Here is a 144,179-nt window from a genome sequence, read left to right on the forward strand (position 1 = left end):
AAACTTCCTCTTCCTCTTGCTGCTCAGTTCTACTGCTGTGCCGACACTTGGAAAAGGCCAACAACTGAGAATCGGACGCCGTTGTCACCGTCTATCTTACACATCTGCCAACTCATCGTGCGAGAATTTGCCCACCTTGCAGCAGCCCTCGAACCCTGAAAAATTTACTCATTTCGTGCGCCGTGAACTAGAGGCACTGAATCCCATTGCATACAAACCGCCGTTGTCGGACAATACGATGACGACATTCTCCCGCAAGCAGGTGTTCGCAAAGAGCTCGTAAACATGGGCATGGGCTCTAGCCGCACACTAGAAAACCTGTGTTCGGAACCTGTCCTTCCTTTGGTAGATACTACTATGCACACCGACCCCTTCACGTCACGTAACTAGTGCCAACATCATGAGGAGTGGCGTATCCCTAAATATTTGTTTCACGCGCCTGCGCAACGGTCACATCTCTTGCCACCGCCGCAATCGTTTGTCCAGGGGAAAGGCAGCCCTCTGCCTTTCCCCGTTGATCATCGTCGCCTCTTCGTGCCGTGCAATTTTCTGGCGCCGCTATGCTCCACACCGCCTAAAGAAGGCTTCGCCTGCTCCTGGGTGCAGCCGCTCACCTTCCTTGCACGTCCATCGTTCTCGTTCCTCTCTTCCTCGCCACACTTTGTCCCCGTTGTCCGCCTAACTCTTCTAATGAAACTTGACGATGCAGCTCCCGGATGACACGCTCCAATTAGGTTTTCATGCTTTCAAACGCTATATGCTATCTTGCGCAAGTGCGCGTATGATTCAAAACCCACAGCGGAGTACCGTTGTTTCTTCTGCATTGCTCCCCTATCTAACCTCCTTGAGTGCTGGTAGATGATGTTTCTATCGCTGCGATCATTGACACTGGCGTTGAAGTATCTGTCCTGGGCGCATCTTTTTGCCGTCGTAATGAGGAAATGATGACCCCTGCCGCTTAGCCCAAAGTTCATGTTGTCGATGACAGCACAGGTGCGTAAGTGGAATGCGCACTGATCGTATAAGCACCACTCGTCATCACGTGTCGGCTCTGTTCACCGACAATAATTTATTTATTTGTCCACACTATCGGTCCTAGTTCCGACCCAGATAGGGGTGGGCACTGAAACACACAACCACAAAGACAAGTTCACAAAGCCGTAAGTCATAACAACACGTGTGCTGTTATAAGCTACTCAGTGCCCTCATGATGTGCTCCACACCACGACCACATTGTGTATATCCGTGAAGATCACATCGCAATCCGTGGCTTCTTACAAGCTCACTTTGACCTCAACCTCAACCGCCCCCTATGCTCTGATGACTCTTCCAGTTATAGTCGACATCTCACCACGGAGTTCCTCCCTATGTCGTCTTTTCTTCCTGTTCTTTACAGCGACTGGGCCGCTTGCTCGATTACCGATGTTGTTCTCCGCCACACCGACGTGCGCGTCACCCACAATGGCTTCTACCTTGCCTTACTTAACCTCCGCCAGTCGAACCAACTTGACCGCAAAGGTATTTTCTTTGCTGATTATCCAACTCTGGCGGTCTGCAGAATTTCTGCCTTCATACTTTCCTCGCCTTCTAATGTCCCTCGATCCCCTCAGTTACCGAATTCCGGTCTGAGTCAGATGACTGGAGAAGACCTGAGCTCATTGCGCCGAGGATCTGCACCCCCTTTTGGTGCCCTGCACTAATATTTTGGAATTTGGTAGCTTTCCTCTTAGCCAAACGTCCGATCAGTGGCATGCGAATGAGCTATTACTTCCATGACATTAAATACGCCTATAGATTTTAGATAGCCTTATATTCGTCATCACTTAATTTCAACGGATGGTAAGAAAACAAATTACTCCATAAAAAAATTTTCACATCAGTATTTTAGGCTAAATATTGCAGCTATTGAACCAAAAATTACGTAAACACAATAGATGCGAGGACGCGAAGGCATGACGAAGAGGATCGCAAAAGATCCAACACGCTACAATGCTCAAGAAGAACTACTTTAATACTCCAGTGCAAAAAAAGGAAAGAATTTTGCTGTTTTATAGAAAGGCATGCGCTAGTGAAGTATCGCTTTTCTAAATCGTCCAAGATCGCCTGGCATCACTGGAACACACAATGAAGGCTCATGGAATGTCCAAATCCTTTCATAGGTTCATGAAATCTGTGCTGGCCAACGCCTGGGCTATCGCTCCTTCATTCTTTCAACTTGTTCGAGCGAAAAGTGGTTTCTCCAGTCACCTACTTGAGCCTTGCGCACGAAGTCGCCACTCATAGGCAAATTTACGAAATCGATGAAAGCTCGAAGTCCTTTCTGTAGCTCCGGCCTAACATTGTCCAAAAGTGATGGTTCCGTTAGAGTGAGCTGCTGCGAATTATAGTTTAACACCTTCCTCATGTTTTCAATATTGGTCTTCTCGAGAATGCGTTCAACGAGTTCGGGATTTTCCTTCAGCTTCTCTTCTCTGCTGGCGTCGATGAAGGCGGCGATTTGAAAAATATGTTCACGTGTGTTCTTTCTCAGTTCCTCGTAAGTTAAAGAAAGAACGTTGGCGTCATTGCGATGTCTGAACCAGGAAAGGACGTTTTAAAAGCAGTCTCCGTAGTCAACTCGACCTTGGAGAAACATCTCGAAGAAATCGTCAAATGATCCACTCTGGAAATTGTACGCCGGTATATTTCTTGTGTGGTAGTAGAAGGAAACGCAGACGTCGTACGGATTTCTTGCGATATGAATATATTTTGCCTCTGGTGAATAAGGAGCTTTGTGGAAAGGCAAATGCGTCTTAAAGGCCGCTGGTCGGGGAGCATAGATGGCGGCATCCGCGCCTCGCATGTCCAGAAATGGAATCCGGAGTAATGGGTCCATTGGGTCGTCTGGATCTGCGGCGCCCATCAAGATGTTGTAGATAATCCGGTGCGTCCAGCAAGACCCGGATTTGGGGTAGCACACTAAAAAGAGGTCACCCGGTCGTGGCTTGTACGATATGGCAGAGTGGATTGAATCATCCGGGAAGTGCTTGCCTATGTAGATTCCTTCAATATTTCGAAAAATTTCGGCCGCCATTGCTTCAACTTTTAGGTTCCTGAGTCCTGAAAATGAAGGTAATTATTGAATTTACGCAATTAATTTTGGAATTCAGTTCTCACCTGCATGTGTCTGGGATATAAACAAATAAAAACATTGTCCTTCTGTACTTATATTACGGTTCGTATGTAGTTGCAGTTTGGCAGAGTACGACTACATATTTGGTTCTAAATAAACGTGTATTCTAAAAAGCGCCATCCAGAGGTACGTACTCGTATATAGAAGATCGCATATGAAATTGTGCTCGCACTTTTTATCTCCCTGTCTGCATCTCTTCAGAATGAGTGTGCAGCCGACAGGCCTTTGTGTAGCAATAGGTATGTAATTACGGCCAGCACTCCAGTAGCTTTCACTGGTGTCGGACACTGGTCATATTGAACAATCCGATCGCACCAAATCCGAGCCAAAATCTTCCGTTGAGGATTCCTTTCTGTGTTCGCAGCTGGCCTAACGTGATCGCTCTTTTCCGCAACATGACCGCTTATCGTCGTCTGTTACGTAGCACAAATCGATGCTTTCACATTGATTCGAATGTATTCTGTCTAGATTTTTGGATTGTACGCGAGGGACCGTACTCTCTCAGCTATCAGTTTTCCTTTGACCATATCGCGTTTATTCGGTCCTCTGTGAGTGGTCACTCGGACACACCCGCGGCTCAGGCGTCGGTGCCAAGCGAGCCAGCCTATGGGTGGTTGGCGACCGGACCTCGCCGTTGCCTGAAATTCAGTGAAATATGCACCCAATGGTGAGGTCCACCGCAGCGCTCTCTCAAGAGGAGGGGACCCGACCTGACCACTGGCTCCCATTGGCTGCAATGTGCACCCAATGGTGAGGTCCACCGCAGCGCTCTCTCAAGAGGAGGGGACCCGACCTGACCACTGGCTCCCATTGGCTGCAATGTGCACCCAATGGTGAGGTCCACCGCAGCGCTCTCTCAAGAGGAGGGGACCCGACCTGACCACTGGCTCCCATTGGCTGCAATGTGCACCCAATGGTGAGGTCCACCGCAGCGCTCTCTCAAGAGGAGGGGACCCGACCTGACCACTGGCTCCCATTGGCTGCAATGTGCACCCAATGGTGAGGTCCACCGCAGCGCTCTCTCAAAAGGAGGGGACCCGACCTGACCACTGGCTCCCATTGGCTGCAATGTGCTCCCAATGGTGAGGTCCACCGCAGCGCTCTCTCAAGAGGAGGGGACCCGACCTGACCACTGGCTCCCATTGGCTGCAATGTGCACCCAATGGTGAGGTCCACCGCAGCGCTCTCTCAAGAGGAGGGGACCCGACCTGACCACTGGCTCCCATTGGCTGCAATGTGCACCCAATGGTGAGGTCCACCGCAGCGCTCTCTCAAGAGGAGGGGACCCGACCTGACCACTGGCTTCCATTGGCTGCAATGTGCACCCAATGGTGAGGTCCACCGCAGCGCTCTCTCAAGAGGAGGGGACCCGACCTGAATACTGGCTCCCATTGGCTGCAATGTGCACCCAATGGTGAGGTCCACCGCAGCGCTCTCTCAAGAGGAGGGGACCCGACCTGACCACTGGCTCCCATTGGCTGCAATGTGCACCCAATGGTGAGGTCCACCGCAGCGCTCTCTCAAGAGGAGGGGACCCGACCTGACCACTGGCTCCCATTGGCTGCAATGTGCACCCAATGGTGAGGTCCACCGCAGCGCTCTCTCAAGAGGAGGGGACCCGACCTGACCACTGGCTTGCATTGGCTGCAATGTGCACCCAATGGTGAGGTCCGGAAACCGACCACTCAATGGCCAGGTCGCTTGCCACAGACGCTTGAAAGGCTCGTGTATCTGAGTGACCGCTGACAAAGGATGTAATCCACCCGAAATGAACAACGGCAAATGAACAGCTTACACAATAGGCTCCACTTCTACAAAACAAGCTCAACAGGATTCGAATTTCATTACATCAAGGGAATAATCGCCACTAAGTACTGCAGGTAAGCATAATATAGTGGGCTTGAGTCGATAGAGAATACTTCCGAGTGTTGAAAACCGCATTTACGACGTTTTTACTTCCAAGCACCTCTTCATGTAACGACTTCTAGAGCGAGTTAGCTCGTGGAAAATACGAATACTTGTATTGATTTGTCGGTTCCCAGAACGAGGCCAAAGGTTAACAGCGGTGGGTCTCTGGGACCGAGTGCAGGTCACAAGGCTGTGATAAAAATACTAATTTCATATGATTATGAAAATAAAAAATATTATCCTCGAAATTTCAGTTTGACTAGTATTTTAATCGCGCTAAAGCTCAAGATTATCATGTATAAAAACAGACATTGAAAGTAGTTACCAATGTTGATTGCTTGTTTCATGGCATATGACTTATTTGGCAGGAACAACCTGAGTAATGGGCTCATGAGTGCGTCATATATTACTACAAAATTCTTGCAGGTCATTTTTCAAAAGCTCTCAAAGGCTGTAAAAAAAAGAGGTTGTCTTTGCGATATAAATTTGCTAAAAGATCAGATTAAAGTTTGTAAATCCTCTACAACTGCCAGATCTTTTTCGTGTTAGGCGCTTGAAGCTCGATTTCAATTTAGTGTGGCGCGCTGACTAATCCGAAGATTTCAGCTTTTAAACATTTTCTTTCTGAAGATGAATGCACTGAAGCTGTAGTAAAAATTACCTTCAAATGTACTGAACATTTCTTATACGTTGGTGAAACCGAGTTTCATGCAATCAAGTATGAATTCATCTTTTCCATTTGAATGATCTTCTACACCCTTTTATTTTAGTATTTACCTTGTGGGACATGAAATAAATATATAAAAGTGACCACTTATGGTCTTACATACTCTCAGGCCCAAAATAATAGCCAATGGCGGTGCTAGGAGGTACACCCGAATAAATTTTCGAAGCCAGCAAGAATTTGATTACGTATAGGATGCGGTTGTGTTTGATAGTAAAAATCCTCCAGACTGATAGCGTGCCGCAATTTGTCATTGTAAAGAAGGCCTTGATGTGCACTTGTTTCTATAGAAACAAAATAAAAACATCATTACAGCTGTGTTCTCTCGAATCACTTCTCCTTAACTAGGGCAAGGTGCATCGTCACACTCGAACATACTGCTACTTGAAGAAGAAATAGAGGAAATTTAGATGTGGAGGACTTAGAGGTGCGTGTCTGAAGAAATTCGATAACGCGCACTACGTGACCGCATCCAGTATAAATGATGTGGTTGAAAACAGCAAACTATGTGAAACATTACTAAACATATCACTTTCTGGCAGTCCCTGTATGCGGTAGCTCTGTTTAAGAGCGCTAGAAGATCCGTAGAAAAACGAGAAAAATATGTAACCGTTCCTTTGACGAATAAGGTGTATACGTGCATCTAATTCCCTAACAACTTTATGCCAATCGGATAAGAGTATCAGTTTTAGGGGTTGCATGCATCTCCTTCTCATTAAATTTTACATCAAGGTCCCCAAAGGGCGACAAATTAAATTGAGGTGAAAAAAAAGTCGAAGTACCTCTCTGCTGTCGGCCCACCACACTGAATTGAGCGCTGAAGAATTTTGCACCCACAATGTACAGCCGTTAGTGAGAATACCAGGTTTAACGTGAGTATATGCCTGATATCCTTGTGCAAGGACGGAAATGCTCATGAGCGGCAGTAGTATGTAGGCATTCCCAATTGGCCCTTGCAAAAGTGGATGGCAGCATGGGTATAATACTTCACGCTGTGAGCTATCACGCCCCCTACGGGCGACGTTTTTAGAGCATTATAAGGAACACGCCAACCTGATGTGCTCTGCTGCAGAAACCCTGGCTCAGAAGTATCGGGTTGTGTAACAACCCGCACCGACGTTTTGAATCCCGTGCTAACTTTCCCACGAAAGCATGCGTAACATCTGTCTCACCGGATTTGTCAGAGTCTGTGAAAATATGACTCAACTGTATGAGCTGCCGCTTTATATTTTTTCAACTAGACATATCTGGTAGGTGTTCAGTTTTAAAGCCGGAGATTTAAAGCCGGAGCTGACCTGTACATCCGGCACCGTGACTAGCAGTACATGTCGAAAATGTGAGGTTATGCACCTGGGACTCTGTTAGCCTACGCAGTCTGAAAAAATTTCCATCACCGCCATTTAGAATCGGTAGCGGCTTAGTGGCGCTATCAACCTCTACCCGAGCACGTGCGGCAGTGCTGCCATAAAACAGGCTGCCCTGTGGCAAAAGTGGTAGACAGCACATTTTAACGAAGGGAATATTTAGGTCATCCCAGTGCTTTTTCGTATTAGGCGCTGGAAGTTCGATTTCAAATTACTGTTGCGCTGACTAATCTGAAGATTTCATCTTTTAGATGTTTTTCTTTCTAAAGACGAATGCACTGAAGCAGTAGTCAAAATTACCTTTATATGTATTGCACTTTCTTATACGTTGGTGCTCTTGAAAATAATGCCAAACCGAGTTTCGAGCAGTCAAGTATGAATTCACCTCTTCCATTTGAATAATAATCTACACTCTTGTATTTCACTATTTTCCCTTGTCGGACATGTTCTTCAACAAGTGATTGTGTTGCAGCCCACTTCAACTACGCATTTCGAAGTAGCTCCTTTGGAACAGCTGCTGCACTAACTGTGAAAATAGCAAAAGCCGAACGGCATATTTCGTTCATGCGACTGACATCTGAAGTGCCGAAGATAAACAAACACCTTGTGTCGCATTTTTCCGGGACCAATTTTAGAAAGGCAGAGAACTTCAGAAAATCACTAGTATAATCCACGCCATTTCCTCCAAACACACATCACTTCAGATATTGCTGCAGCCGTTTAACATTGTTAAATGTACTAAACATCACTGACACATGTTTGTCAGAGAAGAAACTGGTACATCTTCAGCAGTAATATTAGAGTGCTAGTTACGATATCTTCATTCTTGTTGTATTCTGTACACGATGTCGGTTGTGTTCTTCGTGCAGATGAACTGCACAGGCACTACCACATTCAGATCACCGGGTGTGGATTGTATCAGTGCTTTGCGCCTCGCACTACCTTCATTGGTATCTGGTGGAGTGATGGGCCGCGCTCACGGCCGTGAAGGTTACCAGACTGCAGCAAATATTACCCAGCACAAAGTTGTGCCCGAGGAGCAGCAAACAAGCATTTTTGCTCGAGGAGCCGCTCTTTCCTGCCCAGATACTGTGGCACGCAAAGCCGTCGACAGCCGTCCCATACAATATGGCAGACAGCCTCCGAAGCATCTGAGATATCCGTGGTCTCCAACTTGCCACCGAGAAAGATTGTCCTGTCTCCCGTCTACGTCTCGCAGGCAAATGTCCATTGGCTGGGCAAGCCCATCGTCTTACATACTGAGGGAAAGTTTGCCTCGATGAAGACCCTACACAGCCTAATACATCCAAACTACAAATATAAATTTGGTACTCACTCATCTGCAGATTTCTCAGATGCAAAAGCGGTTATCGTAAGCACTTCAAAATAAAAAAGCGAGTAACCTCATAATTGTCATGGATTTCTGTCATAATTGTGTCATCACTGTGTGAACTAACTAGCGCTAGTTCCTCGTCGCAGCTTTGTCCTGATCGACTGCGAATTCAGTTTTGGCGGCGGGAAGGCAGCTACCTCATTCTGCATCTTTTAAAGCGGCTTCGTTCGTTTTTAGGAGCCTCTTGCTTGCCATCGACCTCTATATTCTGCTTACCTTCACCTTCCACTCTCTTCGAGGGACAGTGCTATGCTGGTCATACTGGAGCTTCATGTCTGCGAGACAGGAGGACTCACGCTGGCATGCTTACTACATGGGCAGCGCCATGAAGCATATCTAAAGGCGGTGCCTGCATAATGGGCCCGGTTTCCAAAAACGCTGAGCGCTCAAGACACGCAATATAGACAGTAGCAGTGGTGTCTACTGAAACGCTAGTACGGTACCTGCGAGTACTAAAATTTTTAGTCGATCTCGTCTTCCAGAGTAGAATCATGAATGGAACGCATTCCAGGAAATATTAGCAACTTTTTAGAAGGCTTGAAAACGGTAAGCACCCTCAGCTAACGGCCAGGTTCCTTGGCTGCTGGAGATGTCGCCAAAATCATCCACTTTTGTTCTGCCAGCGGGACCGCGCGTACGTTCTGCGTGCAGCCTTTTTCACCGAGAGGAGGCAGCACCTTCGCATGCTTCTGTTGCTGTCGGACAGCGCTTTGGTGCTGCTCCTCGCTTTTGCTTCCTTTTGCATCACCGCGTTCAGCCGCTCCTCATTTTTGTGCAGCGAAGCGCGCTGAGCATCCCTTGCTGCTTTCACTGCCTGCTTTCACGTAGCGTTGTCCTCCCTTGCTCGCCCTTATCGACTCGTTCGGTCACCCTGGCCGCCTTTTGGTATTTATGCGCGACTGAATAAAGTCCTCGCTGTTGACACAAGCCACCTTTTCTATTTGATAACTTGTGTGGGTCAATCCTACCGGCATGGCTCCTACATTGCTGCCACCAAATATACAGAAATACAAAACGTAGTGACTTGTGTATGCCAAGTATCTATCCGGCACAGCAATAACCATGAGTACATGCGGCCAGCAGGACCTGTGGCCGAGCAGTTTTTTCCTGCCACGGGTAATACAACCATGCAAAGAGTACAGGCACATGAGAGTAAAAATCTTATGACAGTTTTCGAAATCACTACATTTTGTGCCTAGACTTTGACGTCCAGGAAAATCTAGCATAAGTTCCTTTCAAGTCTGACAGTTTATTCCACACAGCCTTTAAGCTAAGAACGCCAATTCACGATGCTTTGGTTGCACATTCAGCGCACCTTCTGTTGTCACCCTAAATTTTACTGACCAGAAATTACATCGGCACACAGCCCTTTGCTTTCAACTCGCCCTGCGTCTTGTTGGTAGCACATTGAGCGTACCTTCTGTTGTCACCCTAAATTCCCTTCAGCAGAAATTATATATGGACACAGCTCTTTGCTTTCAACTCGCCCTGCGTCTTGTTGGTAGCACATTAGGTTTGGTTTGGTTTATGGGGTTTAACGTCCCAAAGCGACTAAGGCTATGAGAGACGCCGTAGTGGAGGGCTCCGGAAATTTCGACCACCTGGGGTTCTTTAACGTGCACTGACATCGCACAGTACACGGACCTCTAGAATTTCTCCTCCAAAGAAATTCTAGCCGCCGCGGCCGGGATCGAACCCGCATCTTTTGGGTCAGCAGCCGAGCACCATAACCGCTGAGCCACCGCGGCGGCGTTGGTAGCACATTAAGCGTACCTTCTGTTGTCACCCTAAATTCCCCTCAACAGAAATTATATATGGACACAGCCCTTCGCTTTCAACTCGCCCTGCGTCTTGTTGGTAGCACATTAAGCGCACCTTCTGTTGTCACCCTAAATTCCCCTCAACAGAAATTATATATGGACACAGCCCTTTGCTTTCAACTCGCCCTGCGTCTTGTTGGTAGCACATTAAGCGCACCTTCTGTTGTCACCCTAAATTCCCCTCAACATAAATTATATATGGACACAGCCCTTCGCTTTAAACTCGCCCTGCGTCTTGTTGGTAGCACATTAAGCGCACCTTCTGTTGTCACCCTAAATTCCCCTCAACAGAAATTATATATGGACACAGCCCTTTGCTTTCAACTCGCCCTGCGTCTTGTTGGTAGCACATTAAGCGCACCTTCTGTTGTCACCCTAAATTCCCCTCAACAGAAATTATATATGGACACAGCCCTTCGCTTTCAACTCGCCCTGCGTCTTGTTGGTAGCACATTAAGCGCAACTTCTGTTGTCACCCTAAATTCCCCTCAACAGAAATTATATATGGACACAGCCCTTTGCTTTCAACTCGCCCTGCGTCTTGTTGGTAGCACATTAAGCGCACCTTCTGTTGTCACCCTAAATTCCCCTCAACAGAAATTATATATGGACACAGCCCTTTGCTTTCAACTCGCCCTGCGTCTTGTTGGTAGCACATTAAGCGCACCTTCTGTTGTCACCCTAAATTCCCCTCAACAGAAATTATATATGGACACAGCCCTTTGCTTTCAACTCGCCCTTCGTCTTGTTGGTAGCACATTAAGCGTACCTTCTGTTGTCACCCAAATTCCCCTCAACAGAAATTATATATGGACACAGCTCTTTGCTTTCAACTCGCCCTTCGGCTTGTTGGTAGCACATTAAGCGTACCTTCTGTTGTCACCCAAATTCCCCTCAACAGAAATTATATATGGACACAGCCCTTTGCTTTCAACTCGCCCTTCGGCTTGTTGGTAGCACATTAAGCGTACCTTCTGTTGTCACCCTAAATTGCCCTCAACAGAAATTATATATGGACACAGCCCTTTGCTTTCAACTCGCCCTTCGTCTTGTTGGTAGCACATTTAGCATACCTTCTGTTGTCACCCAAATTCCCCTCAACAGAAATTATATATGGACACAGCTCTTCGCTTTCAACTCGCCCTGCGTCTTGTTGGTAGCACATTAAGCGTACCTTCTGTTGTCACCCTAAATTCCCCTCAACAGAAATTATATATGGACACAGCCCTTTGCTTTCAACTCGCCCTGCGTCTTGTTGGCAGCACATTATGCGTACCTTCTGTTGTCACCCTAAATTCCCCTCAACATAAATTATATATGGACACAGCCCTTTGCTTTCAACTCGCCCTGCGTCTTGTTGGTAGCACATTAAGCGGACCTTCTGTTGTCACCCTGAATTCCCCTCAACAGAAATTATATATGGACACAGCCCTTTGCTTTCAACTCGCCCTTCGTCTTGTTGGTAGCACATTAAGCGTACCTTCTGTTGTCACCCAAATTCCCCTCAACAGAAATTATATATGGACACAGCTCTTCGCTTTCAACTCGCCCTGCGTCTTGTTGGTAGCACATTAAGCGTACCTTCTGTTGTCACCCTAAATTCCCCTCAACAGAAATTATATATGGACACAGCCCTTTGCTTTCAACTCGCCCTGCGTCTTGTTGGTAGCACATTATGCGTACCTTCTGTTGTCACCCTAAATTCCCCTCAACATAAATTATATATGGACACAGCCGTTTGCTTTCAACTTGCCCTGCGTCTTGTTGGTAGCACATTAAGCGGACCTTCTGTTGTCACCCTAAATTCCCCTCAACAGAAATTATATATGGACACAGCCCTTTGCTTTCAACTCGCCCTGCGTCTTGTTGGTAGTACATTAAGCGTACCTTCTGTTGTCACCCTAAATTCCCCTCAACAGAAATTATATATGGACACAGCCCTTTGCTTTCAACTCGCCCTGCGTCTTGTTGGTAGTACATTAAGCGTACCTTCTGTTGTCACCCTAAATTCCCCTCAACAGAAATTATATATGGACACAGCCCTTTGCTTTCAACTCGCCCTGCGCCTTGTTGGTAGCACATTAAGCGTACCTTCTGTTGTCACCCTAAATTCCCCTCAACAGAAATTATATATGGACACAGCTCTTCGCTTTCAACTCGCCCTGCTTCTTGTTGGTAGCACATTAAGCGTACCTTCTGTTGTCACCCTAAATTCCCCTCAACAGAAATTATATATGGACACAGCCCTTTGCTTTCAACTCGCCCTGCGTCTTGTTGGTAGCACATTATGCGTACCTTCTGTTGTCACCCTAAATTCCCCTCAACATAAATTATATATGGACACAGCCCTTTGCTTTCAACTCGCCCTGCGTCTTGTTGGTAGCACATTAAGCGGACCTTCTGTTGTCACCCTAAATTCCCCTCAACGGAAATTATATATGGACACAGCCCTTTGCTTTCAACTCGCCCTGCGTCTTGTTGGTAGCACATTATGCGTACCTTCGGTTGTCACCCTAAATTCCCCTCAACATAAATTATATATGGACACAGCTCTTTGCTTTCACCTCGCCCTGCGTCTTGTTGGTAGCACATTAAGAGTACCTTCTGTTGTCACCCTAAATTCCCCTCAACAGAAATTATATATGGACACAGCTCTTTGCTTTCACCTCGCCCTGCGTCTTGTTGGTAGCACATTAAGCGCACCTTTAGTTGTCACCATAAATTCCCCTCAACAGAAATTATATATGGACATAGCCCTTCGCTTTCAACTCGCCCTGCGCCTTGTTGGTAGCACATTAAGCGTACCTTCTGTTGTCACCCTAAATTCCCCTCAACAGAAATTATATATGGACACAGCTCTTTGCTTTCACCTCGCCCTGCGTCTTGTTGGTAGCACATTAAGAGTACCTTCTGTTGTCACCCTAAATTCCCCTCAACAGAAATTATATATGGACATATCCCTTCGCTGTCAACTCGCCCTGCGTCTTGTTGGCAGCACATTAAGCGTACCTTCTGTTGTCACCCTAAATTCCCCTCAACAGAAATTATATATGGACACAGCTCTTTGCTTTCACCTCGCCCTGCGTCTTGTTGGGAGCACATTAAGCGCACCTTTAGTTGTCACCATAAATTCCCCTCAACAGAAATTATATATGGACACAGCTCTTCGCTTTCAACTCGCCCTGCGTCTTGTTGGTAGCACATTAAGCGTACCTTCTGTTGTCACCCTAAATTCCCCTCAACAGAAATTATATATGGACACAGCCCTTTGCTTTCAACTCGCCCTGCGTCTTGTTGGTAGCACATTATGCGTACCTTCTGTTGTCGCCCTAAATTCCCCTCAACAGAAATTATATATGGACACAGCTCTTTGCTTTCACCTCGCCCTGCGTCTTGTTGGTAACACATTAAGAGTACCTTCTGTTGTCACCCTAAATTCCCCTCAACAGAAATTATATATGGACATAGCCCTTCGCTTTCAACTCGCCCTGCGTCTTGTTGGCAGCACATTAAGCGTACCTTCTGTTGTCACCCTAAATTGCCCTCAACAGAAATTATATATGGACACTGCCCTTTGCTTTCAACTCGCCCTGCGTCTTGTTGGTAGCACATTAAGCGCACCTTTAGTTGTCACCATAAATTCCCCTCAACAGAAATTATATATGGACATAGCCCTTCGCTTTCAACTCGCCCTGCGTCTTGTTGGTAGCACATTAAGCGCACCTTTAGTTGTCACCATAAATTCCCCTCAACAGAAATTATATTGAAGAGTTGAAATCTGGGTTAGTTGGTACATTATACTTAAGAAAAACCAGCCAAAAAGGCTGGTGTTTTTTACCTAGGAGTAAGAAGGCTTTATTACCGTACTCGTCTGCACACTCAAAAGTCGTCAAGAGAGGGATTGCCATGAGCTGTTTTCGCAATGCTCTGCAGAAGAGTTGCCACCATAGCATGAAGTCAAGTTTCGACAACCAGGTTAAGCGTTTGCAAGAGGCCGGTTTCCCAAAACCGCTTTTGAATGCTGTGGCAGAGTCGTTGCTGCAAAGAATTAAGAGCCGTGACGAAAAGGTGGCTGACCCTACTAGGGCTGAAAGAAGAAAATTTGAGGTGATGCCTTATGTGCATGGGGCTTCCCACAATATCAAAAAAGTTGCTGCAAGACAAGGTGTCAATGTTGTCTTTTCTGCTCCTTGCAAACTTTCAAGCCTTTGTTCACGTGTCGCGCGTGGCAGAACTAGACCACCTGTTTGTTCGACGCGGCATCAAAACTGCTATGTTCCTTGTGCGACACGGGTGGTTTATAAGATACCGCTGACATGCGAAAAAGTTTACATCGGTCAAACTGGCCGGTGTATAAATGAAAGGCTACGAGAGCACCATAACTCTCTGACTCCGGCTGACGGAGCAAACTTGCCTCGCCATTGCCGCGATTGCGGGTGCTACCCGTTGTTTTCCAATGTTACCTTTCTCGGTAGAGGCAAGGATAAGGTTGAGCGGGAAATCCTCGAAGCATTTCACATTAGCAATCATGGAGATAACTGTGTTAGCACGGCTTCTATCACGTTGATGCAGAAAGAATTAGGTTACTTGTCCCGTTGACACCGCAGTTTGACTATCTTAGGAGATCGCATTTCTTGATTTTTTGGGCTGGTTTTGCGGTGCCGTTGATTTGCGCATGCTCTGTTGGGTTTTCTTGGAGACTGGCTGTTTTTTCAATAAAGCACAGTTGATAGTCCAGTCGTTGTGTGTGCCTCGTCTCTCCTTTGTCCCTGTCTTTTTGGCTGGTTTTTCTTAAGTAGAAATTATATATGGACATAGCCCTTCGCTTTCAACTCGCCCTGCGTCTTGTTGGTAGCACATTAAGCGTACCTTCTGTTGTCACCCTAAATTCCCCTCAACAGAAATTATATATGGACATAGCCCTTCGCTTTCAACTCGCCCTGCGTCTTGTTGGTAGCACATTAAGCGCACCTTCTGTTGTCACCCTAAATTCCCCTCAACAGAAATTATATATGGACACTGCCCTTTGCTTTCAACTCGCCCTGCGTCTTGTTGGTAGCACATTAAGCGCACCTTTAGTCGTCACCATAAATTCCCCTCAACAGAAATTATATATGGACACAGCCCTTTGCTTTCAACTCGCCCTGCGTCTCGTTGGCAGCACATTAAGCGTACCTTCTGTTGTCACCCTAAATTCCCCTCAACAGAAATTATATATGGACACAGCCCTCTGCTTTCACCTCGCCCTGCGCCTTGTTGGTAGCACATTAAGCGTACCTTCTGTTGTCACCCTAAATTCCCCTCAACAGAAATTATATATGGACACAGCTCTTTGCTTTCAACTCGCCCTGCGTCTTGTTGGTAGCACATTAAGAGTACCTTCTGTTGTCACCCTAAATTCCCCCCAACAGAAATTATATATGGACATAGCCCTTTGCATTCAACTCGCCCTACGTCTTGTTGGTAGCACATTGAGAGTACCTTCTGTTGTCACCCTAAATTCCCCTCAACAGAAATTATATATGGACACAGCCCTTTGCATTCAACTCGCCCTGCGTCTTGTTGGCAGCACATTAAGCGTACCTTCTGTTGTCACCCTAAATTCCCCTCAACAGAAATTATATATGGACATAGCCCTTTGCATTCAACTCGCCCTGCGTCTTGTTGGCAGCACATTAAGCGTACCTTCTGTTGTCACCCTAAATTCCCCCCAACAGAAATTATATATGGACATAGCCCTTCGCTTTCAACTCGCCCTGCGTCTTGTTGGCAGCACATTAAGCGTACCTTCTGTTGTCACCCTAAATTCCCCTCAACAGAAATTATATATGGACACAGCTCTTTGCTTTCACCTCGCCCTGCGTCTTGTTGGTAGCACATTAAGCGCACCTTTAGTTGTCACCATAAATTCCCCCCAACAGAAATTATATATGGACATAGCCCTTTGCATTCAACTCGCCCTACGTCTTGTTGGTAGCACATTGAGAGTATCTTCTGTTGTCACCCTAAATTCCCCTCAACAGAAATTATATATGGACACAGCCCTTTGCATTCAACTCGCCCTGCGTCTTGTTGGCAGCACATTAAGCGTACCTTCTGTTGTCACCCTAAATTCCCCTCAACAGAAATTATATATGGACATAGCCCTTTGCATTCAACTCGCCCTGCGTCTTGTTGGCAGCACATTAAGCGTACCTTCTGTTGTCACCCTAAATTCCCCCCAACAGAAATTATATATGGACATAGCCCTTTGCATTCAACTCGCCCTACGTCTTGTTGGTAGCACATTAAGAGTACCTTCTGTTGTCACCCTAAATTCCCCCCAACAGAAATTATATATGGACACAGCCCTTTGCATTCAACTCGCCCTACGTCTTGTTGGTAGCACATTGAGAGTACCTTCTGTTGTCACCCTAAATTCCCCTCAACAGAAATTATATATGGACATAGCCCTTCGCTTTCAACTCGCCCTGCGTCTTGTTGGCAGCACATTAAGCGTACCTTCTGTTGTCACCCTAAATTCCCCTCAACAGAAATTATATATGGACACAGCTCTTTGCTTTCACCTCGCCCTGCGTCTTGTTGGTAGCACATTAAGCGCACCTTTAGTTGTCACCATAAATTCCCCTCAACAGAATTTATATATGGACATAGCCCTTCGCTTTCAACTCGCCCTGCGCCTTGTTGGTAGCACATTAAGCGTACCTTCTGTTGTCACCCTAAATTCCCCTCAACAGAAATTATATATGGACACAGCCCTTTGATTTCAACTCGCCCTGCGCCTTGTTGGTAGCACATTAAGCGTACCTTCTGTTGTCACCCTAAATTCCCCTCAACAGAAATTATATATGGACATAGCTCTTTGCTTTCACCTCGACCTGCGTCTTGTTGGTAGCACATTAAGAGTACCTTTAGTTGTCACCATAAATTCCCCTCAACAGAAATTATATATGGACATAGCCCTTCGCTTTCAACTCGCCCTGCGCCTTGTTGGTAGCACATTAAGCGTACCTTCTGTTGTCACCCTAAATTCCCCTCAACAGAAATTATATATGGACACAGCTCTTTGCTTTCACCTCGCCCTGCGTCTTGTTGGTAACACATTAAGAGTACCTTCTGTTGTCACCCTAAATTCCGCTCAACAGAAATTATATATGGACATAGCCCTTCGCTTTCAACTCGCCCTGCGTCTTGTTGGCAGCACATTAAGCGTACCTTCTGTTCTCACCCTAAATTCCCCTCAACAGAAATTATATATGGACACAGCTCTTTGCTTTCACCTCGCCCTGCGTCTTGTTGGTAGCACATTAAGCGCACCTTTAGTTGTCACCATAAATTCCCCTCAACAGAAATTATATATGGACATAGCCCTTCGCTTTGAACTCGCCCTGCGTCTTGTTGGCAGCACATTAAGCGTACCTTCTGTTGTCACCCTAAATTCCCCTCAACAGAAATTATATATGGACACAGCTACTTGCTTTCACCTCGCCCTGCGTCTTGTTGGTAGCACATTAAGAGTACCTTCTGTTGTCACCCTAAATTCCCCTCAACAGAAATTATATATGGACACAGCCCTTTGCTTTCAACTCGCCCTGCGCCTTGTTGGTAGCACATTAAGCGTACCTTCTGTTGTCACCCTAAATTCCCCTCAACAGAAATTATATATGGACACAGCTCTTTGCTTTCACCTCGCCCTGCGTCTTGTTGGTAGCACATTAAGAGTACCTTCTGTTGTCACCCTAAATTCCCCTCAACAGAAATTATATATGGACATAGCCCTTTACTTTCAACTCGCCCTGCGTCTTGTTGGTAGCACATTATGCGTACCTTCTGTTGTCACCCTAAATTCCCCTCAACAGAAATTATATATGGACACAGCTCTTTGCTTTCACCTCGCCCTGCGTCTTGTTGGTAGCACATTAAGCGCACCTTTAGTTGTCACCATAAATTCCCCTCAACAGAAATTATATATGGACATAGCCCTTCGCTTTCAACTCGCCCTGCGTCTTGTTGGCAGCACATTAAGCGTACCTTCTGTTGTCACCCTAAATTCCCCTGAACAGAAATTATATATGGACACAGCCCTTTGCTTTCAACTCGCCCTGCGCCTTGTTGGTAGCACATTAAGCGTACCTTCTGTTGTCACCATAAATTCCCCTCAACAGAAATTATATATGGACACAGCTCTTTGCTTTCACCTCGCCCTGCGTCTTGTTGGTAGCACATTAAGAGTACCTTCTGTTGTCACCCTAAATTCCCCTCAACAGAAATTATATATGGACATAGCCCTTCGCTTTCAACTCGCCCTGCGTCTTGTTGGCAGCACATTAAGCGTACCTTCTGTTGTCACCCTAAATTCCCCTCAACAGAAATTACATATGGACACCGCCCTTTGCTTTCAACTCGCCCTGCGTCTTGTTGGTAGCACATTAAGCGCACCTTTAGTTGTCACCATAAATTCCCCTCAACAGAAATTATATATGGACATAGCCCTTCGCTTTCAACTCGCCCTGCGTCTTGTTGGTAGCACATTAAGCGTACCTTCTGTTGTCACCCTAAATTCCCCTCAACAGAAATTATATATGGACACAGCTCTTTGCTTTCATCTCGCCCTGCGTCTTGTTGGTAGCACATTAAGAGTACCTTCTGTTGTCACCCTAAATTCCCCTCAACAGAAATTATATATGGACATAGCCCTTCGCTTTCAACTCGCCCTGCGTCTTGTTGGCAGCACATTAAGCGTACCTTCTGTTGTCACCCTAAATTCCCCTCAACAGAAATTATATATGGACACTGCCCTTTGCTTTCAACTCGCCCTGCGTCTTGTTGGTAGCACATTAAGCGCACCTTTAGTTGTCACCATAAATTCCCCTCAACAGAAATTATATATGGACATAGCCCTTCGCTTTCAACTCGCCCTGCGTCTTGTTGGTAGCACATTAAGCGCACCTTTAGTTGTCACCATAAATTCCCCTCAACAGAAATTATATATGGACATAGCCCTTCGCTTTCAACTCGCCCTGCGTCTTGTTGGTAGCACATTAAGCGCACCTTTAGTTGTCACCATAAATTCCCCTCAACAGAAATTATATATGGACATAGCCCTTCGCTTTCAACTCGCCCTGCGTCTTGTTGGCAGCACATTAAGCGTACCTTCTGTTGTCACCCTAAATTCCCCTCAACAGAAATTATATATGGACACAGCTCTTTGCTTTCACCTCGCCCTGCGTCTTGTTGGTAGCACATTAAGAGTACCTTCTGTTGTCACCCTAAATTCCCCTCAACAGAAATTATATATGGACATAGCCCTTCGCTTTCAACTCGCCCTGCGTCTTGTTGGCAGCACATTAAGCGTACCTTCTGTTGTCACCCTAAATTCCCCTCAACAGAAATTATATATGGACACTGCCCTTTGCTTTCAACTCGCCCTGCGTCTTGTTGGTAGCACATTAAGCGCACCTTTAGTTGTCACCATAAATTCCCCTCAACAGAAATTATATATGGACATAGCCCTTCGCTTTCAACTCGCCCTGCGTCTTGTTGGTAGCACATTAAGCGCACCTTTAGTTGTCACCATAAATTCCCCTCAACAGAAATTATATATGGACATAGCCCTTCGCTTTCAACTCGCCCTGCGTCTTGTTGGTAGCACATTAAGCGTACCTTCTGTTGTCACCCTAAATTCCCCTCAACCGAAATTATATATGGACACAGCCCTTTGCTTTCACCTCGCCCTGCGTCTTGTTGGTAGCACATTAAGAGTACCTTCTGTTGTCACCCTAAATTCCCCTCAACAGAAATTATATATGGACACTGCCCTTTGCTTTCAACTCGCCCTGCGTCTTGTTGGTAGCACATTAAGCGCACCTTTAGTTGTCACCATAAATTCCCCTCAACAGAAATTATATATGGACATAGCCCTTCGCTTTCAACTCGCCCTGCGTCTTGTTGGCAGCACATTAAGCGCACCTTCTGTTGTCACCCTAAATTCCCCCCAACAGAAATTATATATGGACACTGCCCTTTGCTTTCAACTCGCCCTGCGTCTTGTTGGTAGCACATTAAGCGCACCTTTAGTTGTCACCATAAATTCCCCTCAACAGAAATTATATATGGACATAGCCCTTCGCTTTCAACTCGCCCTGCGTCTTGTTGGCAGCACATTAAGCGTACCTTCTGTTGTCACCCTAAATTCCCCTCAACAGAAATTATATATGGACACTGCCCTTTGCTTTCAACTCGCCCTGCGTCTTGTTGGTAGCACATTAAGCGCACCTTTAGTTGTCACCATAAATTCCCCTCAACAGAAATTATATATGGACATAGCCCTTCGCTTTCAACTCGCCCTGCGTCTTGTTGGTAGCACATTAAGCGCACCTTTAGTTGTCACCATAAATTCCCCTCAACAGAAATTATATATGGACATAGCCCTTCGCTTTCAACTCGCCCTGCGTCTTGTTGGTAGCACATTAAGCGCACCTTTAGTTGTCACCATAAATTCCCCTCAACAGAAATTATATATGGACATAGCCCTTCGCTTTCAACTCGCCCTGCGTCTTGTTGGCAGCACATTAAGCGTACCTTCTGTTGTCACCCTAAATTCCCCTCAACAGAAATTATATATGGACACAGCTCTTTGCTTTCACCTCGCCCTGCGTCTTGTTGGTAGCACATTAAGAGTACCTTCTGTTGTCACCCTAAATTCCCCTCAACAGAAATTATATATGGACATAGCCCTTCGCTTTCAACTCGCCCTGCGTCTTGTTGGCAGCACATTAAGCGTACCTTCTGTTGTCACCCTAAATTCCCCTCAACAGAAATTATATATGGACACTGCCCTTTGCTTTCAACTCGCCCTGCGTCTTGTTGGTAGCACATTAAGCGTACCTTCTGTGTTCACCCTAAATTCCCCTCAACAGAAATTATATATGGACACAGCCCTTTGCTTTCAACTCGCCCTGCGTCTTGTTGGTAGCACATTAAGCGTACCTTCTATTGTCACCCTAAATTCCCCTGAACAGAAATTATATATGGACACAGCCCTTTGCTTTCAACTCGCCCTGCGTCTTGTTGGTAGCACATTAAGCGTACCTTCTGTTCTCACCCTAAATTCCGCTCAACAGAAATTATATATGGACACAGCCCTTTGCTTTCAACTCGCCCTGCGTCTTGTTGGTAGCACATTAAGCGTACCTTCTGTTCTCACCCTAAATTCCGCTCAACAGAAATTATATATGGATACAGCTCTTTGCTTTCAACTCGCCCTGCGTCTTGTTGGTAGCACATTAAGCGTACCTTCTGTTCTCACCCTAAATTCCGCTCAACAGAAATTATATATGGACACAGCCCTTTGCTTTCAACTCGCCCGGCGTCTTGTTGGTAGCACATTAAGCGTACCTTCTGTGTTCACCCTAAATTCCGCTCAACAGAAATTATATATGGACACAGCCCTTTGCTTTCAACTCGCCCGGCGTCTTGTTGGTAGCACATTAAGCGTACCTTCTGTGTTCACCCTAAATTCCGCTCAACAGAAATTATATATGGACACAGCCCTTTGCTTTCAACTCGCCCTGCGTCTTGTTGGTAGCACATTAAGCGTACCTTCTATTGTCACCCTAAATTCCCCTCAACAGAAATTATATATGGACACAGCCCTTTGCTTTCAACTCGCCCTGCGTCTTGTTGGTAGCACATTAAGCGTACCTTCTGTGTTCACCCTAAATTCCCCTCAACAGAAATTATATATGGACACAGCCCTTTGCTATCAACTCGCCCTGCGTCTTGTTGGTAGCACATTAAGCGTACCTTCTATTGTCACCCTAAATTCCCCTCAACAGAAATTATATATGGACACAGCCCTTTGCTTTCAACTCGCCCTGCGTCTTGTTGGTAGCACATTAAGCGTACCTTCTGTTCTCACCCTAAATTCCGCTCAACAGAAATTATATATGGATACAGCTCTTTGCTTTCAACTCGCCCTGCGTCTTGTTGGTAGCACATTAAGCGTACCTTCACATTAGCACATTAAGCGTAGAGTTGGCACGGAAGCAGCATTTGGAACACCATGGCTCATGCAGCGCATCTTTACCCTTCGCAGACGATCTTCGCGTTCTTGGTACTGCTGTGTCCGCCCCCGGCATACTCGGCGGATGACATTTCCACACCGCTGCTACAATCAAGCGATGACGCATTCTACCAGCAGCCCTTGAACTATCTTCACCTGGATCCACTACAGTTAATGCGCCCGGCTTTCTACGTACCTTCATCGTCGACTCTGACGTCACATCGCAGTGGCAATTTAAGCGGCTGTCTGAGCGACAGTCCGTTTAGTTGGCACGGAAGCAGCATTTGGAACACCATGGCTCATGCAGCGCATCTTTACCCTTCGCAGACGATCTTCGCGTTCTTGGTACTGCTGTGTCCGCCCCCGGCATACTCGGCGGATGACATTTCCACACCGCTGCTACAATCAAGCGATGACGCATTCTACCAGCAGCCCTTCAACTATCTTCACCTGGATCCACTACAGTTAATGCGCCCGGCTTTCTACGTACCTTCATCGTCGACTCTGACGTCACATCGCAGTGGCAATTTAAGCGGCTCTCTGAGCGACAGTGCGTTTAGTTGGAACGGAAGCAGCATTTGGGACACCATGGCTCATGCAGCGCATCTTTACCCTTCGCAGGTGTGTAAAAACGTTTCGCTTTATGCTAAGAAAAGTGACGACCCGTTCTTGCTATTGCTTCCGTGCCAACAAGTGCTTTGTGAAATTGTCTGCGACTGTTTCTCAATGGCGATGCTCATACTGCGCTCCGGTGATGTAGAGACTAATCCGGGGCCCACCACGCGTAATACTGAAGCATTACTTGAACTGCAACATTTGCCCGCCAATCCTTCGGAGCAGATGGAAGTTCTTTTTCGGCTATTAAAGGACCTCCAGGCACGATCTGTAGAATCCGCTAAGGGCCAGGCCGAGTTGGTTAGCGACGTTAAGGCAATTAAGGTTGGTCGAAAGAACATCGAGACCAAAATTGAGGCAATCCAGACGAGGTTAGACAATCTTGAAGAAAAAACAAAGGTATTAGACCGTCTCGATGATTACATTGCTGGAATTCAAGTGTCAGCAAAAGTCCAGACAAATCGGCTCGACTCTTTAAAACTGCGTGTTGACGAACTTGAGGATAGATCTCGACGCAATAATTTAATTTTTCATGGAATCCCTGATTCTCGCGAATCATCGGAACAGTCAGAGTCGAACGTAAGGGCAGCACTAGCCGAAGCAATCAACAGCCTACCCGACACAGCAATAGAACGCGCCCATCGCATAGGTCGCTACACGCCCGATAAGTGTCGCCCAATTGTTGTCAAGTTCGCCAGCACGAAAACAAAAGACAAAGTACTTTCCGCGCGAGCAAAGCTAAAAGAAAATGATGTCTCTATTTCCGAAGATTTTTCGCCCGCCACACGCCATGCCCGAAAAAAACTCATTGAGTACGCTAAAAGCCAGCCCCAACCATGTACTTTCCAGTTAATATACACTAAACTAGTCATGAATAAAAAACAGTTCGTCTGTGACCCGGCAACAGACACCATCAGCGAAAATGCCGCGTACGAACCACGAGATAGCGGCGAGCATGTTGATTGTGAACACGTCCCAAGTTAGGAAAGCGCGAGGGGAAGTGGACAAGACGCGTCCCACGTATCAGTTTTTTTTACTAATATTCGTAGCATCATGAATAAACGCGCTTCCTTAACTTCTGTCTTAGATACTTGCAATACCGATATTTTAGTGCTTACAGAAACGTGGCTGCATTCACAGGTTCAAGATCACGAACTTTTTCAGACCGCTCATCGTTTTTCACTCTATCGTTGTGATCGAACAATGCGACAGGGAGGCGGCGTGCTCTTAGCCATTTCGAAAGATCTTGCATCCCAGTGTATTCATGTATCTACTGACTTAGAAATGGTTTGGGCCATCGTTGAACTAAACCACCAGAAGATAATCATTGGTGTTTGTTACCGCCCCCCAAACCATTCATCTAACTTCGTAAATGAGGTACATGATATCATTAACATCGTTACATGCCGTTATCCCACGTTACCTTTATTTCTGCTTGGCGATTTTAACCTACCAAATATAGTATGGAACACTGGATCTCCAACCTTACAGCCTTTTTCTTCATTAGCCAATGAGTTCTTAGAAATGTGCTCTGTTTTTTCGTTTTCACAACTTGTTACGCAGCCTACAAGAATTATGGAATCTGTCGCAAACACACCGGAGCTTGTATTAACAGCGCAACCTGATCTTGTTTCCGACATCACGTACTTACCCGGCTTGAGCGACCACTCGGCCCTTTCATTCAACTTGAATATCTTGCGACCAAAAACCGTTAAAAAATTCAAACCGTTTCGAAATTATGCAAACGATAATTTTGAAGCCATTAATACTGAATTATCAGTCTTCCTTGACGTCTTTCTACAAGACTTTGACTGCCGTAGTGTTCAGTCTAACTGGAATATGTTTTCTTTCAAAATTGCTGAGTTAACAAACAAATACATCCCACTTCGCGCCCTTGTCTGTAACCATAACGCTCCATGGTACAGCACCTGTCTCAAGCGCTTGTCTAATAAAAAAAAGCGTCTCTACAAATCTGCGAAAGGTTCTGTTAGCATAACACGGTGGACTAAATACAAACTGGCAGCTCATGAGTATTTAACCACGCTTAAACAAGCAAATAATAACTTTCTTCATAATACCCTGCCATCAATGCTTAAAACCGACATAAAAAAATTCTGGCGTGTGATTAACCCCAAAGCGGATGACATGATACCCTTGATTGACAGCTCTTCCAATGTTATTCCAGCTAACGAATGTGCGTCTGTACTTAACGAAGTTTTCCTGCGCAACTTTTCTTCAACTACCAATATTACGCCCCAATCTACGCACAACAATGTTTATCTAGCAATGTTTCCCATAACCATTGAAGCAGAAGGCATCGAATCAATAATTTCAGCTCTAAAACCATCTTCCGCTCCTGGGCACGATTTAATCAACGCGAAATTTTTGAGAAACACGAGCTGTTATTCTTCCATTTTTCTAACAAAGATATTCCAGCAGTCGCTCGAAAAAAGTTCTTTGCCGGCTGAATGGAAGGTAGGGAATGTGATCCCACTCCATAAATCAGGTGACAAGCATTGTCCTTTTAACTACCGGCCTATCTCGCTCACTTGCATCCCATGTAAAATTCTAGAACATGTCCTTGCCTCAAATCTAGCTAGCTTTCTCGAATCTAATTCATTTTTCTCACCATCGTAACATGGCTTCCGCAAGACTTATTCATGTGAAACACAACTAGTATCATTCACGCATCAGCTAAACTTCATCCTTGACCGCTGTTCACTTGCCTACTGTATACTTTTAGATTTCTCGAAAGCATTTGATAAAGTATGCCATAACCTTCTAATGTTTAAGTTACATCAACTTAACATTGATCCCAAACTGCTTGCTTGGATCGAATGCTTTCTTTTTAACCGTTCGCAATTTGTTTCTGCTAATGACTCAACCTCGCAGCCAAGTAAAGTACAGTCCGGAGTACCTCAAGGGTCGGTACTTGGTCCTCTACTTTTTTTAATTTACATTTATGATCTACCCTCTTGTGTTGCCTCTAACATTCATTTATTCGCAGATGATTGCGTCATCTACAGGGAAATAATTTGCGACGATGACATATCTTCTCTTCAATCAGACCTTAACGCTATCTGTATTTGGTGCCAATCATGGTCAATGGAATTAGACATCAAAAAATGTAAATTTCTGCGTGTATCAAGAACATCCGGCCAGCTACCTTCCTATCACCTTAATAATGTCCCTCTAGATCCTGTTTCTTCTTACAAATATCTTGGTATCCATATTACTAGCAACCTCACTTGGTCCATTCACACTTCTTACGTAATTAATAATGCTAATCGCATGCTGGGATATCTAAAACGTAATTTCTCTAAGGCACCTTCTTCCCTAAAACTACTTCTATATAAGACACTGGTCCGCTGAAAGCTAGAGTATGCTGCAGCATTGTGGGATCCCTTTCAACAAAACCTAATTCACTCATTAGAAATGATGCAGAATAATTCTGCTCGTTTTATTGTATGTAATTATAACCGAACTGCCAGCATCTCTGCAATGAAATTAAATCTCAGCCTGCCATCTTTAGCATCTCGCCGTAAAGCCCTTAGACTCTCACTTTTTCACAAGATATTTTATCATCCTTCACTTTGCCACGAACTGATCTCCCGTCCCCAATACATTTCATCAAGGCTAGATCACAATAACAAAGTCGGAATTCCATTTTGCAAAACCAATGCCATGTTTCAGTCATTTCTTCCGCGCACAGCTGCTGAGTGGAATCACCTTCCTGCATCTACCGCTACCATTACTGACAACCAAAGCTTCAAAACGGCATTAGAAAACTTTGTATAAGTAGGAGCATCATCTTTTTCTTTTAATTCTATATTCTTGTTGTTTTTTGTACGAGCGTGTTGTTTGTTTGTTTTTCACTGTATTGCTGCGCTGTATTTTGTGTATTTTGTGTATTATATACTATTAACCAGCACACCAACAACCCAACAGCTAATAATGTATAACTAGGAGCAATCATTTTTGTATTACTAATTAGTTTGCTGCACTGTACATATTTTTTTCTTAAATTTTTGTAACCACTCCCCTCTATAATGCCTCTCGCCCTGAGGGTACACGAAATAAATAAAAAAATTCTGTTGTCACCCTAAATTCCCCTCAACAGAAATTATATATGGACACAGCCCTTTGCTTTCAACTCTCCCTGCGTCTTGTTGGTAGCACATTAAGCGTACCTTCTGTTGTCACCCTAAATTCTCCTCAACAGAAATTATATATGGACACAGCTCTTTGCTTTCAACTCGCCCTGCGTCTTGTTGGTAGCACATTAAGCGTACCTTCTGTTGTCACCCTAAATTCCCTTCAACAGAAATTATACATGGACACAGCCCTTTGCTTTCAACTCGCCCTGCGTCTTGTTGGTAGCACATTAAGCGCACCTTCTGTTGTCACCCTAAATTCCCCTCAACAGAAATTATGCATGGGCACAGCCCTTTGCTTTCAACTCGCCCTGAGTCTTGTTGGTAGCACGTTAAGCGTACCTTCTGTTGTCACCCTAAATTCCCCTCAACAGAAATTATATATGGACATAGCCCTTCGCTTTCAACTCGCCCTGCGTCTTGTTGGCAGCACATTAAGCGTACCTTCTGTTGTCACCCTAAATTCCCCTCAACAGAAATTATATATGGACACTGCCCTTTGCTTTCAACTCGCCCTGCGTCTTGTTGGTAGCACATTAAGCGCACCTTTAGTTGTCACCATAAATTCCCCTCAACAGAAATTATATATGGACATAGCCCTTCGCTTTCAACTCGCCCTGCGTCTTGTTGGTAGCACATTAAGCGCACCTTTAGTTGTCACCATAAATTCCCCTCAACAGAAATTATATATGGACATAGCCCTTCGCTTTCAACTCGCCCTGCGTCTTCTTGGTAGCACATTAAGCGTACCTTCTGTTGTCACCCTAAATTCCCCTCAACCGAAATTATATATGGACACAGCCCTTTGCTTTCACCTCGCCCTGCGTCTTGTTGGTAGCACATTAAGAGTACCTTCTGTTGTCACCCTAAATTCCCCTCAACAGAAATTATATATGGACACTGCCCTTTGCTTTCAACTCGCCCTGCGTCTTGTTGGTAGCACATTAAGCGCACCTTTAGTTGTCACCATAAATTCCCCTCAACAGAAATTATATATGGACATAGCCCTTCGCTTTCAACTCGCCCTGCGTCTTGTTGGCAGCACATTAAGCGCACCTTCTGTTGTCACCCTAAATTCCCCCCAACAGAAATTATATATGGACACTGCCCTTTGCTTGCAACTCGCCCTGCGTCTTGTTGGTAGCACATTAAGCGCACCTTTAGTTGTCACCATAAATTCCCCTCAACAGAAATTATATATGGACATAGCCCTTCGCTTTCAACTCGCCCTGCGTCTTGTTGGCAGCACATTAAGCGTACCTTCTGTTGTCACCCTAAATTCCCCTCAACAGAAATTATATATGGACACTGCCCTTTGCTTTCAACTCGCCCTGCGTCTTGTTGGTAGCACATTAAGCGCACCTTTAGTTGTCACCATAAATTCCCCTCAACAGAAATTATATATGGACATAGCCCTTCGCTTTCAACTCGCCCTGCGTCTTGTTGGTAGCACATTAAGCGCACCTTTAGTTGTCACCATAAATTCCCCTCAACAGAAATTATATATGGACATAGCCCTTCGCTTTCAACTCGCCCTGCGTCTTGTTGGTAGCACATTAAGCGCACCTTTAGTTGTCACCATAAATTCCCCTCAACAGAAATTATATATGGACATAGCCCTTCGCTTTCAACTCGCCCTGCGTCTTGTTGGCAGCACATTAAGCGTACCTTCTGTTGTCACCCTAAATTCCCCTCAACAGAAATTATATATGGACACAGCTCTTTGCTTTCACCTCGCCCTGCGTCTTGTTGGTAGCACATTAAAAGTACCTTCTGTTGTCACCCTAAATTCCCCTCAACAGAAATTATATATGGACATAGCCCTTCGCTTTCAACTCGCCCTGCGTCTTGTTGGCAGCACATTAAGCGTACCTTCTGTTGTCACCCTAAATTCCCCTCAACAGAAATTATATATGGACACTGCCCTTTGCTTTCAACTCGCCCTGCGTCTTGTTGGTAGCACATTAAGCGTACCTTCTGTGTTCACCCTAAATTCCCCTCAACAGAAATTATATATGGACACAGCCCTTTGCTTTCAACTCGCCCTGCGTCTTGTTGGTAGCACATTAAGCGTACCTTCTATTGTCACCCTAAATTCCCCTCAACAGAAATTATATATGGACACAGCCCTTTGCTTTCAACTCGCCCTGCGTCTTGTTGGTAGCACATTAAGCGTACCTTCTGTTCTCACCCTAAATTCCGCTCAACAGAAATTATATATGGATACAGCTCTTTGCTTTCAACTCGCCCTGCGTCTTGTTGGTAGCACATTAAGCGTACCTTCTGTTCTCACCCTAAATTCCGCTCAACAGAAATTATATATGGACACAGCCCTTTGCTTTCAACTCGCCCGGCGTCTTGTTGGTAGCACATTAAGCGTACCTTCTGTGTTCACCCTAAATTCCGCTCAACAGAAATTATATATGGACACAGCCCTTTGCTTTCAACTCGCCCGGCGTCTTGTTGGTAGCACATTAAGCGTACCTTCTGTGTTCACCCTAAATTCCGCTCAACAGAAATTATATATGGACACAGCCCTTTGCTTTCAACTCGCCCTGCGTCTTGTTGGTAGCACATTAAGCGTACCTTCTATTGTCACCCTAAATTCCCCTCAACAGAAATTATATATGGACACAGCCCTTTGCTTTCAACTCGCCCTGCGTCTTGTTGGTAGCACATTAAGCGTACCTTCTGTGTTCACCCTAAATTCCCCTCAACAGAAATTATATATGGACACAGCCCTTTGCTATCAACTCGCCCTGCGTCTTGTTGGTAGCACATTAAGCGTACCTTCTATTGTCATCCTAAATTCACCTCAACAGAAATTATATATGGACACAGCCCTTTGCTTTCAACTCGCCCTGCGTCTTGTTGGTAGCACATTAAGCGTACCTTCTGTTCTCACCCTAAATTCCGCTCAACAGAAATTATATATGGATACAGCTCTTTGCTTTCAACTCGCCCTGCGTCTTGTTGGTAGCACATTAAGCGTACCTTCACATTAGCACATTAAGCGTAGAGTTGGCACGGAAGCAGCATTTGGAACACCATGGCTCATGCAGCGCATCTTTACCCTTCGCAGACGATCTTCGCGTTCTTGGTACTGCTGTGTCCGCCCCCGGCATACTCGGCGGATGACATTTCCACACCGCTGCTACAATCAAGCGATGACGCATTCTACCAGCAGCCCTTGAACTATCTTCACCTGGATCCACTACAGTTAATGCGCCCGGCTTTCTACGTACCTTCATCGTCGACTCTGACGTCACATCGCAGTGGCAATTTAAGCGGCTGTCTGAGCGACAGTCCGTTTAGTTGGCACGGAAGCAGCATTTGGAACACCATGGCTCATGCAGCGCATCTTTACCCTTCGCAGACGATCTTCGCGTTCTTGGTACTGCTGTGTCCGCCCCCGGCATACTCGGCGGATGACATTTCCACACCGCTGCTACAATCAAGCGATGACGCATTCTACCAGCAGCCCTTCAACTATCTTCACCTGGATCCACTACAGTTAATGCGCCCGGCTTTCTACGTACCTTCATCGTCGACTCTGACGTCACATCGCAGTGGCAATTTAAGCGGCTCTCTGAGCGACAGTGCGTTTAGTTGGAACGGAAGCAGCATTTGGGACACCATGGCTCATGCAGCGCATCTTTACCCTTCGCAGGTGTGTAAAAACGTTTCGCTTTATGCTAAGAAAAGTGACGACCCGTTCTTGCTATTGCTTCCGTGCCAACAAGTGCTTTGTGAAATTTTCTGCGACTGTTTCTCAATGGCGATGCTCATACTGCGCTCCGGTGATGTAGAGACTAATCCGGGGCCCACCACGCGTAATACTGAAGCATTACTTGAACTGCAACATTTGCCCGCCAATCCTTCGGAGCAGATGGAAGTTCTTTTTCGGCTATTAAAGGACCTCCAGGCACGATCTGTAGAATCCGCTAAGGGCCAGGCCGAGTTGGTTAGCGACGTTAAGGCAATTAAGGTTGGTCGAAAGAACATCGAGACCAAAATTGAGGCAATCCAGACGAGGTTAGACAATCTTGAAGAAAAAACAAAGGTATTAGACCGTCTCGATGATTACATTGCTGGAATTCAAGTGTCAGCAAAAGTCCAGACAAATCGGCTCGACTCTTTAAAACTGCGTGTTGACGAACTTGAGGATAGATCTCGACGCAATAATTTAATTTTTCATGGAATCCCTGATTCTCGCGAATCATCGGAACAGTCAGAGTCGAACGTAAGGGCAGCACTAGCCGAAGCAATCAACAGCCTACCCGACACAGCAATAGAACGCGCCCATCGCATAGGTCGCTACACGCCCGATAAGTGTCGCCCAATTGTTGTCAAGTTCGCCAGCACGAAAACAAAAGACAAAGTACTTTCCGCGCGAGCAAAGCTAAAAGAAAATGATGTCTCTATTTCCGAAGATTTTTCGCCCGCCACACGCCATGCCCGAAAAAAACTCATTGAGTACGCTAAAAGCCAGCCCCAACCATGTACTTTCCAGTTAATATACACTAAACTAGTCATGAATAAAAAACAGTTCGTCTGTGACCCGGCAACAGACACCATCAGCGAAAATGCCGCGTACGAACCACGAGATAGCGGCGAGCATGTTGATTGTGAACACGTCCCAAGTTAGGAAAGCGCGAGGGGAAGTGGACAAGACGCGTCCCACGTATCAGTTTTTTTTACTAATATTCGTAGCATCATGAATAAACGCGCTTCCTTAACTTCTGTCTTAGATACTTGCAATACCGATATTTTAGTGCTTACAGAAACGTGGCTGCATTCACAGGTTCAAGATCACGAACTTTTTCAGACCGCTCATCGTTTTTCACTCTATCGTTGTGATCGAACAATGCGACAGGGAGGCGGCGTGCTCTTAGCCATTTCGAAAGATCTTGCATCCCAGTGTATTCATGTATCTACTGACTTAGAAATGGTTTGGGCCATCGTTGAACTAAACCACCAGAAGATAATCATTGGTGTTTGTTACCGCCCCCCAAACCATTCATCTAACTTCGTAAATGAGGTACATGATATCATTAACATCGTTACATGCCGTTATCCCACGTTACCTTTATTTCTGCTTGGCGATTTTAACCTACCAAATATAGTATGGAACACTGGATCTCCAACCTTACAGCCTTTTTCTTCATTAGCCAATGAGTTCTTAGAAATGTGCTCTGTTTTTTCGTTTTCACAACTTGTTACGCAGCCTACAAGAATTATGGAATCTGTCGCAAACACACCGGAGCTTGTATTAACAGCGCAACCTGATCTTGTTTCCGACATCACGTACTTACCCGGCTTGAGCGACCACTCGGCCCTTTCATTCAACTTGAATATCTTGCGACCTAAAACCGTTAAAAAAATCAAACCGTTTCGAAATTATGGAAAAGATAATTTTGAAGCCATTAATACTGAATTATCAGTCTTCCTTGACGTCTTTCTACAAGACTTTGACTGCCGTAGTGTTCAGTCTAACTGGAATATGTTTTCTTTCAAAATTGCTGAATTAACAAACAAATACATCCCACTTCGCGCCCTTGTCTGTAACCATAACGCTCCATGGTACAGCACCTGTCTCAAGCGCTTGTCTAATAAAAAAAAGCGTCTCTACAAATCTGCGAAAGGTTCTGTTAGCATAACACGGTGGACTAAATACAAACTGGCAGCCCATGAGTATTTAACCACGCTTAAACAAGCAAATAATAACTTTCTTCATAATACCCTGCCATCAATGCTTAAAACCGACATAAAAAAATTCTGGCGTGTGATTAACCCCAAAGCGGATGACATGATAACCTTGATTGACAGCTCTTCCAATGTTATTCCAGCTAACGAATGTGCGTCTGTACTTAACGAAGTTTTCCTGCGCAACTTTTCTTCAACTACCAATATTACGCCCCAATCTACGCACAACAATGTTTATCTAGCAATGTTTCCCATAACCATTGAAGCAGAAGGCATCGAATCAATAATTTCAGCTCTAAAACCATCTTCCGCTCCTGGGCACGATTTAATCAACGCGAAATTTTTGAGAAACACGAGCTGTTATTCTTCCATTTTTCTAACAAAGATATTCCAGCAGTCGCTCGAAAAAAGTTCTTTGCCGGCTGAATGGAAGGTAGGGAAGGTGATCCCACTCCATAAATCAGGTGACAAGCATTGTCCTTTTAACTACCGGCCTATCTCGCTCACTTGCATCCCATGTAAAATTCTAGAACATGTCCTTGCCTCAAATCTAGCTAGCTTTCTCGAATCTAATTCATTTTTCTCACCATCGTAACATGGCTTCCGCAAGACTTATTCATGTGAAACACAACTAGTATCATTCACGCATCAGCTAAACTTCATCCTTGACCGCTGTTCACTTGCCTACTGTATACTTTTAGATTTCTCGAAAGCATTTGATAAAGTATGCCATAACCTTCTAATGTTTAAGTTACATCAACTTAACATTGATCCCAAACTGCTTGCTTGGATCGAATGCTTTCTTTTTAACCGTTCGCAATTTGTTTCTGCTAATGACTCAACCTCGCAGCCAAGTAAAGTACAGTCCGGAGTACCTCAAGGGTCGGTACTTGGTCCTCTACTTTTTTTAATTTACATTTATGATCTACCCTCTTGTGTTGCCTCTAACATTCATTTATTCGCAGATGATTGCGTCATCTACAGGGAAATAATTTGCGACGATGACATATCTTCTCTTCAATCAGACCTTAACGCTATCTGTATTTGGTGCCAATCATGGTCAATGGAATTAGACATCAAAAAATGTAAATTTCTGCGTGTATCAAGAACATCCGGCCAGCTACCTTCCTATCACCTTAATAATGTCCCTCTAGATCCTGTTTCTTCTTACAAATATCTTGGTATCCATATTACTAGCAACCTCACTTGGTCCATTCACACTTCTTACGTAATTAATAATGCTAATCGCATGCTGGGATATCTAAAACGTAATTTCTCTAAGGCACCTTCTTCCCTAAAACTACTTCTATATAAGACACTGGTCCGCTGAAAGCTAGAGTATGCTGCAGCATTGTGGGATCCCTTTCAACAAAACCTAATTCACTCATTAGAAATGATGCAGAATAATTCTGCTCGTTTTATTGTATGTAATTATAACCGAACTGCCAGCATCTCTGCAATGAAATTAAATCTCAGCCTGCCATCTTTAGCATCTCGCCGTAAAGCCCTTAGACTCTAACTTTTTCACAAGATATTTTATCATCCTTCACTTTGCCACGAACTGATCTCCCGTCCCCAATACATTTCATCAAGGCTAGATCACAATAACAAAGTCGGAATTCCATTTTGCAAAACCAATGCCATGTTTCAGTCATTTCTTCCGCGCACAGCTGCTGAGTGGAATCACCTTCCTGCATCTACCGCTACCATTACTGACAACCAAAGCTTCAAAACGGCATTAGAAAACTTTGTATAAGTAGGAGCATCATCTTTTTCTTTTAATTCTATATTCTTGTTGTTTTTTGTACGAGCGTGTTGTTTGTTTGTTTTTCACTGTATTGCTGCGCTGTATTTTGTGTATTTTGTGTATTATATACTATTAACCAGCACACCAACAACCCAACAGCTAATAATGTATAACTAGGAGCAATCATTTTTGTATTACTAATTAGTTTGCTGCACTGTACATATTTTTTTCTTAAATTTTTGTAACCACTCCCCTCTATAATGCCTCTCGCCCTGAGGGTACACGAAATAAATAAAAAAATTCTGTTGTCACCCTAAATTCCCCTCAACAGAAATTATATATGGACACAGCCCTTTGCTTTCAACTCTCCCTGCGTCTTGTTGGTAGCACATTAAGCGTACCTTCTGTTGTCACCCTAAATTCTCCTCAACAGAAATTATATATGGACACAGCTCTTTGCTTTCAACTCGCCCTGCGTCTTGTTGGTAGCACATTAAGCGTACCTTCTGTTGTCACCCTAAATTCCCTTCAACAGAAATTATACATGGACACAGCCCTTTGCTTTCAACTCGCCCTGCGTCTTGTTGGTAGCACATTAAGCGCACCTTCTGTTGTCACCCTAAATTCCCCTCAACAGAAATTATGCATGGGCACAGCCCTTTGCTTTCAACTCGCCCTGAGTCTTGTTGGTAGCACGTTAAGCGTACCTTCTGTTGTCACCCTAAATTCCCCTCAACAGAAATTATATATGGACACAGCCTTTTGCTTTCAACTCGCCCTGCGTCTTGTTGGCAGCACATTAAGCGTACCTTCTGTTGTCACCCTAAATTCCCCTCAACAGAAATTATATATGGACACAGCCCTTTGCTTTCAACTCGCCCTGCGTCTTGTTGGTAGCACGTTAAGCGTGCCTTCTGTTGTCACCCTAAATTCCCCTCAACAGAAATTATGCATGGGCACAGCCCTTTGCTTTCAACTCGCCCTGAGTCTTGTTGGTAGCACGTTAAGCGTACCTTCTGTTGTCACCCTAAATTCCCCTCAACAGAAATTATATATGGACACAGCCTTTTGCTTTCAACTCGCCCTGCGTCTTGTTGGCAGCACATTAAGCGTACCTTCTGTTGTCACCCTAAATTCCCCTCAACAGAAATTATATATGGACACAGCCCTTTGCTTTCAACTCGCCCTGCGTCTTGTTGGTAGCACGTTAAGCGTACCTTCTGTTGTCACCCTAAATTCCCCTCAACAGAAATTATATATGGATACAGCCCTTTGCTTTCAACTCGCCCTGCGACTTGTTGGCAGCACATTAAGCGTACCTTCTGTTGTCACCCTAAATTCCCCTCAACAGAAATTATATATGGATACAGCTCTTTGCTTTCAACTCGCCCTGCGTCTTGTTGGCAGCACATTAAGCGTACCTTCTGTTGTCACCCTAAATTCCCCTCAACAGAAATTATATATGGATACAGCTCTTTGCTTTCAACTCGCCCTGCGTCTTGTTGGCAGCACATTAAGCGTACCTTCTGTTGTCACCCTAAATTCCCCTCAACAGAAATTATATATGGATACAGCTCTTTGCTTTCAACTCGCCCTGCGTCTTGTTGGAAGCACATTAAGCGTACCTTCTGTTGTCACCCTAAATTCCGCTCAACAGAAATTATATATGGACACAGCCCTTTGCTTTCAACTCGCCCTGCGTCTTGTTGGCAGCACATTAAGCGTACCTTCTGTTGTCACCCTAAATTCCCCTCAACAGAAATTATATATGGACACAGCCCTTTGCTTTCAACTCGCCCTGCGTCTTGTTGGCAGCACATTAAGCGTACCTTCTGTTGTCACCCTAAATTCCCCTCAACAGAAATTATATATGGATACAGCTCTTTGCTTTCAACTCGCCCTGCGTCTTGTTGGTAGCACGTTAAGCGTACCTTCTGTTGTCACCCTAAATTCCCCTCAACAGAAATTATATATGGACACAGCCCTTTGCTTTCAACTCTCCCTGCGTCTTGTTGGTAGCACGTTAAGCGTACCTTCTGTTGTCACCCTAAATTCCCCTCAACAGAAATTATATATGGATACAGCTCTTTGCTTTCAACTCGCCCTGCGTCTTGTTGGCAGCACATTAAGCGTACCTTCTGTTGTCACCCTAAATTCCCCTCAACAGAAATTATATATGGACACAGCCCTTTGCTTTCAACTCGCCCTGCGTCTTGTTGGCAGCACGTTAAGCGTACCTTCTGTTGTCACCCTAAATTCCCCTCAACAGAAATTATATATGGATACAGCTCTTTGCTTTCAACTCGCCCTGCGTCTTGTTGGCAGCACATTAAGCGTACCTTCTGTTGTCACCCTAAATTCCCCTCAACAGAAATTATATATGGACACAGCCCTTTGCTTTCAACTCGCCCTGCGTCTTGTTGGCAGCACATTAAGCGTACCTTCTGTTGTCACCCTAAATTCCCCTCAACAGAAATTATATATGGATACAGCTCTTTGCTTTCAACTCTCCCTGCGTCTTGTTGGCAGCACATTAAGCGTACCTTCTGTTGTCACCCTAAATTCCCCTCAACATAAATTATATATGGATACAGCTCTTTGCTTTCAACTCGCCCTGCGTCTTGTTGGTAGCACGTTAAGCGTACCTTCTGTTGTCACCCTAAATTCCCCTCAACAGAAATTATATATGGACACAGCCTTTTGCTGTCAACTCGCCCTGCGTCTTGTTGGTAGCACGTTAAGCGTACCTTCTGTTGTCACCCTAAATTCCCCTCAACAGAAATTATATATGGATACAGCTCTTTGCTTTCAACTCGCCCTGCGTCTTGTTGGCAGCACATTAAGCGTACCTTCTGTTGTCACCCTAAATTCCCCTCAACAGAAATTATATATGGACACAGCCCTTTGCTTTCAACTCGCCCTGCGTCTTGTTGGCAGCACATTAAGGGTACCTTCTGTTGTCACCCTAAATTCCCCTCAACAGAAATTATATAAGGATACAGCTCTTTGCTTTCAACTCGCCCTGCGTCTTGTTGGCAGCACATTAAGCGTACCTTCTGTTGTCACCCTAAATTCCCCTCAACAGAAATTATATATGGATACAGCTCTTTGCTTTCAACTCGCCCTGCGTCTTGTTGGCAGCACATTAAGCGTACCTTCTGTTGTCACCCTAAATTCCCCTCAACAGAAATTGTATATGGACACAGCCCTTTGCTTTCAACTCACCCTGCGTCTTGTTGGTAGCAGGTTAAGCGTACCTTTTGTTGTCACCCTAAATTCCCCTCAACAGAAATTATATATGGACACAGCCCTTTGCGTTCAACTCGCCCTGCGTCTTGTTGGTAGCACGTTAAGCGTACCTTCTGTTGTCACCCTAAATTCCCCTCAACAGAAATTATATATGGACACAGCCCTTTGCTTTCAACTCGCCCTGCGTCTTGTTGGTAGCACGTTAAGCGTACCTTCTGTTGTCACCCTAAATTCCCCTCAACAGAAATTATATATGGACACAGCCCTTTGCTTTCAACTCGCCCTGCGTCTTGTTGGTAGCCCGTTAAGCGTACCTTCTGTTGTCACCCTAAATTCCCCTCAACAGAAATTATATATGGACACAGCCCTTTGCTTTCAACTCGCCCTGCGTCTTGTTGGTAGCACGTTAAGCGTACCTTCTGTTGTCACCCTAAATTCCCCTCAACAGAAATTATATATCGACACAGCCCTTTGCTTTCAACTCGCCCTGCGTCTTGTTGGTAGCACGTTAAGCGTACCTTCTGTTGTCACCCTAAATTCCCCTCAACAGAAATTATATATGGACACAGCCTTTTGCTTTCAACTCGCCCTGCGTCTTGTTGGCAGCACATTAAGCGTACCTTCTGTTACCCTAAATTCCCCTCAACAGAAATTGTATATGGACACAGCCCTTTGCTTTCAACTCGCCCTGCGTCTTGTTGGTAGCACGTTAAGCGTACCTTCTGTTGTCACCCTAAATTCCCCTCAACAGAAATTATATATGGACACAGCCCTTTGCTTTCAACTCGCCCTGCGTCTTGTTGGTAGCACATTAAGCGTACCTTCTGTTACCCTAAATTCCCCTCAACAGAAATTGTATATGGACACAGCCCTTTGCTTTCAACTGGCCCTGCGTCTTGTTGGTAGCACATTAAGCGTACCTTCTGTGTTCACCCTAAATTCCCCTCAACAGAAATTATATATGGACACAGCCCTTTGCTTTCAACTCGCCCTGCGTCTTGTTGGTAGCACATTAAGCGTACCTTCTATTGTCACCCTAAATTCCCCTCAACAGAAATTATATATGGACACAGCCCTTTGCTTTCAACTCGCCCTGCGTCTTGTTGGTAGCACATTAAGCGTACCTTCTGTTCTCACCCTAAATTCCGCTCAACAGAAATTATATATGGATACAGCTCTTTGCTTTCAACTCGCCCTGCGTCTTGTTGGCAGCACATTAAGCGTACCTTCTGTTCTCACCCTAAATTCCGCTCAACAGAAATTATATATGGATACAGCTCTTTGCTTTCAACTCGCCCTGCGTCTTGTTGGCAGCACATTAAGCGTACCTTCTGTTCTCACCCTAAATTCCGCTCAACAGAAATTATATATGGACACAGCCCTTTGCTTTCAACTCGCCCGGCGTCTTGTTGGTAGCACATTAAGCGTACCTTCTGTGTTCACCCTAAATTCCCCTCAACAGAAATTATATATGGACACAGCCCTTTGCTTTCAACTCGCCCTGCGTCTTGTTGGTAGCACATTAAGCGTACCTTCTATTGTCACCCTAAATTCCCCTCAACAGAAATTATATATGGACACAGCCCTTTGCTTTCAACTCGCCCTGCGTCTTGTTGGTAGCACATTAAGCGTACCTTCTGTTCTCACCCTAAATTCCGCTCAACAGAAATTATATATGGATACAGCTCTTTGCTTTCAACTCGCCCTGCGTCTTGTTGGTAGCACATTAAGCGTACCTTCTGTTCTCACCCTAAATTCCGCTCAACAGAAATTATATATGGACACAGCCCTTTGCTTTCAACTCGCCCGGCGTCTTGTTGGTAGCACATTAAGCGTACCTTCTGTGTTCACCCTAAATTCCGCTCAACAGAAATTATATATGGACACAGCCCTTTGCTTTCAACTCGCCCGGCGTCTTGTTGGTAGCACATTAAGCGTACCTTCTGTGTTCACCCTAAATTCCGCTCAACAGAAATTATATATGGACACAGCCCTTTGCTTTCAACTCGCCCTGCGTCTTGTTGGTAGCACATTAAGCGTACCTTCTATTGTCACCCTAAATTCCCCTCAACAGAAATTATATATGGACACAGCCCTTTGCTTTCAACTCGCCCTGCGTCTTGTTGGTAGCACATTAAGCGTACCTTCTGTGTTCACCCTAAATTCCCCTCAACAGAAATTATATATGGACACAGCCCTTTGCTATCAACTCGCCCTGCGTCTTGTTGGTAGCACATTAAGCGTACCTTCTATTGTCACCCTAAATTCCCCTCAACAGAAATTATATATGGACACAGCCCTTTGCTTTCAACTCGCCCTGCGTCTTGTTGGTAGCACATTAAGCGTACCTTCTGTTCTCACCCTAAATTCCGCTCAACAGAAATTATATATGGATACAGCTCTTTGCTTTCAACTCGCCCTGCGTCTTGTTGGTAGCACATTAAGCGTACCTTCTGTTCTCACCCTAAATTCCGCTCAACAGAAATTATATATGGACACAGCCCTTTGCTTTCAACTCGCCCGGCGTCTTGTTGGTAGCACATTAAGCGTACCTTCTGTGTTCACCCTAAATTCCGCTCAACAGAAATTATATATGGACACAGCCCTTTGCTTTCAACTCGCCCTGCGTCTTGTTGGTAGCACATTAAGCGTACCTTCTGTTCTCACCCTAAATTCCGCTCAACAGAAATTATATATGGACACAGCCCTTTGCTTTCAACTTGCCCGGGGTCTTGTTGGTAGCACATTAAGCGTACCTTCTGTGTTCACCCTAAATTCCCCTCAACAGAAATTATATATGGACACAGCCCTTTGCTTTCAACTCGCCCTGCGTCTTGTTGGTAGCACATTAAGCGTACCTTCTATTGTCACCCTAAATTCCCCTCAACAGAAATTATATATGGACACAGCCCTTTGCTTTCAACTCGCCCTGCATCTTGTTGGTAGCACATTAAGCGTACCTTCTGTTCTCACCCTAAATTCCGCTCAACAGAAATTATATATGGATACAGCTCTTTGCTTTCAACTCGCCCTGCGTCTTGTTGGTAGCACATTAAGAGTACCTTCTGTTCTCACCCTAAATTCCGCTGAACAGAAATTATATATGAATACAGCTCTTTGCTTTCAACTCGCCCTGCGTCTTGTTGGTAGCACATTAAGCGTACCTTCTGTTCTCACCCAAAATTCCGCTCAACAGAAATTATATATGGATACAGCTCTTTGCTTTCAACTCGCCCTGCGTCTTGTTGGTAGCACATTAAGCGTACCTTCTGTTCTCACCCTAAATTCCGCTCAACAGAAATTATATATGGATACAGCTCTTTGCTTTCAACTCGCCCTGCGTCTTGTTGGTAGCACATTAAGCGTACCTTCTGTTCTCACCCTAAATTCCGCTCAACAGAAATTATATATGGATACAGCTCTTTGCTTTCAACTCGCCCTGCCTCTTGTTGGTAGCACATTAAGCGTACCTTCTATTGTCACCCTAAATTCCCCTCAACAGAAATTATATATGGACACAGCCCTTTGCTTTCAACTCGCCCTGCGTCTTGTTGGTAGCACATTAAGCGTACCTTCTGTTCTCACCCTAAATTCCCCTCAACAGAAATTATATATGGACACAGCTCTTTGCTTTCAACTCGCCCTGCGTCTTGTTGGTAGCACATTAAGAGTACCTTCTGTTGTCACCCTAAATTCCCCCCAACAGAAATTATATATGGACATAGCCCTTCGCTTTCAACTCGCCCTGCGTCTTGTTGGTAGCACATTAAGCGCACCTTCTGTTGTCACCCTAAATTGCCCTCAACAGAAATTATATATGGACACAGCCCTTTGCTTTCAACTCGCCCTGCGTCTTGTTGGCAGCACATTAAGCGTACCTTCTGTTGTCACCCAAATTCCCCTCAACAGAAATTATATATGGACACAGCTCTTTGCTTTCAACTCGCCCTGCGTCTTGTTGGTAGCACATTAAGCGTACCTTCACATTAGCACATTAAGCGTAGAGTTGGCACGGAAGCAGCATTTGGAACACCATGGCTCATGCAGCGCATCTTTACCCTTCGCAGACGATCTTCGCGTTCTTGGTACTGCTGTGTCCGCCCCCGGCATACTCGGCGGATGACATTTCCACACCGCTGCTACAATCAAGCGATGACGCATTCTACCAGCAGCCCTTGAACTATCTTCACCTGGATCCACTACAGTTAATGCGCCCGGCTTTCTACGTACCTTCATCGTCGACTCTGACGTCACATCGCAGTGGCAATTTAAGCGGCTGTCTGAGCGACAGTCCGTTTAGTTGGCACGGAAGCAGCATTTGGAACACCATGGCTCATGCAGCGCATCTTTACCCTTCGCAGACGATCTTCGCGTTCTTGGTACTGCTGTGTCCGCCCCCGGCATACTCGGCGGATGACATTTCCACACCGCTGCTACAATCAAGCGATGACGCATTCTACCAGCAGCCCTTCAACTATCTTCACCTGGATCCACTACAGTTAATGCGCCCGGCTTTCTACGTACCTTCATCGTCGACTCTGACGTCACATCGCAGTGGCAATTTAAGCGGCTCTCTGAGCGACAGTGCGTTTAGTTGGAACGGAAGCAGCATTTGGGACACCATGGCTCATGCAGCGCATCTTTACCCTTCGCAGGTGTGTAAAAACGTTTCGCTTTATGCTAAGAAAAGTGACGACCCGTTCTTGCTATTGCTTCCGTGCCAACAAGTGCTTTGTGAAATTGTCTGCGACTGTTTCTCAATGGCGATGCTCATACTGCGCTCCGGTGATGTAGAGACTAATCCGGGGCCCACCACGCGTAATACTGAAGCATTACTTGAACTGCAACATTTGCCCGCCAATCCTTCGGAGCAGATGGAAGTTCTTTTTCGGCTATTAAAGGACCTCCAGGCACGATCTGTAGAATCCGCTAAGGGCCAGGCCGAGTTGGTTAGCGACGTTAAGGCAATTAAGGTTGGTCGAAAGAACATCGAGACCAAAATTGAGGCAATCCAGACGAGGTTAGACAATCTTGAAGAAAAAACAAAGGTATTAGACCGTCTCGATGATTACATTGCTGGAATTCAAGTGTCAGCACAAGTCCAGACAAATCGGCTCGACTCTTTAAAACTGCGTGTTGACGAACTTGAGGATAGATCTCGACGCAATAATTTAATTTTTCATGGAATCCCTGATTCTCGCGAATCATGGGAACAGTCAGAGTCGAACGTAAGGGCAGCACTAGCCGAAGCAATCAACAGCCTACCCGACACAGCAATAGAACGCGCCCATCGCATAGGTCGCTACACGCCCGATAAGTGTCGCCCAATTGTTGTCAAGTTCGCCAGCACGAAAACAAAAGACAAAGTACTTTCCGCGCGAGCAAAGCTAAAAGAAAATGATGTCTCTATTTCCGAAGATTTTTCGCCCGCCACACGCCATGCCCGAAAAAAACTCATTGAGTACGCTAAAAGCCAGCCCCAACCATGTACTTTCCAGTTAATATACACTAAACTAGTCATGAATAAAAAACAGTTCGTCTGTGACCCGGCAACAGACACCATCAGCGAAAATGCCGCGTACGAACCACGAGATAGCGGCGAGCATGTTGATTGTGAACACGTCCCAAGTTAGGAAATCGCGAGGGGAAGTGGACAAGACGCGTCCCACGTATCAGTTTTTTTTACTAATATTCGTAGCATCATGAATAAACGCGCTTCCTTAACTTCTGTCTTAGATACTTGCAATACCGATATTTTAGTGCTTACAGAAACGTGGCTGCATTCACAGGTTCAAGATCACGAACTTTTTCAGACCGCTCATCGTTTTTCACTCTATCGTTGTGATCGAACAATGCGACAGGGAGGCGGCGTGCTCTTAGCCATTTCGAAAGATCTTGCATCCCAGTGTATTCATGTATCTACTGACTTAGAAATGGTTTGGGCCATCGTTGAACTAAACCACCAGAAGATAATCATTGGTGTTTGTTACCGCCCCCCAAACCATTCATCTAACTTCGTAAATGAGGTACATGATATCATTAACATCGTTACATGCCGTTATCCCACGTTACCTTTATTTCTGCTTGGCGATTTTAACCTACCAAATATAGTATGGAACACTGGATCTCCAACCTTACAGCCTTTTTCTTCATTAGCCAATGAGTTCTTAGAAATGTGCTCTGTTTTTTCGTTTTCACAACTTGTTACGCAGCCTACAAGAATTATGGAATCTGTCGCAAACACACCGGAGCTTGTATTAACAGCGCAACCTGATCTTGTTTCCGACATCACGTACTTACCCGGCTTGAGCGACCACTCGGCCCTTTCATTCAACTTGAATATCTTGCGACCTAAAACCGTTAAAAAAATCAAACCGTTTCGAAATTATGGAAAAGATAATTTTGAAGCCATTAATACTGAATTATCAGTCTTCCTTGACGTCTTTCTACAAGACTTTGACTGCCGTAGTGTTCAGTCTAACTGGAATATGTTTTCTTTCAAAATTGCTGAATTAACAAACAAATACATCCCACTTCGCGCCCTTGTCTGTAACCATAACGCTCCATGGTACAGCACCTGTCTCAAGCGCTTGTCTAATAAAAAAAAGCGTCTCTACAAATCTGCGAAAGGTTCTGTTAGCATAACACGGTGGACTAAATACAAACTGGCAGCCCATGAGTATTTAACCACGCTTAAACAAGCAAATAATAACTTTCTTCATAATACCCTGCCATCAATGCTTAAAACCGACATAAAAAAATTCTGGCGTGTGATTAACCCCAAAGCGGATGACATGATAACCTTGATTGACAGCTCTTCCAATGTTATTCCAGCTAACGAATGTGCGTCTGTACTTAACGAAGTTTTCCTGCGCAACTTTTCTTCAACTACCAATATTACGCCCCAATCTACGCACAACAATGTTTATCTAGCAATGTTTCCCATAACCATTGAAGCAGAAGGCATCGAATCAATAATTTCAGCTCTAAAACCATCTTCCGCTCCTGGGCACGATTTAATCAACGCGAAATTTTTGAGAAACACGAGCTGTTATTCTTCCATTTTTCTAACAAAGATATTCCAGCAGTCGCTCGAAAAAAGTTCTTTGCCGGCTGAATGGAAGGTAGGGAAGGTGATCCCACTCCATAAATCAGGTGACAAGCATTGTCCTTTTAACTACCGGCCTATCTCGCTCACTTGCATCCCATGTAAAATTCTAGAACATGTCCTTGCCTCAAATCTAGCTAGCTTTCTCGAATCTAATTCATTTTTCTCACCATCGTAACATGGCTTCCGCAAGACTTATTCATGTGAAACACAACTAGTATCATTCACGCATCAGCTAAACTTCATCCTTGACCGCTGTTCACTTGCCTACTGTATACTTTTAGATTTCTCGAAAGCATTTGATAAAGTATGCCATAACCTTCTAATGTTTAAGTTACATCAACTTAACATTGATCCCAAACTGCTTGCTTGGATCGAATGCTTTCTTTTTAACCGTTCGCAATTTGTTTCTGCTAATGACTCAACCTCGCAGCCAAGTAAAGTACAGTCCGGAGTACCTCAAGGGTCGGTACTTGGTCCTCTACTTTTTTTAATTTACATTTATGATCTACCCTCTTGTGTTGCCTCTAACATTCATTTATTCGCAGATGATTGCGTCATCTACAGGGAAATAATTTGCGACGATGACATATCTTCTCTTCAATCAGACCTTAACGCTATCTGTATTTGGTGCCAATCATGGTCAATGGAATTAGACATCAAAAAATGTAAATTTCTGCGTGTATCAAGAACATCCGGCCAGCTACCTTCCTATCACCTTAATAATGTCCCTCTAGATCCTGTTTCTTCTTACAAATATCTTGGTATCCATATTACTAGCAACCTCACTTGGTCCATTCACACTTCTTACGTAATTAATAATGCTAATCGCATGCTGGGATATCTAAAACGTAATTTCTCTAAGGCACCTTCTTCCCTAAAACTACTTCTATATAAGACACTGGTCCGCTGAAAGCTAGAGTATGCTGCAGCATTGTGGGATCCCTTTCAACAAAACCTAATTCACTCATTAGAAATGATGCAGAATAATTCTGCTCGTTTTATTGTATGTAATTATAACCGAACTGCCAGCATCTCTGCAATGAAATTAAATCTCAGCCTGCCATCTTTAGCATCTCGCCGTAAAGCCCTTAGACTCTCACTTTTTCACAAGATATTTTATCATCCTTCACTTTGCCACGAACTGATCTCCCGTCCCCAATACATTTCATCAAGGCTAGATCACAATAACAAAGTCGGAATTCCATTTTGCAAAACCAATGCCATGTTTCAGTCATTTCTTCCGCGCACAGCTGCTGAGTGGAATCACCTTCCTGCATCTACCGCTACCATTACTGACAACCAAAGCTTCAAAACGGCATTAGAAAACTTTGTATAAGTAGGAGCATCATCTTTTTCTTTTAATTCTATATTCTTGTTGTTTTTTGTACGAGCGTGTTGTTTGTTTGTTTTTCACTGTATTGCTGCGCTGTATTTTGTGTATTTTGTGTATTATATACTATTAACCAGCACACCAACAACCCAACAGCTAATAATGTATAACTAGGAGCAATCATTTTTGTATTACTAATTAGTTTGCTGCACTGTACATATTTTTTTCTTAAATTTTTGTAACCACTCCCCTCTATAATGCCTCTCGCCCTGAGGGTACACGAAATAAATAAAAAAATTCTGTTGTCACCCTAAATTCCCCTCAACAGAAATTATATATGGACACAGCCCTTTGCTTTCAACTCTCCCTGCGTCTTGTTGGTAGCACATTAAGCGTACCTTCTGTTGTCACCCTAAATTCTCCTCAACAGAAATTATATATGGACACAGCTCTTTGCTTTCAACTCGCCCTGCGTCTTGTTGGTAGCACATTAAGCGTACCTTCTGTTGTCACCCTAAATTCCCTTCAACAGAAATTATACATGGACACAGCCCTTTGCTTTCAACTCGCCCTGCGTCTTGTTGGTAGCACATTAAGCGCACCTTCTGTTGTCACCCTAAATTCCCCTCAACAGAAATTATGCATGGGCACAGCCCTTTGCTTTCAACTCGCCCTGAGTCTTGTTGGTAGCACGTTAAGCGTACCTTCTGTTGTCACCCTAAATTCCCCTCAACAGAAATTATATATGGACACAGCCTTTTGCTTTCAACTCGCCCTGCGTCTTGTTGGCAGCACATTAAGCGTACCTTCTGTTGTCACCCTAAATTCCCCTCAACAGAAATTATATATGGACACAGCCCTTTGCTTTCAACTCGCCCTGCGTCTTGTTGGTAGCACGTTAAGCGTACCTTCTGTTGTCACCCTAAATTCCCCTCAACAGAAATTATGCATGGGCCCAGCCCTTTGCTTTCAACTCGCCCTGAGTCTTGTTGGTAGCACGTTAAGCGTACCTTCTGTTGTCACCCTAAATTCCCCTCAACAGAAATTATATATGGACACAGCCTTTTGCTTTCAACTCGCCCTGCGTCTTGTTGGCAGCACATTAAGCGTACCTTCTGTTGTCACCCTAAATTCCCTTCAACAGAAATTATACATGGACACAGCCCTTTGCTTTCAACTCGCCCTGCGTCTTGTTGGTAGCACATTAAGCGCACCTTCTGTTGTCACCCTAAATTCCCCTCAACAGAAATTATGCATGGGCACAGCCCTTTGCTTTCAACTCGCCCTGAGTCTTGTTGGTAGCACGTTAAGCGTACCTTCTGTTGTCACCCTAAATTCCCCTCAACAGAAATTATATATGGACACAGCCTTTTGCTTTCAACTCGCCCTGCGTCTTGTTGGCAGCACATTAAGCGTACCTTCTGTTGTCACCCTAAATTCCCCTCAACAGAAATTATATATGGACACAGCCCTTTGCTTTCAACTCGCCCTGCGTCTTGTTGGTAGCACGTTAAGCGTACCTTCTGTTGTCACCCTAAATTCCCCTCAACAGAAATTATGCATGGGCACAGCCCATTGCTTTCAACTCGCCCTGAGTCTTGTTGGTAGCACGTTAAGCGTACCTTCTGTTGTCACCCTAAATTCCCCTCAACAGAAATTATATATGGACACAGCCTTTTGCTTTCAACTCGCCCTGCGTCTTGTTGGCAGCACATTAAGCGTACCTTCTGTTGTCACCCTAAATTCCCCTCAACAGAAATTATATATGGACACAGCCCTTTGCTTTCAACTCGCCCTGCGTCTTGTTGGTAGCACGTTAAGCGTACCTTCTGTTGTCACCCTAAATTCCCCTCAACAGAAATTATATATGGATACAGCCCTTTGCTTTCAACTCGCCCTGCGACTTGTTGGCAGCACATTAAGCGTACCTTCTGTTGTCACCCTAAATTCCCCTCAACAGAAATTATATATGGATACAGCTCTTTGCTTTCAACTCGCCCTGCGTCTTGTTGGCAGCACATTAAGCGTACCTTCTGTTGTCACCCTAAATTCCCCTCAACAGAAATTATATATGGATACAGCTCTTTGCTTTCAACTCGCCCTGCGTCTTGTTGGCAGCACATTAAGCGTACCTTCTGTTGTCACCCTAAATTCCCCTCAACAGAAATTATATATGGATACAGCTCTTTGCTTTCAACTCGCCCTGCGTCTTGTTGGAAGCACATTAAGCGTACCTTCTGTTGTCACCCTAAATTCCGCTCAACAGAAATTATATATGGACACAGCCCTTTGCTTTCAACTCGCCCTGCGTCTTGTTGGCAGCACATTAAGCGTACCTTCTGTTGTCACCCTAAATTCCCCTCAACAGAAATTATATATGGACACAGCCCTTTGCTTTCAACTCGCCCTGCGTCTTGTTGGCAGCACATTAAGCGTACCTTCTGTTGTCACCCTAAATTCCCCTCAACAGAAATTATATATGGATACAGCTCTTTGCTTTCAACTCGCCCTGCGTCTTGTTGGTAGCACGTTAAGCGTACCTTCTGTTGTCACCCTAAATTCCCCTCAACAGAAATTATATATGGACACAGCCCTTTGCTTTCAACTCTCCCTGCGTCTTGTTGGTAGCACGTTAAGCGTACCTTCTGTTGTCACCCTAAATTCCCCTCAACAGAAATTATATATGGATACAGCTCTTTGCTTTCAACTCGCCCTGCGTCTTGTTGGCAGCACATTAAGCGTACCTTCTGTTGTCACCCTAAATTCCCCTCAACAGAAATTATATATGGACACAGCCCTTTGCTTTCAACTCGCCCTGCGTCTTGTTGGCAGCACGTTAAGCGTACCTTCTGTTGTCACCATAAATTCCCCTCAACAGAAATTATATATGGATACAGCTCTTTGCTTTCAACTCGCCCTGCGTCTTGTTGGCAGCACATTAAGCGTACCTTCTGTTGTCACCCTAAATTCCCCTCAACAGAAATTATATATGGACACAGCCCTTTGCTTTCAACTCGCCCTGCGTCTTGTTGGCAGCACATTAAGCGTACCTTCTGTTGTCACCCTAAATTCCCCTCAACAGAAATTATATATGGATACAGCTCTTTGCTTTCAACTCTCCCTGCGTCTTGTTGGCAGCACATTAAGCGTACCTTCTGTTGTCACCCTAAATTCCCCTCAACATAAATTATATATGGATACAGCTCTTTGCTTTCAACTCGCCCTGCGTCTTGTTGGTAGCACGTTAAGCGTACCTTCTGTTGTCACCCTAAATTCCCCTCAACAGAAATTATATATGGACACAGCCTTTTGCTGTCAACTCGCCCTGCGTCTTGTTGGTAGCACGTTAAGCGTACCTTCTGTTGTCACCCTAAATTCCCCTCAACAGAAATTATATATGGATACAGCTCTTTGCTTTCAACTCGCCCTGCGTCTTGTTGGCAGCACATTAAGCGTACCTTCTGTTGTCACCCTAAATTCCCCTCAACAGAAATTATATATGGACACAGCCCTTTGCTTTCAACTCGCCCTGCGTCTTGTTGGCAGCACATTAAGGGTACCTTCTGTTGTCACCCTAAATTCCCCTCAACAGAAATTATATAAGGATACAGCTCTTTGCTTTCAACTCGCCCTGCGTCTTGTTGGCAGCACATTAAGCGTACCTTCTGTTGTCACCCTAAATTCCCCTCAACAGAAATTATATATGGATACAGCTCTTTGCTTTCAACTCGCCCTGCGTCTTGTTGGCAGCACATTAAGCGTACCTTCTGTTGTCACCCTAAATTCCCCTCAACAGAAATTGTATATGGACACAGCCCTTTGCTTTCAACTCACCCTGCGTCTTGTTGGTAGCAGGTTAAGCGTGCCTTTTGTTGTCACCCTAAATTCCCCTCAACAGAAATTATATATGGACACAGCCCTTTGCGTTCAACTCGCCCTGCGTCTTGTTGGTAGCACGTTAAGCGTACCTTCTGTTGTCACCCTAAATTCCCCTCAACAGAAATTATATATGGACACAGCCCTTTGCTTTCAACTCGCCCTGCGTCTTGTTGGTAGCACGTTAAGCGTACCTTCTGTTGTCACCCTAAATTCCCCTCAACAGAAATTATATATGGACACAGCCCTTTGCTTTCAACTCGCCCTGCGTCTTGTTGGTAGCCCGTTAAGCGTACCTTCTGTTGTCACCCTAAATTCCCCTCAACAGAAATTATATATGGACACAGCCCTTTGCTTTCAACTCGCCCTGCGTCTTGTTGGTAGCACGTTAAGCGTACCTTCTGTTGTCACCCTAAATTCCCCTCAACAGAAATTATATATCGACACAGCCCTTTGCTTTCAACTCGCCCTGCGTCTTGTTGGTAGCACGTTAAGCGTACCTTCTGTTGTCACCCTAAATTCCCCTCAACAGAAATTATATATGGACACAGCCTTTTGCTTTCAACTCGCCCTGCGTCTTGTTGGCAGCACATTAAGCGTACCTTCTGTTACCCTAAATTCCCCTCAACAGAAATTGTATATGGACACAGCCCTTTGCTTTCAACTCGCCCTGCGTCTTGTTGGTAGCACGTTAAGCGTACCTTCTGTTGTCACCCTAAATTCCCCTCAACAGAAATTATATATGGACACAGCCCTTTGCTTTCAACTCGCCCTGCGTCTTGTTGGTAGCACATTAAGCGTACCTTCTGTTACCCTAAATTCCCCTCAACAGAAATTGTATATGGACACAGCCCTTTGCTTTCAACTGGCCCTGCGTCTTGTTGGTAGCACATTAAGCGTACCTTCTGTGTTCACCCTAAATTCCCCTCAACAGAAATTATATATGGACACAGCCCTTTGCTTTCAACTCGCCCTGCGTCTTGTTGGTAGCACATTAAGCGTACCTTCTATTGTCACCCTAAATTCCCCTCAACAGAAATTATATATGGACACAGCCCTTTGCTTTCAACTCGCCCTGCGTCTTGTTGGTAGCACATTAAGCGTACCTTCTGTTCTCACCCTAAATTCCGCTCAACAGAAATTATATATGGATACAGCTCTTTGCTTTCAACTCGCCCTGCGTCTTGTTGGCAGCACATTAAGCGTACCTTCTGTTCTCACCCTAAATTCCGCTCAACAGAAATTATATATGGATACAGCTCTTTGCTTTCAACTCGCCCTGCGTCTTGTTGGCAGCACATTAAGCGTACCTTCTGTTCTCACCCTAAATTCCGCTCAACAGAAATTATATATGGACACAGCCCTTTGCTTTCAACTCGCCCGGCGTCTTGTTGGTAGCACATTAAGCGTACCTTCTGTGTTCACCCTAAATTCCCCTCAACAGAAATTATATATGGACACAGCCCTTTGCTTTCAACTCGCCCTGCGTCTTGTTGGTAGCACATTAAGCGTTCCTTCTATTGTCACCCTAAATTCCCCTCAACAGAAATTATATATGGACACAGCCCTTTGCTTTCAACTCGCCCTGCGTCTTGTTGGTAGCACATTAAGCGTACCTTCTGTTCTCACCCTAAATTCCGCTCAACAGAAATTATATATGGATACAGCTCTTTGCTTTCAACTCGCCCTGCGTCTTGTTGGTAGCACATTAAGCGTACCTTCTGTTCTCACCCTAAATTCCGCTCAACAGAAATTATATATGGACAGAGCCCTTTGCTTTCAACTCGCCCGGCGTCTTGTTGGTAGCACATTAAGCGTACCTTCTGTGTTCACCCTAAATTCCGCTCAACAGAAATTATATATGGACACAGCCCTTTGCTTTCAGCTCGCCCGGCGTCTTGTTGGTAGCACATTAAGCGTACCTTTTGTGTTCACCCTAAATTCCGCTCAACAGAAATTATATATGGACACAGCCCTTTGCTTTCAACTCGCCCTGCGTCTTGTTGGTAGCACATTAAGCGTACCTTCTATTGTCACCCTAAATTCCCCTCAACAGAAATTATATATGGACACAGCCCTTTGCTTTCAACTCGCCCTGCGTCTTGTTGGTAGCACATTAAGCGTACCTTCTGTGTTCACCCTAAATTCCCCTCAACAGAAATTATATATGGACACAGCCCTTTGCTATCAACTCGCCCTGCGTCTTGTTGGTAGCACATTAAGCGTACCTTCTATTGTCACCCTAAATTCCCCTCAACAGAAATTATATATGGACACAGCCCTTTGCTTTCAACTCGCCCTGCGTCTTGTTGGTAGCACATTAAGCGTACCTTCTGTTCTCACCCTAAATTCCGCTCAACAGAAATTATATATGGATACAGCTCTTTGCTTTCAACTCGCCCTGCGTCTTGTTGGTAGCACATTAAGCGTACCTTCTGTTCTCACCCTAAATTCCGCTCAACAGAAATTATATATGGACACAGCCCTTTGCTTTCAACTCGCCCGGCGTCTTGTTGGTAGCACATTAAGCGTACCTTCTGTGTTCACCCTAAATTCCGCTCAACAGAAATTATATATGGACACAGCCCTTTGCTTTCAACTCGCCCTGCGTCTTGTTGGTAGCACATTAAGCGTACCTTCTGTTCTCACCCTAAATTCCGCTCAACAGAAATTATATATGGACACAGCCCTTTGCTTTCAACTTGCCCGGGGTCTTGTTGGTAGCACATTAAGCGTACCTTCTGTGTTCACCCTAAATTCCCCTCAACAGAAATTATATATGGACACAGCCCTTTGCTTTCAACTCGCCCTGCGTCTTGTTGGTAGCACATTAAGCGTACCTTCTATTGTCACCCTAAATTCCCCTCAACAGAAATTATATATGGACACAGCCCTTTGCTTTCAACTCGCCCTGCATCTTGTTGGTAGCACATTAAGCGTACCTTCTGTTCTCACCCTAAATTCCGCTCAACAGAAATTATATATGGATACAGCTCTTTGCTTTCAACTCGCCCTGCGTCTTGTTGGTAGCACATTAAGAGTACCTTCTGTTCTCACCCTAAATTCCGCTGAACAGAAATTATATATGAATACAGCTCTTTGCTTTCAACTCGCCCTGCGTCTTGTTGGTAGCACATTAAGCGTACCTTCTGTTCTCACCCAAAATTCCGCTCAACAGAAATTATATATGGATACAGCTCTTTGCTTTCAACTCGCCCTGCGTCTTGTTGGTAGCACATTAAGCGTACCTTCTGTTCTCACCCTAAATTCCGCTCAACAGAAATTATATATGGATACAGCCCTTTGCTTTCAACTCGCCCTGCGTCTTGTTGGTAGCACGTTAAGCGTACCTTCTGTTGTCACCCTAAATTCCCCTCAACAGAAATTATATATGGACACAGCCCTTTGCTTTCAACTCGCCCTGCGTCTTGTTGGTAGCCCGTTAAGCGTACCTTCTGTTGTCACCCTAAATTCCCCTCAACAGAAATTATATATGGACACAGCCCTTTGCTTTCAACTCGCCCTGCGTCTTGTTGGTAGCACGTTAAGCGTACCTTCTGTTGTCACCCTAAATTCCCCTCAACAGAAATTATATATCGACACAGCCCTTTGCTTTCAACTCGCCCTGCGTCTTGTTGGTAGCACGTTAAGCGTACCTTCTGTTGTCACCCTAAATTCCCCTCAACAGAAATTATATATGGACACAGCCTTTTGCTTTCAACTCGCCCTGCGTCTTGTTGGCAGCACATTAAGCGTACCTTCTGTTACCCTAAATTCCCCTCAACAGAAATTGTATATGGACACAGCCCTTTGCTTTCAACTCGCCCTGCGTCTTGTTGGTAGCACGTTAAGCGTACCTTCTGTTGTCACCCTAAATTCCCCTCAACAGAAATTATATATGGACACAGCCCTTTGCTTTCAACTCGCCCTGCGTCTTGTTGGTAGCACATTAAGCGTACCTTCTGTTACCCTAAATTCCCCTCAACAGAAATTGTATATGGACACAGCCCTTTGCTTTCAACTGGCCCTGCGTCTTGTTGGTAGCACATTAAGCGTACCTTCTGTGTTCACCCTAAATTCCCCTCAACAGAAATTATATATGGACACAGCCCTTTGCTTTCAACTCGCCCTGCGTCTTGTTGGTAGCACATTAAGCGTACCTTCTATTGTCACCCTAAATTCCCCTCAACAGAAATTATATATGGACACAGCCCTTTGCTTTCAACTCGCCCTGCGTCTTGTTGGTAGCACATTAAGCGTACCTTCTGTTCTCACCCTAAATTCCGCTCAACAGAAATTATATATGGATACAGCTCTTTGCTTTCAACTCGCCCTGCGTCTTGTTGGCAGCACATTAAGCGTACCTTCTGTTCTCACCCTAAATTCCGCTCAACAGAAATTATATATGGATACAGCTCTTTGCTTTCAACTCGCCCTGCGTCTTGTTGGCAGCACATTAAGCGTACCTTCTGTTCTCACCCTAAATTCCGCTCAACAGAAATTATATATGGACACAGCCCTTTGCTTTCAACTCGCCCGGCGTCTTGTTGGTAGCACATTAAGCGTACCTTCTGTGTTCACCCTAAATTCCCCTCAACAGAAATTATATATGGACACAGCCCTTTGCTTTCAACTCGCCCTGCGTCTTGTTGGTAGCACATTAAGCGTTCCTTCTATTGTCACCCTAAATTCCCCTCAACAGAAATTATATATGGACACAGCCCTTTGCTTTCAACTCGCCCTGCGTCTTGTTGGTAGCACATTAAGCGTACCTTCTGTTCTCACCCTAAATTCCGCTCAACAGAAATTATATATGGATACAGCTCTTTGCTTTCAACTCGCCCTGCGTCTTGTTGGTAGCACATTAAGCGTACCTTCTGTTCTCACCCTAAATTCCGCTCAACAGAAATTATATATGGACACAGCCCTTTGCTTTCAACTCGCCCGGCGTCTTGTTGGTAGCACATTAAGCGTACCTTCTGTGTTCACCCTAAATTCCGCTCAACAGAAATTATATATGGACACAGCCCTTTGCTTTCAGCTCGCCCGGCGTCTTGTTGGTAGCACATTAAGCGTACCTTTTGTGTTCACCCTAAATTCCGCTCAACAGAAATTATATATGGACACAGCCCTTTGCTTTCAACTCGCCCTGCGTCTTGTTGGTAGCACATTAAGCGTACCTTCTATTGTCACCCTAAATTCCCCTCAACAGAAATTATATATGGACACAGCCCTTTGCTTTCAACTCGCCCTGCGTCTTGTTGGTAGCACATTAAGCGTACCTTCTGTGTTCACCCTAAATTCCCCTCAACAGAAATTATATATGGACACAGCCCTTTGCTATCAACTCGCCCTGCGTCTTGTTGGTAGCACATTAAGCGTACCTTCTATTGTCACCCTAAATTCCCCTCAACAGAAATTATATATGGACACAGCCCTTTGCTTTCAACTCGCCCTGCGTCTTGTTGGTAGCACATTAAGCGTACCTTCTGTTCTCACCCTAAATTCCGCTCAACAGAAATTATATATGGATACAGCTCTTTGCTTTCAACTCGCCCTGCGTCTTGTTGGTAGCACATTAAGCGTACCTTCTGTTCTCACCCTAAATTCCGCTCAACAGAAATTATATATGGACACAGCCCTTTGCTTTCAACTCGCCCGGCGTCTTGTTGGTAGCACATTAAGCGTACCTTCTGTGTTCACCCTAAATTCCGCTCAACAGAAATTATATATGGACACAGCCCTTTGCTTTCAACTCGCCCTGCGTCTTGTTGGTAGCACATTAAGCGTACCTTCTGTTCTCACCCTAAATTCCGCTCAACAGAAATTATATATGGACACAGCCCTTTGCTTTCAACTTGCCCGGGGTCTTGTTGGTAGCACATTAAGCGTACCTTCTGTGTTCACCCTAAATTCCCCTCAACAGAAATTATATATGGACACAGCCCTTTGCTTTCAACTCGCCCTGCGTCTTGTTGGTAGCACATTAAGCGTACCTTCTATTGTCACCCTAAATTCCCCTCAACAGAAATTATATATGGACACAGCCCTTTGCTTTCAACTCGCCCTGCATCTTGTTGGTAGCACATTAAGCGTACCTTCTGTTCTCACCCTAAATTCCGCTCAACAGAAATTATATATGGATACAGCTCTTTGCTTTCAACTCGCCCTGCGTCTTGTTGGTAGCACATTAAGAGTACCTTCTGTTCTCACCCTAAATTCCGCTGAACAGAAATTATATATGAATACAGCTCTTTGCTTTCAACTCGCCCTGCGTCTTGTTGGTAGCACATTAAGCGTACCTTCTGTTCTCACCCAAAATTCCGCTCAACAGAAATTATATATGGATACAGCTCTTTGCTTTCAACTCGCCCTGCGTCTTGTTGGTAGCACATTAAGCGTACCTTCTGTTCTCACCCTAAATTCCGCTCAACAGAAATTATATATGGATACAGCTCTTTGCTTTCAACTCGCCCTGCGTCTTGTTGGTAGCACATTAAGCGTACCTTCTGTTCTCACCCTAAATTCCGCTCAACAGAAATTATATATGGATACAGCTCTTTGCTTTCAACTCGCCCTGCCTCTTGTTGGTAGCACATTAAGCGTACCTTCTATTGTCACCCTAAATTCCCCTCAACAGAAATTATATATGGACACAGCCCTTTGCTTTCAACTCGCCCTGCGTCTTGTTGGTAGCACATTAAGCGTACCTTCTGTTCTCACCCTAAATTCCCCTCAACAGAAATTATATATGGACACAGCTCTTTGCTTTCAACTCGCCCTGCGTCTTGTTGGTAGCACATTAAGAGTACCTTCTGTTGTCACCCTAAATTCCCCCCAACAGAAATTAATATGGACATAGCCCTTCGCTTTCAACTCGCCCTGCGTCTTGTTGGTAGCACATTAAGCGCACCTTCTGTTGTCACCCTAAATTGCCCTCAACAGAAATTATATATGGACACAGCCCTTTGCTTTCAACTCGCCCTGCGTCTTGTTGGCAGCACATTAAGCGTACCTTCTGTTGTCACCCAAATTCCCCTCAACAGAAATTATATATGGACACAGCTCTTTGCTTTCAACTCGCCCTGCGTCTTGTTGGTAGCACATTAAGCGTACCTTCACATTAGCACATTAAGCGTAGAGTTGGCACGGAAGCAGCATTTGGAACACCATGGCTCATGCAGCGCATCTTTACCCTTCGCAGACGATCTTCGCGTTCTTGGTACTGCTGTGTCCGCCCCCGGCATACTCGGCGGATGACATTTCCACACCGCTGCTACAATCAAGCGATGACGCATTCTACCAGCAGCCCTTGAACTATCTTCACCTGGATCCACTACAGTTAATGCGCCCGGCTTTCTACGTACCTTCATCGTCGACTCTGACGTCACATCGCAGTGGCAATTTAAGCGGCTGTCTGAGCGACAGTCCGTTTAGTTGGCACGGAAGCAGCATTTGGAACACCATGGCTCATGCAGCGCATCTTTACCCTTCGCAGACGATCTTCGCGTTCTTGGTACTGCTGTGTCCGCCCCCGGCATACTCGGCGGATGACATTTCCACACCGCTGCTACAATCAAGCGATGACGCATTCTACCAGCAGCCCTTCAACTATCTTCACCTGGATCCACTACAGTTAATGCGCCCGGCTTTCTACGTACCTTCATCGTCGACTCTGACGTCACATCGCAGTGGCAATTTAAGCGGCTCTCTGAGCGACAGTGCGTTTAGTTGGAACGGAAGCAGCATTTGGGACACCATGGCTCATGCAGCGCATCTTTACCCTTCGCAGGTGTGTAAAAACGTTTCGCTTTATGCTAAGAAAAGTGACGACCCGTTCTTGCTATTGCTTCCGTGCCAACAAGTGCTTTGTGAAATTGTCTGCGACTGTTTCTCAATGGCGATGCTCATACTGCGCTCCGGTGATGTAGAGACTAATCCGGGGCCCACCACGCGTAATACTGAAGCATTACTTGAACTGCAACATTTGCCCGCCAATCCTTCGGAGCAGATGGAAGTTCTTTTTCGGCTATTAAAGGACCTCCAGGCACGATCTGTAGAATCCGCTAAGGGCCAGGCCGAGTTGGTTAGCGACGTTAAGGCAATTAAGGTTGGTCGAAAGAACATCGAGACCAAAATTGAGGCAATCCAGACGAGGTTAGACAATCTTGAAGAAAAAACAAAGGTATTAGACCGTCTCGATGATTACATTGCTGGAATTCAAGTGTCAGCACAAGTCCAGACAAATCGGCTCGACTCTTTAAAACTGCGTGTTGACGAACTTGAGGATAGATCTCGACGCAATAATTTAATTTTTCATGGAATCCCTGATTCTCGCGAATCATGGGAACAGTCAGAGTCGAACGTAAGGGCAGCACTAGCCGAAGCAATCAACAGCCTACCCGACACAGCAATAGAACGCGCCCATCGCATAGGTCGCTACACGCCCGATAAGTGTCGCCCAATTGTTGTCAAGTTCGCCAGCACGAAAACAAAAGACAAAGTACTTTCCGCGCGAGCAAAGCTAAAAGAAAATGATGTCTCTATTTCCGAAGATTTTTCGCCCGCCACACGCCATGCCCGAAAAAAACTCATTGAGTACGCTAAAAGCCAGCCCCAACCATGTACTTTCCAGTTAATATACACTAAACTAGTCATGAATAAAAAACAGTTCGTCTGTGACCCGGCAACAGACACCATCAGCGAAAATGCCGCGTACGAACCACGAGATAGCGGCGAGCATGTTGATTGTGAACACGTCCCAAGTTAGGAAAGCGCGAGGGGAAGTGGACAAGACGCGTCCCACGTATCAGTTTTTTTTACTAATATTCGTAGCATCATGAATAAACGCGCTTCCTTAACTTCTGTCTTAGATACTTGCAATACCGATATTTTAGTGCTTACAGAAACGTGGCTGCATTCACAGGTTCAAGATCACGAACTTTTTCAGACCGCTCATCGTTTTTCACTCTATCGTTGTGATCGAACAATGCGACAGGGAGGCGGCGTGCTCTTAGCCATTTCGAAAGATCTTGCATCCCAGTGTATTCATGTATCTACTGACTTAGAAATGGTTTGGGCCATCGTTGAACTAAACCACCAGAAGATAATCATTGGTGTTTGTTACCGCCCCCCAAACCATTCATCTAACTTCGTAAATGAGGTACATGATATCATTAACATCGTTACATGCCGTTATCCCACGTTACCTTTATTTCTGCTTGGCGATTTTAACCTACCAAATATAGTATGGAACACTGGATCTCCAACCTTACAGCCTTTTTCTTCATTAGCCAATGAGTTCTTAGAAATGTGCTCTGTTTTTTCGTTTTCACAACTTGTTACGCAGCCTACAAGAATTATGGAATCTGTCGCAAACACACCGGAGCTTGTATTAACAGCGCAACCTGATCTTGTTTCCGACATCACGTACTTACCCGGCTTGAGCGACCACTCGGCCCTTTCATTCAACTTGAATATCTTGCGACCTAAAACCGTTAAAAAAATCAAACCGTTTCGAAATTATGGAAAAGATAATTTTGAAGCCATTAATACTGAATTATCAGTCTTCCTTGACGTCTTTCTACAAGACTTTGACTGCCGTAGTGTTCAGTCTAACTGGAATATGTTTTCTTTCAAAATTGCTGAATTAACAAACAAATACATCCCACTTCGCGCCCTTGTCTGTAACCATAACGCTCCATGGTACAGCACCTGTCTCAAGCGCTTGTCTAATAAAAAAAAGCGTCTCTACAAATCTGCGAAAGGTTCTGTTAGCATAACACGGTGGACTAAATACAAACTGGCAGCCCATGAGTATTTAACCACGCTTAAACAAGCAAATAATAACTTTCTTCATAATACCCTGCCATCAATGCTTAAAACCGACATAAAAAAATTCTGGCGTGTGATTAACCCCAAAGCGGATGACATGATAACCTTGATTGACAGCACTTCCAATGTTATTCCAGCTAACGAATGTGCGTCTGTACTTAACGAAGTTTTCCTGCGCAACTTTTCTTCAACTACCAATATTACGCCCCAATCTACGCACAACAATGTTTATCTAGCAATGTTTCCCATAACCATTGAAGCAGAAGGCATCGAATCAATAATTTCAGCTCTAAAACCATCTTCCGCTCCTGGGCACGATTTAATCAACGCGAAATTTTTGAGAAACACGAGCTGTTATTCTTCCATTTTTCTAACAAAGATATTCCAGCAGTCGCTCGAAAAAAGTTCTTTGCCGGCTGAATGGAAGGTAGGGAAGGTGATCCCACTCCATAAATCAGGTGACAAGCATTGTCCTTTTAACTACCGGCCTATCTCGCTCACTTGCATCCCATGTAAAATTCTAGAACATGTCCTTGCCTCAAATCTAGCTAGCTTTCTCGAATCTAATTCATTTTTCTCACCATCGTAACATGGCTTCCGCAAGACTTATTCATGTGAAACACAACTAGTATCATTCACGCATCAGCTAAACTTCATCCTTGACCGCTGTTCACTTGCCTACTGTATACTTTTAGATTTCTCGAAAGCATTTGATAAAGTATGCCATAACCTTCTAATGTTTAAGTTACATCAACTTAACATTGATCCCAAACTGCTTGCTTGGATCGAATGCTTTCTTTTTAACCGTTCGCAATTTGTTTCTGCTAATGACTCAACCTCGCAGCCAAGTAAAGTACAGTCCGGAGTACCTCAAGGGTCGGTACTTGGTCCTCTACTTTTTTTAATTTACATTTATGATCTACCCTCTTGTGTTGCCTCTAACATTCATTTATTCGCAGATGATTGCGTCATCTACAGGGAAATAATTTGCGACGATGACATATCTTCTCTTCAATCAGACCTTAACGCTATCTGTATTTGGTGCCAATCATGGTCAATGGAATTAGACATCAAAAAATGTAAATTTCTGCGTGTATCAAGAACATCCGGCCAGCTACCTTCCTATCACCTTAATAATGTCCCTCTAGATCCTGTTTCTTCTTACAAATATCTTGGTATCCATATTACTAGCAACCTCACTTGGTCCATTCACACTTCTTACGTAATTAATAATGCTAATCGCATGCTGGGATATCTAAAACGTAATTTCTCTAAGGCACCTTCTTCTCTAAAACTACTTCTATATAAGACACTGGTCCGCTGAAAGCTAGAGTATGCTGCAGCATTGTGGGATCCCTTTCAACAAAACCTAATTCACTCATTAGAAATGATGCAGAATAATTCTGCTCGTTTTATTGTATGTAATTATAACCGAACTGCCAGCATCTATGCAATGAAATTAAATCTCAGCCTGCCATCTTTAGCATCTCGCCGTAAAGCCCTTAGACTCTCACTTTTTCACAAGATATTTTATCATCCTTCACTTTGCCACGAACTGATCTCCCGTCCCCAATACATTTCATCAAGGCTAGATCACAATAACAAAGTCGGAATTCCATTTTGCAAAACCAATGCCATGTTTCAGTCATTTCTTCCGCGCACAGCTGCTGAGTGGAATCACCTTCCTGCATCTACCGCTACCATTACTGACAACCAAAGCTTCAAAACGGCATTAGAAAACTTTGTATAAGTAGGAGCATCATCTTTTTCTTTTAATTCTATATTCTTGTTGTTTTTTGTACGAGCGTGTTGTTTGTTTGTTTTTCACTGTATTGCTGCGCTGTATTTTGTGTATTTTGTGTATTATATACTATTAACCAGCACACCAACAACCCAACAGCTAATAATGTATAACTAGGAGCAATCATTTTTGTATTACTAATTAGTTTGCTGCACTGTACACATTTTTTTCTTAAATTTTTGTAACCACTCCCCTCTATAATGCCTCTCGCCCTGAGGGTACACGAAATAAATAAAAAAATTCTGTTGTCACCCTAAATTCCCCTCAACAGAAATTATATATGGACACAGCCCTTTGCTTTCAACTCTCCCTGCGTCTTGTTGGTAGCACATTAAGCGTACCTTCTGTTGTCACCCTAAATTCTCCTCAACAGAAATTATATATGGACACAGCTCTTTGCTTTCAACTCGCCCTGCGTCTTGTTGGTAGCACATTAAGCGTACCTTCTGTTGTCACCCTAAATTCCCTTCAACAGAAATTATACATGGACACAGCCCTTTGCTTTCAACTCGCCCTGCGTCTTGTTGGTAGCACATTAAGCGCACCTTCTGTTGTCACCCTAAATTCCCCTCAACAGAAATTATGCATGGGCACAGCCCTTTGCTTTCAACTCGCCCTGAGTCTTGTTGGTAGAACGTTAAGCGTACCTTCTGTTGTCACCCTAAATTCCCCTCAACAGAAATTATATATGGACACAGCCTTTTGCTTTCAACTCGCCCTGCGTCTTGTTGGCAGCACATTAAGCGTACCTTCTGTTGTCACCCTAAATTCCCCTCAACAGAAATTATATATGGACACAGCCCTTTGCTTTCAACTCGCCCTGCGTCTTGTTGGTAGCACGTTAAGCGTACCTTCTGTTGTCACCCTAAATTCCCCTCAACAGAAATTATGCATGGGCACAGCCCTTTGCTTTCAACTCGCCCTGAGTCTTGTTGGTAGCACGTTAAGCGTACCTTCTGTTGTCACCCTAAATTCCCCTCAACAGAAATTATATATGGACACAGCCTTTTGCTTTCAACTCGCCCTGCGTCTTGTTGGCAGCACATTAAGCGTACCTTCTGTTGTCACCCTAAATTCCCCTCAACAGAAATTATATATGGATACAGCCCTTTGCTTTCAACTCGCCCTGCGACTTGTTGGCAGCACGTTAAGCGTACCTTCTGTTGTCACCCTAAATTCCCCTCAACAGAAATTATATATGGATACAGCTCTTTGCTTTCAACTCGCCCTGCGTCTTGTTGGCAGCACATTAAGCGTACCTTCTGTTGTCACCCTAAATTCCCCTCAACAGAAATTATATATGGATACAGCTCTTTGCTTTCAACTCGCCCTGCGTCTTGTTGGCAGCACATTAAGCGTACCTTCTGTTGTCACCCTAAATTCCCCTCAACAGAAATTATATATGGATACAGCTCTTTGCTTTCAACTCGCCCTGCGTCTTGTTGGCAGCACATTAAGCGTACCTTCTGTTGTCACCCTAAATTCCCCTCAACAGAAATTATATATGGATACAGCTCTTTGCTTTCAACTCGCCCTGCGTCTTGTTGGAAGCACATTAAGCGTACCTTCTGTTGTCACCCTAAATTCCCCTCAACAGAAATAATATATGGACACAGCCCTTTGCTTTCAACTCGCCCTGCGTCTTGTTGGCAGCACATTAAGCGTACCTTCTGTTGTCACCCTAAATTCCCCTCAACAGAAATTATATATGGACACAGCCCTTTGCTTTCAACTCGCCCTGCGTCTTGTTGGCAGCACATTAAGCGTACCTTCTGTTGTCACCCTAAATTCCCCTCAACAGAAATTATATATGGATACAGCTCTTTGCTTTCAACTCGCCCTGCGTCTTGTTGGTAGCACATTAAGCGTACCTTCTGTTGTCACCCTAAATTCCCCTCAACAGAAATTATATATGGACACAGCCCTTTGCTTTCAACTCTCCCTGCGTCTTGTTGGTAGCACGTTAAGCGTACCTTCTGTTGTCACCCTAAATTCCCCTCAACAGAAATTATATATGGATACAGCTCTTTGCTTTCAACTCGCCCTGCGTCTTGTTGGCAGCACATTAAGCGTACCTTCCGTTGTCACCCTAAATTCCCCTCAACAGAAATTATATATGGACACAGCCCTTTGCTTTCAACTCGCCCTGCGACTTGTTGGCAGCACGTTAAGCGTACCTTCTGTTGTCACCCTAAATTCCCCTCAACAGAAATTATATATGGATACAGCTCTTTGCTTTCAACTCGCCCTGCGTCTTGTTGGCAGCACACTAAGCGTACCTTCTGTTGTCACCCTAAATTCCCCTCAACAGAAATTATATATGGACACAGCCCTTTGCTTTCAACTCGCCCTGCGTCTTGTTGGCAGCACATTAAGCGTACCTTCTGTTGTCACCCTAAATTCCCCTCAACAGAAATTATATATGGACACAGCCCTTTGCTTTCAACTCGCCCTGCGTCTTGTTGGCAGCACATTAAGCGTACCTTCTGTTGTCACCCTAAATTCCCCTCAACAGAAATTATATATGGATACAGCTCTTTGCTTTCAACTCTCCCTGCGTCTTGTTGGCAGCACATTAAGCGTACCTTCTGTTGTAACCCTAAATTCCCCTCAACAGAAATTATATATGGATACAGCTCTTTGCTTTCAACTCGCCCTGCGTCTTGTTGGTAGCACGTTAAGCGTACCTTCTGTTGTCACCCTAAATTCCCCTCAACAGAAATTATATATGGACACAGCCTTTTGCTTTCAACTCGCCCTGCGTCTTGTTGGTAGCACGTTAAGCGTACCTTCTGTTGTCACCCTAAATTCCCCTCAACAGAAATTATATATGGATACAGCTCTTTGCTTTCAACTCGCCCTGCGTCTTGTTGGCAGCACATTAAGCGTACCTTCTGTTGTCACCCTAAATTCCCCTCAACAGAAATTATATATGGACACAGCCCTTTGCTTTCAACTCGCCCTGCGTCTTGTTGGCAGCACATTAAGGGTACCTTCTGTTGTCACCCTAAATTCCCCTCAACAGAAATTATATAAGGATACAGCTCTTTGCTTTCAACTCGCCCTGCGTCTTGTTGGCAGCACATTAAGCGTACCTTCTGTTGTCACCCTAAATTCCCCTCAACAGAAATTATATATGGATACAGCTCTTTGCTTTCAACTCGCCCTGCGTCTTGTTGGCAGCACATTAAGCGTACCTTCTGTTGTCACCCTAAATTCCCCTCAACAGAAATTGTATATGGACACAGCCCTTTGCTTTCAACTCACCCTGCGTCTTGTTGGTAGCAGGTTAAGCGTACCTTTTGTTGTCACCCTAAATTCCCCTCAACAGAAATTATATATGGACACAGCCCTTTGCTTTCAACTCGCCCTGCGTCTTGTTGGTAGCACGTTAAGCGTACCTTCTGTTGTCACCCTAAATTCCCCTCAACAGAAATTATATATGGACACAGCCCTTTGCTTTCAACTCGCCCTGCGTCTTGTTGGTAGCACGTTAAGCGTACCTTCTGTTGTCACCCTAAATTCCCCTCAACAGAAATTGTATATGGACACAGCCCTTTGCTTTCAACTGGCCCTGCGTCTTGTTGGTAGCACATTAAGCGTACCTTCTGTGTTCACCCTAAATTCCCCTCAACAGAAATTATATATGGACACAGCCCTTTGCTTTCAACTCGCCCTGCGTCTTGTTGGTAGCACATTAAGCGTACCTTCTATTGTCACCCTAAATTCCCCTCAACAGAAATTATATATGGACACAGCCCTTTGCTTTCAACTCGCCCTGCGTCTTGTTGGTAGCACATTAAGCGTACCTTCTGTTCTCACCCTAAATTCCGCTCAACGGAAATTATATATGGATACAGCTCTTTGCTTTCAACTCGCCCTGCGTCTTGTTGGCAGCACATTAAGCGTACCTTCTGTTCTCACCCTAAATTCCGCTCAACAGAAATTATATATGGACACAGCCCTTTGCTTTCAACTCGCCCGGCGTCTTGTTGGTAGCACATTAAGCGTACCTTCTGTGTTCACCCTAAATTCCCCTCAACAGAAATTATATATGGACACAGCCCTTTGCTTTCAACTCGCCCTGCGTCTTGTTGGTAGCACATTAAGCGTACCTTCTATTGTCACCCTAAATTCCCCTCAACAGAAATTATATATGGACACAGCCCTTTGCTTTCAACTCGCCCTGCGTCTTGTTGGTAGCACATTAAGCGTACCTTCTGTTCTCACCCTAAATTCAGCTCAACAGAAATTATATATGGATACAGCTCTTTGCTTTCAACTCGCCCTGCGTCTTGTTGGTAGCACATTAAGCGTACCTTCTGTTCTCACCCTAAATTCCGCTCAACAGAAATTATATATGGACAGAGCCCTTTGCTTTCAACTCGCCCGGCGTCTTGTTGGTAGCACATTAAGCGTACCTTCTGTGTTCACCCTAAATTCCGCTCAACAGAAATTATATATGGACACAGCCCTTTGCTTTCAACTCGCCCGGCGTCTTGTTGGTAGCACATTAAGCGTACCTTCTGAGTTCACCCTAAATTCCGCTCAACAGAAATTATATATGGACACAGCCCTTTGCTTTCAACTCGCCCTGCGTCTTGTTGGTAGCACATTACGCGTACCTTCTATTGTCACCCTAAATTCCCCTCAACAGAAATTATATATGGACACAGCCCTTTGCTTTCAACTCGCCCTGCGTCTTGTTGGTAGCACATTAAGCGTACCTTCTATTGTCACCCTAAATTCCCCTCAACAGAAATTATATATGGACACAGCCCTTTGCTTTCAACTCGCCCTGCGTCTTGTTGGTAGCACATTAAGCGTACCTTATGTGTTCACCCTAAATTCCCCTCAACAGAAATTATATATGGACACAGCCCTTTGCTATCAACTCGCCCTGCGTCTTGTTGGTAGCACATTAAGCGTACCTTCTATTGTCACCCTAAATTCCCCTCAACAGAAATTATATATGGACACAGCCCTTTGCTTTCAACTCGCCCTGCGTCTTGTTGGTAGCACATTAAGCGTACCTTCTGTTCTCACCCTAAATTCCGCTCAACAGAAATTATATATGGATACAGCTCTTTGCTTTCAACTCGCCCTGCGTCTTGTTGGTAGCACATTAAGCGTACCTTCTGTTCTCACCCTAAATTCCGCTCAACAGAAATTATATATGGACACAGCCCTTTGCTTTCAACTCGCCCGGCGTCTTGTTGGTAGCACATTAAGCGTACCTTCTGTGTTCACCCTAAATTCCGCTCAACAGAAATTATATATGGACACAGCCCTTTGCTTTCAACTCGCCCTGCGTCTTGTTGGTAGCACATTAAGCGTACCTTCTGTTCTCACCCTAAATTCCGCTCAACAGAAATTATATATGGACACAGCCCTTTGCTTTCAACTTGCCCGGCGTCTTGTTGGTAGCACATTAAGCGTACCTTCTGTGTTCACCCTAAATTCCCCTCAACAGAAATTATATATGGACACAGCCCTTTGCTTTCAACTCGCCCTGCGTCTTGTTGGTAGCACATTAAGCGTACCTTCTATTGTCACCCTAAATTCCCCTCAACAGAAATTATATATGGACACAGCCCTTTGCTTTCAACTCGCCCTGCGTCTTGTTGGTAGCACATTAAGCGTACCTTCTGTTCTCACCCTAAATTCCGCTCAACAGAAATTATATATGGATACAGCTCTTTGCTTTCAACTCGCCCTGCGTCTTGTTGGTAGCACATTAAGCGTACCTTCTGTTCTCACCCTAAATTCCGCTGAACAGAAATTATATATGAATACAGCTCTTTGCTTTCAACTCGCCCTGCGTCTTGTTGGTAGCACATTAAGCGTACCTTCTGTTCTCACCCTAAATTCCGCTCAACAGAAATTATATATGGATACAGCTCTTTGCTTTCAACTCGCCCTGCGACTTGTTGGTAGCACATTAAGAGTACCTTCTGTTGTCACCCTAAATTCCCCCCAACAGAAATTATATATGGACACAGCCCTTTGCTTTCAACTCGCCCTGCGTCTTGTTGGTAGCACATTAAGCGTACCTTCTGTTCTCACCCTAAATTCCCCTCAACAGAAATTATATATGGACACAGCTCTTTGCTTTCAACTCGCCCTGCCTCTTGTTGGTAGCACATTAAGCGTACCTTCTATTGTCACCCTAAATTCCCCTCAACAGAAATTATATATGGACACAGCCCTTTGCTTTCAACTCGCCCTGCGTCTTGTGGTAGCACATTAAGCGTACCTTCTGTTCTCACCCTAAATTCCCCTCAACAGAAATTATATATGGACACAGCTCTTTGCTTTCAACTCGCCCTGCGTCTTGTTGGTAGCACATTAAGAGTACCTTCTGTTGTCACCCTAAATTCCCCCCAACAGAAATTATATATGGACATAGCCCTTCGCTTTCAACTCGCCCTGCGTCTTGTTGGTAGCACATTAAGCGCACCTTCTGTTGTCACCCTAAATTGCCCTCAACAGAAATTATATATGGACACAGCCCTTTGCTTTCAACTCGCCCTGCGTCTTGTTGGCAGCACATTAAGCGTACCTTCTGTTGTCACCCAAATTCCCCTCAACAGAAATTATATATGGACACAGCTCTTTGCTTTCAACTCGCCCTGCGTCTTGTTGGTAGCACATTAAGCGTACCTTCACATTAGCACATTAAGCGTAGAGTTGGCACGGAAGCAGCATTTGGAACACCATGGCTCATGCAGCGCATCTTTACCCTTCGCAGACGATCTTCGCGTTCTTGGTACTGCTGTGTCCGCCCCCGGCATACTCGGCGGATGACATTTCCACACCGCTGCTACAATCAAGCGATGACGCATTCTACCAGCAGCCCTTGAACTATCTTCACCTGGATCCACTACAGTTAATGCGCCCGGCTTTCTAAGTACCTTCATCGTCGACTCTGACGTCACATCGCAGTGGCAATTTAAGCGGCTGTCTGAGCGACAGTCCGTTTAGTTGGCACGGAAGCAGCATTTGGAACACCATGGCTCATGCAGCGCATCTTTACCCTTCGCAGACGATCTTCGCGTTCTTGGTACTGCTGTGTCCGCCCCCGGCATACTCGGCGGATGACATTTCCACACCGCTGCTACAATCAAGCGATGACGCATTCTACCAGCAGCCCTTCAACTATCTTCACCTGGATCCACTACAGTTAATGCGCCCGGCTTTCTACGTACCTTCATCGTCGACTCTGACGTCACATCGCAGTGGCAATTTAAGCGGCTCTCTGAGCGACAGTGCGTTTAGTTGGAACGGAAGCAGCATTTGGGACACCATGGCTCATGCAGCGCATCTTTACCCTTCGCAGGTGTGTAAAAACGTTTCGCTTTATGCTAAGAAAAGTGACGACCCGTTCTTGCTATTGCTTCCGTGCCAACAAGTGCTTTGTGAAATTGTCTGCGACTGTTTCTCAATGGCGATGCTCATACTGCGCTCCGGTGATGTAGAGACTAATCCGGGGCCCACCACGCGTAATACTGAAGCATTACTTGAACTGCAACATTTGCCCGCCAATCCTTCGGAGCAGATGGAAGTTCTTTTTCGGCTATTAAAGGACCTCCAGGCACGATCTGTAGAATCCGCTAAGGGCCAGGCCGAGTTGGTTAGCGACGTTAAGGCAATTAAGGTTGGTCGAAAGAACATCGAGACCAAAATTGAGGCAATCCAGACGAGGTTAGACAATCTTGAAGAAAAAACAAAGGTATTAGACCGTCTCGATGATTACATTGCTGGAATTCAAGTGTCAGCACAAGTCCAGACAAATCGGCTCGACTCTTTAAAACTGCGTGTTGACGAACTTGAGGATAGATCTCGACGCAATAATTTAATTTTTCATGGAATCCCTGATTCTCGCGAATCATGGGAACAGTCAGAGTCGAACGTAAGGGCAGCACTAGCCGAAGCAATCAACAGCCTACCCGACACAGCAATAGAACGCGCCCATCGCATAGGTCGCTACACGCCCGATAAGTGTCGCCCAATTGTTGTCAAGTTCGCCAGCACGAAAACAAAAGACAAAGTACTTTCCGCGCGAGCAAAGCTAAAAGAAAATGATGTCTCTATTTCCGAAGATTTTTCGCCCGCCACACGCCATGCCCGAAAAAAACTCATTGAGTACGCTAAAAGCCAGCCCCAACCATGTACTTTCCAGTTAATATACACTAAACTAGTCATGAATAAAAAACAGTTCGTCTGTGACCCGGCAACAGACACCATCAGCGAAAATGCCGCGTACGAACCACGAGATAGCGGCGAGCATGTTGATTGTGAACACGTCCCAAGTTAGGAAAGCGCGAGGGGAAGTGGACAAGACGCGTCCCACGTATCAGTTTTTTTTACTAATATTCGTAGCATCATGAATAAACGCGCTTCCTTAACTTCTGTCTTAGATACTTGCAATACCGATATTTTAGTGCTTACAGAAACGTGGCTGCATTCACAGGTTCAAGATCACGAACTTTTTCAGACCGCTCATCGTTTTTCACTCTATCGTTGTGATCGAACAATGCGACAGGGAGGCGGCGTGCTCTTAGCCATTTCGAAAGATCTTGCATCCCAGTGTATTCATGTATCTACTGACTTAGAAATGGTTTGGGCCATCGTTGAACTAAACCACCAGAAGATAATCATTGGTGTTTGTTACCGCCCCCCAAACCATTCATCTAACTTCGTAAATGAGGTACATGATATCATTAACATCGTTACATGCCGTTATCCCACGTTACCTTTATTTCTGCTTGGCGATTTTAACCTACCAAATATAGTATGGAACACTGGATCTCCAACCTTACAGCCTTTTTCTTCATTAGCCAATGAGTTCTTAGAAATGTGCTCTGTTTTTTCGTTTTCACAACTTGTTACGCAGCCTACAAGAATTATGGAATCTGTCGCAAACACACCGGAGCTTGTATTAACAGCGCAACCTGATCTTGTTTCCGACATCACGTACTTACCCGGCTTGAGCGACCACTCGGCCCTTTCATTCAACTTGAATATCTTGCGACCAAAAACCGTTAAAAAATTCAAACCGTTTCGAAATTATGCAAACGATAATTTTGAAGCCATTAATACTGAATTATCAGTCTTCCTTGACGTCTTTCTACAAGACTTTGACTGCCGTAGTGTTCAGTCTAACTGGAATATGTTTTCTTTCAAAATTGCTGAATTAACAAACAAATACATCCCACTTCGCACCCTTGTCTGTAACCATAACGCTCCATGGTACAGCACCTGTCTCAAGCGCTTGTCTAATAAAAAAAGCGTCTCTACAAATCTGCGAAAGGTTCTGTTAGCATAACACGGTGGACTAAATACAAACTGGCAGCCCATGAGTATTTAACCACGCTTAAAGAAGCAAATAATAACTTTCTTCATAATACCCTGCCATCAATGCTTAAAACCGACATAAAAAAATTCTGGCGTGTGATTAACCCCAAAGCGGATGACATGATAACCTTGATTGACAGCTCTTCCAATGTTATTCCAGCTAACGAATGTGCGTCTGTACTTAACGAAGTTTTCCTGCGCAACTTTTCTTCAACTACCAATATTACGCCCCAATCTACGCACAACAATGTTTATCTAGCAATGTTTCCCATAACCATTGAAGCAGAAGGCATCGAATCAATAATTTCAGCTCTAAAACCATCTTCCGCTCCTGGGCACGATTTAATCAACGCGAAATTTTTGAGAAACACGAGCTGTTATTCTTCCATTTTTCTAACAAAGATATTCCAGCAGTCGCTCGAAAAAAGTTCTTTGCCGGCTGAATGGAAGGTAGGGAAGGTGATCCCACTCCATAAATCAGGTGACAAGCATTGTCCTTTTAACTACCGGCCTATCTCGCTCACTTGCATCCCATGTAAAATTCTAGAACATGTCCTTGCCTCAAATCTAGCTAGCTTTCTCGAATCTAATTCATTTTTCTCACCATCGTAACATGGCTTCCGCAAGACTTATTCATGTGAAACACAACTAGTATCATTCACGCATCAGCTAAACTTCATCCTTGACCGCTGTTCACTTGCCTACTGTATACTTTTAGATTTCTCGAAAGCATTTGATAAAGTATGCCATAACCTTCTAATGTTTAAGTTACATCAACTTAACATTGATCCCAAACTGCTTGCTTGGATCGAATGCTTTCTTTTTAACCGTTCGCAATTTGTTTCTGCTAATGACTCAACCTCGCAGCCAAGTAAAGTACAGTCCGGAGTACCTCAAGGGTCGGTACTTGGTCCTCTACTTTTTTTAATTTACATTTATGATCTACCCTCTTGTGTTGCCTCTAACATTCATTTATTCGCAGATGATTGCGTCATCTACAGGGAAATAATTTGCGACGATGACATATCTTCTCTTCAATCAGACCTTAACGCTATCTGTATTTGGTGCCAATCATGGTCAATGGAATTAAACATCAAAAAATGTAAATTTCTGCGTGTATCAAGAACATCCGGCCAGCTACCTTCCTATCACCTTAATAATGTCCCTCTAGATCCTGTTTCTTCTTACAAATATCTTGGTATCCATATCACTAGCAACCTCACTTGGTCCATTCACACTTCTTACGTAATTAATAATGCTAATCGCATGCTGGGATATCTAAAACGTAATTTCTCTAAGGCACCTTCTTCCCTAAAACTACTTCTATATAAGACACTGGTCCGCTGAAAGCTAGAGTATGCTGCAGCATTGTGGGATCCCTTTCAACAAAACCTAATTCACTTATTAGAAATGATCCAGAATAATTCTGCTCGTTTTATTGTATGTAATTATAACCGAACTGCCAGCATCTCTGCAATGAAATTAAATCTCAGCCTGCCATCTTTAGCATCTCGCCGTAAAGCCCTTAGACTCTCACTTTTTCACAAGATATTTTATCATCCTTCACTTTGCCACGAACTGATCTCCCGTCCCCAATACATTTCATCAAGGCTAGATCACAATAACAAAGTCGGAATTCCATTTTGCAAAACCAATGCCATGTTTCAGTCATTTCTTCCGCGCACAGCTGCTGAGTGGAATCACCTTCCTGCATCTACCGCTACCATTACTGACAACCAAAGCTTCAAAACGGCATTAGAAAACTTTGTATAAGTAGGAGCATCATCTTTTTCTTTTAATTCTATATTCTTGTTGTTTTTTGTACGAGCGTGTTGTTTGTTTGTTTTTCACTGTATTCCTGCGCTGTATTTTGTGTATTTTGTGTATTATATACTATTAACCAGCACACCAACAACCCAACAGCTAATAATGTATAACTACGAGCAATCATTTTTGTATTACTAATTAGTTTGCTGCACTGTACATATTGTTTTTCTTAAATTTTTGTAACCACTCCCCTCTATAATGCCTCTCGCCCTGAGGGTACACGAAATAAATAAAAAAATTCTGTTGTCACCCTAAATTCCCCTCAACAGAAATTATATATGGACACAGCCCTTTGCTTTCAACTCTCCCTGCGTCTTGTTGGTAGCACATTAAGCGTACCTTCTGTTGTCACCCTAAATTCTCCTCAACAGAAATTATATATGGACACAGCTCTTTGCTTTCAACTCGCCCTGCGTCTTGTTGGTAGCACATTAAGCGTACCTTCTGTTGTCACCCTAAATTCCCTTCAACAGAAATTATACATGGACACAGGCCTTTGCTTTCAACTCGCCCTGCGTCTTGTTGGTAGCACATTAAGCGTACCTTCTGTTGTCACCCTAAATTCCCCTCAACAGAAATTATATATGAACACAGCCCTTTGCTTTCAACTCGCCCTGCGTCTTGTTGGTAGCACATTAAGCGCACCTTCTGTTGTCACCCTAAATTCCCCTCAACAGAAATTATGCATGGGCACAGCCCTTTGCTTTCAACTCGCCCTGAGTCTTGTTGGTAGCACGTTAAGCGTACCTTCTGTTGTCACCCTAAATTCCCCTCAACAGAAATTATATATGGACACAGCCTTTTGCTTTCAACTCGCCCTGCGTCTTGTTGGCAGCACATTAAGCGTACCTTCTGTTGTCACCCTAAATTCCCCTCAACAGAAATTATATATGGATACAGCTCTTTGCTTTCAACTCGCCCTGCGTCTTGTTGGCAGCACATTAAGCGTACCTTCTGTTGTCACCCTAAATTCCCCTCAACAGAAATTATATATGGATACAGCTCTTTGCTTTCAACTCGCCCTGCGTCTTGTTGGCAGCACATTAAGCGTACCTTCTGTTGTCACCCTAAATTCCCCTCAACAGAAATTATATATGGACACAGCCCTTTGCTTTCAACTCGCCCTGCGTCTTGTTGGTAGCACATTAAGCGTACCTTCTGTTGTCACCCTAAATAACCCTCAACAGAAATTGTATATGGATACAGCTCTTCGCTTTCAACTCGCCCTGCGTCTTGTTGGTAGCACATTAAGCGTACCTTCTATTGTCACCCTAAATTCCCCTCAACAGAAATTATATATGGACACAGCTCTTTGCTTTCAACTCGCCCTGCGTCTTGTTGGTAGCACATTAAGCGTACCTTCTGTTGTCACCCTAAATTCCCCTCAACAGAAATTGTATATGGATACAGCTCTTTGCTTTCAACTCGCCCTGCGTCTTGTTGGTAGCACATTAAGCGTACCTTCTGTTGTCACCCTAAATTGCCCTCAACAGAAATTATATATGGACACAGCTCTTTGCTTTCAACTCGCCCTGCGTCTTGTTGGTAGCACATTAAGCGTACCTCCTGTTGTCACCCTAAATTCCCTTCAACAGAAATTATATATGAACACAGCCCTTTGCTTTCAACTCACCCTGCGTCTTGTTGGTAGCACATTAAGCGTACCTTCTGTTGTCACCCTAAATTCCCCTCAACAGAAATTATATATGGACACAGCCCTTTGCTTTCAATTCGCCCTGCGGCTTGTTGGTAGCATATTAAGCGTACCTTCTGTTGTCACCCTAAATTCCCCTCAACAGAAATTATATATGGACACAGCCCTTTGCTTTCAACTCGCCCTGCGTCTTGTTGGTAGCACATTAAGCGTGCCTTCGGTTGTCACCCTAAATTCCCTTCAACAGAAATTATATATGGACACAGCTCTTTGTTTTCAACTCGCCCTGCGTCTTTTTGGTAGCACATTAAGCGTACCTTCTGTTGTCACCCTAAATTTCCCTCAACAGAAATTATATATGGACACAGCCCTTTGCTTTCAACTCGCCCTGCGTCTTGTTGGTAGCACATTAAGCGTATCTTCTGTTGTCACCCTAAATTCCCTTCAACAGAAATTATATATGGACACAGCCCTTTGCTTTCAACGTGCCCTGCGTCTTGTTGGTAGCACATTAAGCGTACCTTCTGTTGTCACCCTAAATTCCCCTCAACAGAAATTATATATGGACACAGCCCTTTGCTTTCAACTCGCCCTGCGTCTTGTTGGTAGCACATTAAGCGTACCTTCTGTTGTCACCCTAAATTCCCCTCAACAGAAATTATATATGGACACAGCGCTTTGCTTTCAACTCGCCCTGCGTCTTGTTGGTAGCACATTAAGCGTACCTTCTGTTGTCACCCTAAATTCCCCTCAAAAGAAATTATATATGGACACAGCCCTTTGCTTTCAACTCGCCCTGCGTCTTGTTGGTAGCACATTAAGCGTACCATCTGTTGTCACCCTAAATTCCCCTCAACAGAAATTATATATGGACACAGCCCTTTGCTTTCAACTCGCCCTGCGTCTTGTTGGTAGCACATTAAGCGTACCTTCTGTTGTCACCCTAAATTCTCCACAACAGAAATTATATATGGACACAGCCCTTTGCTTTCAACTCGCCCTGCGTCTTGTTGGTAGCACATTAAGCGTACCTTCTGTTGTCACCCTAAATTCCCTTCAACAGAAATTATATATGGACACAGCCCTTTGCTTTCAACTCGCCCTGCGTCTTGTTGGTAGCACATTAAGCGTACCTTCTGTTGTCACCCTAAATTCCCTTCAACAGAAATTATATATGGACACAGCCCTTTGCTTTCAACTCGCCCTGCGTCTTGTTGGTAGCACATTAAGCGTACTTTCTGTTGTCACCCTAAATTCCCCTCAACAGAAAATATATATGGACACAGCCCTTTGCTTTCAACTCGCCCTGCGTCTTGTTGGTAGCACATTAAGCGTGCCTTCTGTTGTCACCCTAAATTCCCCTCAACAGAAATTATATATGGACACAGCCCTTTGCTTTCAACTCGCCCTGCGTCTTGTTGGTAGCACGTTAAGCGTACCTTCTGTTGTCACCCTAAATTCCCCTCAACAGACATTATATATGGACACAGCCTTTTGCTTTCAACTCGCCCTGCGTCTTGTTGGCAGCACATTAAGCGTACCTTCTGTTGTCACCCTAAATTCCCCTCAACAGAAATTATATATGGACACAGCCCTTTGCTTTCAACTCGCCCTGCGTCTTGTTGGTAGCACATTAAGCGTACCTTCTGTTGCCACCCTAAATTCCCCTCAACAGAAATTGTATATGGACACAGCCCTTTGCTTTCAACTCGCCCTGCGTCTTGTTGGTAGCACATTAAGCGTACCTTCTGTGTTCACCCTAAATTCCCCTCAACAGAAATTATATATGGACACAGCCCTTTGCTTTCAACTCGCCCTGCGTCTTGTTGGTAGCACATTAAGCGTACCTTCTATTGTCACCCTAAATTCCCCTCAACAGAAATTATATATGGACACAGCCCTTTGCTTTCAACTCGCCCTGCGTCTTGTTGGTAGCACATTAAGCGTACCTTCTGTTGTCACCCTAAATAACCCTCAACAGAAATTGTATATGGATACAGCTCTTCGCTTTCAACTCGCCCTGCGTCTTGTTGGTAGCACATTAAGCGTACCTTCTATTGTCACCCTAAATTCCCCTCAACAGAAATTATATATGGACACAGCTCTTTGCTTTCAACTCGCCCTGCGTCTTGTTGGTAGCACATTAAGCGTACCTTCTGTTGTCACCCTAAATTCCCCTCAACAGAAATTGTATATGGATACAGCTCTTTGCTTTCAACTCGCCCTGCGTCTTGTTGGTAGCACATTAAGCGTACCTTCTGTTGTCACCCTAAATTGCCCTCAACAGAAATTATATATGGACACAGCTCTTTGCTTTCAACTCGCCCTGCGTCTTGTTGGTAGCACATTAAGCGTACCTCCTGTTGTCACCCTAAATTCCCTTCAACAGAAATTATATATGAACACAGCCCTTTGCTTTCAACTCACCCTGCGTCTTGTTGGTAGCACATTAAGCGTACCTTCTGTTGTCACCCTAAATTCCCCTCAACAGAAATTATATATGGACACAGCCCTTTGCTTTCAATTCGCCCTGCGGCTTGTTGGTAGCATATTAAGCGTACCTTCTGTTGTCACCCTAAATTCCCCTCAACAGAAATTATATATGGACACAGCCCTTTGCTTTCAACTCGCCCTGCGTCTTGTTGGTAGCACATTAAGCGTGCCTTCGGTTGTCACCCTAAATTCCCTTCAACAGAAATTATATATGGACACAGCTCTTTGTTTTCAACTCGCCCTGCGTCTTTTTGGTAGCACATTAAGCGTACCTTCTGTTGTCACCCTAAATTTCCCTCAACAGAAATTATATATGGACACAGCCCTTTGCTTTCAACTCGCCCTGCGTCTTGTTGGTAGCACATTAAGCGTATCTTCTGTTGTCACCCTAAATTCCCTTCAACAGAAATTATATATGGACACAGCCCTTTGCTTTCAACGTGCCCTGCGTCTTGTTGGTAGCACATTAATCGTACCTTCTGTTGTCACCCTGAATTCCCCTCAACAGAAATTATATATGGACACAGCCCTTTGCTTTTGACTCGCCCTGCATCTGGTTGGTAGCACAGTAAGCGTACCTTCTGTTGTCACCCTAAATTCCCCTCAACAGAAATTATACATGGACACATCCCTTTGCTTTTAACTCGCCCTGCGTCTTGTTGGTAGCACATTAAGCGTACCTTCTGTTGTCACCCTAAATTTCCCTCAACAGAAATTATATATGGACACAGCTCTTTGCTTGCAACTCGCCCTGCTTCTTGTTGGTAGCACATTAAGCGTACCTTCTGTTTTCACCCTAAATTCTCCTCAACAGAAATTTTATATGGACACAGCTCTTTGCTTTTGACTCGCCCTGCGTCTGGTTGGCAGCACCTGGCAACAGTTCTCAATAAGCATCTCGAAGCCATAGGTTGCAGCTGATGCCCCTTATGTGTGGTATGCAATCTTTTCTGTTTAATTACAATTATCTGATTGCGAAAAAAAGCGCTGGAAGATTGGCACTTAATTTTAAAGCCGTTAGAGAGTAAGATACAATCGCGCCTCTGCACCGTCGCACCGACTTCTAAAATACAAAACAAAATATTGCACATGCGTGGCGCGGGGCCATATGATTAATTCCGCTGTCTTCGTTTTTTTCCTGGGAGCGAAAAAATCACGGATTGCACGCGTGTCGTTCCCAAGAGGCATGGATGTTTTAGTGTTGCTGACACTGCGGACGCAGGTGGCGTCAAGGGGGATGTTTTTCAGACAGGAGCTCTTTTTTTGCGTACTACGTCACCGACGGCTTCAACTGAGCCGCCGATGCGAAAGGCAACAATCGTATCTGGATGGCCAGCCCTCTCGGCATAATAGAGAAGGCACTGAAGCATGGCGCCGTCCCCGACTACCGCTAATTTTGAGACACGCTCTTATGTTCCCTGCTCGCGTTCGAAAGGTAGCTTGTTGGCGCGCTGCTTCTTTGGTATGGGCTATAAAGCATATCATGTTTGAAAGCTTCGCAGGTTGCAAATGGTTTGCCGATCCGGGCTCAGCATTGCTTTGTAATTTGCCCTTACACACTTATGTAAGAGAAAATTAGGGTCTAAAGTTATATATGCTTCAAAATTGATTCATAACACGAAGCGATCTTTGGAAAGGAAACAAAAAACAAACATAAGAAAACAGAACAAATATAATATAAAAGTTAACAAGAAATTAACTGACATAAAGTTAACAAACGCAAAATTAGCAGAGGTGGTTAGGGAGTGAGTGAGTAGAAACTTTATTGATTTATAAGATTTAGCCTGCGGTGGAGGTCTTCTTCAAGTCTTCTCTTCAAGTCTTGAGGTTGCCTCCTTAGCCTTGGGTGGTCCCCTAGTCCAGGGCTCCACTGAGTCTGGCCACCTCGCTTGCGTGTGCTATGAGTGCCCTTTGGGCCTCCAGCTCGCAGCTGGTGAGCCGGCTCTCCCATTGCTCCGCACTTGGTGTGTCGTGTTTGTGGAACGATATGTTTCTGTCGCATTCCCATGTTATGTGGTATAGTGTTGGCCTCGCTTCGCACCAAGGGCATGTGGCGCGGTATTGTGTCGGGAACATCTTGCTTAGTATATATACGTTGGGGAAGGAGCCTGTCTGTAGCTTCCGCCATTTTGCGGCTTCTTCCTTGCTTAGCTCTTTGTGTGGTGGGGGGTATTTGTATCTTAGCCCCCTGTATAAACTTAGTGTTTCAGAGTACCCAGCCCCTAGGCTAGTCCAGAGCTCCTCCGGGGCTTGTGACCCCCCAGCTCGGATAGTAAGCCCTCGAGCTAGTTCGTCCGCCCTTTCGTTGCCCCAGACCCCCGCGTGGCCTGGTATCCAAATTATGTTATGTTTCTCTCTCCTCCCCGAGGGTGTCCCCTCGCTGAGGATCCTGAGTGTCGTTTTGCCTACCCTTCCTTTTGTGTAGTTTCGACACGCTTCTTGTGAGTCTGTTAAAATATTCAAGGGTCTCCCCTTTCTATCCCCCTCCCTCATTGCTAGGGCTATCGCTATCTCCTCCGCCTCTGCTATATTTGATGCCCTGGCCGTGAGGCTCGTTATGTGTTCTCCCTGGTGGTTGACGACTACCGCCACCATTTTATGTCCTCGTTCACCATAGTACGGGGAAGCGTCGGTGTATACCGTGCTGTCCCTGTGCCCTATTGTTTTTTCATAGTATTCTGCTCTGGCTCTCCTCCTGCTCGCATGGAGGTTTGGGTCCATGTTGCGGGGGATGGGTTGTACGCTTATGTTTCTTCTTAGTGCGTCTGGTATGTTTGCCCTGTTGTTGTGATGGTTCTCCGTCTCCCGACCCAACCTAGTCAGAAGTGCTCGTCCGGTTCTTGTGTCGCTGAGTCTTTGAAGTTGTGCCCTTATTTGGCATTCACTCAGCTCTTCAAAAGTGTTGTTTAGCCCTAGTTGCATTAGCTTCTCGTTGGACGTGTTCCTTGGTAGATGTAAGGCTATCTTGTACGCTTTGCGAAGGATAGCTTCTGCTTGCTCTCTTTCAGCTTTGATGGTTACGTGGTATGGTAGTGAGTATGTTATTCGACTGACTATCAGGCTGTTCACCAGTCTGATTGTGTCTTCTTCCTTCATGCCATGCCTTTTGCTGGCTACTCTATTTATCATTCGGCCTACTTGCTCCGCCGCTTTGCGTAGCAGGCTGAGTGTGTGGCTGCATTTCCTGCTACCTTGCAGCCACATACCGAGTATTCTTATCATTCTTTCTTCCGGTATGTTCTGCCCTTCTAGTTTCACCTCGAGGTTAGCCTCTGTAGGGTGCCTTCCTACTCTGAGAAGTTCGGACTTTTCGGTGGAACACCTTAGTCCCCTCTTCTTCATGTATCCTTCAATGCAGGTGGCTGCCGCTTGTAGACTTTCTTCTTTGCTTCCTAGCGAGCCTTCGCTGGTCCATATGGTGATGTCATCCGCATAAATTGCGTGTCTGATTCCTTGTATCTGGCTGAGCTCTTTGGCTAGGATGATCATTGATATGTTGAAGAGCACTGGTGATATCACTGAGCCCTGTGGAGTTCCCCTGCATGGTGTTTGAAAGACCTCGCTTCGTAGGTCTCCCAAACCCACCGTTGCAGTTCTGTTTGTGAGGAAGCTTCTCACGTAGTCGTGTGTTTTCTTTCCGCAGTTGGTGGCGTTGATGCCTTCCATGATTGCTGCGTGGGATATGTTGTCGAAGGCCCCTTTGATGTCCACGGCCATGACTACGTTTTCCCCTTTGCTTGGCATTGTTTCTAGTACTTCTTCTTTGAGCTGAAGCAGCACGTCTTGGGTCGATAGATGTTCCCTGAAGCCGAACATGGTGTTGGGGTACCATCCTCCGTCTTCTAGGTGTCTTTGTATTCTTTTAGTGATGATTCTTTCGAAAAGCTTGCCCAGACACGATGTTAGCGAGATAGGTCTGAGATTTTCTATCTGCAGTTTTTTGCCTGGTTTGGGTATCATAACGACTTCCGCGTGTTTCCACTCTTTCGGAACCGTTCCCTCTTCCCAGAGTTTGTTTAAGTATTTTGTGAGCTGTTCTACCGCTTCATCGCTGAGATTTCTTATCAACGAGTTCTGGATCTTGTCCGCCCCCGCTGCCGTGTTCTTTGTCGTTGCCCTTATGGCTTGAATAACTTCTTCTCTTTCTTGGCAACGCAAATTGCGGAGGCAGTTTTTGTTAACGTCGTACTCGAGTAACATCAAATAGCAAACTTTTTATAGTCATCGCAGCTAGCGTGACTGAGGATACTCCTACCCGGAGGAGGTCGCATTTGTTAACTGCTGCATTAAAATAATTCACTCAGATCTCAGATTCGACATTTCCGACTTCAACTGCATAACCACATATTCAGCATAGGGTTGTGTCGTATTACTTGCCTCCTTGGACTAACCAAGCTGTCCTACATGGCTGTTTTCGGCTTTAGCTAGACGAATATGAGAAGGGAGAAATTATTCGCTGCTTCCATCGTAGTTAGCAGGTGAAACACAAACAGTATAGCTGGCTCACGCTAAAGAGCTTTCTTTTTTCTGATCCGGCTGTCTTGCATACGTAGCTGTGGGATATGAGGTGTTAACTTGCGGCAAGATATGTTGGATTATGGGTGTGCTACGAAAGTATCCCAAAATGAAAACACTAAAATCTACCGGCTCTAAGTTGCAGCATAAGACCCGCGGTTAATTTAAAGCAAACAATTCTTTTAGGTAGCCATACGATTGACGGCGGCAAGTACTGTCTCACTTTTCTATGGCATATTTCATAACCTGAGGGAAAAAGTCAGTTTAGTTTCTCACTTATCAATTTTTTTATTAATGCAGTATTGTATTGTATTGTAATGTATTGGGTTTTATCGCGCATAAGCAACTCAGGCTATCATGCGCCAAACACAGGGTGTTAAGTTTCAAAAATCGGGTGTCCATAGCGACAGTCCTTGTGAGGAGAAGTACTCCGAGGAGCCCAACACGTCAAAACAAAGGCATCACCCTTCTTCTCGCACTTGAGAAAATGGATGAGGCGAATCACAAAATGCGCCAAAGCACAGGGTAAGAATTTTTAGAATTAATGGTTCTGTCATGTTATATTTTGTTTAAGATCGTCGTTTCTTCCAGGTAAACAAAAATAGAGAAATACCTACAAGTGGATTATCTCCTGAAAGTAAATTGGGGTGGAAGGGAACGCATTTATTTCTAGGTATAGTAAAATATTTTTTTCCTTAGCCATTCAAGTTCTGTGAACTAGAATAGGATGTGATTAAATCACCACATTTCTCACAGAAAGGGTTGTCTTGTTTTGTTAGTAGAAAGTTATGTGTTATATGTTCGTGTCCGATGCGTAGGCGGCATAAAATTACATTTATAAAACTTTCCTGATGCCTGCATGACCTCCATCTCCCAGAATAGGTTTTAATAAATGTAGTTTGTTATTTTGTGCATGATTCCATGCAGACTGCCATTTTCAATCAAGTTTACGTTATGCTAACTTTATGCAATCTTCATAAGGTATATTTACACTCTTGACTTCTTTAAGGCGAGCATAAGCAACGTACGCGTCAGCTATCTCGTTGCCTATAATTCAAATATTGCTTGGTATATACGAGAGCTTAATTTTATTTCCTTGTGTTTCAGCAGTTATTATGTTATGTATTACATCTCCTATTAAAGGTTCTCTTAGATTTGTGGCGTGCAGTGCTGTGATTACACTCAGCGAGTCAATGTGGATAATGCTGTTTTGAATGTTCTTTTTCACTATTTTTGATGCAGCCATCGAATTGACATAACATTCGGTTGAGAAAATTGACGCGCACTGAGGCAACCTGTCTACCTTTTGCCATTTATCTTGCAGTACAGCACTTCGGAAGTAAAGTGCTTTTTAGAGCCGTATGTACAAAATGCTTTGTATTTATTGTATTTCTCGTGAAGCGGCAAATATTCTTGTAATATGTGTTCACGCGGAGTCTGCTTTTCATGAAATTGTGTCAGTGTGTAGTCGCCTACAGCGGGAAAGGTGCAAGAAGGTGGCAGTGGTTCCTGTCTCTGGGCAACATCAGGGAGTGTGTCCAGAATACATAATTCCTGGCAAATTTCTTTACAAGGGAGGATAAGGGTATCTTTTCATTGGGTTTGTTACTGAAAAGCTGCTTAGAGGGGCTATTCATAACTATGGAGTAGGAGAGATGTTTTCGTAGTGAACTGGTTTTTATGAAGTATGAACATGTGAGCATGGCTCTTCTATCTGCGAGGGGTGGTTCGTTACATTCTTCATATAGCCTGTTTATGGGCGATGTCCTGTAGCCCCACTTGCAAGGCACAGACCTGAGTTATGTACAGAATCTAATTGCTTTAGGTAGGACGGCCGAGCTGAACTGTACACTATGCACCCATAATCCATGCAAGAGCGAACTATGCTGCAGTAGATGTGTAAAAGGCAGGTCCTATCAGACCCCCAGCGTTTACGTGAAAGCCCCTTTAAGGTATTTAGTGATGCTTCCTTCTTAGGGTTCTTTATGTGAGGCAAGATGGTCAGTTTCTTGTCAAAAGTTAAGGCCAGAAATTTGTGGTTACTCTTTACGGGTAATTCGGTTTCGTTCAGGTGTAGTCTAGGATCTGTCTGTAGACCACGCTTGAGTGAGAAAAGAGTGGCCACTGTTTTTTGTGTGAAGAACCGGAAACCATTTCGGTTAGCCGTTGTTGAAAGTTTATTTGTTCTTAACTGCACTTGTCCTTCCCATGTTGATATATCTGAGGACGTGCAAGCTATTTGAAGTTCGTCAACATAGACTAAATATATAATGGACCTTGGTATTATGTAACTAATATAATTTATTTTAACATGAAAGGGGGTCTTGCTTAAAATACTCCCTTGAGACACCCCGTTTCCGTGAATGAAATTTCTCGAGAGGGTTGAACCAAGGCGTACATAGAATGAACGGTTTGACAGGAAGTCTTTTAGGCAGGTCAACATCCTACCGCGAATGCCAAATTTGGCCAAGACGTGAAAGTTCCCGAACTTGCAGGTTTTATCATATGCTTTCTCTGAATCTAAAAAATAAAACAGCAAGACTTTATTGTGTACAAAAGCTTCAGAGACAGTATATTAAAGACGAACTATGTGCCCTATTGTGGAACGTGCCTTTTGGAAACAGAACTGATAAACATCGAGAGGCTCACGAAGGTTAATCAAATATTCAAATACTTTCAAAGGATTTCGCAAGGCAGCTGGTGAGAGCTATGGGCCTATAACTACTAGGAGAGGTAGGAGGTTTTTCGGCTTTTATAAATGAGAGATTTGAACTTGAACTTGAGATTTATTTACCAGAAAGGCTGGTGGGTCACCTGGGCTAAAAGCTGTAATCAAACAGCTTGACGAGGCCCAGGCAACCTTTACAAGGCAGCATAGACGACACCAATAAATAATAACAATACTAATAATAATCATGAAAAAAAGGTTAACATGAAATATTAATCCTTACAAAAAATAAGAAACACTTACAAGTAGGTCAGTAGGAAAAGTATGCAAAAACAATGCATTTTTTTGTTACAGATTGACACAAATCACATGAATAATGAGAAGGCATCTTCGTGAGCAAATGGAAGGAAACTATGAACGAATAACTAGGAAATACTGTAGCGAAAACTGCGTTACAAATTGGAAAAAGCTGCAGAAGTTGAACAGGTGTTTAACATTAGATGTGTTGATATTTGTTTAATATGGACGGAAGATTGTGACGTAAAGACTGGAGCTTGTAGTCGCTGCAGAAAAAGGGTACGAGCCATGTGTCTACTGCGTGTGTTCAGGATGTTAGTGTGATGCTGCAGTGGACCAGTAATTGCTAAAAGTGACCGAAAACCGACAGGTGAAAAGTAATGTGAGCGTAAGAGTCTGTACTCATACATATAGTTTACATGAAGAAGTTTGTACTGCTGAAAAAAATACAGAGTGGAAGATAGATAATCTAGACAAAATATATGACGAATAGCCTTTTTTTGTAGCACGAGATTTTGTTTAGGTTCTGTTTAGTTGTTGTTAGCCACACCAAGCTGCAATAATTAATTTGTGAGGCAAACAAAGCGTAATATATTTGAAGTTTTATTTTTACCGGAAGAATTGCGCGTGTACGTGATATTTCCCCTGTTGCAGAGCAAAGCTTCTTACAGATTCTCTCAACGTGTAAATCCCATGTTAAATATGGGGAGAATGTAACGCCAAGAATCTTGTGGTGCTCAACCACTTCGATATCCTCTCAATTAAATTTAATTGGCTGATCTAAAACAGATGCTTTATTTCGAGCCCGGAAAAGCATGACCATAGTTTTTTTAGGATTGATTTTAAGCTGATTTGATTGTGACCAATGACCAATTCTCTCAAGCAAATGATTACATCCGATCACTAAATTATTTGCATCGGTACCTGAAAGGAGAATATTGCAATCATCAGCAGAGATAACGAAATTAACTGTGGTGTCGACACAAACTATGTCTTTAATAAACAGATTAAATAATAGAGGACCTAACACGCTACCTTGCGGGACGCCATTTAATATATGTGATGGGGATGACATTCGATTGTTAATACATACGCATTGTGATCTGTTTTCCAAATATGACTTAAATAGCTGAAGTGGTTTACCACGAACGCCATTTATTAAGAGTTTTGCAGTTAAAATATCATGATTAAGAGAGTCAAAAGCCTTGCTAAAGTCTATAAACAACCCAAGGGTAATCTGTCGGTTTTCAATATTTTGTATAATGCATTCTTTGAGCGCCAGGAGTGCTGACTCCGTAGACCTTCCCTTTCTGAAACCATACTGCGGATCCGAAATAAGGCCTATCTTATTGAAAAAGTTATTTAATGTCGTGTATAAAATTTTCTCAAACCCCTTCGAGAACACGGGCAGAACAGATATAGGTCGATAGTTTCTGGGTTCTTTCATATCACCGCCTTTATACAGCACCGACACACTAGCTATTTTCATGGCACTTGGAAATTCGCCAACGTCAATGGCAAGGTTAAAGATATAACTAAGTACTGGAGCAATGATGTGAATTACTTCTTTTATTGGCTTGATTTGCAAATTATCTATATCCAATGATATACTGTTTTTTAGTGACATGAATGTTGTATATACTTCTAGCTCATCTGTGAGAGTAAGAAATAGACTATGAACAGAATTCGAAGCCAACTTACTATGCAGTGAAAGCGAGGGATTGTTTGGCTTAGCTATATTAACAAAATGTTCGTTAAAAAATCTGCCAGTTCTACACCGGAAAGTACTCGTTCATTGTGTTTAATGTAATCAGGTAGAGCGTCTTTCCTTTTATCTCGGCCGAGTAGATTATTTACCACTTTCCAGGCAGCTTCAGGGTGTTTTTTATTTACATTGGAAAATAATTTCTCCAGATAACTTTTCTTAGAACTCCGTAGTTCGGAATTTAGCTTATTTCGGAAAGCTTTAAATTCCCTTAATGCTGCTTCGGTTCTAGTGCTAAGAAAAATATGAAAACGTCTGTTCTTCGTTTTAATCATCTTAGCGTGAGCGAGGGTTACCCAGGGTTTTCAAACTTTTTTTTATGGTTGCATTGTTTTACTGGGAAAATGTTTTTTATAAAGTTGGAAAAATACGTGTATAAATTTCATATATGCGCCATTAACATTACATGCATCCCGAACAAACGACCAGTCACATGCCTCGATGTCATGCCTAAAGGCAGATATTGCCACATCTGAAACACACTGCACTGTAACCATTTTATCTGCACAAGTATTAGAGTGATCAAAAGGATAATAAAACATGACCACAGGGCAGTGGTCACTGATATCACATGCGATTGAACCGGCATCGGAGATTACAGTTTCAGCGTTAGTTATCAGGAGATCTAAAGCAGATGATGTTGACAGTGTGACACGAGTGGGTGTTGAGATTATATTAATAAAACCTGATGAATAGAGCCTTGAGGTGAAGTCGCGTGTGATCGATGTGTCTTGTAGAACGTTAATGTTGAAATCACCTCCGCATAATAAACGAAAGTTATTGGTGCGAACATAATCTAAAAACATTTCAAAGAAGTCAAGGAAAGACGGCAAATTTCCACTTGGAGGTCGGTATACAACCGAAGCTAGTTTGTTTCTATATTTGAGTGTTAAAATTTCACAATCATCATTTGACATGGAAAAATTGGACAGTAACTCGCAATCATGACCAGTTTCGACATAAAGAGCGACGCCACCTCCTCGGCGGCCCGCACGATTCACAAAAAATTTCCTATACCCTTGTGGGCTAAAGACATCGGAGTTATCGCAATACCAAGTCTCGGTTAACATGATTATGCCTGGTTTAAAAGAAAGCTGGCCAAAGAAACACTCCAGATCTTCTGTTTTGCCTACCGCAGAACGAACATTAAGATGCAAAACAGAATGCACTGCGGGTGACGGAAGGAAAATATTCTGAGCTACAGCGAAGTTATGATAGTTCATGGCTATTGACGGAAAACAAGCACGGATACAGTGCCGTTCACTGTATTTTCTGAAGGTCTTGCTCACGAGTTATCTGTACCGGGCTTGAATCGTCACTTTGCTTAGCGAAGACTCTGCCGTTGTAGGTCCAGACCGACTTCCACTTATGCACGTATTTTCGTTTTACAGCCATGCTGAGCAATTTCTTCAAGGCAGGGCAGAGGTGCTCGTATACGTAGAACGGTACTGAACTGTTAATTCCAATGTCGTGGTTTGTGAGTCGCAACTTTTTTGCCTTTCTCAGCACTGTGTCACGCTTTGCTCTGTACCTGAACCGAACAATAATGTTGAACTTCTCAGAGTCCCGCGTAGGGACACGATGACAAGACTCGATCTCGCCTTCGACAATTGGCTCACGTATGGCTATCCCGATTTTCGAGACAATTTTCCCAACATCTTCACCTTCTTCCTTAACAACGCCCTGTATCTCGATATTTGTATTCCTTGAATAAAGCTCCAGTTGGACTACTCGCTTTTCAAGCGAGTAGTCCAACAGCAGCAGCTAAGGTTCCACATTTAGCCTCCATCGCTGCCTTTTCACCTGTCAATTTTGCATTTTTTGTAATCTCTGCATTGAGTTTTTTTTGCAGTTCTTCAATAGTTTCATGGGCGTTTTCAAGGCTCTTGGTGAGTTCTATTTGTTCGCCTTTAAGGTCACGAACCTCGTTTCGCAGTTCTTTTCAAGTGATTCACGCGTAACCTTAATTTCTTGCCTAAGTTCCTCTTTAAGTTTCGACAAATCATTTCTAAATTCCTCTCTAACTTTTGCGACGTCTTTAGCCATGAAGAAAAAAAAATCGCTAGGGTGCTCTATCAAAACCACAAGCAAGTACACAGAAACAAGAACAGCTCAGCAGAAAGAAAAATTGACAGAACAGTTGGCAAAACAAGTTGCAGAAGAATTGGCAGCGGCGACGGCTAAATGAGATCAAGATGTAGGAAACAATTTTCTAACTGACCTGCAGCGGAAAGCAGAGGCGGTCTTAGATGATGTGCACAGTAGGTCGTCGCCGCTGCCAAGTGAAATGCGCTGGTGCTCGTTGGGTTCTTTTATAGCCGTTATCCTTCGATGCTGACGCCCCCACAGCAGCTAACGGGCTTGCAGATGACCACGTTTCCCGACGCTGTTGGCACGTGTCAGAGGGCGGGCGCTTAGGATGAATTCTTGCTCGTCTTGGTGCGACAGTGCAGAGCAGGAAATCTGCAGCGGAAAGCAGAAGCGGTCTTAGATGATGTGCACAGTAGGTCGTCGCCGCTGCCAAGTGAAATGCGCTGGTGCTCGTTGGGTTCTTTTATAGCCGTTATCCTTCGATGCTGACGCCCCCACAGCAGCTAACGGGCTTGCAGATGACCACGTTTCCCGACGCTGTTGGCACGTGTCAGAGGGCGGGCGCTCAGGATGAATTCTTGCTCGTCTTGGTGCGGCAGTGCAGAGCAGGAAATCTGCAGCGGAAAGCAGAAGCGGTCTTAGATGATGTGCACAGTAGGTCGTCGCCGCTGCCAAGTGAAATGCGCTGGTGCTCGTTGGGTTCTTTTATAGCCGTTATCCTTCGATGCTGACGCCCCCACAGCAGCTAACGGGCTTGCAGATGACCACGTTTCCCGACGCTGTTGGCACGTGTCAGAGGGCGGGCGCTCAGGATGAATTCTTGCTCGTCTTGGTGCGGCAGTGCAGAGCAGGAAATCTGCAGCGGAAAGCAGAAGCGGTCTTAGATGATGTGCACAGTAGGTCGTCGCCGCTGCCAAGTGAAATGCGCTGGTGCTCGTTGGGTTCTTTTATAGCCGTTATCCTTCGATGCTGACGCCCCCACAGCAGCTAACGGGCTTTCAGATGACCACGTTTCCCGACGCTGTTGGCACGTGTCAGAGGGCGGGCGCTTAGGATGAATTCTTGCTCGTCTTGGTGCGGCAGTGCAGAGCAGGAAATCTGCAGCGGAAAGCAGAAGCGGTCTTAGATGATGTGCACAGTAGGTCGTCGCCGCTGCCAAGTGAAAAAAATGATGATAACCTTCTCCTAGGTTTCGGGTAATTTACCCGATACCCAAGCCAAATTAAAATTTTAAAAATGCCTCTGTGGCAGGTTCACTTAAGCGGGACAGCATTTGATAGTGTATTCTACACTGTGTTGATTTCATGCACTGTAAAAAATTATTATGTTTCATTTGTATATCCACTTTTGGCGAGTCTGTTTCTCGGCTGTGTTTTTGTACTTTAGAAATGATTCCGTGGAGTGTGATGAGCTGGAACCTGCCGAAAAATATTCACCTAAAATGTCTACCTGTTCTTCGATGTTTGTCTGTATACCAGGGGCTTTTAGAAGGGTAAATGTGAATGGGGAATATTTACCATTAAGCTTCCGTACCTTCTAACACATTTCTTTTTATGTGGTTGAGCTATTTATGGATTTCACGGAACTTTGCCACGAAGTCTTTTCTGCACTACGGCTCATATATCGGGGATCTCCTCTTGCCTTTTTAAAGTTTTTGAGATTTTTCTGCGTGAGATACCTCCGAAAGTTTCCCCATCCTTTGTTTTGTTTATTTCTTGCTATTATACATTCTTTTGTGTAGCAGGCATTGTGGTTTTTTTTTTCACCACTCCAGAAGACTCAGGTATAGCTAGGCGCGCCTCTGGAATAATGCGGTTTGTGACCATTTCACTAAGTTAATCTATACTGAAGTTATGGGGATCTGATTTTTTAGGCTGGCATTTTTTAAAAATGCAGCTTACATTGTCACGGTTTTGTAGGAATGATTTACGGAGAAGAAGTTAGGTTTATAAGAATCGGCAGATGATCTCTGCTTTACGGGTTGTTGAAGGCATCTCATTTCAAACCAATAAAAACGGAAGGCGATGTAAGAGACAAATCTACGCAGCTTAATTTTACTGAGCTCGGAGAGCAGTATGTGTGTTTGCCCCTAATGAGTTGGCGTATGTTATTGCACAGAATAAAATCTTCTAAAATACGGCCTCTAGTGTCTATTTGTTCGTTTCCCCACAAAATGGAGTAAGCCTTAAAATTGCCGGCTAACAGATATGGAAACGGTAATTGTTTTAAAAGCTCGCTCTTCTAAGTCATGGTGTGTTACTGTCAGGTGTTGTTGGAGATATACCGAGCATACTGTAATTGTTTCAAAATGTACAACAGCGACTGCAACGGCTTCAAATGTAGTCTGAAGCTTGAATTCACGAGTGGCCACACTACTTTGAACATAATTAACACCTCTTTTTGGGTTACTTCATGCATACTTGATTTAGAGAAAATATAGCGCCAACCATGCACACCACGAGAAGGAACGACGACGAGACACAAGCGACGAAACACGCTTTGAACAATTATGGCAGTACCTCCAGAGAGCCTATTTGCTTTTTTATCGTCGTGGCTAAAGACTTTATATTCACTTAAAAGACTTTTATGGTTTGATCCCAAGTTTGTCTCCTGGGATAAAGCAAGAATATTTTTTACGTACGTCACTGCAGCCTTTTAATATGCTTCGAGAGTTCCAGTGAGTTAGAAAGGCCATACCTAATGCATTTTGGGGATGTATTTAAAAGTCTATGCTCCAGGTTTTGTGGGGCCCCTTATTTGAAGTTCCCCTCCCGTTTTGTGTTCAAGGGAGTTTTGCTACCGACGCTGCAGAGGCGGGCTACTGCTCATATCCATCGCCTCCTCCGAGGCGATGGATTTCGGCGGGGAACCCGCGGGTGTACGTGGTTGTGGCTCCTCCTGTCGGGGGGAAGCCGTGGGGCCTGCCGGCTCAGGGGCCAGCGAGCCTCTCTTTTGAGATGGCAGGGCAGCCTTGGCGGCACCTGTCAGAGATGTGGATGTCCCTGCCTGGGCAGTGTCCTGAGGTTGGGCGGTGTACTACCACTCCCGCTAACGTTGGTTGTGTCAGAGGGTGCCGTCAGCCCTATTTAAAAATATCATATGATTTCTTACGTGTCTCGTATGAATTCATATGTCCCTTGTATGAATTCATATGCGCTGCATATGAGTTATATGTGTCGAATGTCTGTTCATATGTGCCACATACGAGATGCATATGTGATGCATACGAGGTCATATGTGTGCATATGTGTGGCAGAAGAGGAGCATATAGGCTGCATACGAGGTCATATGTTTTTTTTATTTTTTTACATATACTGCAGGATAATGATTTGGTCCAGGCAGGATGGGCATACAAATTTGGAACACAACAAGAAGAACATATACAATGCGGGAAAGAACACGTGGGAAACAACACATTTCTTAAAAGAACAACTATATGATAAAACTAATATTGGGTAATAAATGGCAACAACAGATGTACTAACGTAAAGTTGAGAATTACCAATTGCACATACATGAGCATTAACTCAGTGACGCTACGGCGTCATACCCTTAACGCAGCGCTTTAGTTTTCCCACCAACTTTCATTAACTCTTTTACTCATGTCAAAAAATTATTGTGAAGAATACGGTCATTCTCCGCAGGCTGAGAAAAAAGTGGCAGTGGCTTAGCTCAGGTAGGCCAAGATATACTTAGCAAAAGCTGTTTCGTCTACTCACATTCCGGCAGCGACACGCCGTCGTTGTCGTTTAGCAGCTTGGCGGCGTTTCTTTTGGAGACGTTCCTCTTGTTATTCGGGCGTCTCTGCCGCCCGCTTACCCTCCTCGCGTCGTTTTTGCTCAATCGGCCGACCTTGTACGATGTTATTACCTCTGGATCGGAGGACTCAATTTAACGCAGCCTGCACTGGCGCCGTGACGAGCACGGCCACTCTCCTTCTTCCATGGTGCGCGTCTGAGGAGGAGTGAGCGCCTCGCTTCCGGCTTCTATCCCAGCTGCGCGGCGCGACTGTGGGCCTGCGCAGTGCGGCGCTGTGGCTGCGGCACCATGGTTGCCATGGTAACGGTGCATGCGCCGTAGTGGTCTTTTGCAGGCACTGCGAAATGTGCTCCTTCCAGCCTAGTGTAGCTTTCGCTACAAAAGGTGGGCATTCTTCCCTTTCGGCAGGCAAGAATTGGTTCTAACAAGTAGTCGAGGGTTTGACGGCATACCGTCCGGTCAGGAATCATGGTGATGAGGATTGCTGGTCACTGGCCAAAGTCAATAAAGATGGAAATTTGACGTTTCGGGAGTGCTACGGCTCCCTTGTAACGGTTCTAAGAAGTGTGGCGAACTGCGCCTGTTGGTGAAGGTTCATACTTGAAACAGCGCGAAAGACGGGACAAAAAAAGGAGCGCTTGTGTTGTTCCTCGTTTGTCCCGTCTTTCGCGCTGTTTGAAGTATGGTTCTGACAGGAATTTCCCGCCATATGTTTTCGCTTTCAGCCTTTTCTTTCTTGTTTCACAGTTTTTTCCTGAACGCAAGTTCTGACGACGTCAGCACATCACGCGAACTCGCTGTGCCACTCATTAATTCAATTCCCACCTGCCACACTCGGCAGCTTGCCCATAATCTGACAGCCGGATGCCCCGTGCCCCGTGGCCAGGTTGGCTTGACGCCAAAAAGTCGTGAGACCCCTCAATCCAGTGGGCTGATTGCGACCTGTCAAGGTATGCAGGTGGCGATGATGTGATAAGGTCTCTTGGCCTATTTTCCAATCGGCGACTTTGGTCGCACACGCCACAATTTTTGCCTAATTACTCCTCTAATGTTATCGCCTTAACATCGAGTTCTGTATATAGGCCGCAGTGGCTTTTATCGATGTGATGGGGATCTCCTGCTTGCAATTCGCTCGTAACGTAGCGCAATTACGTTTTGATTCCCTCCTGCAGCATTCCCAACACGACGACTCCAAGCGGCAGTTCAAGTGTCGCCATCAAGGTCGTCCTGCCTTTCCCGCCTCACTTACTTCCTTTGAAAAAAGTTTTTCGCATGGGCTGCTTTGAAAACAACTATGCTTTTATTGTTATCAGTAAATATTTTATTTTCATAGGCCTGTATCAATGCAGCGACGAATAATTCGCCAGCTGCCAGCTTTGGCCGGCTTGTAGAAGTCTCGTCGACTCGTGGGCTGCCTTGCGTTGCTTGCCTTTTTGCAGTGTTGTTTTTAGCTGCTTGGCCACTTTCTCTTTACTTGTTACGTTCCCTTCGGGTATGTCTGCGTGATGTGTTTTTTGTCGTGCCAGTCACGGTGGCAGGTGCATATGTTGGCATTGCTGCCCTCACCGCGCATGAAGAACTGATGCTCCGTAAGAAAGTTTCAATCTGAAAACTGCTTCGCTAGAATCAAAGTGCCACGGTACGGTAACAGAGTGTCTTTAGCACAGTTGCGTGCAGTTCTTGGTGGCTCAATAATGCCGTTGAGAGAGCGTCAGACACGACTTTCGAATGTGACGAAGGCGGTTGGCAGGTTATCGGGCGTGCCACTGAAGTGATTTCCGCTGCGTATATGACACGGCCAGCTGAAATATTGCACAGCCGTCTCACTGCTGGAAGGCGTTAGATTAAGGCAGTGCAGGGGGCCTTTCTCGCGTCAATTCGTGTATGAGGTAGACCGCATCCATAAAGAAGCGATGCCTCGATCCGAGGAGAAATTGTTTGAGCGCGTTTCTATACCAACTGTGCTGCGCGATAATATCCTCAAATTGGTATTGGGATATTTTTCAAGCCCTAAAGCAATTACATCACTTTACTTCACTTCACTTTATTACATTAAAGACCGCCAGTTAGGGGGTATTGCATAAAGGCTGGGTACAGATAGAATCAAACTTTATGTACAAAGATGTTATTCGTTAAATATGGCAGTTATACAATTCAAAAATGAGGATGGACAGGTGGTTGCAGCGACGTCGTGTGGAAGGCCGTTCCAGTCCTTGGCTGAGCGAGGAAAGAATGATGCAGCAAACGTTGTGGTATGAGTCTGTGGACGGGAAACTTGCAGGGGATGACCAAGGCGGAGTGAAATGCGTGCTGGAGGGCTAATGTAGGGTAGAATACGCAATGAGCTGTACCAGCCGCCGCTGTGGCTGAGTAGTTATGGTGCTGGCTGCTCATTGGCAAAAAGTGGATTCGATCCCGGTCGCGGCGGTCGCATTTTGATGGAGGCGCAATGCTACACGCCCCAGTGCTGTGCGATGTCAGTGCGACGTTGGAGACCGCGGGCGGTCTGTTTATCCGGAGTCCTCCACTGCGGCGTCGTTCTTCGCTTGAGTGACTTTTTGACTTTGAACGCCATAAGCCAAACCAATCCGGTATTACCATAGCGTTGGTCGTTACACGAGCCACGAACGCTGATCACTAGCGCTGGTCGGGGTGGCTGGATTTTTTTGCGAAGCATACTAAAATAGCCCAACCCAGCTCCTCGAGCGCGGCGGTGTCGTTACCATTGACCTTTCGTGACCTCCATGTCATACCACGTGATGCGTGACGTCAAAGATGATGAAAAACGGGGGCCCAACTCGCGCCGTCGCGCGAGGCGTCGTGACCAATGATGACCACGTGGTGCGTGACGTCACAGCAGATGAGAAACGGGGGCCCAGCTCGCGCCGTCGCGCGAGGCGTCGCGACCAAGGAGGACCACGTTATGCGTGACGTAACGACATAGGAGAAACGGGGCCCCAGCTCGCGCCGTCGTGCGAGGCGTCGCGACCAATGTGTTTCCTGCTTCTGCCGCTAGGTGCGCTGTAGTGAACACGTGATGCTGGAGCGGCGGTATACAAGGGGGTGCGCCTGCCTCTGCTAGGCGTACACGGGATAGAGATGCCTCCTGGAGACAGGGCTGCTTGTTGGAATGAGAAGCAAAAGTTGCGGCGTGCTACAGAGACTGATGAAGAGCGTGATGAACGTCTAGCCAAGTGGCGTGCTCGATATGCAACTCGGCGACAATATGCTTCGCATCTGACTAGGCTTAACCTAAGCTAAGCCTCAGCCATTTTTATTTTAGGCAGTAAGAATAGCGGAACCGGACATTTGTCTGTGCAGAACTAAGCTATAGAGAAAGAAATTTCATAAATAATGGGTACTCGGCGAAAACTGGCCGCAGGAAATGCGTCACGGTTGAGCTTCCCTACGCTCTGCCAGTTTGGGAGCGCCCACTGGCGAGCAGCGCGGGCGACCGGGCAGACGAGGGTGAACCATAGAGACGGGCGTCTGCGCGTGTGGGCGCGTGACCTCTTCGTTAGTGCTCGCAGAATCTCGGTGCGTTTGCGAGTTTGCATTTTCGACGTGGAACTCTTGCGGTTCTTGGGAACGGCGTGGTGAGAATTTTTTTTTCCGATCTGCACTGCAATGCAAGGAACTTAAGATGAGCACGCCAGCCGAGCCGGCGAGTGTCATGATCCACGGTGTCACGAACCGCGCAGTTAGCTAGGGCCCGCCGCCTCTTGTGACTAAGTGGTATCGCATTGACTCTCAAACGGGGACGCGATGTTTTGATTGTTTTTGAAGAACAAATTTTTTTGTTTCGTTTTTAAAGCATACGCAGCATTCCAAGTAATTTAGAACGCGCCGGCGCTGCCGGTCGGTTTCAGAAACTGCGCAGTTAGAGAAGGCGCGCCATGGCACTCTTACTGTTTCGATGCAGTTAGATTTGCTGCACTTTTACGGGGACGAGTTGTACTTTTGCGATACCAGTAATACATCATTTGTTTAAATTATTTTCTTGGCGGTTGGTTGATGTGTTCTGGACAAAAATTGGCGAACGTGTTGATGGCAAGCGTCTTGTGACAGCATGGGGGTGTGCGCTTTTCAGAGCGGCCGGAGAAAAGATTACACGTTGGACTAAAAGCTCTAATACCAGGAACTTCAGTCAAAAATTCCGTCGTCAGCTGTACCGAAAAGACGCTTCTAACTCACGGATTTGCTCTTAGCCCGCCCAGAAGGCTTTCTGTGAACGTCTGGCTGGGAGTGCGTGTTGTGGCCGCCCGTGTATCAAATATTTTTGTCGAATAAAACGCGTAGTCGGCTCTCTGTCTTGATTTTAAGGAGGCGAGAACAACGTCGAGGTATGGAGGAATGCTTGAAAATCATTGGGAGATGTCTTCTTCTTTTGTATTCTATGTTGTTCACCAATCTTCCGCATGCGACGTTCATCATAGCATGTAGCCCTTGTTCGTAATTCGGTCGCTTCGGCTCTTTCGCGCCTTTCGTCTGTTCAGGCAGTTTTAGTATAAGGTTGCGCGGACCTGCCCGCTTGTTCCCTGTGGTTTCCTTCCCCGCGATGCGTCTTCGTAGTCAGCTACCTTAACCAACAAGGGAGGGCGCCGGCGTCGCAGCGCCACGGACGGCGTGACTGCTGCGCGCGCTGTGGAGTCCACTCTCTCTTTGGCGGGGGAACGGGGCGGGCGCTGAGGTTCCGGCGCGACGCTCCGCTCATAGCCAGCGGGGCGAAGCCGTGGAGGAGAACGTTCTCCCGCAATTCAGCCCCTCCGGCAGTGGAGTATTTCCCTCGCCCTAGCGTGGGCGAACATTCGCTCGTAACCGTACTTGTTCGTTGGACAACCTCGATTACTTAGCGCATTTTGTTGCTAGCTGGCGTTATTGTTGTTGTAGCAATAAAGGCATGTTTATGTCAACCCGAGTGTCGTTCCTTTCTTTCTCTCAGAGCAATGCCGCCGTGGTCGGCGTGCACTCGGTAACTCTCGAGATCACGAGGTGGGACCCGTTTTCTTGAATGAAGTCAGCCACGGTTAAGCGGGGAAAACGCATTTATCGCCCCCTAAAACAACCACACATGCTTTATGTGACTGACGCATACTGGTACAACCACTGCTGTGTGCCGTGACAATGGGTGCCCAAGTAGCTCGCAAGGAGCTTAATGATGTGTCAGATGGCGGCGCCAACTGTATCGATTTGTTTTTGTGTTTATATGGAGCAAAATAAAACTATTTCACAAAGTACTTGTTGTCTTTTCTGGAATGCAACTGTCTGACAAAATCTGACGTTGAGGTGCTTTCATGGCCAGTCCTGAGGACTCAGAATTCAATTTACTTTCATTTTCTTATGCCGAAAACGAATGCAAAAACAATATGATAACGTGAAGAACAGGAATAAATTCACATCAGACGCGGCAGGACATTGCGCAAGCTGCCATTCAAAATGAGCGCGCCTGAAACCGAAACGGGAACTTGTTCCCAGTTTATCTTCCAGCCACTTGTCCGCCCTTTAACAATCCCTTCCTATAAGCAAGCAAGAAACAGTCAATAGCGGTCCTTTGCTTCAAGAGGGTGTCCCTAGATTCCGACGGACATTACTGGGCAAGACGAGGCGCAACTGAACAGGCATGCAGTTGATATTTATGAAAAGACTGTGGGTTTCCGCAAATCGCTTTCGCGTATGCTTGCTGCGGCACTCAGGGTGCCGCGGCCGCAAACTCAGCCTCTTCGCCGTCCGTGTCTCGTTTGCTCAGTTCTTCCTTTGCATCTTAATGGCCAATGGAAGAAAAGTTTACAGCGGTAGCTCTATTGTAGCATTTCGAGCCACCGAGCTACACTGATTCCATGGATAGAATTCAAGATGGCGGCCTCCGTAGCCCCAATACTGTATCCCAATGGTTGCCATGGTAACCGAAGTGGTTACATGGTTACATAATGGAATGAAGCAATAACAGTCGGCAGCGTGATGCCCGAGCACCACAACCCGAGTCTAAATTATATCGATCCGGTATATGCAGGGTGTTTCGCCTAAGACTTTACAGAATTAAAAAAAAAGCTTTTGAGTTAGAAGAGCGATATTTTACGGTATAACATTCTCAGCGTTATATCACATCAGAATACGGCAAAGATGTCCTATCTAGTAGGCTGGTTAACTAATTTGAAATAGTTCACCTTTTAACTATTACAGTTAGGCTCCTTAGCTATTGAGAGGCGTCTAGCCCACCGTAGGTGATATCTATATCAGTTTTTAAAATTTAGAAAAAGCCGATACCCTAGGCGCTGCGGCTCTATACCCTAGGCGCTGCGGCTCAAAAAATTCAGGCTCTTTTGACGAGTTACGTGCACTGGAGAGTTTGCTTTGGCTCCAAGCTTTCCTAAAGTGCATGCATTTTGGCGCGATGAAGCCAAAATTTGCTGGGCCACAGGGCCAAGGGTAACCGTGTTTCCGAAAATCCGGAAACTGATATGGATATTAAGGCGGAAGCCTTTAATGCCTCATCGTTCTAATTAGGAATTCTCGACAGAAATGTCACGCTTTTCAATTGGTCGAAATGGTCATAACGTCACAGTGCGCGAATTGCAAACGGGGCCAATTGTACTTTGCGTAGTAACCATGCAACCAATTAAAGGGATCGTATAGTGATGCTCCAAGTCGGACTGAGTTTAGTTAATGGCTTAATTGAGTAATTAGCCTAACTAACATTTATACTAAGACCAGATTAATAAATAAAACCGAGGAGGAAATTGCTCGAGTTGGGGGATCGAACCCTGGTGTCCGGAGTGCGAGACGAGCACGCTACCACTCAGACATGCCAGCTCGATGGTTTGGATAAACAAAGGCGCGTCTAGTGAATACGGTTTCTTCGTTCTCTCCATCTTCCTCCCTTCCCGTTACGGCGATGTTCTGGTGTCCACCGAGACGTGCGAAGCAGATATATTTCCTTTCCCCAAAAACCAATTTACCGATGAGCAAGGCGTACAGCCAAACGGGAGATGGCGTTCTTTGGACTCCCTGACAGTAGAGGAAGACGGTGTCGCGTTCCAGGCGAAGCTTAGCATCTTAACCACACATCAGTGACACAAGCAGCAACACCGCGCTTAAAGGGACACTGAGGAGGAATTGAACTGGGCTTCTATCGACAGAATACCAGCTCCTGATTACAAAAACGCCACTCATACTGACAACAAAGCTCTTGTAACGTAGGAAAGAGCCCTAACCAAAGTACAGGTATCGCCGCCACAGGCCCAACTCGCAATTACAAGCGTGATGACGTCATAGGACAGAACAGTGTAATGTTCTAGCAACACTGGAACACGAGACGCCACGAATCACTGAGGCGCAACCAACCCATGCGCAAATCTTCTTGACGTCGCCAGATGGCGCCACGTACCCGGCAGCTACGGGTAATTGAGGTAATGAGGTAATGAGATAATTGATTTTCTACAGGAAATCTGCCGAGATAATGAAGTTGAAATTACATGGGAAGGGAACAAAATTACCACAACTGTGGGGATGCACAAAGGATTAAGGCAAGGTTGTCCTCTATCACCGCTGCTGTTCATGCTCTACGTGATAAATATGGAAAGAAGGCTAGAAGAAAGTAATCTAGGTTATAATCTGTCGTACAGATTAGGCGGAAATGTAGTTGAGCAGCGACTACCGGGTTTAATGTGTGTGGATGATATTGTACTGTTAGCAGATAGCCAGGAAGGTTTACAAACTTTGTTTAATTGCTGCAGATACGAAGGAGACGCTCTAGGATTCAGTTGTAGCGCAACTAAATCAGGTGTGATGATTTTTAACGATACAACTGATCAGGTGCTTACATTACAAGACCACAAAATACCCAAAGTGGCCGAATACAAATACCTCGGGATATGGCTAAACGAAGGGCAGATATACACGGGAAAGCATGAACAGGCTCTTAGGGCAAAAGGACGAAGAGACGCCGGGATAATGAAACATAGGGCATTATGGGGGTACAACAAACATGAAGTACTAAGAGGTATTTGGAAAGGAATAATGGTGCCGGGACTTACTTTCGGCAATGCGGTTTTGTGCTTAAGGGCAGAAGTTCGGTCCAGATTAGACGTAAATCAAAGAGCTGTTGGAAGATTAGCACTAGGTGCCCACGGCAAAGCCACAAACGAGGCAGTACAAGAAGATATGGGCTGGGCATCGTTCGAAGCACGGGAAGCTAAGAGTAAAATACTATATGCAGAACGCCTGAGGAAATTTGGACGATAACAGGTGGGCAGCTAAGGTATTTAAATATTTATACAGCAAGAGGGTTGTCTCACAGTGGCGGAAAAGAACTAGAAAACTAACCAGTAAGTATGCCGGTCATGAGGACGCAGAAAGATAGAGCATTAAACGACAGGGGAAAAACGCGAAAGTTAAAAATTGGATGAATTCAATGGAAAACAAACATAGTGTAGAACTATATCGATACTGGAAAAGGCAGATCAGGAAAGAATTTTTCTATAACTCCAGAGGCAGTGCCCTACTTTTTGACGCTAGGTCAGGGTGTCTTAGAACGCGCAGCTACAAAAAGAAATTTAACGAAGAAGATGACACATGTGCAGTGTGTGGTAGATCTGTGGAAAGAATTGAACACCTTATAATCAAATGTGATGGTATCCAGCCGGATGTCGATGCAGGCACAGTCACTCTTCCTGAGGTCCTAGGCTTTAAAGATAACAATGGTCATGTAATTAAATCTGCAGTGTAAGTTAGCAAAAAGCGATTGGAGGATTGGTGGCTGAAAAGCAGAGATGTGGCATAAGGTTAGAACTGTAGGAGACCGTAGGTAAAGATGATGGCGAATCTTAATGAGAATTGCCAACACAGTAAACAAAAAAACAGTAAAGAAAGAAAAGCTGAGCATGCTGGCAATTGCTGGTGGCGATGCTGTAGAAATTTGGAATCAACTACCAAGTGACGTTGTGAACCAAACAGATGTAGACAAATTTGTGATAGGTGTGAACGCGTTCCTGGAAGATTGCTGTGCAAATCTGTAATTCTGTGCATTTGAGTGTTTCTTTTTTTTTTAGCGAAGAGAATTGCACTTGTGTCTGTATATGTTTCCCTCCCTGTAATGACCCTCATGCAGAGGGTTAACAGTCTGAATAAATAATTGCCACCACCCCGTTTCAAAGGGGGCGCTCCTATACATCCATCCATCCATCCTACGCGCGCGCCTGCAGCATCGGGACCAATCAGCGCCTGCTCACCAGCGGTAGGCGGGCTCCCGATATTCCGCTAACGGTAACAAGCTACACGGAATGCTAAAGGTGTCTATATGCGAGAACTTCGTTGACGGCTTCGAGAACGGGATCCATCGTAACGCTGGCAAAACGCCGGTGCAAACGTAAACGGAGCGACGGTAGCAACGGTCGCAATAGCCGATAGAGGCCTTCAACGTGCGGCCGGCGGTAGCTTTCAATTCGGCTGCTGCTAGGCCGCACCGCTAGCCGCGAGAAATCACGGAGTCTGCGTTACGTCATGTGCACGTCAGGTTTCACGTCACTTAGTCCTGTGTCGCCATAAGAGAATCCCACGTTTGAATCAGAGCGGCGGAGGAGAAGGAGAAAACATTTATTGTTGCACTGTACTGAATCGGTAAAGGGAGGTGTGGATGGTCGTTGACTTGGGTGGCAGTCCCTATTCCGGGACGCCATTGGCTGCGGCGGGAAAAACTTTTTCAACTTCGAATCCAAATTTCTTTGAAATAAATGCATCTTTCGCTGCCGGCCAAGTGGCAACAAAGCCATGAAGTGCCGAACTATCGAATTTTGCTATAAAAAAATAATATTAGAGCTCTCCTCAATGTCCCTTTAAGGCTTCCGCCTCACCGCACTTTAGGTCAACAAAGTCCCCCCCCCCTAAATTTTGAATTGAATTGATTTATTTTCATGTAATACACACACATGAGGAGATGGGAGAAAAAGCCGCTATAATGCAGCTTGACTAGGCTCCCATTCCCTATACAAGAGCAGAGCATCAGCAACTAATATACATTCAATGAGGCAAACAAATACATGGTTCAACTGCAACCAGTAAAAAAGAAAGATAACAGTTAAAATAAAAAAAATAGGTATTAGCAAATGCCCGTAGTCAAATTGTAAAAAAAAATTAAATAAATGAAGAACAAAGTTTGCAATGAAAAAAAAAAACACAGGTAATAGCAAATGCACACCACATTTGTCATGTTGGAGCATTTACATAATTTTATGGATGTGGAGAGATACGTGACAGAAACAAACAATTTAGTGCTTTTAATGACAGATTCTCTATGATGATTCCCTTTATCCTGAAAGAATTCAACATACTTGGAATGACTGTGCACAACATTTCAACGCCGTAATTGGTCCGTGAACGTGGCACAAACCAAATTTCAGGATGGCGCGTTGAATAATAATGACTGTTAGGTCTTAAAGAAGCAATGTGTGATAACGAGTTCAATACCTGTTTTTGTTGGCTTCTGAATGTTTTGCAAAGGCGATATTTGTATAGGTCTGATAAAGCTATTAAATGAAACTGTTTCAACAAAGCGTCAGGGTTGTGAGTGGAAGTATTAGAGATAATTTTAATCAGCCTGTTTTGGTGTTTTATTAGCTTTGACATATTTGTTGCCGTCGTTGTACCCCATACCAAAAGGCAGTACTGTATATGGGAAAGAAATAGTGAATGATAGATGACACGTCTAGCGTTTATTGGTAATAACTGCGTGTTGCGATACAGTATACCTATTACACGTGCTGGTTTACTTCCGACATGGTCGACGTGCATGTCCCACTGCATATGTTCTTGAAAAAAGACGCCTATAGTTTTGAAACTATTGACTATTTCTATGGGTTTATTATTCAATACTAAGGGATAAGTAAGATCTAATTGCTTCCCTCTCGCTCGAAAGATTACAGCCTTCGTTTATTCAGCATTAATGATTAATGCGTTACTAGAAGCCAAGTCTTCCAGTTTCTTTAACGCATCGTTTGATCGCCGGAAGAGTACCTCGCTGTCAGCATCTACTAGAAAAAGACTGGTATCGTCTGCGTAGATGACAAATTTTAGGGATGTATCTATGTTGACAATATCATTTAAAAATATTTTAAAGAGGTATGGACCTAAAATGCTTCCTTGAGGTACTCCCAGGAGATTAGGTTTAATAGAGGATGAGAAATAATTTAAATTTACATACTGTTTGCGATGGGCAAGATACGACTGAATAACGTCATAAGCAGTGCCCCGTACACCATAAAATTTCAGCTTTTGTAAAAGTAAGATGCGGTTGAGAGTCGAAAGCTTTGCTGAAATCAACAGAAATACCCCGTAGATAACAGTTTTGTTCAATACCCTTAAGGATAAACTCTTTCTGATCAAGCAGGGCAAGTTCAGTAGAACGTTCCTTCCGGAAGCCATACTGTGAATTTGTTATGAAGTTGTATTTATCTGTGAACTGTACTAAGCGTGTAAGAAAAATTTTTTCAAGTATTTTAGAAAATATTGGCAAGATAGATATTGGTCGGTAGTTATTTAGGTTATTTTTGTCGCCTTTCTTATAAAGAACACACACTTTTGCTATCTGCATTGCCTCAGGGAAGCAGCCATTTGTAAGGCAGAGATTCACAAGGTAAGTGAGCGCCACTTTAATAACATCCACAACAAATTTATTTGGACGTACCTCTATGTCGTAAAAATCGCGGGATGTGGAGTTATTTAACTTCATAACTGTGAAACAACTTCCGTATCGGTAACTGGGTTTAAAAAAATTGTATGTTCGCACTCATTGCTCATAAACGCGCCATGGCCGCCTGACGGTGGCGGCGAAATGATACTCACGAAATGATCATTAAACGCATCTGCCAAATTTTTCTCTTTCAGCTTGACATTATTGATTACAATTTCTGTAACTCCTGTATTAGCATTTGAAGACCCGAAAAGCGAGTTGAATTGTTTCCACATAGCCGCAGTATTATTTGACGTTTTTCGCTAGTAAGTTGGCGAAGTAGTTGTTTCTTGCACGCTGAAGTTCTTTATTTAGACGGTTGCGGAACTTCTTGAAGTCCTTCAAGAGTTCAGGGTCACGTTCAGGGAAAAAACGGTGATACATAGAATTCTTCACTTTAATCTTACGAAATAGTTCTTTACTGATCCATGGTTTCCTGACTTTTTTTGGCGGGCAGAAGTTCTTTATAGGGAAGTTTTCGTCATAGATTTGCTTAAAAATACGAAGAAATCGCTCATATGCAACGCTTGCATTATTTGAGGACAAGACCTCTGTCCAAGATGTATTCATTATTTTCTGATGGAAGTTAAGTAGATTCTCAGAGGAGATGTGACGGGTTGAGACGCAAGGATTTGCCTTTTTTGTGGGTTTTTTAATGGCTAAAAATGTGGGAAGATGATCACTGAGAGCATTAGCTAAAGTACCAGCTTTAATGTCGTCTCTACTAACATTGGTAACAAATAAATCTATTGAAGTTGACGAGTGAACCGTAACTCTTGTAGGCAGATTGTTAGCATTAAATAGACCAAAACGCTCGAACAGCGATGTTATTTCACGACTAGCATTGTTATCGACCAGCATGTCAAGATTGAAATCACCCCCGAATACAATTTTAAGTTTATCAGTGTAAACGTTGTAAAAGAAAGTTTCCAGATGTATCAATAATTTTGAGTAATCTCCATTTGGTGGGCGATATAAAGTGGAAATGACATAGTTGTTCACCGCTAATGACAGGATTTCAAAATCAGCGTTTGAGCATGTGTATTCTTGCAGTAAGCTACAACTGTAGATTTTCTTAACTAACCGGGATACCCCGCCACCACGGTGATCAGGACGATTCAAGATATATCCTGGCAATGAAAAAATGTCAACATTGTTCGTATACCATGTTTCCGTTAACATGATGATGTCAAATCCGAATCCAATTTCATTAAAGAGAGCTTCTAAACCTGCAACTTTGTTCATAGCTGATCGTACATTTAAATGAAAAAACGTCAGACCAGATATGTATTTTTTCCCTAGTTCTTTTGCTGGGCTAGGCTTCTTTCGGTGGGCGCACAACTGTCAATAACTAAGGAGCCTAACAACATAGAGAAAGAAATTTATAAAGAGCGGAGACTCTGCGACTAGGAGACTAAGAACTGCATAAGATATTAGTTGCTATCAGCTTTTTTTAGTGGCGCCACCAGCCTTAGCGCGCATGCGCGAGCGCGACGGCGCGGGCGCCCGAGCGACCCGAGGATGAGCAGGTGGACAGTCGACGAAGAACGAAAGCAGGAAACAGTGGGCTGTGCTCTCCTTCTTGCCTTCATGCAGGGTTTCGGGACATCATGTATGTGCCCTTAAGCCTGAGGACATCATCATCATCAAGCGCAGCGGCCGATCCCCCTGAGCGTGTGGTGGTAGTGAAAACATTTATTAAGGCGGAAGCCTTTAAAGGGAAGCTGAAGAGATTTTCGAATTCATTAAGATGCTCACGTATGGATGTGGGAACCTTAAAAATCATGCGGGTGAAATTTTTTTGCAGATTAATCACTTAGGAGCGACGTAATCGCCGTTTAAAATTGCGCGGTAGCTCCGCCCCCCGCTGTCCGCCGAGCGCTGCTGATGACCCTGACGATGCGAGCCGAAACCGGAAACCGTGGGGTGGTGACGTAAACATTGGTGTTCCGTCGCCACGCAGCCTCCGCGACCGTGCTTGTTTCTGCGTGCGTGCCATCGTAAGCTGCTTCGATCTGCCGTGTGTTCCTGTATTTGTGCTTTTTTATGTTTGTGGTGACGTACAGAAACGTGGGCAGCATCGAGTGAAACGGTGGACCATCATGCCGGCGTTCTGCGCAGCCTTCGGCTGCACTAACACCAGCGGCCGCGACGATGTGGTCTTTCATATTTTCCCGCAAAATAAGAAGCTTTCCGCGAGGTGGGTCGCTGCTGTGAAGCGAAGGGATTTCAAGCCCTCAAAGACTACAGTGCTATGCTCTGACCACTTTCGTGATGAAGACTATAACCAGAGCCTGACAAAGTCAGCTCGACTGAAACTCGGCGCAATACCGTCTGTCTTCGCGCATGCACAGGAGCTCGTCACCGCCACCCAGGCCAGCTTTCGCGAAACGGAGGAAGCTCGAGATAAGAATTTGTGTAATAACTCTATGAGAATTTGACTGCGCGAACCGGTGTTCTGTGTAGTGTATGGCGCGTAATTTCGTGGATGCAAGACTTACGGTAGTAGTGAGATGAACGGCGCTGGAATGAGAATGTCAGGACGGCAGCAAACTGCAGCTTACATAATAAGTGCTTAGCTGTTATGCTTGCAGGCATGCATCATGCATCTCGTACAACATTACTCATATCAGAGCTCGGCCCTAAATTTTTTGGCTGAATAAAAATCGTTAAACTGCTACTAATACTGCAAGAGGTGAAGCGACGCGAAGTGCGCCTCACAACCGGAGACTGCGCGCCGCGCGTGAGCAGAGAACTTCGTTCGGTAAGCGAGCACGTGAAAAAACGTTATATGCAGACTCTTTACTCAATTATGTTGGAGCTCAGATATTCTAGGATTCATGCGTAGCCCTCAGCGGCGAGAACATAGGGAGTAGTACGCGGCACATTTTTCTTCGTGGTCGGAGCGCCGAGAAAACTATTTGCAGATGTTTCTGGTATACGGGCGCGCGGCGTTTCGTGCTGCTCGGTTGCAGCACGAGGCCATCGAGTTAGTGAAAAAAATCACTGAGAACAGCACGATAAAGGCGGCCGCAAACGGATGGAGATATTCCTACAAGGGCTTGCAGTATGAAGCAACTCGCCTAAACAAGGATTTCAGTTTACTGCCAAATCCCATCTTGACACGCAGAACGGAAGGCGCACGTTTGTCACCTGGACGAGTTCTGCCGCAAAGCGCCGCGAACTTCTGTCTTTCGCGTGTGTTATGAACCGAGCCGGCACGCAGCGACCATGAAGCGATGCCAGCATAAAATTTGCGTGCAAAAAGAGTTTGATAACTTCTTGCGCTTGTCAACGGTCTGTGTGGATTACAAGCAGATTTGCGGCAGCACCGACAAGAGGCAAGATAACAATGCCGACGATCGCATCCCGCTTACATTGCATTAGGAAAATTTCGTGGAGCAGTGCTATACTACATTTGCTCGCTTCAAAATTAATTTATTGTATCTCTGAATGAAGTTTGGCTAGACAAGTATGCTTACCAATGGACATTTCCAACACGTGGAGATGCTGACACTCCGCTTTCGTTCAAGCCAAAAGCACCGCTTACGCCAGCATCGTTGCTTCCTTGGAGCGGTTTGCTCTTTGCGATGGGTTCGTACATGTAGGGGATGACGCCAAGATCCTCCTGGTAATCTTCGATGTGTTCCATCGTGATATAAGCATCAAACCAACAACCGGAACACCGCGCGCCGCGCTTCATGCACTACATCGGCGGCGACCGAGCCGGGCTCACCGAGCCAACGCCAGTGTTCACGTCACGAGGCGCCCAGCCAATCACAGGCGGCAACGAGGCGCGCGAGCTGGCCCGAGGCTGCTGCGGCACTTTTCGCCAAAATAAAATAGGTTTGCGCTTTCCTTTGCCTAATTTCGATGAGAAATTCGAATTCCGAGGGTGGAAAACTGTAAAGTGCATCTCTTCACTCAATTTTTTTGGGAAACCTTTCAGCATCCCTTTAATGCCTCACTGTTGTCGACAGAAGGTTGTCAGAAGAAGGTTGTCAGCAGAGGTGTCACGCTTTTCTACTGAGACCAGAAAAAAAAAATTTTTGTGCACGATGGGATTCGAACCACCATCCTTCAGTTCCGCACATGAGTGTGCTAATGGCTACGCTACTTTTTTCTTTTTGTTGCCTGTTTTGACAGATTACAACAGATTACAAACATATGTTCTGGGCTGCACACTCTAACATAAAGAGCGGGCATGTGTTTCCCTCATGTGAGAAAATCAGAGCTGTTTCAAGGAACTCAACTCTCCCATCAACTCGATAACATCATCTCTAAAACATAGCTCCTTGTACACTTCATGTAGTTTAAATGTTTTCTTTAAAGTAATCTCGGACAGACCACGCATCTTCATCGCAGTGTCGCACAGCCATCCTGCTTCTCCAAATACTGTGCAGGCCAAGAAGAAAAATTACATCATATTTATAAAGATCCGGCTCAACGTCCAGGAGTCGTATCCCATACGGCGTCAAGGGTAAGTCTTTCTTTATTGTACGTTGGAGCACGTCCGAAAAGAGGAGCACGTCCCAGCAATCAATAAAGACGTGTCCTATTAACTCTTGTTTGTGACACAACAAGCAGTCAGCACCCCATAATAAAAACAACCCTTTCTCCTCCATCTATGTATTAACGGCAACGAACCAGTGTGAAACTTAAAGAAAAACGTCTTCACACCCGCTGGCACCATCATTTTCTGTACACTTTTTAACATTCGCCCTTGGTCTCTACTATACAGATATCGATACATTGGCTCGGGGAAGACACAGTCAAGCAAATCTTTTAACAATTTCTTACGCGTGACATTTGAAAGGTATTCTAAACTGAAGAGAGCATTTAGAAACCGGAAAGTAAAGTTTACTTTTTTCAAAGATCTACTGGCACTGTATCTCGACCTGTCTACAGTGGAAATAACATAGTTTGGCAAAGCCGAAGGAAGCCTCACTTGAATAAAAGTCCGCAGCAAAGAGCGCGTTTATCTCGAAGAAGCTTAAATCTTGACACCACCCGCCTCAAGTACAAGTGTGGCAAGCAAAGACCCCATTTTCTAACACGCAAAAATAAATTATCACGTTTAGTCCTCTCCCATGAGGAATGCCAAACAAAAACTGCGAACACACGGTAAAACTTTTGAATACTGAGGCAAGATCATGAAATTACCTGCTACAAATAGCACACTTTGAAGCCAGGTATACATTACATATGTTTGCGTGCGCGAATCCAAACCGTTCCTTCCCAGACCAATTCTGCGTATGCGTGAAGAGTTCTTGAATTTTCTCTTTCCAGAAGTCATCGTTATCTCGACTCTTGTCAAGAGGAGCACCTAGGTATTTGGAAGGGACATGTGAACATTTTACACTTGCGTGAAACAAAGGCACTGATGCACAGTTCCCATGCCAAAGGCCAGCATGTTTGTTCAGATTAACAATGCTAATGATTATCAATCAATCAATCAATCAATCAATCAATCAATCAGCCTTTTATTTTCTCTATATTAGAGAAGGAGACAGGACTAAAAGCTCGAAAGCTTGACAGAGGTCCTGCCCCCTTTTTTCACGCTGGCATTGCAACAGACAAGCGGCAATAAATTCTGCGCTATACATTATAGCACAAAAGAAAATAACACACCTTGAAAAAAAAGCAAAAAGTACCAACACAAAAATACATGCAGCGTCATGACACAAACTTGTTCAGAAAAAATTTCTTAATAACGGTATTTGAATGCTGGAAAGGGTCAAACATTTCTTTGTTTAAGTTATTTAATAGCACTGGCAGCGTATACGAGATAGATTGTTGTGAGTAATATGCTCTAGGTGTAGGAACTAGCCACATTTCTTTATTTCTGGTTTGTGGAATATGGGTGTTTTTTGCAAGTTCTGCCAAATTACCAACATAATTTTCATTGTTCCGCGAAGCACTTTTGAAACTCATTAAAAATCTGTGTTCGTGTAAAGCTAAGACTGGCAGGATTTCATATTTTAAAAAGAGGTCACTCGTAGGGAAACAATACGGAATACCAGCAAAGCATCTCACAGCTCTTTTTTGGAGAAGATGTAACTTGGTCATGTTCGTGATACCAGTGGTACCCCAAACGATAATGCAGTACTGTAAGAGAGATAGAATTAAGGAGTTACACACCAACAGCCTAATTTTGACAGGAAGAATGGTGCGCAGGCGCGACATAACTCCGACAGCTGAAGATATTTTGGATCTGATATAATCCACATGATCATTCCAAGTCAAGTGTTTTGAAAACACGACAACAAGGATTTTGACAGAATCCACTATCTCCACAGGACCATGGTTTAAACATACATTGAGTGGCCTAAACAATACCTTCCCTTTCGGCAAGTACAACACTATTTCAGTCTTTTTAGGATTAATCTTCAGAAAATTTGCTGGTGCCCATGTATTTAACGCATTAATGGTTCTACCTGCTTTTTCTTCAATATCATCTTCTGATTTCCCGGAAATGAACACTGAAGTATCATCGGCGTAAGATACAAATGTACTATTAGGTTCACAATGCACAATATCATTTAGATAAATTAAAAATAAAAGCGGACCCAATATTACATCACAAAACCTGCGAACAACCGACATCACTTGTTCTCATCTTTTGTGGTCGCTACAAAAGAAAGCCACATCATCGGCATAAGCGAATACTTTAATTCCACATGCTTCTATTTCAAAACCTTTAATACGGCTGTTATTTATTACATTCCGACAAAGTGGCTCCAGGTACAGAGCGAAAAGTAGCGGTGACATTGGGCGGCCTTGCCGCACAGATGCTCTAACGGCAATTCTGTCTGTGAGCTCTCGGTTAACGACCAGATTCGTGGTGCAGCTACTGTAAGCCATTTTAACCCCTTTTAAAATGACCTCTCTAACACAGACATGTTCTAGGATTTTAAAGAGAATGTTATGGCAGACACGGTCAAAGGCCTTCTCTAAATAAATTTGTAACATTTCGACTCGCCTGAAGTCACTGTCACAGCATTCCAGTATACTCCGAGTAACATGAACCTTCGTGAAGGTGGTCCGCCCTTGAATTCCAAACGTCTGATGGGGGCCTACCAAGATATCCATAACTAACTGTAAACGTTTGGCTAATCCTTCCACAAAAATTTTATCATCAACATTAGTAAGCGTTATCGGCCGATAACCATTAACTTGCTTAAGCTGAGCAGGATTGTCAGTTTTCGGTATAAGTACTGCATGTGCACGGGAAAACGACGGTGGTAAGATGCCAATTCTAAATGACTCTTCATAAACGCGTTCTAAAATGAGAGCACTTTCGCGTTTGAACGCCTTATAAAATTCAGCTGTTATCCTGTCAGGGCCTGACGATTTCTCGAAGTGGAGCTCATCAATAGCGTATTTCAATTCCGCTGTTGATAAGTTGGCAGACATGATGTCAGTGTCTTCACTGTTCAGTCGGAGACTTAAAAATTCATCCTGAAAGGCCTGTACATGCGCCAAATTGGAAGCAAACAAATCACGGTAATACTGACTGAAAGCCTCCCTGATCGCCCTCGGATCGTCTGTCAGAATACCTTTGTTTTTAATTTCTACGATATCTTTCCTTATAGCGTATCTTTTTTTCTTTCGTCAAATTCCGCCTACTGGGCACGTCATCTGCCAGCAAGCCATCCGTTCGTACACGGATTGCAGCTCCTTGAATTTTTGTCACATCGATAACCCGAAGCTTTGCTTTAACTTCGCTGATAAGATCAGTGTATAGTTCCAGAGCTCTATTTTCCTCTATAATTCTTTCAACATCTGTTTTAGGTTCTTGTGTTCAGCTTTTCCAGCGTGTTTGATTTCTATGGACCATTCAATAGTCCTCAATTTGAGATCAACTTTAAATTCGTTCGTCCCAATTTTCTGCCCAAATTTTTCCATCTTTCAACCAAACTTTTTCTAACAAGTTCTTTGTTTCTAAAAGAAACGTGTCATCCTTTAATAATTTTGCATTGAGCTTCCACAAATCCCAGCTGAATTTCGATTGAGGTGTCACACTCTTTCCCATGGTGAATATGACACAACAGATATCGCTAAACGTAACGGGTTCGACGATGCAGTTATCGCAAATTGGTGCTTCCTCAAGTGAAACGTAAGCTCTATCTAGCCTTGCATGACTACGCCCTTGAAAAGGTGTATAATGACGCCTCATTCCTCCCTTTGCAAACTGGGCTACGCTTTCGGTAACCGCTGAGCATGATCAGTCGTCTGCACTGAGAACACAATTGAAATTGCCAAAAAGAATGACAAGTCATTCGAATGGCAATGGAATTTGATGCACGCCCACAGTTCCTGGAAAAATAAACGATGTTCATGTGGTTTTGTAGGAGCATACACTGAGATAACTCAAATTTTCCGACCTGTACTGCACATTACAAAGAACAAATCTTTTCCTCGTGCAACACACCACTGATTGTTCCTCGATACCAAGACAGTTCTTAATAAACAGAACACAGCCCGCTGATGTCCCCACTGCATGACCTGCACGTAAGTTATATCGCGGCATGAACTGCACAACCATAGCATCTGTCGCGCCCTCACTCTCTACCTTTGTTTCTTGTACTGCAAGAATGACAAGTCTTTCTCATACGGGAGACGCTTTAGCTGACATTGATTACGCTTAGCTGCTATTCCGCGCACGTTTAAGGTGCCGCATTTTACATTTGACTGAAGACAAGCCATGCGGAGAGTCTTGAGCGCGAAAAAGATACAGGTGTCTTACCAGCCGTACGCTTTACCCCATGAGAAGGGGCGAATAATCAGCGCTCCTTGCGCTGCGAACGGGAGACACGGACGAATACCGAGACTCAGGCACATCCTTCCCCTTGGCCCCGGTGGCTCTAAGCCACTGGCGCTCAAGGTGTTGCAACTTGACTTCTGTGGAAGGTTGTGAAAGGGATCGCAACACCGTCTTGGCACGCTTAGCCGGTGGTGGTAGAAAACATTTATGCACAGATACACTTCAGGAGGTAATGCATGAGCTGACCCAGAGGGGGCCAGCCCTTACAAGTACTACGTGGAGGTCCCCAGTTCAGGACCCCAGTGGCGTCGGCCGCCGCCCAGGCTCCCGCGACCAAGGCCCATTGGGCCTGCAGGACAGAGCAGCCGAGCAGGGTCGCCTCCCAGTCTTCCCTGGTTGGGTTGGGGTGAGGGGGGATAGCAGGATTGGAGGGGCAGGCCCACACCATGTGGTAGATGTCCGAAGACTTCTCCGCACAGTGCGGGCAGATGCCCGAGAAAGAAGGGTCAAAGTGTTTGAGAGGTGCCGGGCACAGCAAAGTATTAGTATACAGGCGAAACAGAAGCCGCTGCTCCGCCTTTGAGATACCTTTGCACGGGCGGGGATAAAGGCCGTGGCCAAATTGATAAAGTATAACAATGTTTTTGAAGGAGTAGGCTGAAGCGAATTCAAGTTCCTGATCGTCGGGGTCGGAGGGGAATGTCCGGTGAGAGAAGGCGCGGGCGGCGGCGTCAGTTGCCTCATTTCCCTCAAGGCCCATGCGAGCAGGAGCCGAAACGATACGCCGGTGAGTGGGGTCCCCGGAGTAGACGCTGTTTTGGAGAATGATGTAGGCTAGGTACGGTACCCAGCCCTGCTCGACGTTCCGACAGGCCCCTCGCGATTCGGAAATATGTGTTTTTTGAAGTATTATCAGATGCAGCTAACACAATGGCGACCTACTCCACGTGTGTTATGTCACGGGCTCGGAAAGTAAGGCTGTTCACTGTTTTGGATTGGTGGACGACTGCGGTCATTGTACCATGCCCCATGGTGGGGGCCGGAGGCATCTACGTAGAATGCGCCAGGTTTCGATACATAGAGGCGGGCCAAGGCTTCCGCCCGTGCCAGGCGCCGGCCATTATGTTCCTCACGGTTCATGTCCGCGGGAAGAGGGCGCACATGGAGGGCGCATCTCCACTGGGCTGTAATACGTACGCGCTCTTCTATGAGAGTGGTGTGATGGATGCGTAGTCGCGCAAGGAGGCGGCGACTGGACGATGTCTTCGAGAGACGTGTGTATTTTTTGGTCTAGTGGGCTTTCCGGAGTTACCGAAATGTTTTCACCATGCCCAGCCCCACGAGGCGCTTGTTGGAGGAGTTCGCGGGGAGATCCAGAGCCCGCTTAACAATTTTGCGGAGGATGACTTCGAGTGAATCCTCATCTTGCTTGCGCAGGGTGAGGTATGGAGTGAGATATAGAATTCGACTGGTTACAAATGCATGCGCCCGCCGCAAGGCGTCCTTACATCGTAACCCCCAGCGCTTGTTAAAAACCCGGCGGACCAAGCGGCCCACCTGGTCCCCCACCTGGCGGAGTTTAGACAGTTTTGTTTCTGGCCGTCAGTCCTGATGTATAAAGAGCCCCAGTACCCGGAATTGAATATTTTCAGGGATTGGACCTGTCTCAAGAGACAATGGCCGGGCCGAAGGTGTCATCTTGCAACGCCCTGTCGTCCTGGGCTGGCTCCACTTCAGCGTTCATTGCGGTCGCCTGGTCGCTGATCAGCAGCGTTCACAGAACCTCAGCGCCTTGCTCGCTCGGCGTTTCGCTCCACGCTTTCATGTTTCCGACGGTCATCAGAGGCCGTAGTTTAAGCTTCCTCGATGTCCATGATGTCGTCTTTATCGTCACAGTCTCCTGAGGCCACCCCTATAACATTGACGTACGCGCGTATGCAGTCCTCACGGACATGACCAAAGGTGCGGCACATAGCGCAGCCAGGCGTCTGGCAGTCACGGCGGATATGACCGCGTCTGCGACACCGGAGACACACAGGAGCCCTACCGGGGACAACCACAAGGACGAAGCCCACGTAGAATTTTAAAAGATGTGGTAGCTTTTCCGCCATGACCCTCTCTTTAAGAACCACTCGAGCGACACGTGTTCTCTACTCCGCCGATTCAAATCCTGGAACATTCCATTTCTCATGCAGGATTTCCATCACTTACCCAAACGCAGTCAGGGCCTTCTGAAGGGTCTCACTGGGTATGTGAAATGACACCCACTGAATATTCACCTTGATCTCCTTTCGACAGGGGTCAATAATGGCACAGTAGCCGCCTTTCACACGCAGGCCCCGGCCGCAAGTACAGTGTCCTTCGCCTCCTGTGTGCGGAACCTCACGAGCGAGAGGTGGCTCATCTGGTTAGCACCAATGAAGCTGATATGATTAAGGACGCCGACATCTCCTAAAGGCTGACGAAAGTCGTCTGTTCGATTCGGACGCTTCGAGGTATCCACGTGCAAAAAAACACACAAACGCATGCCTTCGTAAGCTGGCTTCGACAGTAGCAGAAAGCGATAGCCAGGAGGTGGTCCAGAAACCGAATCATCCCGCGGCCAACAAAGCCCGTTGCGACACCTCGCTCGGAGCGAGCCATTTCTGCCGAGCAGGGTCGACTCCCAGTCCTCCCAGGTTGAGTTGAGGATGTTGGGAATGGCCTGGTTGCAGGAGAAGGCCCACACCATGTGATAGTTGTTCGAAGACACCGCACTAGAGTACGGGAAGCTGCCGCTGAAGGAGGGGCCACCATGTTTTAGTCCTGCTGGGCACAGCAATGTATTAGTGAGAAGGCGGAGAAGGAGCCGCTCATCCGACTTCTTGAGGCCATTACATGGGCTAGGGTAAAGGCGATTACTACCTTGATAGCAGGTTGTAATATCTTTAAACGTACAGACCGGATTAAAATCGGGTTCCTGATCGGGTGGGGAAGAGAAAACAGCCCGGCGAGAGAGCGCGCGGGCGGCTGCGTCTGCTGCCTCGTTTCCAGCGAACCCTTGATAAACAGGGGCCCATATACGGTAACGGCGTGTGGGGTCCGTATCGCGTATGCAGTTTTGCTAGATTCGATAGGCTAGGAAGGGAGTGCAGCCTTGTTCGACGTTTCGACAGACCCTTCGCGAGTCGGTGATTATATATTTTGAATCGGAATGCGAGGCCTCGAGAGCAATCACGACCTCTTTTGCTTGTGTTGCACTGCGGGCTATGAAGGTGAGGCCGTTAGCTGTGTTGCTGTTGTGAACTACCGCGGCCGTGTACCATCCCACGTGGTGAGGGCCGGAGGCGTCCATGTAGTATACGCCGGTTTTGTTGCCTTAATGTCGGGCTAGGGCTTGCGCTCGTGCCAGGCGCCGACCATCATGGTCTTCGTGTGACATGTTGGCCGGAAGAGGTCGCACATGGAGGGCGCGTCTCCACAGTTCTGGGATGTTAAACCTGTCTTACGTGGGAGTGGTGCGTTGGATAAGGAGTCGAGCAAGAAGGCGGCGACCCGACTCCGTTTGCGACAAGCGTGTGGACTGTTTTGCAAGGTGCGCCTCCTGGAGCTCCCGGAAAGTATTCACCACCCCAAGGGTCATAAGCCGGCTCTTTCAAGTAGTGATGGGGAAGTCAAGGGCACGCTTAATAATTTTGCGAAGGATGGCCTCAGGCGCATCCTCCTCCTGCTTCCGTAGGTGGAGATAAGGAGTCGAATAGAGAATTCGACTGGTTACAAAGACGTTTTCCAGCCGCAAGGCATCCTTACTTCGTAACCCCCCGCATTTGTTGGAAACCCGGTAGACCATGCGGCCCACCTGGTCCCTCACCTTACGGAGTTTGGCCAATGTAGTGTCTGGCCGTCTATGTTTGTGGGTGTAGAGTCCGAGTACCCGTATCTCATCAGTTTCGCGTATGGGACCACTCTCAAGAGAAGGAGATATTTTGGTTGTGCCCTTTTGATGAGGGCCGGAGGTGCGCAAATTCCGATTTTTTAGGGGAACATTGAAGACTGCAGCGGTGGGCATAGCGGTCTACTATCGTCGCCGCTGTTTGCAGGCTGGTTTCAATGTCCCCTGTGCTGCCCTGCGTGGCCCGCAGAGTGATGTCATCGGCGTAGAGGGCGTCCTGCACGCCGGCGACACCACTCAGCTGGGCCGGCAGATGCATCGTAGCCAGTTTGAAGAGCAGCGCGGAACGTACCGCGCCTTGGGGGTTTCCCCGCATGCCGAGTAGGTAAGGAGCATGTTCTCTATTTTGGATGCGGCTGTAGGACTGACGATCCATATGCAGGACGCGGCTGAGGTAAGCTGACCGCCTACGCGCCAGTTAGTAGTAACTGCCATGCTGGTGACAGTGAAACAGTTAACCTCTCAAATGGAACAAAAAATATATATAAGTGTGGTATGTGCGAGATCAACACCCTTCTTTGCAGGATTAACAGCTCAAAGAGCAACAAACAGCAGATATTTGAAGCCAAAAGTTAAGTTGGGTAGTTTTCTACAGGGGCTATGTAATTAAGGCACACATCTAAAATGTGAAGAGCAGTTTGATTAGGGCCGAAAATACAGCCGCAAATCTCGCTCCGCAGCTGACAGTTGGTATTTTTATAGCAAATCTGGAAAAGGCACTGCCACCGCCAATGATAGTTTCACGTAGTTGTGACTGCAGTCCGTCGAACTGGAAAACTGCGAGAATCGCTTCTAAACGAAACTCTTTACTTGGGCTGACTTGCGCCTGCAAAGAACTTAATCACTCGGCGGTGGCGTAGCAACTAGCTTGCTAGGTGGTCGTCGAACAGAATGCCCGCCGCTCTCGGCTGTGCCCTTTTTAAAGCTGATAGCGAACTTTCGAGGTCAAGCTTGGAAAGTTCCAGAACACTCTGGAAAAACGTAGAGTCGGCTCCGCCTGGATGCGATCAACCGAGATAAATCTAGGTGAGTCTTGCATCACAAACAAAGTGATAAAGCGGCGTACCGGAAATTTTGAAGAATGAAGACACAAACACTACAAACATTCGCGGCATTAGTGCTTGCGCTAAGGGTGATCAGCACGGGCGGAGGACACCGTTGATTACGTGGTGGCAAGTAGCTGTCACGAACAGTCGACAGTTGTTCAATCCTCGTGGTTTGTGTAGTTCGCAGCACAGTCATCCTCTTAAATAAAAAGTGAAGAACATCAGTTTTATTAGAACTTAAACTTCGGCCGCAAAATTCAGCGAAGCCAAGGTAGTGTTCAAAGCAGTTACGCATGACGGAAGTCTATAATCAGATATAATAAAGCGCGCTGATTTGTGCCGTGACACTTCGAGTAGGTCAGTCAAAATTTTACCGCAAGGGTTCCAGGTTGATAGAGGATACACAACTTGTGAGCGTACGAGTATGGTGTATAAAGAAGTTTAATGCTAGCTAAGGCTGCGTCAAAGGTACATCACAAATGTCCGAGCATGCGATTAGCTTTTTAGTAATGCTCTCTGCGAATGCGAACCGTGTAATCTTGGAGGCAATATAATTGCAAGGTATTCACATGAGCTAGTTCAAGTATAACAGTACCTTTTGCTGGACTAGTTGATGTGACATTGTGTTCAGGAAAGTTAGAACAGCGCCAAATTCTAAACAAAACCACACAGAAAGGCGAACAGGACAGGCGCTCGTCCTGTTCGTCTTTGTGTTTGGTTTGTGTAGAATTTAGCGCTGTTTTGACTTTCCTAGTTCAAGTAACACACCATTAAGAGATTATGCAGACAACTCGCTACTAGCACAAGAAATGCGCTTAAATTTCCACTTGCAACCATTCAGTGTCATAGGCCATTCACCATGGCACAATTCTTCACTTCAGACTATATCTCGCTTTATTTGCGCATGTCGCCTTGCCATCAAAAAGCCTGAAAAAAGACAATCATATCGTCGTACGGGTTTTCAAGTACGCGAGACAAGCATGTGCGATGAGTTACCCATCACCGACGTCCCCGTTTAGCCGGATTATTATTTTAGTGTAAGCCTGAACAAAGATTGACATTTGGAAAAGCTGCCTGGCAATACAGTATCTAATAAATACTCTGCCTAACATAGAACTGAAAAATGCGTGGTGAAAGTAAGAGCAACGTGGCCGTTAAGCCATGTATCATGCAAGTGCAGCAGTGTTGAGCGCACATCAATTTGCAGCACAAGATGACGTACACAGCGATTGCACGGAATCTCAGGACAGCTCTATATCACAGCTACTTTAAAGAAAAAAGCGATTTTATTGCTCTTCATGGGTAAGATAATGTGTTGGATGGGATTTAAAAACTAAACCATTTCTGCAACCGCCTACGTGAAACGCGTGACGTCACGACTGAAGAGGTCTCCATGATCACTGGTGGGAAGTAAAATGCCCCGTACCTCTGCCTGTGGGATCCGTACTTAACAGCTGCCCTAATTTCAATGCTCTTCACTTCCGATAACGATGGGTGGTGGCGACAGATTAGTTTCTGTATCTCACCTTTTCTGCCTTTTGAAAAGGTCCGTTTGATTTCAAAGTAGCCTCTTTTTGATGGCCGCACGACTGTGTATCGGTACAGATGCATTTCACTTGACTTTTAGTTCAGCTTTAAGGAAATGTTCTTGCAGCAAAAGAACCGAAATGGTCATAGAAAGAACACACACACACACATCGGCGCTGTTCTTGCAACTGTTGTGGACGTGAAAGATCATGCAAAAAGCACAAAATAATGTTGATTCCGTTACCTGTGCGAAGTCCCTTAACTGCACCACGACAAGAAAAAAAAATGAATGTGAAAATAAAGAAGGTGAAAAAGGAGAAATCTATATATCAAAAATCGATAACCACTGAACACAAACTATTGATGAAAAAGAGCGAAATCTTCGCTGTCGCATTCACTTCCATTTTCGCTATATAAACAGTATCTGACAGCCGCTATGTTAGCTCCATGACTGGGAAATAATGTGGAATCAAATTCTGGATATTGCTCTCTAATTGTCCCAGTGGTAAAATTTGTAAGCCGCTTAAGCACCATTACCCGAAGACATCGCGATACCATTGGGTTTTTTAACCGGATTTCACTACCTCCAATCTCCCGCCGTTTCGTGTGGTTGGCTGCATGCTCGACTAATGGCACTTTGAAGATGATGAAGACGACGGCTTTGTAACGCCCCTGAAGAAAGAAGAAGCCTGATTTCTCCGCTAGCCTTGCCTAGACAGCCCAGTCTCCGGCGTGGGTATGTGCCTTTAAGCGTGATGACATCACCATCACCATCATCATTAGCCAAGCCATCGCCGGCAAGACCTCGCCTGATCGAGCTGCTGGACCCGGGCTGCTCTCTGCTGGCTTGCGGCTAAGTACCAGGCGGTGCTGCATTATATATAATTTCTGCTTGGTTTCCTGCGTTCTTTTCTTGTTCTCCAGGGTGACTGAACGCGGGAACGTGGGCTGATGTGCACAAGCTCTCCAGGTCAGAGGAACTCCCCCTTCTCGGCTTGTCTGTCCCCTGATGAGCTGCCACTTCATTGTTTCTTCCCTGGCGGAGTAAGCAGCATTCCGGTTGCTTTCGTCGCTGCAGATGGGGGCTCTATTAAGCTTAATAACCCCCAAGGCAGTACAGGCAGCTCTGAAATCGACAACTGCTCACTATATCAGGATCACTGATGACCGGCAGTTCGGCCATTGCGGGATCGTTTGCAGATCGCCAGACTAGGCATGCGTGGCAGACCTGCCCAAGTGTTCTTTTACCAGTCTCCCGGCGAGGGCGTTAATATCTCCTCATCTGGCGTGTTACGAAAGGCTAGTCCGCGATGTAGGTCCATGGCTGAGTGCGTCTGCGACGCTAGAGAAACTTAATCGCCATTCACTGATGAAGTCGAGTGGTGGAGAGGACAAAGATAGCGACGGAGACAGTTATAGCTAAGTTTGCGGGGCTGACTTGTTCATCTGAAGTGAAGATGTGGTCTTTGATTTTCCGTGTTCATCAGTTCTTATCTAGGTCCCTATAGTGCCACATTTGCTGGAGGCTTGGCTATAGTGCCCAGGCCTGTAATTCGAAATTTATATCAGCCAGGAGAGCAGCTTGGCATGTTGGTTACTCATTTTTGACGGAACAGCGCAAAACACCGAGACAAGAGACAAGCGCTTGTCTCTTGTCCCGGTGTTTTGCGCTGTTCCGTCAAAAATGAGTTTTATATGTTTTGCCTGTGGAGAGAGCCCGATCCCGCTGCGTGCTCTTCTGAGCACGAGAAGTACTGTTTGTGTGGTAGCGGCCACTGAACAAGCCATTACCACTGCCCAGCGCAGGCTGAAGCAGCTCAACTGCTGGAATTAATCGACAAGCGGAGGTGCACAAGACGCGACGCATCAGCAGCTGTAAAAGATAGGGCATGTGGCTACGCAAGTGTGGCAGCACGGCATGCAGCTGTTGTGGATTGCTCCTTGTCGCAAGCGATAGCTGCGGCGGTGGAGGAAGCAATGGCGAGTGCCATGGATCGTATAGTCGAGAATCTATCTGCGCGCATTTCGCAAGTCATGACATCTCAGATGTCCACTTTGTTACAAGCCTCCACTGCTCCTATGTGTGGCGCAATCCCTTCAGCTTTAGTTGCACCTCCCCAACCGTGGCTACTAATCCGCTCTGTCAAACTCAATCGCAGCCTTTGTCTATTCCTCCAGCCGGTTATCCAAATCACAGCCCGGAAGAAGTATCATCTGCAGAGTGCGTTGATGCGGGGGCTGAGATGCGTGCCGAAAAGCGCAGTGCGTCTCCGTTAGGTGTTGCTGATCCGTCTTGCCCTCTGCCGAAGACAAATATTCACCCTAAACCTACACCCAAAGGCAATATTTTGGATCAGGCGGTCGCCGCTGTAGCACTTTTAGCAAAATAGGGTCGCTGAAGGTGTTGCGGTGGAACTGCCGGCCAATTCTTTCCGCTTCAACTGATTTAGTTTGCTTAACTATTAAATTAACCCCATCGTTTCACCTCAGTATTCATTTCAGATATTCAAATTTTGCGCCGCCCGTTGGCTCCGCCCACTTTCTCGGTCACGTGGGCCAATCACGTGGTACATTACATAGTGTGTCGGTGGCACTTTTTTGGCTCTAAGTAAATAATGATCCGATCGGAACCAAACTTTCTGCGCCGCATCCTCGCATCATCCTCCTTCAATTATAACCACTTTTCATACGAAATCTCTCTATAGTTTTCCACAATCGCTGCGGACACGGTTTTTATGACTGAAAGCCACCGACATAGCTTATATAGTAGTGCTTTCGCATTTAAAAACTGAAATTTTTGTCTACACACCAGCTCCATGGCGGAAAGGGTTCAGATTTACGCCATATTCATGCGCAGATTAAGACAGGAAAAGACAAGTGGAAGCTAGAGCGTCCACGACCACATGGCCATCACGCTAATGATGTTAAAGATGCGATATTGTATATGGTGCTAAGGCAAGTCCGGGAATCTTGGACATCAGTTTTAATAGCCACACAAGTGTGCAATGTTTCAGGGCACTGTTATAGAAACATTAAAGGAAAAGGATAATTTTTTCGATATTAAGCATAATGTTTCTTTTTAAGTTTGTCCCTTCCTCGCAGCGAGTAGTTAAGACAGCAATAGAAAAGAAATGTGGAACTTTTAGGACAATAACGAAAACGTTAGTACCGAAAGAATGTGACCTTGCCGAGGGGAGATCTGCGGATGTATTGATGGTTATAGTGGAGTGTTGTGTTGTATTAAGCTTCCTGCTCATAAACTACTTTCCGTTGTAAAATGCTCTCGTCCAGAATCTCTGGGTGTGTTTGTTGGAGATAAGAGGCACTTTTGTTCCCGTAAGTCCTATGGACAACGAACAAGCTTTCGACAGCCGTCGAGCACAGCTGAGTGAAGGCCGTCATCGTCGCCGCAGAGAAGCCCCTACGGTGCGCTGCCCAGAGTGAAGGCGATCGGCGCCGACACCAGAGTATTGGCGCGAGATTAACGCTGCCTTCTTCCGCGAAAGTCGCAGCGACATCGGCAGGAGGCATTGCCTAGGCCTTCAGCAGCCCCTAATGCAGACAGTCAGCCCGCAGCCCAAAGCAGGAGAGTGATCAGCTAGGACGTACTATCGAGATGGAACGGAACACGAACAATGTGGTGCTTACGCGCTCCACTGTTAGAATTTCTTTTTACTACCTGGGTGCTAAGAAAAAAAAAACGTTTGGTCGTCCTGTAATGCATAACTGACTACTCTAGCGTATTTTCGCTACCACTGCAGTAAAAGTGTGATGACAAGGAATGCGAACAGAGGAGTGCCTTGACTCCACACTGCACGCGTTTCATTCCATCGCGATAGTACGTTCAGGTCTAAGGGCCTCTCAACAGCCATAGCGCAGGAATCGTCGGCTCGAGGCAGTAACAACCAGTACCTCCGCAGCGTGACTTGCACCGTACACCGAATCAGCTCCGTCCCACGTGGAATGTCTGCAACGAGCTAGATTAAGCGACAACACGTTCCCGTGCTCGCCCTCGAAGTCTGATCGGACGTGGTGACAGCGTGACAGGATGGCGTAAATCGTTCTGCAAGGGTGGAAGAGCGGGCTAGTTGGTAGTTCATCTTGAGGAAAAACACAGCGCACTCCTAAGACACGGACAAAGATAAGAAAGACGATACACCGCTGACTTCAACTGATTATTTTATTGTGGAGCAACATATATATATTGACAAGCCCTCCACCGAGCTGTCACCACCTGCCACTCTGTAACTCACCTCCTGCGGCGCGTGGTCACTCGACGCTCAGGTCTCCACGAGGCTCACGCGTGCCGAGTTGCCCACGCGCTGGCCCTCAACAAGGTCTTGTACTTTGCACCCTACGCTTCCTTCACTCAGACTCAACTTAACGCTCTCGAGACTGCCCTTGTGGGCCTCTACAAGGCAGCTCTTAACCTCCCTATCACTACCTCTACCACTAAGCTCTTTGCCACAGGCCTCTTCTATCCTCTTCGTTCTCTTCTCAGTCTCCATCGTGACTCGCAGCTTGCCCGGCTTTCCCTTACCCGTCAGGGTCAGTGGTTATTGACTCAAGCGGGTATCTCGCCCATTCCAATCTCCCCGTTTACCTCTCCTATTCCCACCCCCGCGCCCAATCTTCGTATCCTTCCCCTCCCGACCAACATGTCCCCCGTCCTGCACGCCGGACGTCGTCATGCAGCCGCACAGCACCATTCCCCTCTCTTTGATACCCAGGGCGTAGCTTACACGGATGCCTGCTTCGTGGCTCCTCGAGGTTCCTGCGGCTACGCCCTGTACCATCCACACCTCCCTACTCCTGAAACCCACACCAGCGGGCCGTATCTACACCCTCCAGACGCATTGTTCCTCGAGGTCCTCGCCATTGCGCATGCCCTCCAGTCATTTGCCCTCCTTCCCTCTCTCCAAGAGTACACAGTCTATTCAGACTCACAAGCCGCTATACACCACAACAGAAACGCACCCTGACCCATTCTCTCCAAGAGGAGGTCGAACGAGCGGTCTCCGCACTGCAGCCTTCCATCGTTTTTCTCCGCTGGGTGCCTGGGCATTCAGGGATTGACGGCAATGAGCTGGCCCATTAGCTCGCCCGCGACACACTTTTCCGGGCACCGTTGATCCCCTGGCCCAAGCCCTCGGAGGACGGTGGTAGACTCACCCTTCGCCGCACCATAAAAGAGGTCTACGTTGAGCTCCGTCTCGACAAACGCCTTTACCTTCTCCCTCATGCATCACTGACGGTGCCGGAGTCTCGCCTTCTTCGGCACATTCAGATGAATGCAGTTATCACCCCGTCCTGCCTCTTCCTCTATCGCTATCGATCGGACCCTTCCTGTCCCAACTGCCCCTGTATCTATGCGGACCTGGCCCATTGCCTCTTCTATTGCCCGGCTGCTCAGCAGTCGGGTTCCTTCCCCCCACCCTCTCTATCCATCACCACCTGGCTCGACTGGCTTGGCGCTGAAGGGGAAGAAGAACAGCGGCTTCTGGTCGCCCAGGCCGTCGACATGCTCGGCCTATAAATTATGGTCGATTAAAAGTCTTTTACTACTACTACTACTACTATATATATTGATACATGCATTCGAAGAAACAGAAGTATTGCATGCACTTGAAGAGAAAGAAGTTAGTTGGCTCTCGCGCGCGCGCTCGAACCACTGAGGTTCGCCGCAGGTTGTTCCTATCTGCGCTGGTGTACTTTTTGGCGTTGCACGCTACAGTTTAGTGGAGCAGTGCTGGGTACGCTTCCCGACCTGCACACTCCGTACAGCGTCACTACGGACCTCACACCGGTTCACCAGCGACCCAGCCGCCGTCTCCGCGGAGAGTCGCCTGAATTTGGGCCCCTTCCCCCGCGAACAAGGACGACGCAGCCTCGACCGCCGAGTCCAACTGACATGGCCACTGACACCAGGACCCCGCCGCCGATCCAGCCTCTACCATCGAGTCCAACTTCCATGGCCGCTGACACCAGGCCCTTGGCGCCAATCATTTGCCACCCACCGCGAACACCGCCATCTTTACGCGGCGACGTGTTCGAAGACGCTGAGGAGTGGCTGGAGACCTTCGAGCGGGTCGCACGCTACAACGTCTGGTGCGACGAGCGCGAGCTCAATGACGTCTACTTTGCCCTGGAAGAGTCTGCTCGGACGTGGTTTGAAAACCACGAGGCTACCCTTCCCACCTGGGAGACGATCTGCCGGAGTCTCCTGGCTACGTTCCCCAACGCTGACCGCCGGGAGAAGGCTGAAGCTGCGCTGCACTCTCGAAATCAGCGCACGAACGAAAGCGCGCGCATGTACACCGAAGACATGGCCCGTTTTTTCAAGCGCGCCGACCCCAACATGACAGAGGAGAAGAAGCAGAGGGTTAAGCAGGTTAGGCAGAAGAAGCAGAGTGTTAAGCAGGAGCTGTTCGCCGGCCTCGTGCGCAGCCCACCCCGCACGGTGGCGGAATTTCTAACCGAGGCGACCACGATGGAGACGACGCTGCAACAACGGGCCCGCCAGTACAACCGGGGCATCAACTGCATGGTGCCCGAAGGCTTTTCGTCGTGTCTCGGCGGCAGTGCAGACACCTTGCGCGAACTAATTCACTCAGTTGTCCGGGAAGAACTTCAACGGATCCATCTGCCCCAGGTTGCACCTGCGCCGCTGGCAGCGCTGACTGAAGTCGTCAGGGACGAGGTGCGACAGGCTGCGCAGGCACCTCCTGTCCCCGAAGCGCGTCCCGGTTCGATGACAGATCCACGTACGCATCCGTTGTACGTCGCACGACAGGCTACGGTCCCATTACCCCAATGCCTGGCGTGAGCAACATCGGCACATGTCACGCAAGCGTGCCTGGCTACGGTATGGCCCCGACGACCCCCGTGAGTAACATCGCCGCATATTCCGCAACCGCATTTACTACAGCTGGGCCACTCCCTCGCAAGTCGGATATGTGGCGTACACCGGACCGCAGGCCTCTTTGCTACCACTGTGGGGAGCCCGGTCACCTATACCGTGCATGTCCGTACCGCCAAGTGAGCCTCGCGGTTTCCATCCCGACGCACCTTGCCCTCAGAACGGCGAACGACCTCGTGAGATTGCGCAGCATCTCTGGGCACGCCACAACCCTGTCTACTCTGCAAGGCGTGAGTCCCGTTCGCCTTCGCCTCTCCGTTATCGCTCTTCCAGCCCTGGCCGCCAGAGTAGCTCTGCTGGCCGTCGCTCGCCGAGTCCGCGTCGGGAAAACTAATACCAGCGACCTCTGGAGGCAAGGCCGCTGACGTCGGGACGTGTCAAGACCCTCCATCGTGCGACCCTCGAGCTGACGATACCTCGACAGTGAGAGGCAGCGACAGTATCAGATACGCTGCATCCGATTTGCGTGTGACAATTGATGGTACTCAGATTACCGCGCTGCTCGATACCGGTGCTGATTATTCTGTTATGAGCCGTGCCTTTGCTGGAGAACTCAAGAAAGTTCTGACACCGTGGACGGGGACCCCCATCCGCACCGCTGGTGGCCACCTAATTTCCCCTATGGGCAAGTGCACGGCTAGAGTTGGGATTAGTGGTTTCACGTACGTTGGTGAATTTGTCGTACTCCCCGAGTGTTCCAGAGACTTGATTCTGGGGATCGACTTCCTGCAGTCGAACGGCGCTGTGATTAACTTTCAGGAGGCACGTGTCACGTTCTCGACCAAACAGGCCGTGGCGCGCTTTGACTCCCGTGATCCCTGCAGCAACGCCCTGCGCATTGTCGAGAACGACGTTACGGTGCCGCCGCGGTGCAGTCTTCTGGTGCTCGTGCGGAATAACCTCTTTCACGACTACGAGGGCCTAGCGGACAGCCATAGTCCACGGCTGCTTAAGCGGGGACTTGCCGTTGCAAGAGGTCTCGTCCAACTACGTGACGGCCGCTCCCACGTCCTCCTGACTAACTTTGCCAACGAATATCAGCACCTGGCCAAAGGTATGGCTATTGCCTTCCTCCACGACGTTGCTGACGTTCCAGATTTGTGCACCGTGGGAGGACCCACTCCGGAGTATGCTGGCCCACATCACGTTCTTGAGTCAGTAAGAATAAATCCTGCCCTGCCGTCGGTTCAGAGGGATCTTCTGTCGGACCTCTTGGAAGACTTTGCGGACTGTTTCGCTACGTGCTCGAAGGTCGGCCGAACTCCACTCTCCAAGCAACGTATCATCACTGATGAGACTACGCCACCCGTCTGCCAGCGCCCATATCGTGTTTCCCCGGTGGAGAGAGAAGCCATTCAGAATCAGGTTGCCGAGATGCTTGCAGACGATGTCATTCAGCCGTCCACCAGTCCGTGGGCATCGCCTGTGGTTCTTGTAAAAAAAAAGGACAATACTCTGCGTTTCTGTGTGGACTACAGGAAACTTAACAACGTGACCAAAAAGGACGTTTACCCGCTGCCCAGGATAGATGACGCGCTGGACCGATTGCGGAATGCCCGATACTTCTCGTCATTAGACCTTAAAAGCGGGTACTGGCAAATCGAAGTGGACGAGCGAGACCGGGAGAAGACGGCTTTCGTGACGCCTGACGGCCTGTATGAGTTTAAAGTGCTTCCATTTGGTCTGTGCTCAGCACCGGCCACGTTCCAACGCATGATGGACACTGTTCTCTCCGGCTTGAAATGGCAGTCCTGCTTGGTGTACCTGGACGATGTCGTTATATTTTCGACCACCTTTGACCAACACTTAGAGCGGTTGCGCAGTGTGCTACAAGCGCTCAAATCCGCGCAACTCACCATCAAAGCCGAGAAATGCCATTTTGGCTTTGAGGAACTGCGCTTTCTCGGTCACGTTGTCAGCGCACAAGGTGTTCGCCCGGACCCTGACAAGACCACTGCCGTCTCAGGTTTTCCACGCCCAACTGACAAGAAGGCCGTTCGCCGGTTTTTGGGCCTGTGCTCATATTATAGGCGCTTTATTCAAGATTTTTCGAAAATCGCGGAACCGCTGAACGCACTGACCCGTGACGACACGCCCTTCCTGTGGGGGACCGACGAAGAGACTGCATTTATCGAGCTTCGCAGCCGCCTGCAAAGCACTCCGATACTCGGCCATTTCGCCGAGCATGCTGCCACGGACATCCACACTGACGCCAGCAATGTTGGCCTTGGTGCAGTACTGATCCAGTGGCAAGACGGTGCAGAACGGGTCATCAGTTATGCTAGTCGAACACTTACGCGCTCCGAGACCAATTATTCTACGACGGAGAAAGAATGTCTTGCAGTGATATGGGCCATCTGCAAGTTCCGACCGTACCTCTACGGACGACTCTTCCGTGTGGTAAGCGACCACCACTCCTTATGCTGGCTGGCGAGCCTCAAAGACCCCTCAGGACGCTTGGCTAGATGGAGCCTACGCTTGCAAGAATACGACTTAACAGTAGTTTACAAGTCTGGCCGTAAGCATCAGGATGCGGATTGTCTGTCGCGCGCGCCTATCCCAATCAATACCGAAGAAACCACCGATGATTTTCCTTTCCTGGGCTCTGTTAGTACCACCCAAATGGCGCAGCTTCAGAGGGCGGACTCGGAGTTGGCCCCGCTCATCGATTACCTCGAAGGCATTGAAGCTCCCATTCCGCGTGTTTTTCTTCGAGGGCTTCACTCCTTCACTTTACGGTCTGGTGTTCTCTGCAAGCGCAACTTTGCCAACAGCGAAGAAGTGTTCCTACTTGTCATACCATCACAGCTGCGGTCTGAGATCTTGAGTGCCTGTCATGATGCACCTTCCGCCGGCCACCTTGGAGTCAGCCGTACACTCGCGCGGATTAGACAAAAGTATTATTGGCCCAGGTTACTCCCATCGGTGCGGGCCTACATAAAAACATGCCGTGAATGCCAACGTCGGAAGACTCCTCCATTGAAACCGGCCGGATTTCTTCACCCCGTCGATCCACCGAAGACCCCTTTCCAACAAGTGGGCATGGACCTCCTTGGTCCATGGTCCTTGGTCCATTTCCGAAGTCTTCGTCTGGAAAGCGTTGGATAGTCGTTGCGACTGATTAACTCACACGGTACGCTGAGACCACGTCTCTTGCCAAAGGCACTGCTGCTGAAGTGGCGCAGTTCTTCGTCCACAACATTGTCTTGCGTCATGGAGCACCCGCCTTTGTTGTTACTGACCGCGGAACTGCTTTCACGGCCCCCTTAACCCAGTCCGTGATGACTCTGACGCACACGAGCCACCGACGTGCTACGGCGTATCACCCGCAGACAAACGGGTTGGTAGAGCGACTCAACCGCACACCAGCCGACATGCTATCAATGTACGTTGACGTTGAGCATCGAACTTGGGACACCATTCAGCCGTACGTAACGTTTGCGTACAACACCGCCCTGCAGGAAACAACCCGACTGACCCCCTTTCAGCTTGTCTTCGGTCGCCAGGTGACCACTCCGTTGGATGCTATGTTGCCCGTCGACCCTTACTGCGACTCTGACGCTGACCTCGACGTAGATACCTTCGTTCAGCGTGCTGAGGAAGCGCGCCAACTGGCCCGCCTGCGAATCCACCGTCAACAGGAGACTGACACCGCCAGGTACAACTTTGGGCGCCGTTTCGTCAGTTATGCGCCCGGTGACCTTGTGTGGATTTGGATACCCGTTCGTCGCCGCGGGCTCTCTGAAAAGCTGCTGCGCCGATACTTCGGCCCTTACGAAGTAGTGCGCCGCATCAGTGATGTGACTTATGCAGTTGCTCCCGCCCCGACAGCTTGTTCATCGCGCCGGTCGCACCGAACTGAAGTCGTACACGTTGTTCGCATGAAGCCTTACCACGACCGGCTACCTGACTGAACTGCGGTGTACTGCAGCTGTGTTGTACCCTTTCCCTGACTTTTCTCTCCTAGTCGCATCGTGTCGATGCTGCAGAAGAGGGGGGCAGTGACACGTGCATTCGAAGAAACAGAAGTATTGCACGCACTAGAAGAGGAAGAAGTTGGTTGGCTCTCGTGCGCGCGCTCGAACCACTGAGGTTCGCCGCATGTTTTTCGTATCTGCGCTCGTGTACTTTTTCGCGATGCACGCTACAATATGTTCGAAAAGTGGGCAGGAAGACATGAGTAACATCTGCTGTATTTGCACGCGACCGAAAGATAACAAACTACAATTGAAAACAACATGAGGGCAAGGGTGACCCTTGGAGGTAACAAAAAATGAAAACTAGACAAGATAAAAAGACAAGTGAAGGAGCGATTAAACGGATCACGCTTAAAAGGATGACGCTTAACAGGATGACGCAAGCAGGCAGTACAAGAGGTAAACACTAGGAGATGACAAGTGAACAAAATGCACTAAAAGGCCAAAAAGACCATTAAAAAATTTTTAAAACCGACAAAAGAACCAAAAGGGACCTTAAAAGCAGAAGACAGAAAACAACCTTGTCCAAAAGGTAAAAAAGGCTAAAAGACGTATTTCGGAATCCTACACATTAAAGTTGCTCTATGCCTGGCTCAAATAATCTAACTTACGTTTCGTTAGCGCTATCGAGGGTGTGCTAACACAATCTTCACCTATATTTAGAATGTGGGCGGCTTCTATTATTTCGCGTGTGGATTGATGCGCGTTTCTCGCGATGACCGAGCAGTCATGAAGGAAAGGCTCGCAGGAACCGGAGGGACACTTTAAACAGTGAACACCCAGGTTTTTCTTGACGGTGTAAGAAACATTATTTGAGTGCTCCATAAGACGCTCATTGAGGCAACGTCCGGTTTGTGCCACGTAGGCCTTGCCGCAGCTCAAGGCTATCTTGTAAACTACACCAACCTCGCAAGGAACGAAGGGTGCACGTTGCCTAACAAGGCAGGCTGGCTCTCTCACAGCCGGGGCATTTACTCTGCGACAAAGCTTGGATAGCTTGTTGGGCGCCGAGAACACCACTCGGACACCTGTCTTTTGTTCAATTTTTTCGAGCCTGTGAGAGAGATCATGCAGGTACGGCATCACAGCGACAGTGTGTTGGTGGTGTGGGGCAGCACTAACTTGGCTTCCTTTGAGTTTCCTCAAGAGGGAGCCGGCTACAGAGATCAGAAAGTGTTCGGGGTAGCCAGCTTTTATCAGCCTCCGATTCTGCTCTTTCAGACTATGGTCCATCGAGTGGACACAGGACTTCATTAAGGCATTTGTGAAACATAGGTTCACAATGCCCCTCTTAACGATCTTGGAGCGAGCTGAACTGTAAGGCAACAAGGACTTGCCCCCTCTTGGCTCATACAACCAACACAGGTGATTTTGTGCCGTTGATAGCCTCAAGTCGAGAAAGCGTAAACACCCATTCACGGGTACCTCATGGGTCAAAACGAGGGGCGAGAGCTACCGTCCAAACACTTGGAGCTCTTCTGAACCTGAGCTAAGAAAATTGCGTTGATTACTAGCCAAAGGATTAGGTAATCGTCCACGAACCTGAAAAACTTCACGGCAGCTGACGAACAGAGCTGCTTTTTTATCAGTCGGTCATGAAGGGCGAGGTAGATATCACTTAAGATTGGAGCAATGCATGAGCCGATGCATACTCCGCTCTTTTGAATAAAATTACATTCACCCCTACTTTCCGATCTCAGTAGCCGGCTCCCTCTTGAGGAAACTCTGAAGGAAGCCAAGTGAGTGCTGCCCCAGACCACCAACACAAAGTAGCTGTGGTGCCGTACCTGCATGGTCTCTCTCACAGGCTCAAAGGAATTGGACAAAAGGCAGGTGCCCGAGTGGTGTTCTCGGCGCCCGACAAGCTATCCAAGCTTTGTCGCAGAGTAAATGCCCCGGCTGTGAGAGAGCCAGCCTGCCTTTTAGACACCGTGCACCCTTCGTTCCTTGCGAGGTTGGTGTAGTTTACAAGATAGCCTTGAGCTGCGGCAAGGCCTACGTGGGACAAACCGGACGTTGCCTCAATGAGCGTCTTATGGAGCACTCAAATAATGTTTCCAACACCGTCAAGAAAAACCTGGGTGTTCACTGTTTAAAGTGTCCCTCCGGTTCCTGCGAGCCTTTCCTTCATGACTGCTCGGTCATCGCGAGAAACGCGCATCAATCCACACGCGAAATTATAGAAGCCGCCCACATTCTAAAGCTAGGTGAAGATTGTGTTAGCACACCCTGGATAGCGCTAACGAAACGTGAGTTAGATTAATTGAGCCAGGCATAGAGCAACTTTAATGTGTAGGATCCCGAAATACGTCTTTTAGCCTTTTTTACCTTTTGGACAAGGTTGTTTTCTGTCTTCTGCTTTTAAGGTCCCTTTTGGTTCTTTTATCGGTTTTGAAAATTTTTAAAGGTCTTTTTGGCCTTTTAGTGCATTTTGTTCACTTGTTGTCCTCTCCTAGTGTTTTTACCTCTTGTACTGCCTGCTTGCGTCATCCTTTTAAGCGTGATCCTTTTAAGCGTGATCCTTTTAAGCGTGATCCTTTTAAGCGTGATCCTTTTAAGCGTGATCCTTTTAAGCGTGATCCTTTTAAGCGTGATCCTTTTAAGCGTGATCCTTTTAAGCGTGATCCTTTTAAGCGTGATCCTTTTAAGCGTGATCCTTTTAAGCGTGATCCTTTTAAGCGTGATCCTTTTAAGCGTGATCCTTTTAAGCGTGATCCTTTTAAGCGTGATCCTTTTAAGCGTGATCCTTTTAAGCGTGATCCTTTTAAGCGTGATCCTTTTAAGCGTGATCCTTTTAAGCGTGATCCTTTTAAGCGTGATCCTTTTAAGCGTGATCCTTTTAAGCGTGATCCGTTTCATCGCCCCTCCACTTATCTTTTTATCCTGTCTAGTTTTCATTTTTTGTTGCCTCCAAGGGTCACCCTTTCCCTCATGTTGTTTTCAATTGTAGTTTATCTTTCGGTCGCGTGCAAACACAGCTGATGTTACTCATGTCTTCCCGCCCACTTTTCGAACATATATATGTTGCTGTAAAATAAAATAATCAGTTGAAGTCAGCGCTGTATCGTCTTGCCTTTTTTTGTCCGTGTCTTAGGAGTGCGCTGTGTTTTTCCTCAAGTAAATCGCTTTGAGCCGGAATATTATACGGTAAGTGATGAAGCTTAGCAATGCCAGAATTTTTCATGTAGCTTTTAACTCGTACGAAGGACGTGGTAGCAGTGATACAGCGCTGTGTGCGGTATACTCCTGGCGCGGTTTGCACTAAGCCGTTCAGGTGAGCAGCCATGACTTTGGATGCCTTAATCTGGCCGCCAGCGATTACAGAAGACTGGTGATCTTCCCAGCGTAATGGAATAAGCACACTTGGGAGTAATATATTTTTATTCTCGGCTTGATTTTTGCACTGGTCCTGAATCGTGAAAATTTTTCGACAAAAACAATTTTTTTTCATAAAATCAGCGATACAAAACTCACAGCAATGAGGAAGTCAGCACGAATAATTTTCGGAGTGTTCCAAATTTAAGCAGTGTGAACAGCATCCCAGAATGCACTCGACAGCTGACGGTCATTAGAAGTCCGTTCCACTTCGTCCTCGCTAAAAAAAAGAAAAGGAAAAAAGTTATTTGTCACGCGAATCATGGAATAAGCTCGAACATTACACGCAGCTGATCATTTTCCACGTAGCCGTCTCTCATCAGACATTCGAGGTTAAGCGACTGCAGAGCAAAGTATATGCAGCTGTTGCTGCATGCTGATGGTCTTTGGAAATGGGGAAGAAAGGGATTTCCACTGACCTCAAACACGCGATCTGGGCCATCTTTGGGATGCACTACGCCCAGCTTGATCTTGGGCTCGAATGGCCACTGGACAATGTCGTCCATATTGCCCTTATATATGCGGATCAGCGCGTGAACATTTACACATTCACCGCGCCTGTTCATCAAAACACCCGGTGACAAGTTGTAACCGCGCAGGTAGACGAGCTCGCTCTCATACCTGGCTGCGCCTGTCTCGATCGCAGTCTCGCGCAGCGACTCTACATGTTTGACCGCAAACACGCAGAGCACCTTGCCTAGTTCAGAGTGTCGCAGAAAGCCTTTGAACGTATTCGGACTAGAATCATTCTTTTCTTGCACTTCCGGTTTTGCTGGTTGGGAAACAGTTGCAGTTCGTGCCACCCTGTATTGACTCGGGCTGGCCACACCGCTCGTTTCGTCCTTCGGCATTTTCTCTAACTTGGTCACGCTTGCAGGGAGATTAGGCGCGTCCGAACGTGTCGGCAAAAGGCGCACTATCTCGTCAGAGGCCTCCATTTGTGACAAGACGTGTGTTACACTGGTCTCGTGTTCCCCAACTGCAGCCCCAATTTTGCGTTCCCGACTGCCTTTAAAGCTCTTTATCGCCTGAGAAATCTGACTAATTCTGTCATCCCGCGTCTTGATCTCACTAACTATTTTCATAAGTTCTTTGTTCTCCCCCGCAACTGGTTTTATGAATGCTCCCTTCGCTGAAGGATCGAAAGCTGTTGCTTTTTTGTGTCCGGGATGCCCTTCACCGTAGGATCTGAGACGCGCGGCCGGGTTGCGAAAGCAGCCTTTCAGGTGCTCCATCACGCTGTTCCACGGGACGGCGTCGGAGCACTTGGGACAGAGAACGTAGTGGCACCGACAGTCGCGCTGGAAATGCTGGGCCATCCGCGAAGCAGCAGCGACATAATCGCAGCCATTCTCTTCGTTCCAGCACTTCACCTGCAATGGTAATTGAGCGCCAGTAAAACGACGAGTTGTGCGAGTTGCTACATACTTTTAAGAGCAGACACAGCGCAGCCACAGGGAGAAGAGAGAAGACCGGACAGGCGCTTCCCGTCATCTGAGCATGTTCAATCCTCTAGTAACAATGTATATGCCTGCGTGAAGTAATGTGACTTTCGGAGAAATTCTTTGAGATAAATTTGGGCAGAAAGAGGAAAGAATTTTATTAGTTTATTATTGGCTAGGTGGCAGCAGGTGGTAGCACAACCCATCTGAACTACCAGTCTTAACGAACGCTCCTGTGGTGTGTAGGTAGCGCGCCCGGCCCGCAACCGAAAGGGCAGTGGCTCAATTCGCGCTGGACCAGATTTTACTTCAAGGCGAAAGTGCTATTCGGAGACAGTTCAAAATGTTTGTTGGATGACGTCGCGGCCGCGTAGGTCAAAGGGATCTGCGCTGACGTCAATCGTACCTCAGGACTTTCTCGGCCAGTGGTTTTTATTCTGACAGATAGGGACAATTCACCAGATTTTCTCGATAACGAAACCTGTAATTCTAACGCATTGAAAAATAGGGACAGGGTGGAGGGGAGGGGTGCAGTCGATCCCAGTGCATTTACTTGTGGTAGCTTTTGAGCCATCCGATGTACGGCATCAGTTATCACTGCCGCTTCGTTTTGGCATTTCGCACTCATGAAAATGAGGCTGCCACGGTCGGCTTCGAACCCGCGACCATGAGATCAGCAGCCGGACGCCATAGTCACTTAGCCATCCTTCAGTGTATTTCGCATGTTCAACTACCCTCTCAAATCGTCTTGTCACGCTCGTGCCCACGATAAGCGAAAATGCAGCGCTGTCTTCACTGCCGCGTATCTCATAGCGCAGCTGCATCATCCTGGAATCAAACCTGATGTTACCATGACTCATTAATAACGCTAGTAATAACGCTAGTAATATGTAGCAGTCTGTGCATAATGACTCTTTGTACTGTTTGTTCGTTCACGCTCGAAGCCAAGGGCGGTTTTATCATTTTTTTTATGACGCGAGAAGCAGCGAGATTTATTTCCTTTTATGGCGACCAAGCGCAACTATCACATTTTTACACATTGTTGCAGTTGCTTTTGGTTTTCTACCTCGAAGGTTCTTTGCCAGCTTTAAATTCAGCGCTGCCGAGAAATGCAGGAATTTCGGATGAATTGTTCGACAGCCACCAAGCATACTTGTAGCTATCGCTGCCGCTGAGTCATTCAGTTCGTCGTGGGCGTGAGTCAGCCCCGAGAAAGCGTTTCTTCTTGACTTTTCGTTGCCTTTTTGACTGCCGGACTGCCGTCACCGCTACGTGGCAGGATGTTTTTCCCTAGTTTTCGAAATTATGATGCGTAACGGTAAGGCCGATGAAAAGATGCCGGATTAAACCAGGTGGTCACGCGGATTTGACACTAGCCGGATTTTTATATGTCATGGTCGAGATATGTATTCAGTTTAGGTACTTACGCGCAAGTGACCCGTATTTTTTTTTTGGAAACATGCATTCTGATCTCATAAAACATAAAAGCATTTTAATAGAAATTTGCTCTCTTAAAATTCAGCCTTAGATGAGGAAGGCAGAAGTCTTCTCATGGCCGGGTCGGGGTACTTTGTTTTAAAAACGCGGAAAAAGAAATCCGAAACACGGAATGAGTGGTATTCGGTTAATTGCGGTCCTTTAGTTTTCATTAACCGCAACGAACTTCAAGGAATGATGAAAAAGTGCTAAAAATTTAAGGGAAAATTACAGGAATTCTCTGAAATGGCTTAGGCAAAAAATGGCCAGTATAGGAACTTTTAGGACTAGGGCAGAAAAGTTTCGGTTGCAGAAAAAGATATTGAGAGGTGGCATACTTTATGACTATGCTTCACGGGGCTCGCGCTTTGCAAGATAAGGTCTGCTTGTATGACGGTAATGAAGGACCGATAATATCCTGCTTCGAATAATTGTCGAAGCGGCAACGGTAGAAGAGAAGCGTTCGTCGGCCATAAGGGGCTATTCTACTGCACGTTTCGTTTTCAAAAGAGGCGTTTCACGTTATTCTCCTGGCGTAGATGTATCGGCTGGAGCAGCTGCAGGATCTCACCGCGGCGCTGCTCTATCGCGCCGCTCGCTTCAGTGCTCCGAGTCACGGTTGTCCTCGCTCTAGCCCCTTCACCGTTTTTTTATATCAACGATTTTCATAACAAAACTTCTTACTTTTTTAATTCCTGATTTCAATTATTATTGCAATAAAAAGCATGCATTCGATCTTTGAAAAATATTTGGAGCAAACACAAAGTCAAATTAGCATATTGAAGGTTATTATTCCTCACAATACAGAAAACCAACTTGCGGCTGGTAATGAGCGATAAAAATTAAAGAATGGCCATCATCAGGCTAGCTTACAGTGAACGTCTTACCACGAACTGCCAGAAAAGGAAACTGAGGGGGTCGCGTTGGAATGCTACTGGCGTTGATCTTCATCTACTGACGCGCGCGCGCAAAGTTCGCTTCTGAGCTGTCCTCTTCTTCATCGGAAAAACTGCTCAGCATAAGGTCATCACTGTCGTCCTCGCTCCCTGAAACAATGTACACTTTGGTGTCTAAGTCACCATCGTCTGAAGAAGATGACGACGAAGAAAAGCGTCTTTTCCGCGAAGACGGGCCAGGAAGAGCGCCCACGGCATGAGCATAATCATGGAAGTCCGTCTGTAGACGACGCGGGCGACGTTCAAGTGTTGGTACGCTGTGTGCCCCTGTTGTTGGTTGGTCTCCGCTGCGGGGTAGCGGCTGAGTACCTGGCGGTGTTGTGCTAGCTTGCCGAATTTCTCCTTGTTTTCTGTGCCTGCTCCTGTTATAGGGTGATTGGGCGCGGGACGACGGCTTAATGTCTACCTCTTCTCCCGGCCAAGGGTTTTCCCCTTGGTCGGCCTCTCTTCCACAGGACCAGCTCCCAATCGATGTCTTTTTAGAGCGCAGCTCTTTGGCGTCCGTTCCTGGGTTTCGCGTCGTCGTCGTCGTCGGCGTTGTCGTCGGCCTCGTAACCAGCTCCGCCCCCCTTTCATCCCCCCAGCGCTATCGGCGTCAGCGGCATCAGTCAGTCGCTGCTATCTCTTCCCTCCTCCCTTTATCGTGTTGTCCGCTTGCTGCGCGCGCTTCTGCCCCCATCGTTTGCCGCTGGGTGTACACGCCGCCCCCCTCCCCCCTCTTCCTGCGAGTCTCCGGTTGTCAAAGCGCCGGCTCGAACTTAATTCCTTTCTTCGCTCCTCCTCCAATGCAACCCCTGTGCCGTGGCAATCAGAGAGCCAGATTGGTGGCGGCGGATCTGTATATGTGCACCGCCCGAGCCGAAATTGCGAATACGTGTGAAAAATAAAAATAAAAATTCTGTGATAGCGCATACATGTGTTGCTAGATTTCTTTGCCTCCATGGGCGTCCGGAGGGGGGGGCAAGGGGGGGCGGCTGCACCCCCCTGGAAAATCACTCCCTCGAATCGTGAGTGATGGCCGCACGCCAGGGGCCGTGGTGGGCTCAGCCAAAAGGGTAAAAGCAGCCCCGCTTCCACGCTTTGGGTCACATCTGCGAAATGCCGCGTCCGGGCACGCGTCTTTATGCCGTTTTCAAACCACGCCATCGTTAGCTCTGTTGAAGGCCGACCTGTTGCAGACATACAGCGGCACCGGCAAGCATGTGTTTCAAGCCGTCTTGAAATGGGTGCCTGTTTCTTTGATCTCTACACAGATAGCGACACGGAGGCAGACAGTGCACAGTGCATCTTGTTTTCGCCTTCGTTATGCCGGCCACCGATGAATTCTTCAGGAGGGAAAGACAAATCAGCCGTGTCCACCCCCGCTTTGTCGGGCTGCTCATGGGCAAGCGGGCGATCAGTTGGCGCCGCCGCCGCTCGCTGTGCCTCCGATCCACGGGAGAGCGCAGTGCGGTAGAAGCGCCGCTATCAGAATCTTCGGCAAAGGAGATTAGCATCTTTTGTTCACGGCGACGCAGTCTCCAGAGGCGCCCCCACACCAGCGTCCCTTGCGTCTTCTCCGAAAACCAGCGCCTTTGGTCAACACAGCCCGATGGCGCCTGCCTGGCTCGCCTGTCACCTCTGGCTGGGCCTCAAATGACAACAGCGCCCGTGTACTCTGCGAGGTCAGTGCCCGGTAAAGAGACCCAGGTGGTCGACATTATCCGGAGCTCTGTACTACTCCGTTCCTCATAACCTGAGTCGTTTTGGGGCTCTGAACCCCATAAAAACACACAAAACAAATTTTCCTACCGGAGTGGCGAGTGTCCCTTCCCCTTGGAAGTCGCACGGAAGTAAGCCCTTGCACGTGTGCGCGCCTCTGTATTTGTGCTTCGGTGTTTTTAGTGGCCGTTTGTCAACGAAGCTGAGAACAACCAAGACAGTGGACGAGAAAACTACGAGCGGCGAGCAGTGTGCGTGCGGTTGCTCGACTGTGCGGATGCGCGAGCAAGATGGAGCGAGGTGTATGAAGCTGCGAGCGTGCATTTATCTTGTAAATAAGTTTTCGTTGTATGTATAGACATCTTTTGTTTTCAACGTGCGCGTTCAACCGTTTTTCCAATCAATGTGTGTGACGAGTGTGCACCGAGAGCATGTAATGAAGCACAGGAATGAATTTATCACCCGTGCAATCACGCAATTCGCCCAGAAAAATCCGTGGAGTCTACAGTTGCTGTTCAAGGAAGACTGACTGAGTGACTGTAGTTGCGTGTTTGTGACCATATTGTGCTGTGTGCTGGTCATCAATCCGGGTGAGTCGAGAACCCGTATGCAGCAATACTGAGCACTCTTCTCCACGAAGTGACAGTATATTTTTGGATTTTTTATTAATTTTAATTGTTTCTTCGTTGATAAACTGCAATGTATCTCTCCTAGCCACACTTTAATTTGCTGTTTGTAATTTTTATTTCATGTGTGTATTTCACTTATTTTTTATTTATATATAAATAAATAAATTCATACCGCAAATAGTGCCTTTTTGCTACGAACATGCCCCCCCCCCCCCTCCGGCGCCAACAACCAATGGGGCCCCCCCCTGCAAAAAATTCTGCGGACGCCCTTGTTTGCCTCAATCTATCGAAAAGGTGAAACAGCTTATTTGCTGCGCTCAAATTTCGCATTAGGAAGTAACGTAATCGTCGGTAATTTTTTTTCGCAGTTGAGTAACCAGCATTCCTGTGGCTTTAGTTCCTGCTGATGGAGGCGCGATTCGTTTGAACAACCCGGAAGCAGTGCAGGTGGCCCTTCAGACTACATCGCCTCACTACATGCGAATCACAGATGTGCGGCAGTTCGGCAAGGGTGGGATTTTGTGCAGGTCACCGGACAAGGATTGTATCGCCGACCTTTTGAAGTGTACCTCCTTCGCCAACCACCCGGTGAGCGCATTTATTCCGCCTCATCTAGCATGTTCCAAGGGCTGAGTCCGAGGTGTTGACTTTCGATTGAGCTCTTCGGAAACGCTGGAGAACCTCTCGTCTGCGGGCGTCATTGCGGTCCATCGTTGCAGCAGAATGGTAGAGGGGGTGAAAATACCTACAGAGTCCGTCATAGCCACATTTGCAGGAGTAGTGTGCCCTTCAGAGATCAAAGTGTGGCCCCTAGTGTTTCGAGTTGACGCATTTAACTCTCGTCCCCTTCGATGTCTGAACTGTTGGAGATTTGGCCACAGCGCCAAAGCCTGCTAATCGGGCTCACGGTGCTGTGCATGCGGCGAAAGCCATGCTAGAGAAGAATGCCCTGAACAGCAAGAAAAATGTTGCCTGTGTGGTGGTGCCCACTCTGCCAACTGTCCTGATTGTCCTGCACGAGCTCAAGAAGTGCAAGTTCTAGAGATAATAGATAAACGTCGATGCACGCGACGAGAGGCCTTTGCCGCAGTCAAAAAGAGAGCCTCATGTTTTTCTAGTGCGGCTGCCAAATGTCCACCTGCAATGGACGCCTCTTGGACACAAGCCATTACCGCTGCGGTTGAAAAAGCAGTGGCGAATGCAATGGAACGCATTATGGAAACTGTATCCCCGTGCATTTCACAGGTAGTAGCTATCTAGATGACTAATCTGCTGCAAGCGCACGCCGCTCCGCTCTTGTCCTCTACGGTTTCGGCTGCTCCTCCACCATCTGTGGACATCAATAGCGCTCCACAGGGCCAAAGTCAGCATGAGCGACAAACAACTCCTGAAAAATCTCTCCCGAACAGCGTTAAGGACGCATTCTCTGATGAATGTGTTGAGATGGAATTCGATACCCGCGCCCAAAAACGAAGTGGGTCTCCTTTGAGTATCCCGGATCCATCTTGTCACCAGTCCAAGTCCAAGAAAAGTCATGCAAATCAAAATCCTAAGACCAGGATTCTCGAAGCGGCAGTTGCCGCTGCAGCACTCCCGCCAAGATAGGGTCGTTAAGTGTTTAACAGAGTAAACTGTGGGGCCAGTTGGTCATACATAATCTGAACGAACAAACGTAGCGTTTAAAACAGGACACAGAAAGATGAGGACAGGACGGGGCTACAACTTACAACTGAATAAAATTGATAAACGAAAGACATCCCTTCTCGAGCAAAGACGAGCATGCGCAAACTTGAAAGAATGACAAAACTGTGATAAACTAGAAAAAACCGTTAAAAGAAAAAGAAAAAGAGATGAAAAGGCGTGGAATAGCCACCGGTCATGAAACTGTTTACAAACATTTAGAAAGTTTCTTTCTTTTTCCATTAGATAAATAGATGGTGTGCTAATGCACGTGTCATTACCGCGTTGTGATATTTCATGAGCTTCCAGGATTTCCCTCGCCAATTGATCTTTACCCCTTCCTAAAATCTTCGTGCGGTTCAAAGAGGGAAAGCAACCTGGGCAGCTCTTGCAATGCTTTGGCAAGTGCTCATCAGTTTACCGTTTTTTTTTTTTACCGGTTTTTTCTAGTTTATCACACTTTTGTCATTCTTTCAAGTTTGCGCATGCTCGTCTTTGCTCGAGAAGGGATGTCTTTCGTTTATCAATTTCATTCAGTTGTAAGTTGTAGCCCCGTCCTGTCCTCATTTTTCTGTGTCCTGTTTTAAACGCTACGTTTGTTCGTTCAGATTCGTTAAGTGTTCTCCAATGGAATTGCCGATCTATATCCTCAGCTTCAACAGATTTAATATGCCTATGCAATCAACTTCAACCGGATGTAATTGCGTTACAGGAAACATGGCTTACTACAGATATTAATTATCAGCTTAAACATTACCGTTCGTTCCGGCTAGACAGGTCTTCACGAGGGGGAGGGTTGTTGTTGCTGATTTCCTTAAAGTTTTGTCACAGGGCCTTGATTTCTTTTCAGTATGCGGACAGTCAGTGCGAAGTACTTGCGGTTGATCTCAATATCCCAGATCAACAGCCCTTTACTGTAGCTACGGCATATTTCCCTTCAGGTGTGCATGACACTCGGCCCCTTGACTCATTGATGTCTAGCAGCAGATCTCAGGTTTTATTAGTTGGGGATTTTAATTCGCACCACGTGACGTGGGGGTTTAAAACAGATTGTTTCGGCTCTAGACTATTTGATTGGATTTGCGACAACAACATAGTCTGCAACAATTCAGGAATGCCTACATTTGTACGTGGTCTATGCCGGTCTGTGTTAGACTTAACTTTTTCCTCCCCAGGAGTCTCTGTCACGTCTTGGGCGCCTGTTGACTGCGCGACAAACAGTGATCATCTACCGATTAGTTTCAGGGTTGCGTGTAACTTAACTCTTCCCGAACGACAACAGCGCACCTTCATAAATTACGGTCGCTTTAAAGACACACTCAAATCAGCTCTCACAATCGATTCGGACCGAAACACCACTACAAATTCCGAATGTAAAGCAACACATATAGGCACAGTGTAGGAACGCGCAAGGCAACAGTCTCAATTCATTGTCACAGGATCCAAGGATGCAATCACCAATAATTGGTGGAATGCAGAGTGCACGCGTGCCTATAGACGGCGGAAAGCCGCCTGGAAGAAACTCCTCCTAAATCAATGCCCAAAAAATTAGTTGCATTATAATTATGTCGCAGCAACATTTAAGCGTACTATCTCCCACGCGAAGGAGTAGTATATTACAAGTCATTATGATTTCCTTTCTCAGTCTGGAAATAAACGGGCCTTGTTTAATTTTATGAGGAGAAGGAAAGTGATTCCACCGGCTGTCAATATTGGATCCCTCGTTCAATCCCCTGCTGACATCGCTAAGGCCTTAGAGGGAATTGCGGGTGTCCTAGAACGTCGATTCACATCTGCACTTCATTATCCACCTACATTCTCATGCATCTCTAGTGATTTCATTGAGGTCACTATGCCTGAGCTTTCGCAAATTGTTCTGCGCCTATCACCAGCGGCTCCTGGCCCCGATAAGGTCACTACATCTATGATTAAAATTTTGTTTACCGAATCTCCTGAAGATCTATTGGCTCTGGTTAACCATTCCCTTAAAGGTCCATGGATACCCCATGAGTGGCGTCTTGCGGAAATAGTTCCACTACTTAAAAAACAAGGGGAGGGTTTCACTTCTGACAACATACGCCCGATTTCATTAACATCGAATTTAGTGAAATTGGTGGAACGGGTCCCGCTTCGTCGTATCATGTATTTCATTTCTGCAAATAATATCTTGAATCCTTGTCAAATTGGTTTCAGGCCGGGCTGTTCGATTTGGTGTGCTCATACTGACCTTGAGAGCCGTATTAAATTAGCTCGCAGCACTAAACAGTTTGCCGCGCTTGTCACTCTGGATATCAGTAAAGCCTACGACAGCGTCGAGTACTCGATGCTGTTACACAGATTACAGGTTCTTAATTTCCCAAACTATTTCGTAGCCTGGATCTTTGCTTTCCTGGAAAACAGAGAATTTTATTGCTGCCGAAATGGTGTTTCTTCAAGGCAATTTCGACAGACAAGAGGTGTACCGCAAGGCTCAGTTCTTTCCCCTGTTCTTTTCAACATCTTTCTAAGCTCCATTCCATGCATCCATAATGTGACAACTTACGTGTACGCTGACGACATCGCATATTTTGCTTCTGCAAAAGATATTCACTCTCTATATCAGATCTTGCAGGATTACCTCAATATTCTTGACAACTGGTTAGGAAGTATTCATCTGTCCCTCAATGTGAACAAATGCGCCTTGTTGGTCTGCCCTGTTTCTCATCCTGTCCATATCTGCGTTGCTTATAGAAATCAT

At 45.9% G+C, this 144,179-nt stretch overlaps 4 protein-coding genes and 2 pseudogenes across 4 annotated transcripts; 5 read left to right on the forward strand and 1 right to left on the reverse strand.

Annotated features, from left to right (window-relative positions):
• Positions 1-2,132: 2,132 nt before the first annotated feature.
• On the reverse strand, positions 2,133-3,073 carry LOC149327618 (amine sulfotransferase-like; annotated as a pseudogene).
• Positions 3,074-22,425: 19,352 nt separating this feature from the next.
• LOC149327619 (uncharacterized) lies at positions 22,426-24,244 on the forward strand. The gene has a single exon (XM_089562473.1). It carries the CDS (start codon positions 22,446-22,448, stop codon positions 24,042-24,044), a length of 1,599 nt encoding a protein of 532 aa, XP_089418599.1. The 5' UTR covers positions 22,426-22,445; the 3' UTR covers positions 24,045-24,244.
• Positions 24,245-30,239: 5,995 nt separating this feature from the next.
• LOC149327620 (uncharacterized) lies at positions 30,240-32,062 on the forward strand. Its single transcript, XM_089562474.1, has one exon. It carries the CDS (start codon positions 30,264-30,266, stop codon positions 31,860-31,862), a length of 1,599 nt encoding a protein of 532 aa, XP_089418600.1. The 5' UTR covers positions 30,240-30,263; the 3' UTR covers positions 31,863-32,062.
• Positions 32,063-41,930: 9,868 nt separating this feature from the next.
• On the forward strand, positions 41,931-43,549 carry LOC149327621 (uncharacterized). The gene has a single exon (XM_089565111.1). It carries the CDS (start codon positions 41,951-41,953, stop codon positions 43,547-43,549), a length of 1,599 nt encoding a protein of 532 aa, XP_089421237.1. The 5' UTR covers positions 41,931-41,950.
• Positions 43,550-57,384: 13,835 nt separating this feature from the next.
• Positions 57,385-59,203, forward strand: LOC149327622 (uncharacterized). The gene has a single exon (XM_089565056.1). The coding sequence runs from the start codon at positions 57,405-57,407 to the stop codon at positions 59,001-59,003; it is 1,599 nt and encodes a 532-aa protein (XP_089421182.1). The 5' UTR covers positions 57,385-57,404; the 3' UTR covers positions 59,004-59,203.
• Positions 59,204-68,566: 9,363 nt separating this feature from the next.
• LOC149327623 (uncharacterized) lies at positions 68,567-70,385 on the forward strand (annotated as a pseudogene).
• The last annotated feature ends 73,794 nt before the right edge of the window (positions 70,386-144,179 follow it).

Source organism: Amblyomma mixtum, chromosome 10 (genome assembly GCF_055824585.1).
Source record: "Amblyomma mixtum isolate Tamu chromosome 10, ASM5582458v1, whole genome shotgun sequence".
NCBI classification, from domain to species: Eukaryota; Metazoa; Arthropoda; class Arachnida; order Ixodida; family Ixodidae; genus Amblyomma; species Amblyomma mixtum.

Excerpts from the sequence above, each read along its gene's own strand:
- LOC149327619 (XM_089562473.1), top strand. The coding sequence starts at position 22,446 with ATGGCTCATGCAGCGCATCTTTACCCTTCGCAGACGATCTTCGCGTTC.
- LOC149327620 (XM_089562474.1), top strand. The coding sequence starts at position 30,264 with ATGGCTCATGCAGCGCATCTTTACCCTTCGCAGACGATCTTCGCGTTC.
- LOC149327621 (XM_089565111.1), top strand. The coding sequence starts at position 41,951 with ATGGCTCATGCAGCGCATCTTTACCCTTCGCAGACGATCTTCGCGTTC.
- LOC149327622 (XM_089565056.1), top strand. The coding sequence starts at position 57,405 with ATGGCTCATGCAGCGCATCTTTACCCTTCGCAGACGATCTTCGCGTTC.